Raw genomic sequence first — 144,179 nt, forward strand, 5'->3', positions numbered from 1 at the left:
AAACAACAAAATCGTCCAAAAAGACTTGCATACATGCAGAAATGTAATCCCCAAATATTTCCTGAATCACTCTTTGGAATGTCGCCGGAGCGGTCTTCAAGCCAAACATCATTACTATCGCTACAAACACTCCCCATTATGTAACAAAAGTTGTCTTTTCTTGATCTTCTGGATTCATCCGAACCTGATTATAACCACTAAAACCATCTAGGAAACTATATACTTCATGGCTAGCTACCGCATCCAATATACCATTCGTAAATGGTAATGGGAATGCATCCGTAATGGTAGCCGCATTCAGTTTTCGGTAGTTGACACATACCCAAATCTTGCCATTCTTTTTCGGAACTACTACGATTGGACTTAACCATGTCGATTTTTTCACCGGACGAATAAACCCTACTTTCAAAAGTTTATCTATTTCTTCTTTTACTTTAATAGCATAATTAGGATTTAATTGATACCTGCGTTGTTGAACTGGCTTTGCATCCTTATGCAGGTTGATTTGATGTTGACAAAAAGTTGGGTCATGTCCCTTCATATCTTCAAAAGACCATGCAAAGACATCCTTATATTGCTTTAATAATGTCGTTAACCTTTGTTTGTCAGCTTCGATCATATCTTTAGCAATGAGTACTGTTTTCAACTCATTGTCCTTATCTTCTTCTGCCAAATTTATTTCCTCCAATGCTGAAGCTTGAACTTGTTGGGACACCTTCATCTCTCTGTCGGTAGCTTCTTGTTGGAGTCGTATTTCCTTCATTGCTTGCTCATCTATTGGCAATTCCTCCTGGGAATGCACATATGGTGTCAAGGCTTGTAAAATATCCACTTCGAACAAAGGAATGATTTTCGGATTATCATCAAAATACTGATTTTCTTCGACCTCGTCTAATCCTTCCATCATATTGACGGACTCAGCATACACAAGCAAACATTTGGTTGTCGCAACCTTGTTCTGTGTAGACATCCGGATTTTCGTTTTGCCTTTTATAAATGTCAGTTGATTCTGATTCCAATTTTGCTTGATGTTAGCAGTCTTTAACCATGGGCGACCTAATAGCAAGGGATATGCACTAGGAGCTTCCAAATGAAGTATTACTGCCGATATTAGAAAACTATGGCCACCCAACACCACCTCTAATTGTCGGAGTAAGCCAATTGGTCGTACCGTATTGGTATCTACCATTCTTAGCCAAAATGGGCAAGCTTCCCATTTAGTAATACCCAACCTATCACAGGTGGTTTTATTAATGACATTTACTCCTGAGCCACCATCGACAATCACATTTTCGATTTCCTGACCCTGAGTTATTACTTTAATCGATGGATTTTGCTCATCCATGATTGAAGGGCTGGTGCTCGGCTGACTGTAGTGTACTTATACTTGTTCTGACCCTTTTTGGGCAATCAATGTCGCCACCTTTCGGTAAATCTAGAAACCAACTTAAGTAATCCGGTTAGTGGTACTGATACTTGGCAATATGCCAAGATCTTCCAAGTTTCCTCTTGTTCTGGTACAACAATAGCTCCTGGTAATTCGGTAGCTTGGGTAATTTCATTGTCTTGGAGCATCCGGTTTACATTATTTTGGTTTGCTTCCTCTACCCATTCCTGGGCTGCTTTCCGAACTACTTCCTGAATCTCCCACTCAGATTGTTTACTTTTGCTTCTAGTGGTTACTTGCTGTATTTCCAGTATAACCATATTAACCGCCGGTCCTTTTCCTTTAGCAGGACACTGATTAGCATAATGACCAGTTTGACGGCAAATATAGCAAGTAGGAGCAAACGTTCCACTTCCCTCGCCTTGCACAAACTGACTAGTCCCATCATTTTGCATAAACTGTTGACCATCATTCCCATTAGAATTCAGCGATTGTTGAAACTGTCGTGAGGCTTTCGGCTTGTAGAATCTTTTATTTTTATATTGGTTCTGCTTAAACCGTCCTCCATTTTGCTATTGCTGATTCATATTCTATGCTGTTGAGAATTCTTGATTTTGTTGAAAATCTTGATTGTGCTGGAAATTATTTTGCTGAAAAGCCTAATTTTGTTGATTTTGTGGAAAACTATTCTGTTGGTACCCATTATTGAACAAATTCTGGTTATTTTGGTACCCATTTTCCGGAAAAATTTGTCTTACCGGAGCCGTCGTCTTATTGAGCAAGTTATACTCACATTGCTCGATCGAATGAAGTTTAGAATGACATATTGTGCAGTGTGTTCGTAGACTACATTCGATCGCCGAATGACCAGTATTTAAACAAGTAGTACACTGAATTGCTTGTCGAAATTGTAACTCCATCATTGGTAGTGTAGGATTTAGTGCTGACATATCCATACTTCGTACATTTATCGGCAGTCGGCCCATAGCTATTGCCTTATCAATCACTTGCTTGATATTTTGATTCCGGAAATCGAACACCTTCAGTCTTGTTCGTAATGGTTCACGAATTGCTTCAAGGAATACATCCTTCAATTCATTGTCCAGAATAGGCCTGGAAATTTGAAGTTGTAAATTCTGAAAACGGATCACAAATTGAGACACCGTTTCATGTTGCTCTTGATACAACGCATAAAATTGCGCTATCAAATCCTTTTGAGGTATCTAACAATGAAATAATTGTAGAAATTTGTTGGTCAATTGTTCGAATGTTTCGAACCCACGAAGACCATTTTGTGCAAACCAATTAGTGGAATAACCCTCCAATGACAAAACGAACTCAACAATCTTAGACTTATCTCTGGCTACCGCCGATAGTCTCTAAGCTCCATGGCTAATCTCCCATGTTGCCAGGAAATCCCTCACATGCGCTTCTGCATCAGCTCCTTCATGGAACTTAGAATACAGATAAGGCATATTGTCCTCACTCCAGATATCGTAAAATGATACCTCTTCCGGCTGATTTTTGTCCGAAGATTGGCTATCAGTTAAATCAAGAAGTACAGACCACCTTCTACTTGTTTCCGGCTGTAATTCCTCAGCCGATTCTGTCTCTAGCGCCTTCGTAACAGAACGCGTACGAGGACGTTTACAACCAACTGGTGTATCGGGATCAGACGACATCCATTTGTCTTGTTCTCTGCTATGTACAGATGTAACCAAGCATGCCAAAATTATACTGTGTTGTTCGGTCGACAATTACTACTTTGCAGACACAGTATAAGACGAACGTTCATACCGAACGTTCTATCAAGAAGTTGTGGTTAGACGAATAGATACGGATTAGTTGTAAACTTATCGGTGATAACGGACACCGAGATCGTGACTTATGTAATATAGCTTAGACCGAAGGAAATAGATAGCAAGAGTGATTCGTACACAGAGTTCCCTAACTAAACTTTATATTACTAAATACAACGATAGATTTTTACAATGCCTTCGGTTCCTTTCATAGGTAACATGAAGGTCTTTTCTCATCAAGAAATCCTACTGCCTATAATTATCAAGAATTACAAAACTTCGTAACTAACTATATCCTATTCTGCTATCTGCTGAGTCATTGATCCGAACTGTCGATCCGACTCTGAACTTCCTTTCGACTCCGACGCATCCATACTTGTCCGGGTAACAGTGTGTCGAGGTTTTCCTCTTCCCAGTGTATATATGTGTGTGTGCGAGCGTGCACGATGAACTGGACCGTAGTCCGCGTACTTATTGACAGGAACTCAACGCTCCTTATGCACAACGCTTGGCCACAACCGAGCTTAGGATCATACACAGAAAACGGGAAATAAAATGCATGACACAAAGGAGAGAAAAGGTAGACAGGATGTTTACGTGGAAAAACCCAAAGAGGGAAAAAGCCACGGCAGCCCACAGGCTGCAAACTATCACTATGTTGGAATGTACAAAACAGTGAGTTCACGGAGGCAACAACCTTGTACTCACGATCTTCGCCACAGGCGGCGGTTACAACAGAGGCAACGACCTCTTTCTCTCTCTCTCTCTCTGTACACTGTTACGTGCTCTCTCTTCTTCTTGCACCAACAAGAAAATGACAACAACAACTAAAAGTTTGCCCTAAGTCATATTTATACTAATATGACTTTTCGGCTATTTACAAATATAGCCTCGATGAACTCTCAGAAAACATATTTACGAATATGTCTCTTCATCCGGTTCATACCGGGTCTGCACCATCCGGCTCTCCGTAACCAGATACTCCTCATCCGGTCTTCACCGGGTTTGTATCATCCGACTCTCCGTAGCCGGGTACTCCTCATCCAGTCTTCACCGGGTTTGTATCATCCGGCTCTCCGTAGCCGGGTACTCCTCATCCGGTCTTCACCGGGTCTGTATCATCCGGCTCTCCGTAGCCGGGTACTCCTCATCCGGTTTCGGCCTCGGCCGAGTTTGTTCATCGGCACTGTTCTTCTCCCTTCCCATCCAGAGGGACCTGTCTCCCAACACTTATTAATATGCGTATAAATATATATACTTAAGTCTATCGGGCCTTCTATACATACGGCTACGAAGGGCCAACCGGTGCGTGTACGTGCGTGCTCTCCCTCTACGCATTCCGGTTGTATTCCGGGATGCGTCCAGATCGGTCGTCTTCGGGTCGCATTCGGAACCGTTCCGGCCGGAGTCTTGATGACATATCTGGCTTTGGTGAACTTGACCTTTTGGAGAGCCATCTCTCCCCGGTCCAAGACAACGGTGGTCCCGCCCGGATACGACTCGTACACGTAGATTACCGTGACAACATGTTGAATATGCTCTTCAAGTTCGGCATGGCAGATTGTAAGCCCATCTCGACCCTTCTAGATAGAAACGTAAAGGTTCGCTGAGATTCGGGTAAGGTGTGCGACTCAACACGGTTTTGACAGATTGTTGGAAGCCTAATTTACTTGACGATTACTCGGTCTGACCTTAGCTATCCAGTTGGAATGATCAGTCAATTTATGTCGCAACCCACGACCGAACACCTTTAGTGCGTGCAAAGGATATTACGGTATGTCGACGGCATGAAAGATATGGTGTTGTTGTATCGGGCAAGCGTAGCCAAACCATTAGTTGGCTACACGGATGCCGATTGGGCCGGAAATATCGACGATCGTAGATCCACATCAGGATACACATTCTCATTGGGAAGTGCGGCAATCTTGTGGTGCAGTAAGAAACAACCGACCTTAGCGTTGTCGACCACGGACGCCGAATATCGAGGGGCGACTATCGCTTCATGCGAAGTCATTTGGCTGAAACGGCTATTATGGAATCTGCATGTGGAGGTGTCCGATCTGACGATGATCTATTACGACAACTTCAGCAACAACCACCTTGCGAAGAACCCTGTCTTCCACACCCGGACCAAGCACATTGAGGTGCACTACCATTTTGTCTGCGAGCATGTCCTTTTTGGTGAAATGGAACTAGCGTATGTTCCGACGGGTCGGCATATTGCTGACATCTTCACCAAGGCCCTTGGTCTCAACAAGTTTCGGCATCTCTCGGTTGAGTTGGGGTTGTGTCACCTCAACACGCCAAACTTGAGGGGGAGACAAGAACAGGAACATGAGCGTGAAAGGAGTGGTAGTGACCACGACGCCGAATCGGATGAAGAATTCGATTTCGGGCCGGCTAAAGAAGCCAAAGAAGAAAACAGGGGCAATAATCACAAGGAAGAGCCGAAGATAGCCGAACAAAGGGGAAATACAGCTAAGAAGGGCGTAAAGGCCAAGACCAAGACGTGGTCTGATGTTGTCAAGGGCTTGAAAACATAAGACGAATTGGAGACAACCAATTCAGGTGGAAGTAGAATTGAATCGGAAGTGACCGATTCAATCGAAATGTTCGATTCGGACATTACGAATCGACTAAGGGCCAAGTGGAGGAAAGGGAAGCGAAAGAGGCGCCAACACTATGATAGCAAGGGAGCTGAGAAGGGCCGCATGAGCAGACAAGCTGACCGGAAGGGTCGAAGCACGCAGAATCGAACGGGTCGAGGAGCGTGAGCGAGGCGTGAAGCTAGGAGAGGCCGGAGCGAAGATCCAAAAAAGCATATGGAGCCTCAAGTTGAGCTTGAGGGGGAGTGTTGAGAGACAAGCTCAACATTGGGTGCGTAAATGGGTGCGTAACCCAGTGCGTAAATTGGGTGAGTAAAACTGTATGCAAAATATGGCCGTAGCGGTATGTAAACCGAGAGGCCATTGGAATATTATTCCTCGTAAGGAATAATTTTGTGAGTAAATTGTAGGATGCTCATTTATGAGCGGTCAAGTACTGTAAGTACTTGTGTCAGCCCAATTGTTAGGGCTTGTATAAAAGGTGCTCATTAGCATGAAGTATGTACAGAGAACATACAAAGAATTATTTTTGAATATAGTTTCGTTTTCTGGTCTCTCTGTCTCTCCCTCTCTTTCTCTGTGATTTCTGTGTTTTACCGAATTGTCGTGCCTCCGAACCGTGTACTCTGTGTCTAACGGATATGCTTCCGCACACGTATTCTTTTACAGAGAAGAAGCTTGAAGTTCGGAAGGTTGATCTCGAAATAAAGATCGCCGACATCCTGATGAAGTCGCTCCCAGATCACCGTTTCATAGCACTAAGGAGACAGATGGGGCTACAACAAGCTGAGGAGCATGAAGGAGTTGAGTCCAAGGAAGTAGTAGGAGAGTAGAAAACGGCAAAGTCCGAAGAGCCAAAAAGGCCAACTAAGTCTGAAATGGGCAAAAGACCAAATGCCAAAAGACAACTCCACCACTATCTCTTGAGCAACCAACCTACCAACTAATAGTTAAATTCAAATTGTAATTTACGCTTAATGGGGAGATAACCCCCTAATTCTTTGTAGTAGATAGGGTAGTCCTTTTACGGGGGAGTTTGTTGGACTAAAAGTCCTACTCCACCCAATTGTATTCCTAGTGTGAACACCCTCACAGTTAGGGCTTAGTTAACCTAACTATATAAGAGAGAAATTGTATCATGTAAAGTGAGTTCGATGGTGTTGGCCAGTGGCGGCCAAGTATGAAAGGAGGAAGAGGCAAGCTGGTTCCTAGAAATATAATTAAATAACTAAGAATTATGTTAGGAACGGATGGATCCGGAAGAGGTATGTCGATTCGGATCCGAACCGATTCATAGCCGGTTGCCGGTTAGGCACCGTTTTGTCGTACAATTAATATAAGAGCTTGTGATTATTGTCTATCTGATCTTTATTTCGTCCTGTGTTTAATGTATTGATCTTACGCGTGTAACACTGTGTTGTGAATCGGGTCTCTACTGGACGTTAACCGGTTGAAGCCTATCGGAGTCGGAAATCCTTACCGCAACCACCCCTTTGGTGAAGTGATCCGGAAGGACACCTGTGTTAGTGGCTAGTCCGGCCCAGGAGTAACACAGTATTGGCCAGTGGCAGCCAAGTATGAAAGGAGGAAGAGGCGAGCTGGTTCTTAGAAATATAATTAAATAACTAAAAATTATGTTAGGAACGGATGAATCCGGAAGAGGTATGCCGATTCGGATCTGGACTGATTCATAGCCGGTTGCCGGTTAGGCAACGTTTTGTAGCATAGACCAGATGCTTATAAAAGGATTCAGATATCATTGTATGAATGACAGAACAATAATATAAGAGTGTGTGATTATTTTCTATCTAATCTTTATTCCGTCCTGTGTTTAATGTATTTTTTTTTTTTTTTTCCATAAAAAATATGCTCCATTGGTATTAAAATTAACAATGCCAAAGGCAATCTACAAATTGTACATAATAGTTTCCACTCCTTAAGTATATATCGTAAAAAAAGGGACCAAATAATGATGGCATTTGTTATGGCCTCTAAAAAACATCATGTTGCAGCCAACATTGGCTGAATGTGATTCCACATAGACTAAAGCTCTTTAGTATACCCATATTCAACCTATAAACAAATTCCTGCGGTCCAAGTGAATACATATCTTGGTGGTAATCATGGCTAGTAGTCTAAAAACTCCATGTTTGCATTTGGTTCCGCATGTACTAAAGTTGTTCACCATCACCTGGTTGTCCAATAGCTGTTCCCATTCCTTGGCATTTAATTTTCCCTTGTGAATGTCCTTTTGTACCACTTAGGTAATACAAAACTGCTCTCTCCAATCAAGCCATTGAGGTAATCTGCTACTTCTTGGCCGTAGTCTTCTTCAAGCTGACTTTCCAAGCTCATAAATCTGTCCAACCTCTTGTATCTTTGTCTGTCTTTTCCCATGCAAGATTGAACCTTCCTCGGCTGTTGCCGTTGAAAACACAACACCAAAACAGTCCCTGCAGCACCTGTCACTTTGAAGCAACCATGATAATCTCTACCAACTCAGAACAGCCATACATTGATTAGACCATAATCTCATCACAACCATTCTTCATTTAACCCACATCAGTCATGTCTCCGATTTGTGGGGAATCGCCGCAAGCTGATTCACCTTCTCCACTCGGCCACCACCGAGTAATCGCGGATCAATGCAGCAGAAAATAGGAAATACAGAGATAGACGCGATACACAGGGATTAACGTGGAAAACCCTATACGGGAAAAAAACCACGGGAGTGCGAGACTCCAAACCAAACTATGCACAGAGAAATATACAATGGCGAGCTGCAAGGCGACGACCTTGAGCTCGCTGTCCTCGCCACAGGCGGCGGTATTACACAGAGGCGTCGACCTCTTCGTTTCTCTCTCTCTCTCTCTCTCGGCTGCTCTCACTCCGCTCTCTCGACTAGAACATAAAATGAGCAACAACAGAAACTGTTTGCCCTAAGTCATATTTATACACATATGACTTTCGGGCTATTTACAAATATAGCCTCAAGGGCTCTTGGCAAACATATTCACAAATATGTCCCCGCATCCGGATCTCTCTCCGGGTACACTCATCATCCGGCTCCGTAGCCGGGGTCTTCATCATCCGGCTCCGTAGCCGGGTCTTCGTCATCCGGCTCCGTAACCGGGGTCTCTTCATCAGGCTTCATGCCGGGTACTATTCATCATCCGGTTCCGTAACCGCAACCGGGCTTGCCGTCATTTATCTCCGGGGACATCCCATCCGGAGGGACCGAAATCCCAACAAACTCCCCCTTCACTTCGGCATGGGATGTCTCTCCAATCCGATCCTCTTCCGGCATGCTTCTAGCTTGTCGGGTGTGAGCACTTTGGTCAGCATATCTGACCCGTTCTCGTCCGTGTGGATCTTCGTCAACACGAACTCCTGGTCTTCTATCCTTTCCCGGATCCAGTGATATCTTCGCTGGATGTGCTTCGTCCGGGAGTGATAGGCCGCGTTCTTCGCAAGGTGGATGGCACTCTGACTGTCGCAGTAGAGTCGGTACTCCTCCTGCCGGATACCGAGCTCTCTAATGAAGTCCTTCATCCATATTATTTCCTTGCCGGCTTCAACAGCCGCCATGTACTCCGCCTCCGTGGTTGACAACGCAACCGTCTTCTGCAGCCTCGACTGCCACGAAACAGCTCCCCCTGCATACGTCATCACATACCCTAATGTGGACCGGCTGGTATCTGCATCAGCCGACATATCCGAATCGGTAAATCCATCGAGTTCGGGCTTACCGGAGCCGAATCGGAGGCACACGTTTGCCGTGCCCTTCAGGTATCGGAGTGTCCATTTGACCGCGTTCCAGTGCTCCTTACCGGGATTGCTCATGTACCGGCTCACCACTCCGACTGCGTATCCAATGTCCGGTCTTGTACACACCATTGCGTACATCAAGCTTCCGACGGCAGAGGCATATGGTACTTTCATCATATCCTCCTTTTCAGCCTTTGTCTTGGGACTTTGCTTGCTGGACAGCTTGCAGTTTGCCGGGAGGGTCGATCCGACCGGTCTTGCTTCCGACATGTTGAACCGGTGAAGCACCTTCGTCACGTACTTCTCCTGTGACAGCCACAACTGCTTCTTCTTCCGGTCCCGGATGATGTGCATCCCTAGTATTTGTCTCGCCGGACCCAGGTCCTTCATTGAGAAGGTTCGGTGAAGAGCCTTCTTCAGCATCCGTATCTTGACCTGGTCCCGTCCGACGATCAACATGTCGTCCACGTACAGGAGGAGTATTAGAAAGTCTCCTCCTTCGAACTTCTTCACAAACACGCAGTGGTCGGACTGCGTTTTGAGGTACCCTTCGTCGGTCATGAAGGAGTCGAACTTCCGGTACCATTGCCGGGGAGCCTGCTTCAGTCCGTAAAGGCTCTTCTTCAACCGGCATACCAGGTGCTCCTTCTCTTTCTTCTCGAATCCTTCCGGTTGCTGCATGTAGATCTCTTCTTCGAGGTCACCGTGAAGGAATGCCGTCTTCACGTCCATCTGTTCTACCTCGAGGTCCATGCTTGCCGCTATGCTCAGCACCGTCCGGATGGAGGTCATCTTCACTACCGGGGCAAATATCTCGTCGAAGTCGACGCCCTTCTTCTGCTGGAACCCCTTCACCACGATCCTGGCTTTGTATCTTGGGGGGTTTCCGGCATCTCCCGGTTTCAGCTTGAACACCCACTTGTTACGGAGTGCCCGTTTTCCTTTCGGCAACTCCACAAGTTCATATGTGTGGTTCTCATGCAGGGAATCCATCTCCTCCTGCATGACACTTAACCACCTGCGGCTATGGGTGTCATGCTTCGCTTCTTCAAAGCTCTCCGGCTCCCCCTCGTCGGTTAGCAGCACGTGCTCTGGTTCCGGAAATCTCCGGGGGGCCCTTCTCTCTCTTAGAGGATATCTCCGTTCCGGAGCTTCGGTAACCGGTTCTTCCGATTCTTCTTCATCCGAATCCATTTCGGGATCGGGGCCGGTTCCGGTATCATATTCATCTTCTTCGGCCGGTTCTGTTTCTTCACCGTCTTCGGCCGGATCCTCGAGTGCTAACCGGTCCCTTGCCGGTCGGGACTGCTCCTCGTAGAGTTGATTTTCACCGGTCGACTTGGAGCTCTTCATCTTCTTCTCCGACTCCCAGTCGGCGAGTGTCTTGTCCTCCATGAAGATGATATCACGACTCCTGAATATCTTCTTGTCGACCGGGTCCCATACTCGGTAGCCGAACTCGTCGTCGCCGTAACCGAGGAATATGCATGGACGGGTCTTTGGATCTAGCTTTCCTCTCCGGTCCTTTGCCACATGCACATATGCGAGACACCCGAACACCTTCAGATGCCGGTAGGACACTTCCCTACCGGTCCACACTCTCTGCGGCGTGTCTCCGTCCAAAGGTACTGAGGGTGATCTGTTAATCACGTATGTCGCCGTCGACATTGCCTCAGCCCAAAACCCCTTGGGTAATTTCGCATGCGCCAGCATACTCCGGACCCTCTCCATTATGGTCCGGTTCATCCTCTCGGCCAGCCCGTTCAGTTCCGGCGTCTTCGGCACTGTAAACTCGAGCCGGATTCCCTTCGAGCGACAGTACTCCTGGAACTGCCCCCGGTATTCCCCTCCGTTATCCGCTCGTATCGCTTTCAGCTCCTTGCCGGATTCTCTTTCCACTCTCGCGTGGAGTTCTTTGAAGACGGACAATACTTGGTCCTTTGTCTTCAACGGTGCCGTCCACAGCTTCCGGCTGTGGTCATCAATGAATGTCACGAAGTACTGGGCTCCGCCATGTGACTTCGTTTCCACTTGACACACGTCAGTGTGCACCAACTCCAATGGTGCGCTACGTCTCGTCGGTGGCCTTGAGTGGAAGGAGGTTCGGTTCTGCTTACCGGCCAGGCAATTGGTGCACTTCTCCAGGTGCACATGCTTCACTGGAATGAGGTTGTCATCTGCAAGCCTCTTCATCCCCTTCTCACTCATGTGGCACAGTCTCTTGTGCCACAGCTCACCGGCAGTGTCAGCTGCCACGTTCAGCTCCTCCGGACATAGCCGGGAATTCATCAGGTACAGTGTGTTGACTTTCCGGGCCCGAGCCACTATCAGACTCCCCTTGCTGAACTTCATGACACCGTTCCGGATGCTACCCGTGTAGCCTTCATCGTCTAGCCTCCCAGCCGAAATCAGGTTCAATCGAACCTCCGGAACGTGTCGAACATCCTTCAGCAGCATTTTGCATCCGGTTGATGTCATCAGCCACACGTCTCCTATGCCGGCAATCCGGCACGTACCTTCATTTCCCATCCGGACACAGCCATGCTCACCGGCTGCGTAGGATGAGAAGTATTTCTTCTCCGGGGTCAGGTGGAACGACGCTCCGGAATCGACCACCCAGGTCATCTCTTCTCCGACAAGGTTCAGCTCCCTCTCTTCGGTAATGAGCATTATCTCTTCTTCACTTGCCGCGAGTGCTGTCGTTCCTTTCCGGTCCTGCCCTCGCCGATCCGGACCTCTCCGGTCCGTGGCTCCCCGGTATGCACCGTTTCGCTCCGGTGACTTCTTCGAATCGGTGTCGTCGGCTCCGTTGTCCTTTCGGTAATGCCGACAATTCTTCCGGAAGTGCCCCGGCTTCCCACAGTGGAAGCATGTAGGCCTTCCTCTTGACTGCGACCGGGTCCCCGACTTCTCCCGTCTTTGCGGACTCCGGTTCCATTGTCTTCCCCGATCCGATTCGGTAAGCAGCGCCTTCGTGTCGGAAGCCGGTTCTTTATCTCTCCGACGCGCTTCTTCGTTCAAAATACTTGTCTTTACCGTTTGTAAGGACAAGTTATCTTCGGTGCACGAGGTGCTGAGAGTCACCACCAAGTTCTCCCAGCTTTCCGGCAATGTACACATCAGGATGATGGCTTGCATTGCATCCTCCAACGGGAACTTAATCGCCGCAAGCTGGTTCACGAATCCCATGAACGTGCTTACGTGTTCCACCATACTCTCGCCGTCCCGGTACTTGAGATTCACTATCTTCCTCATCAGGGAGGTCCGGTTCAACGCATTCTTCCTCTCGTAGAGGCCCGACAGCTTCTTCCACATCTCGTATGCGTTGGTGTCGTTCGCCACGTGTTGTAGGACGCTTACATCGACATATTGTCGGATCGTTGCTACGGCTTTCCGGTTCAGGAGCTTCCACTCCGACTCAAGTACCCCTTTCGGTATTTCCGACCTGTCAATCGGTTCGTACAGGTCCCGAACAATCAGAAGATCCTCCATCTTGATCTTCCAGTCGGCGTAGTTCTGCGCATTCAGCACCATCATCCCCGGCTGCCCGCTGCTGCCGCCTTCCATTTTCTGCACTGCCGTCGCTCTGATACCAGTTTGTGGGGAATCGCCGCAAGCTGATTCACCTTCTCCACTCGGCCACCACCGAGTAATCGCGGATCAATGCAGCAGAAAATAGGAAATACAGAGATAGACGCGATACACAGGGATTAACGTGGAAAACCCTATACGGGAAAAAAACCACGGGAGTGCGAGACTCCAAACCAAACTATGCACAGAGAAATATACAATGGCGAGCTGCAAGGCGACGACCTTGAGCTCGCTGTCCTCGCCACAGGCGGCGGTATTACACAGAGGCGTCGACCTCTTCGTTTCTCTCTCTCTCTCTCTCTCGGCTGCTCTCACTCCGCTCTCTCGACTAGAACATAAAATGAGCAACAACAGAAACTGTTTGCCCTAAGTCATATTTATACACATATGACTTTCGGGCTATTTACAAATATAGCCTCAAGGGCTCTTGGCAAACATATTCACAAATATGTCCCCGCATCCGGATCTCTCTCCGGGTACACTCATCATCCGGCTCCGTAGCCGGGGTCTTCATCATCCGGTTCCGTAGCCGGGTCTTCGTCATCCGGCTCCGTAACCGGGTCTTCGTCATCCGGCTCCGTAACCGGGGTCTCTTCATCAGGCTTCATGCCGGGTACTATTCATCATCCGGTTCCGTAACCGCAACCGGGCTTGCCGTCATTTATCTCCGGGGACATCCCATCCGGAGGGACCGAAATCCCAACACGATTAACGTCATTGCCCAAAAACCCCAAAAATCTGTGATAAGAATAAAATCCGTCTAAAAATTCCTCACCCACTCGTGATGATTGGCTTCGACCCTCCCCACCATCTTCACTCATCCTCACCACAAATATTTTTTCCTTTAGTCGACATCAGCCATCTCACCGATTAACCTGGTTCCAATGTCCACGCATATCCTGTATAATCAACAAAAACTTAGGTTAAAACATGTCCTCACCCACTCCTGCACATTGGCTTCGACCCTCCCCACCATCTTCACTCATCCTTAACACAATAATTCTTCATTCAGTCGACAACAACCATCTCACCAAATACCACGGTGGCAATGTCCACGCATATCCTGTATTGATCAACACAAAATTAATGTAAACATTTCCTCACCCACTCGTTATAGTCGGCTTCACCCTCCCCACCATCTTCACTCATCCTTAACACAGAAATTCTTCATACAGTCGACATCAGCCATGTCACCAATTAACACGGTGGCAATGTCCACGCATATCCTATATTGATCAACACAAAATTAGTGTAAACATTTTCTCACCCACTCGTTATAGTCGGCTTCACCCTCCCCACCATCTTCACTCAACCTTATCACTTTCACACAGAAAATTTCTTCGTTCAATCCACATCAACCGTCTAGCCAATTATCGTCATGACCAATGTCCACGAAAAAACCTGTATCAATGACAAAACAGTTAATCTCAAAGTTTCCTCACTCATGATAGACGGCTTCGACCCCCCCGCCATCTTCCCTCATCCTTATCACAAAACAAGAAATTCTTCATTCAGTCCACGTCAGCCCTCTTGCCGATTAACATCTTGCACTGTTGACGAAAAACCTGTATTAAAAACAAAAATTAGTGTAAAAATTCCCCACCCACTCACGATTGTCGACTATGACCCCGCCACCATACCCCATCCTTTTCTCTTACACATTCTTCCTTCTTTCCACATCAGCCCTCTCGTCGATTAGCTTGTTGCCAATGTCCGTGGAAAACCTGTATTTACAACACAAAAACAGTTTACACTTTCCTCACGCACTCATCCTAAACGGCTGTGTTCAATATAAATGGCGCTGGTGGCGGAAACAACCATCGAGGTGGAACATAATTCCACTTTACATCTTCCCCTGTTGCATCCAAAAAAATAGGAATGGTTGACCAGACTCTTCTAAGTCGCTTTCTTTTCCGGTTAGGCCCATTTCCACAACCCTTATAGCTATCATATTCACCTTTAACTATATTTACCAATAATTCCCAGAAAGATTTAACTTGATCCACAACATTAGTATCTTCATCATTATATATTTTAGAACACCTTGCTTTCCAAATAATCCATAAGGCCAACGAGGAAATAAAGTTCCAAACATAACACCTAGAAAAGAACTTGACTCCCTGCAAGGAGCTATTCGTAACGTACACCTGAAAACTTTTCACATGTAAAGTCAATGATGAATTATGATAATGATAAAAAACAGTTTCTTGATCCAACGTACCCCAAAAGATTGTACCCCACGTGAATTTAGTAGCCCTATACTTACGACTTAAAAGCCTAAGAATACGAGCCCAAAAACATTTGGCCGTAACACATTCCCAAAAAGCATGATGTAAAGTCTCATATGCCCAGCCACACCTACCACATGATCGATCAGGTATTGTTCCCCTCAATAAAGCTCCTACTGGCAATGCATAATGAATCATTAACCATCGAAAGTGCAATACCTTGTTCATACATTTAAGCGACCAAAGGTGTTTCCAAAACTTCAACATATATGTAGATGAGACATTACCTTCCTCCCAATATTTTTTTCCTGCCGGAATTGACTCTATCTCATTTAACAAAAAATTCCTACCTAGTGACACAGAATATGCAAAAAATGGAAGAACTTTCTCTTGCGTACTATCAGACATTGGTAACTTCCAACCATAATCTAATGGATCCCACTGCAAATCAACAATTGGTCTAGAATTTAAAACCCATATATGAGATGAATACTTAGCAATTAGTGGATTAGGATCTATAAATATCTTTTTTCCCAACCTAGCTATTACTCTCACTGGCAGCTGCCTGGCAGAAGACACAATTGAAGACTCCTCCTCCACTACCAACAACCTACCATTATCGCAAACTTCATAAAAGTAAAGGCTACCATTTTGAGTATACAGACGAGCTCCTATTAGTATATTTAATCTCGAAAACATACCATACCAATTCAAACAATGACCAAAACTCAAAGTTGGTAATGTTACCTGATACACCGTTGACACTTGAGTTATCATAATGTTTGCCCCTCTGAAATTAGACACCCTACTCTTTTGGTCTTGCACTGAAGTCTGCAGGAAAGCAATCCAATCCGCAACCGTACGAGTTGGTCCGTTATCCATTGCAGCCCAAGATAACCTGGGTCGTAAACCTAAGACACATGCCGCTTCATCAGTAAACAAAGGATTCCATAACAACGGCTGACGCATTAATTGATGATATGTTTTTGGTGGCAAAAAAACCAGCGCTCGACGAATACTTTCCCATGCCCTTAGAATGCCATTAAAAAAACTAAAGGACCCAACTGTCGATTTAGATAGCGGAAAATCTGAATTAAAGAACCATCTAAGACTATCACGCCAATTACCACCAACCGATGGTTTTAATTTATATAAATGACACATCCAAAACTTTTTCCATAACTCTTGTCCAGGCAATAAACACCTAACAACATGTTTAACAAGTAATGCTTTACTTTGCATGAAAGGATCAATCAAACCTAAACCTCCTTTATGTTTGGGTTGTATAAGAACCGACCAAGCTACCTTTGCTATAGTATTGTGTACCGTATCATTTCCCCAAATAAAATTCCGTACTAGACGTTGAACTCTAAGCATAATGGACCTAGAAAACAACCATGTAGAGGCTATATACCAAACAGATGATAAAAGCACAGAATTAGCAACAACTACACGTCCAGCTAAGGATAACCTTTCCTTCTTCCAATATATTAGCTTATTTCTTAATCTTACCTTTATTCCTAACCCTACTCTACATCCTAGATACCTAATGGACTGTCCTTTCGGAATCCACGAGAAACCTGCGCTAGGCGCGTTAACTGGAGGGTTTCCCGCAGCCACCCAAAAACCTGATGTCCTGTGTTTAATGTATTGATCTTATGCGTGTAACACTGTGTGTTGTGAATCGGGTCTCCACTTGACGTTAACCGGTTGAAGCCTATCGGAGTTGGAAATCCATACCGCAACCACCCCTTTGGGGAAGTGATACGGAAGGACACCCTGTGTTAGTGGCTAGTCCGGCCCAAGAGTAACATAGTTTTGGTGACCACGATTCTTGTGGAAAACAGTGAACAACGGGGGGATGGATCACTAAGGCAACCAATGACCCAGTCGCCGAACGACAAAAAGACTAGCTGAGAGACTACGGAAGCAGGAGGCTTACCAACATGCGGTTGAGGAGATCCGGTTGGATCGGTTTTTTTCCAAAGTGATTTGGTAGGTCGCGGAGGAGTCACTCCGATTACAGCACAATCCATACCAGGATGAAGGAAGCAATTTGAGCAGTTTGCGGGACGCGGAATCCATCCTATAGACCCTCGTGACGGGCGAGAAAGATTCGGGAGCGTTCTCGGCTATTGAATCGGATTCGGACATGGAGCACAGTGTTGAGTCCAATTATCGGAGCAATCACGACACTGTGGAAAGCCCAGAGGACGACGGTTCGGAGAACATACCGATGCCAGAACCGGAACCGTCAAAACCGGCATCCCCAGGTAACGAAATAGGGTCAGACGAGCAAGTACCGACACCACCACACAACCAAGTGGAGACTCAAGAGGAACGGGCTCCGATACCACCTCCCGAGTCACCAAAGAAATAGGATGAGTGGGTACTGACACCACCTCTGGTAGACCCGAGAGACAACGACACCATGTCGTACCAATATTCGAAATATCGGGATGACCCAGACGTGGAAGCCCACATATACGGCTTCCTCAAAACATGGGAGGCGAACCACATGTCCCAACGACTGAATGAAGTAGAGGCCGAGCGATCAAAGATAACGGAATTCGGCACATGTCCCAACGACTGAATGAAGTAGAGGCCGAGCGATCAAAGATAACGGAATTCGGCATGACCTTGGAGGGACTGGCGGCACGATGACACTCTAAGCACCTCCTCGGCACTATTGACACATTTGAAGAGTTAAAGACAAGGTTTCTACGATTCTTCCACAGACAGATGGATCAAAGGGAAATTGTCAGGCAATTCTATATGACACGATAGGACCCAACAGACAGTTCGTCATATGGTTCCAGGAAATGCATAGTCAACTCACTAGAGCACCACTGGAAGAAGAAGCGAAAGCGGTATTCTTGGCGGCACTTCGGGAACCCCTCCGAATAGTGTGTGCAGTCATAGATTTTCGGACCAACACAATAGCCCAGGTCATAGACCGGGTCATGGACATGGACAAGAACAGTTCTTGGATGACGATGGGGGCACTCCAACAAGCACTCCCTACAGAAGAGGACCTACGGTTTCGCCAGGCGGTCTAATGCGCGACGTGCATTAATTCGGGGCACTCAACGGTAGAATGTCCGATGAGATCACAATGCATGCTATGCCACTCCTGGTCACACACAATGGACCGCAATGAATCGGCAGGCAACACCAGTACGGCATATCGAACCCCAGACCGACCGACAAAACGAAGAAGAACGGTTCCGTTGAGACGATCATTACAGACCGATCCAAGACGTCCGATAAGAAGATAGACGAGACGAGTAATGATAAAGGCCAGGACTATAACCGTGCTCGATATGATCGTGATTACTCCCCTGACCATAATCGGAGGAGGGATGACCAACGAGGAGACTATGTAGATTCGGAAAGTGCCGACAGGGATATCAGAACAACTGATGCTACAATAAAAAATGGAATGCTCGAAGAGAGGAGCGTCGGGAACCGACAAAGGATTATCAACGGGAACTGGATAGAAACATCATGGGTGTTCAATCGGAGCAACGAAGATTAGAGGAGCCCAACTGGGCAATATCCGGTTTTCAGTCGGGTAACACGGCAAAAGCAGAGACTAATAATACACGGAAGGTGTATTGCTATTATTGCAGGCAAGACAGACAATACAGCAACCAATGTCCGGTCAAGAGCAACGAGAAACAACTGGCAGTTAATATGGTGATTGCAGAGGTGGCCGACATTGAGCAGGTCACCACCTGGTCAAAAAGGAAAGATGGTCGAATGGGAGGCTCAGGAAGCAAGCCGCGGAATGGATAGAAATGGCAAACGAACGGAATGTCACCGAAGTACATGAACAAATGAAGCTTCCGGAGGAAACAATCGGAACCATGAACGAGAACCCCATGTGGTATGCATTACAGGACTGCTAGATTATGCTACCACTGGGCCGTCAGCTGCAATTAGTGCCCTGATTCACTGATGGCTTGAAATCGACATTGGCACCACAAAACTCTGAGCCGGCTCGGGTCTTCTTTTCTAATCCGGAAGAAGGACCGGCAGTGGTGGACACTAGCAGCCCGACAATCACAACCATCGTCAAGGGACGTGAGGTACCCGGAACAATCGTCGATGATGGATCAAGGGTGAATGTCATTAGCCAGCGAACATGCGATACATTGGGAATACAAGAATGGGAACCATGCCCGTTCTGGCTTCGGATGGCAAATACCAGTTCGGTCCGACCAGCTGGATTAATTCGGGATTTGGAAGTCACAATCGGAGGACATACATTTTGGATTTCCACAGTGGTACTGCGGTTGAACACGAACGGAGCATATCCTTTATTGTTGGGACGACCATGGCTACAAACAACACATATAAAAGAGAGCTGGCAAAAAAATATTATTACATTCCGGAGAGGGAAAGCCAAGGTGCGAGTGCTGACACAACCCCGAGCAGGCGCAAGCAAGGACGTAATGCCATTGCATGCCGAAAGCATTAACATGTTGGATGGGCTAGCCGACGAAGAGGTAGATCGATACCTCGACGAGCACCCAAAGATAGTCCCATTGTTCGAAGTGGATGTTGCGGAAGCAGTCACCCGTATATCGTGCAACCGGAAGAAGTCGATAAGGAACCGGATCAGGACACCATTCGGGAATTACGTCAGGCCCAAGAAGCCCTGGACCGGGAAATGGCAATATCGCAATGAGTAACAGTGTTGCAGTTGGAGGAAGTAAACCTAGGAACCGGGGAAGAGTCCCAACTGGTAAATGTGGCAAAAGAAATACCATCGGCAGAAAAATCGGCAATGGAGGCGCTACTAAAAGAATTCTGGGATGTATTCGCATGAAGACATGCGAGGATTGGACCCCCAACTATCTCAACACCAGATCCACTTGAGCAAGGATGCAAAACTGGTAGTACAGAGACGATACCGTATGAATCCGAATTATGCAGCCAAAGTAAAGGAAGAAATTGACAAATTACTTCGAGTCGTTTTTATCGGGCCAGTGAAGCAGGCAACATGGCTAATGTTATTCCTTAGGGCCGGACAGTGGCCTAACACAGGGTGTCTACGGGAGACACTTCACCAAAGGGTGTTATGGCGAGATAACTTAAGACTCAACGTTTAATCCGAGTTTAATTGGTTACTTAGTAATATGGCCTTAACTTGATACACACGTATGATAGAACAATTAGCACAGAATGGTAATCAACATTTAAAGATAAACAAGAAGCTTTATTAATTATCCATCAAAGTTTTACCTTATAGCCGGGCCTTTATATAGGTCACTAGTGCTGAGTAACAAATGGTGCCAACCGGCACTTGTTCGGAACCGGTCCGGATCCGGATCGGCATACCGATTCCGGTCCGTCCGTTCACGTCTCATAAAGTACTTAATTATAATCTATTCCGAATAAACAATCCCTTTCACATTCTGGTCTTTAACTGCTTTGCCGGCCGGGTAACACATGGCACACCCGTGGGACAGTACCTTGTACGTCGAATCCCATTATCCGGCCCTTAGACCTTGTCCAAGATATCCAGAATACTTTGTTCCAGGGTGTCCAATGGCTCTTCGGAAATCTGTTGTTGTTGTTGTTGTGGTTGTGGCTACGACTGTTGTGGTTGTGGCTGTTGTTGATGATGTGGTTGTTGCTTTTGTGGTTGTGGCTGATGTTGCTGCTATGGCTGCTGTTGCTCCGGCTCCGGATCCTCCGACTGTGGCTTCTTGGATGGCATCTGTTCGGCTCCCGGTACCGGCGGTTGTGACGGTGATTCCTCTGTTAGCTGCTCTGCTGAATTTGACTACGGTTGTCTCGCCCCGGCCTTGTCTCTGTCCGGTCCTTGCCCCGACGATGGCTCCTCATCGCTGAGGTTGATAGTCGCCACTGTCGTGAAGTACAAAAGCTTCACATTAAAAGTCTACAATAAGATAAATACGTAACTAAAATAACATTTGATAATGTTTTATATATAAAGATAATATTAACAACACATATGATAATATTATATATATGTAAAGAAAAATAATATATATATATAGATAAATATATTACATTACACGAACAAGAGAGGACTTGAACCAATAACCCCACCCTATGACTCTAAACCCTAAACCCTAAACCCTATACATAAAATAAAGCATACTTTATATTTACTTTATATTAGATAAAGGATTTGCTTCATGATATAAAAATAAAGTTTTATGTTGTATTCAATAGTATTTTGAGACTCAAACCCACAACCTCATACACCAAAGTCAACACACCTACCATTAAACTAGGCCCTTTCTCTTTACGATTATATTTTCATGTTTATTGTTATTGCATATATTGTTTCATACATAAAAGCTCAAATGAGCGAGATGTTTATCATGCATCACATGTAATGCATGAACGCCAAATGGCGATCATGCATCACATGCATTTCATGCACTACATGCATGACTTGTTCCCTCCAATGCATCATATGCATGGGGGCACCTATTTAAATGGTGAAAGAGAAGATCAAAGGGAATAAGTATGAGATATCAATCAAATATATATTACATAAGAGATACCATAAAATAGGAAAAGAAAGGAAGAAGTTCAACATAAAGGTGAAGCTCTAGCTTGGCGATCGTGGTGGTCAACTCTCAACAAGAGGGAGGCGGTTCGAGCCTTATCTTCATCAAAATATTGAAGTGAAGATTGTTGTGGCCTACTATCAAGAAAGAGAAGAGCGATTATCTTGTGAGACCAAGTTTGAAGGATCAACGACGCTTACAACCACTTTTTTAACTCTTTCATCAAAAATAATAATTATAAATCTCTTTTATTCCTTCAAATATCATTCAATATCCTATCTTGTCATATCTTGTTGATCTCTATTTACTTTATCTCTACTCTTTCGTCTCTTCCGTCCATAATCCTAGTGATTCCTTCCTCACTTTCACGATATCTTTTGTCTACACAACACTACGCTTCCAGGCGAGCGACGCCACGACACCGCCTGCTTTGCGTCTTCTCTCCGTAGCCTGGTCCACTCATAGCTTTCAAACTAGATTTGAGCATCCAGTCAATCATCGTCCAACTGTGCTACCAATTGTCGGACCACTGCTGACTGTTCCTCAGCCAGAGTTACAAAGTCTTCTGCTAACTCATCTCTTACGGCGGTGAAGTCCTCCTTTGTTAGCATGTAGCAGTTGTAGCCATCCTTCTGCCAGTTTTCCGCGTCCGCCCTTAGCAACTGGAGCTTGGCTGTGTGCTTTGCCCATTTGTCCCACCATTGCACGGAGCTTTCGTCAATCAAGCGTTTTGTCTTGTTCCTCCATGCCTGGACAATAAACTGGATCCGCTCAAGTCCCATCTTCGATTTGTCCTTTGCGGCTTGCCGTTCTTCCTTCAATTGCTTGATCAACATCATCGTGTCCGCCTCCAGCTCCCGATAATGTGACAATTGGTTTTGGTATGTGTTCTGCAACCTCTGCAATACCATTGTTGCTCTTTCCTTTTCTTCATAATGCTGCTTATGGAGCTCTATACATTCCTGCGCGGCTTCCTCCAGTTGCGTTGTTCTTTCAGCCTGTTCTTCTGCTAGCATTGTTGTGGCTTGATGAACTTCCTGCCGGAGCTCGGCCATCTTCTCCTGCTGCTTCTTATGCTCCGTATCCAGGTGCTTATAGTCTCGGTGCAGGTGCTCATAATCATCGGTCTTCAGCTTCAGCTTCTGGTTGAGTTGCCGACGAGCGTTGTCTTCCCGATCTTTTTGTTGACGGAGTTCTTCCTGTCTTTCAATCTCCGTTTCTGCCATCCGTCGCAACTTATCCTTTTCTTGCAACACTTTCTCTTTCTCCTCCTTAAGCCTGTCATATGCCTGATGTCCTTTCCACAGATTCTCTTCTGCCTGGCGAAGGTTCTCAGTAGTCTTTCGTTGTTCTTCTTCTGCCGCTTTCTTCAAGTCCCTTTCTCGGGTGCGTAATGCTTCTTGTGCGGCCAGTTCATCTTTCAAATCGGCAAGCTCTTTTGCTTGCGCCGCCAATGTCTCCGGGACTAGTTTCGTCTCCGGGGTCTTATTACTATGTACAGGTGCTGGTGTGCCTTTATTCTATACATCTACCGGAGTCAACGGTGCTTGGATCTGTGGTTCGGTTAAGGCCATTTTGGCCAATTCTTCTGTGGCCAGGTCCAAGTGTTGTTCTAGGCTCCGAATCCTTGACCGGGCCGTCTCTAGTTCTCCGGTTGTGACTAGCAACCGGTCCATCTGCGCTTTCTCTTCTGCCTCTATGTAGTGCACCACTCTGGCAATTTGTTCTCCAATCCACCGAAGCCATTGGCTGCCGGTACCCTATTGTTGCGTCTGCACGGAGGGTTGGTTGTTGGTTCCGCTAGCCAGTGGTCGGTCTTGTCCAGTTGCGTCGAGCTGCAACTCTGTTTCTGGTTGGTGACCACTTTGCCGTTATGGTTCTAGTTGCACCTCCGTTGGCCGCTCCGCCTCTGATTGCTCTTGACCTGCTGGTGCGGGAGGCAACTGTACTGACGACGCTTGACTTTCGGGTCTTGCCGTATCCTGACCCGCCTGTATAGCTTGTTGTGCAAGGAGCTTTGTGACCGGTTCTGTCCAAACCGGTTCCGGTTCCATCCTTGGTGCGGGGTGCTCAGTGTGGGGTAGAGGCGTTCCATCCTTCTTTGGGTCCGAACAACCTGTTCTGAGGTGCTTGGCTTCTGGCGCCGCTGGAGGTGTTGTAACGGTTCTTCCTCCGCTTCCTCCTCCTGAGTCCCGATGTTGATTTTTGCTGCCAAGGGGTCTGGCTCTTGTTGCACCGGTCGGTGAAGTCTGATCTTGATTGGCCGTGCCGGTGTCTCCTCTTGCGTTTTCGTCTGCCGCTTCCGACTGGCGCGCTCTTTTGCCGCCTTGTCCGTGTCGGCCGCCTTTCCTTTGGGTGCCTTAGAGGCCAACAACTGCTACCGTTTCGAAGCTGTTTTCGGGGTGCCTTCGGTCGTTCTCCCCCGCTCTGTGGTGTTGGTGGGCTCGATAGGTGGCGCCAACAGGGTGAGCCATTGCACCACTGCAGTCCATATTTTCCGACCCTCCTTGCCTCTTACAGAGTCGATGGCCGCACAGAGGCCGTCCGCAATTAGTACCGGCCAATCCACCTTCACGCCTTCATACGTTGCTATTATTAAGCCGGCTCCGTTCTGAGGCATGCATGGGGGTCGAGGGTATACATGTCCAAATTCATGGAGCACACGGGAAATCTCTCGAAATAATGTATCCTTGCCGCCTTGTGTCCTGTAGGCCTTGCTGGCCAGAGAGTATTCGCCAAAATATTTCCGGAGCTGCTCCGGGGTAGGGTTGTCGATAGTGAAGATGCCTCCCTTCGAAAGGCCAATCAAAGCATGGATGGCCTCCTCCCTGATGAGCTCTGTGTCGATTTTCTTTACTATCTTCTCCGCCTCCCGGTGCGGTGGCGCCTCCATGATCGTGAGGAACCCTTCTAACCTGTGTTGCCTTAGCCACTTCTTGGCTGCTTCAGAGACTGCTTGGTAGTCCATGGCTTCTTCGAGGTCGGTGAGCGCTGGTGAGGGATGTGTGTGAGGAGGCTTTGTGTGCGTGGGCTCGCGTCTAATAATCTTCAATCGCTTGTCTGACTTTGTGCTCCGTTGTTCGTGAAATGTGAAGACCTCTATGCGGTGGGGGTTTTCTTGTTGCATGTTGGCGCCTGTTTTTCTTACCCGCGCGTGTGCACGTCGTGTACTAAAATAGAATGTCATGCCATGTGGCGGCGGTTTAATACCCTATTAATAGCCCACTACGTACCTTTTCAAAGTGCCTGTTCACTCCTTGTTCTTGCATGTGTTTGTTCACACCTCGCCCTTGCATGATTTACTTTGATTTGATTTGATTTGATTTATTTTTTATTTTTTATTTTTTATAATAAAACTGTTTGGTTAATTCACATCCGATCCCACCGGACCCCTATCCGAATTGTGGGACTTGCCGGCCGCTGGATTGCTTGCCGTCGCGTCGTTCTTGCTGTTTGCCGGCTTGTACTCCCTCTTACTGGCTTCGCGCTTGCCGATTGCTAAACGTGTTGCCGTCTCTTCCGACTTACCGGTGTCTGGTTCTGTGTCGGCCTTTACTTGTTCAAATGGGTTTATTGGCATGGGTCCATTGTATGGTTTGAGTCAGAACCCATTGACCCATTTATCCAGAACCTTGCCGGCGAGTGTCCCTAACTGGTAGGAACCGTTGAACTCACACGTGATCCAGTATGGTCCAGTCCACCGAAACCGTAGCTTCCCTGACATCTTACCCATCCGGGTCTGGAATACTAGTACCGGCTTACCGATTCCGAACATCTTTTCGTTCCCTTTTCAGTGACGATCCACGAACGCTTTCCTTCGCCATTGCTCAAGTTCTAGGTGCATGATGCTGGCTAGCTAGTGTTCTTCCAATTCGCAGAGCGCGGCTAACCGGATCGCTTCCGATTCCTTCTCATTTAGGCGTTCTCGAATCTGATTTCGTAAACTTGGTACCTGGAACTCGATCTGAATGCTAGGTGAAATGGTGTTGTGCGGATACTTGTCTTATATGTCGTTTGATAGGCCCAGAGTGTACTGTGTAGCTTTGTATCCCAATCCGTCCGGTTCTCATTGACGATTTTTCAAAGTATGTTCTGTAGTATTTTATTTGTTGACTCGGCTAATCCGTTGGCTTGCGGATAATAGGGAGTGCTCCGTTTGTGCACCACCGCATAGAATGTCGTCAAACTTTCCACTACTTGCCCTAAAAAGTGCCCACCTTGGTCACTTATTAGCTCTATCGGACATCCATACCGGCACCAGATGTATTCATATAAAATTTTTGACGTGGATGCCGCGGTGTTGTCGCGTAGTGCTTTGGCTTCCACTCATTTTGTGCAATAATCCGTAGCGACAATCACGTACCGGTTGCCGGTTCTCATTGCTGGTGGTTTGAATGGACGGAAGAAATCCAACCCCCATTTCTAAAATGGTTCTAACGGTAGCAAGGGCTGGTGAGGCATCCTGGCTTGTTCGGTTGGTTGGCCCATTCACTGACATAGGTCACATTCTTTAGCGTACCGGACTGCATCCTTCAATGTTGTTGGCCAATATAGTCCACTCTATCATATTTTCCTTGCCGTAGCGTCTCCGACATAATGTCCTCCAGCCTCTGTAGTGTGCTTCATGCAATATTATGTCCTTTTCTTCGTTGCGCACTGCACGCCGCCATATGCCATCTGCACCTTTGTGGTACAGTGTGTCCTATAATAGACAGAAGTGCCGGCTTTGAACAGCTAAGCGTTTCCTCTCGTCTCTGTTCATCTCCTCCGGAGGTGAGCCGGTGCTCAAAAATTGGTGCATGTTGGTGAGCCACTTGTCTTCCTCTACGACCGTACCATCCGTTGTCGTTTCTATTGTGACTCTAAACAGCTCTGCATTCGGGAAATCATCTGGGACGCCGTCACCGGTTTCGCAGGAATCCAACCGGCTCAAATAGTCTGCTACCGCATGTTGTATGCCGGGTCGGTGGAATATCTCGAACTCAAATTCTTGTAATAGTAACGTCCACCGGGCCAGCTTACCAGTGAGTGATGCTTTGGACACCAAGTAGAGGAGCGCCGAATGATCTACGTGAAAGGAAAATTTCCTTCCCAACAGATAGTGTCTAAACTTAGTGACACTGTAGATCATACCCAAGGCCTCTCTTTCCATTGTGGAATAATTACGTTCTGCTTGGGACAGCTTTTGGCTGGCATAATACACTGGCCGATACCACTTTGGTTCTGTAAGTTGCATAAGCGTGCTCCCGATTGCGATGTCAGACGCGTCAACGAACACATGGAACTCTTTAGACCAATCCGGAGGTTGCACCACCGGCATTTGTGACAACAGTACTTTTAGTGCCCGGTAAGCCTGGTCTTCTGTGTCCGTCCATTGGAACGGTGTCCGATGTACCGCAACATGCAATGGTGTAGCCACGTTTGCCAGATACCGGAGCATTCAGCTATGCTACCGAATTTGTCCTAAGAACCGGCTTAATACCTTTGTTGTGGTTGGTGCCGGTGCCTCCAAAATAGCTTTGGCCTTGTCCGGATCCACTGCAATATCGTCCTTGCTCACAATGTGGCCAAGTAACGCTCTGCTGGACACTCTGAACACGCATTTTGCCGGGTTAAGACTTAGCCGGTAAACCCTACATTTCTCCAAACATAGTTGGAGGTGCTGAAGGTGATCCCCTTTCCGGCTATAGACAGCGAAGTCGTCCAAGAACACCTGCATGAATGCCAGAATGAATTCTCCGAAAATCTCCATGATGATCCGCTAGAAGGTTGCCGACGCCATTTTTAGTCCGAACATCATAACTACGGCAACAAAGACTCCCCATTTGGTGACAAAAGTGATTTTCTCCTGATCGTCGGGGTGCATTTGGATCTGATTATAGCAACTGAAACCGTCCAGAAAACTATACACCTCATGACCGACGACAGCATCTAGGACTCCATCCGTGAATGGAAGCAGAAAGGCGTCCGTTACCGTAGCCGCATTCAATTTTTGGTAGTCGACACAAACTCTTATCTTACCGTTCTTTTTCAGTACTACGACTATCGGACTGAACCATGTGGCTTTCTTTACCGGTTGGATGAAGCCAAACCTTAGCAACTTGTCGATTTCTTCTTTGACCTTTGCTGCGTAATTCGGGTTAATCCGGTAACGTCGTTGCGCGACCGGTTTGGCGTCTTTACTCAGATGTATCTGGTGTTGATACAACTGAGGATCGAGTCCCCGCATGTCCTCATAGGACCAGGCGAACACATCGCGAAATTCTTTTAGGAGTGTGATCATTGCCGTTTTGTTCTCCGGGGTCATTTCCTTGGCGATGTGAACCGGTCTTGCGTCCTCTGTGGTACCTAGGTTTACCTCTTCTAGTCAGGATGTTTTTACACGTTGCGACACCACCATTTCTCTTTCTAGTGCCTCCTGTGCTTGCCGTAACTCCCGGATCGCTTCTTTATCCGGTTCCTCGTCAGTCCCGTCCAGTTGCAGCATGTACGGTGATACTGCTTTGGCTACATCAATTTCAAACAACGGTACGATCTTCGGATTTTCCTGTAAGTATTGATTGACCTCTTCGTCCGCCAATCCTTCCAGCATGTTGACACATTCCGCATATAGAGGCGTCAATTCCTTGCCGGTACCGGACCATGGTTGAGTTGGTACTCGCACTTTCGCTTTTCCACGCCGCAGCGTAATTATATTTTTCCTCCAGTTTTGCTTGATGTGTGTTGTTTTTAACCAAGGGCATCCCAACAATAGTGGGTAAGCTCCCTGAGCCTGTAGCTGGAGAACTACTGCCGAAATGCGAAATGTGTGACCCCCAATTGTTACTTCCAGATCACGTATTAATCCGGTCGGCCGTACTGAGCTTGTGTCCGCCATCCGAAGCCAAAACGGGCATGGTTCCAAGTCATGGATTCCCAGAGTGTTACACATTCGGAGGCTGATCACGTTTACGCCGGATCCTCCATCGATAATCGTGCCGAGTAGCTCTTTTCCTTCCACGATGGTTGTGATTGCCGGACTGCTCATGTCTACCACCGCCGGTCCTTCCTCCGGATTTGAAAGGAATGTCGGAGCCGGCGGTGTGTCGGCTGCCGTCCTTCCTGTCTTCAGTCCTTTCGTGAAGCGTGGTACCAGTTGCAATTGCCGGCCTAACGACATCTTTATTTGGCATTCTTGTAACGCTTGCCATGTTGGGTTTTCGGGCCGCCCTAATCCGGTGAGCTCTTCTGCATTCTCCTTTTGTTGTTCGAGCTTTGCCGCATTCTACTCGTTTGCCTTCTTCACCCATTCGGTTGCCTGCTTCCGGATGGCTTCTTGAGTTTCCCACTCTGTGGCTTTGCCTTTTGATCTTGTAGTGACTTGTTGTAAGTCCGCGACTTCCGCATCTACCATGTTCACCGATGATCGCTTGTCGTAGCTCTTCGCCGGACATTGGTTGCTATAGTGGCCTTCTTGCCGGCAATAATAGCAGTACGCCTTCCGGGTGTTGCTAGATTTTGCGTTTGTGTCCGCACCCGGTTGAGGTCCTATGGTAAGTGCTTGGTTTTGGTCTGGTTGGTTGCTTGGAGCGCCCTCTTTTGGTTCCCGTGAATGACCTCCCTTTTTGTTGAAATTCTTTTTGTTTCGGTAACCGTGACGGGGCTGGTCCGCGACTTCCGCATCTACCATGTTCACCGATGATCGCTTGTCGTAGCTCTTCGCCGGACATTGGTTGCTATAGTGGCCTTCTTGCCGGCAATAATAGCAGTACGCCTTCCGGGTGTTGCTAGATTTTGCGTTTGTGTCCGCACCCGGTTGAGGTCCTGTGGTAAGTGCTTGGTTTTGGTCTGGTTGGCTGCTTGGAGCGCCCTCTTTTGGTTCCCGTGAATGACCTCCCTTTTTGTTGAAATTCTTTTTGTTTCGGTAACCGTGACGGGGCTGGTCCGCGACTTCCGCATCTACCATGTTCACCGATGATCGCTTGTCGTAGCTCTTCGCCGGACATTGGTTGCTATAGTGGCCTTCTTGCCGGCAATAATAGCAGTACGCCTTCCGGGTGTTGCTAGATTTTGCGTTTGTGTCCGCACCCGGTTGAGGTCCTGTGGTAAGTGCTTGGTTTTGGTCTGGTTGGCTGCTTGGAGCGCCCTCTTTTGGTTCCCGTGAATGACCTCCCTTTTTGTTGAAATTCTTTTTGTTTCGGTAACCGTGACGGGGCTGGTCCGCGACTTCCGCATCTACCATGTTCACCGATGATCGCTTGTCGTAGCTCTTCGCCGGACATTGGTTGCTATAGTGGCCTTCTTGCCGGCAATAATAGCAGTACGCCTTCCGGGTGTTGCTAGATTTTGCGTTTGTGTCCGCACCCGGTTGAGGTCCTGTGGTAAGTGCTTGGTTTTGGTCTGGTTGGCTGCTTGGAGCGCCCTCTTTTGGTTCCCGTGAATGACCTCCCTTTTTGTTGAAATTCTTTTTGTTTCGGTAACCGTGACAGGGCTGGTCGTCATACTTGCCATAGACGTCCCGTCGTTGGTTGTGACCAGGGGAGTGATCCTGGTTGTTTCTCTCGTACCGTCCATTATAGTCCCGGTATCTATCATGTCTGTCATACCGGTCATAAGCGTCTCTTTGATCGTTGTACCAGACATCTTGTGTTGGCCGGTAGCGCTCCTCTCGTCGCTAGCGTTCTTCTTCTTCCTCCCGGTTGCTTCGTGGTTCAATTTGCCAGACCGGTGGTGCTTGCCGATTTAACAATTTATACTCACACTATTCCATTGTGTGACTTCTGGAGTGGCAGAGCAAGCACCATCTAGTGGTCGGTCCCTCCAAGGTCATGCCGAACTCTGCCCTTTTTGAGCGTTCCTCTTCGGCCGCATTTAAGCGTTGGGACACATGGTTTGCCTCCCAGGTTTGCTGAAACGCATGAACGTGGGCTTCCGTGTCCGGATCATCCCGGTATCTGGGATATTGGAACGGCATATCGTCGTCTAGTGTCGATACGCAGGCTGGTGGTGTCGGTGGTCTTTCCTCCTCCTCTTTCGGCGTCAAAGTTCTTTCCCGGTCCTCTGTCGCCGTCGGAGGTCTTTCCTGCTCCTCTTTCGGTGTTGGAGGCTTCTCCTCCTTGACTTCCAGTGTCGGAGGTCTCTCTTCCTCAACTTCTGGTTCCGGAGTGTGCTCGACTTCCGGTGCCGGAGGTTCCAGCCTTGTCAATTCTGGTTCCGGTGTCGGCAAGGTATCTGACTCCTCATCCTCCGGTCCGTTTGGGGTGTCGTTACTGCTGCGGTAGTTTGTATGCACGTTGTATTCCCCTTCACCCACTGCCAATGCCGAAAATGATTCAAAAGCCGAAAATGCTTTAGATTCACCTTCACCCACTGCCAATGCCTAGAGAAGGGATTCCGCTTCCCGAAGGCTGCTTAGGCTGCTTCATTCGTCCGGGTAGTCGTTTTGTGGTAACCGAAGTGACTCCTTGGCCACTCTCCGGATCACCTTGGAAAATGAGCGGTCTGCTCTGATTTCTTCTGCCGCTTGCTGGAAAGCCTCTCGCTTCCTCAACCGTTGAGCAAGTCTCCTTGCTTGCTCCGTAACCGGGTCGTTTGTTGGTCTAGTCATCCATTCCCGCTGATGTTCGCTGCGATTATGTAGGAATCGTGGCCGCCAAAAACTGTGTTATTCCTTAGGGTCGGACAATGGCCTAACACAGGGTGTCTATGGGTGAGATAACTTAAGACTCAATGATTAATCCGACTTTAATTGGTTACTTAGCAATATGGCATTAACTTGATACACGCGTATGATAGAACAATTAGCACAGAACGGTAATCAACATTTAAAGATAAAAAAGAAGCTTTATTAATTATCCGTCAAAATTTTACATTGTAACCGGGCCTTTATATAGGTCACCGGTGTTGAGTACAAAACGGTGCCAACCGGCACCTGTTCGGAACCGGTTCGGATCCGGAATGGCATACCGATTCCGGTCCGTCCGTTCACGTCTCGTAAACCACTTAATTATAATCTATTCTGAATAAACAATCCCTTTCACATTCTGGTCTTTAACTCCTTTGCCAACCGGGTAACAGCTAAGCCTGATTGTGGTAGTTCCCAAGAAGAATGGCAAAATTCGGGTATACGTGGATTAATGGAAATTAAATGCCGCAACAGTCACGAACGCGTTTCCACTCCCATTTACAAATGGAGTCCTGGACGCAGTAGCCGGGCATGTGGTATATAGCTTTCTTGATGGATTCAGTGGATACAACCAAATTTGGATGCGACCGGAAGACTAGGAGAAGACAACATTCATTACGGAATGGGGAGTCTTCGTAGCGGTAGTAATGATGTTCGGATTAAAGACGGCACCAACAACTTTTCGGCGGATCATTATGGAGATATTTGGAGAGTTCATCCTAGCGTTCATGCAAGTGTTCCTAGATGATTTTGCAGTATACAGCCGAAAAGGGGAACATCTGGAGCATCTCCGGTTATGTTTAGAGAAGTGTCGGGGGTACCGGTTGAGCCTGAACCCGGTGAAATGTGGGTTCGGCGTGATGAGTGGAACATTATTAGGACATATCGTGAGCACCCTAAACCCTAACCCCTAAACCCTAAATCCCATCGTTGTCGCCAAAAGGTGTTGTATGTTTTAGGGCTAGGGTTAAGGACGATGATAATCATGATAAAGATAGACATGGTGGTTATGATAATTATGGAGAGTATGGGATTGATGGCGAGAGAGATCATGTGCATTGAGAAGCATTGCAGGGTGGGGGGTTATGCCTAGAATGGCTCCACCCCCCTCCCAAGGGGGTTCAACGTTAAGGGGAGGGAAGAGAGAGAGAGAGAGATGAAAAGAGAGATAGATAGAGAGAAATGATTCATTTTTCATTCATTCCCCATAAGGGGGTTAAATAGTACAAGAGGGACTAGATACAAAGGGGTGTAAGCCCCCTAGATCATTCATACTGGACACTCACTCATACCTCCTCGTATCCATCCACATGCACACACATGTGCATGTGTTCACATACGTATCGACTCACAATTACATTTATGCCCCCTACACATACACAACAACATTATGATAACATTCGACCTTCGCTCATCACACTTGACTCTCCGTACATCTCGTACGAGGTAACAAACTCGGTGAAATGTGGGTTCGGCGTGATGAGTGGAACATTATTAGGATATATCGTGAGCAAAGATGGCATTGCGGTCGATCCGGATAAAGTAAAAGCAATTTTGGGAGCACCACCGCCGGCAATTGCCAAAGCACTAAGCCGGTTTTTAGGCCAGATTCGGTGGCACATCTAGATGCTTCGTCATTTGGCCGATTTTGCGACAACCCTACATACGGTCATACACCGAATCCCATTCCAATGGACGGAGCCGGAGGATAGGGCATACCACGCACTGAAAGTGATGTTGTCACAGGCACCGGTTGTACAACCTCCGGATTGGACTAAGGAATTTCATGTGTTTGTGGACGCATTCGATATTGCCATCAGTAGATTTCTCATCCAGCTCACCCAACCATGGTGGTACCAACCAGTTTATTATGCTAGTAGGAAGCTCCCATAGGCAGAGCGAAATTACTCGACGACAGAACGAGAAGCCTCGGGGATGGTATATAGTGTAACGAAGTTCCGCCACTACCTTCTGGGACGAAAATTTTCCTTTCACATGGATCATTCGGCTTTGCTTTACTTGGTCTCCAAGTCACCCTTAACCGGCAAGCTAGCACGGTGGACACTGCTATTACAAGAGTTCAAATTCAACATCTACCATAGATTGGGAGTGCAACATGCAGTAGCAGATTACTTGAGCCGGTTAGAATCCGGGGAGGTAGGCGACGGAGTCCGGGACGAGTTTCCGGATGCGCAGCTATTTAGGGTAACTGCGGAAAACACGGTGGACGAGACAGTGGCCGATGAAGACAAGTGGCTTACGAATATTCATCATTTTCTGAGCTCTGGACTGCCTCCGAAGGAGTTAAACCGAGACGAGTGGAAACGGTTGGCGGTACAAAGCCATCACTTTTGTTTACTACAAGCCACGTTATACCATAAAGGAGCTGACAGAATTTGGCGACGTGCGGTCCGGAGCGACGAAAAAGACGCAATCCTACGGGAAGCTCATCGTGAAGTGGCAAGAGGCCACTATGGCGGAGACGCAACGGCAAGGAAAATATGGAGAAGCGGATTATGGTGGCCCGCAACACTAAAAGACGTCATCCGGTATGCAAGGGAATGTGACCTCTGTCAAAGAATGGGCCAACCAACACAGAAAGCAAGGATGCCGCATCAGTCAGTGTTACCGTTGGATCCCTTCCAAAAATGGGGATTGGATTTTGTCGGGCCATTCAAACCACCGGTGATGAGAACTGGTAACCGGTATATTATTGTTGCAACGGATTATTGTACAAAGTGGGTGGAAGCGCGCAATGGGCATACCGAACAACATATAATAAGACAAGTATCCGAACAACACCATTCCGGTTAGCTTCTGTATTGGAAGCGGTAATGCCTATGGAGTTTCAGATTCCAAGTTTACAAATACAGGTCCGGGAGAGGTTGAGCGAGAAAGAATCGGAAAAACTCTGGTTGTTAACATTGTGCGAGTTGGAGGAGCACTGGATAGTTTCTGTACTCCAGTTGGAGCTCGAACAAAGACGGTGGAAAGCGTTCATCAACCGGCACCGGATGGTGAATGAAAAGTTGTTCAGGATCGGCAAGGTGGTACTAGTATTCCAGACCCGGATGGGCAAGATGCCTGGAAAACTATGGTTTCGGTGGACCGGACCACACTGGATAACGCAAGAATTCAAGGGGTCCTATCAATTGGGAACATTGGCCGGTGAAATCCTAGAGACGTGGGTAAACGGTTTCCAACTGAAACCTTATCACGGACCAATGCCACGAAATCCATTCAAGCAACCGGATGATGGAGTGGAAACCGGGAGCGGTAACCAGGAGGCACTTAAACTGGATCTGGCAGTGCCGGTTACTACGAGAATATGGAAAAAAAAAATGAAAAGAAAAAATCATAATGAATGGACACCCCGAAATAGCGTGACATCAGCTATTTAAAGCCCACCATGCGGGTACAACCCTTATTATGGTACACGACGTGCATGTGTGGGAACTAAGAAAAGGCGGGAAGATGGGGACACAAAACATTCGGATCACAGAAGCGTTTTCATTTCGCGAGAATAGAGTGTACAGAGAGCAGAGGCAGATATAGGTTATCCAACGCGCACAAATAGGAAGCACTGGCGCCAAAGCTCCCTAGCACAAGCGAAACCGATGACGACCCTGCACCAATGGCGCTCTTTGAAATGGCAAAGAAGTGGCTAAACTAGAATGGAGTGGAGGGTTTCCTCCGGGTAGTTGAAGCACCTCCTCATGAAGAACCGGAAAAGGTCGCGTAGAAAATTGACCTTGAAGAAATCACGGAGGACGCTATCCGAGCCCTCATCGGTCTACTAGAGGGAGGGCTTTTCTCCATCGAGAATCCTTCCCTAGAGACGTTGTCAAAGTTCTTCGGCGAATACTCCCTCGCCAGCAAAGCCTACCAGACACAGGGCAGCGAAGATGCCCTGTTTCGAGAGGTAACCTGTGTGCTTCATGAATACGGCTTCACACACCCTCGCCCTCAGGCGATGCCTAAGAATAGGGTCGGTTTCATCATCGCAACATATGAAGGGATTCGAGTGGATTGACCGGTGATCACCGTTGATTCATTGTGAGCGGCCATCGAATCGATTGTGGATGGAAAGAAGGTCTGGACAATGGTTTAGGGGAAAGAAGGTCTGGACAATGGTGGCGCAGTGGCTCACCCTTCTCGCACCCCCGGTACTAGCCATAAAAGACAAGTAGGCACGAACGACAGAAACAATGCCCATGAAGCCATCTAAGCAGCAACAACTCCTCGCCAAGCACACTCCTAGATAGTTAGAGGGAGGATCGGCGCAAAAGGAACATGAACCATCAACACAGGCGGAAAAGGAAAAACCAAGCCGGAAACAGCAGGCGGAGAAGGAGGCGCGGACGGAGCTACTGGTGAGGCCCCTAAAAATAAAAATGCACCAGCAATCGCGAGAGCCGCCCATCTTGGCTCAAAAGATTAACATTGAAACCTAAGAGGAGGTGGACGAAGAACCCGCCGACAATCTCCAACGTCACCAGGGAAGATGCGACACGGAGGAGCACAGGGATGGATCTGATCCAAAGAAGGACAACATACCAACTCCCCACGCCAAGGCAGGAGACTAGGCCTGTTCGGCCAGAAGCGGTGGCACCGGTTATACCAGAACCGGTGACGAAACTACACATCTCACCGGGTCGACAGGCACAACAAGAATAGGAGTTGCGGATGGAGGCAGCAGTATAGCAAGGGCTCGAGGCAAGAGCAGAGCTGGCACCACAACCGGAACCAGCGAGACAACAAGGCATCGGCAGCCAATGGCTGTGTTGGATCGAAGAGCAGGTAGCTGGGGTGGTGAGCAGCATACAAGAAGAAGAAAAAGCCGCCACCACCGAGGAATTGGAGAAGGCTCGGACACGAAGCGGGAGCTTGGAAGAAGACCTAAAAAAGGCCAAGGCAAACGCGGCCAAGGAAGTCCTTACCAGGCCAACTATATCAGAACCAGTAGCACGAGTAAATTTACAAACAAGCACTGAAGCGGTGGCTTCTACTAACCCGGAATGTAGTAACGCACGAGAGTAGGAACTTTCCAACCTAAGGGAGGAGTTAGCAGCTCAGGAGGCCTTGCGGGCTAGAGAAAGGGAGCAAAAGAAGACAACGGAGGAGGAGAAGCGGAAAATAGAAGAAAACCTCCAAAAGACTCAGGCAGCCAACGACCGGTTAAAAGAGGAAAAAGACAAAATACTGCAAAAGAAAGACAAGTTGTGCCGAATGGCAGAAGGAGAGATTGAACGACTGAAAGAAGAGCTCCAACAACAGAAAGACAGAGAAGACCGAGCAAGAAGTAAAATCAACCAGAGGTTAAATCAGAAGACCGAGGACTTTGAAAGACTGCACTGGGATCACAAGCACTTGGAAGTAGAGCACAAGAAGTTGATGGCAGAATGTGACCGGTAGTAAGAGAAGATTAGAGAACTCCAGAATAAAGTAACCAAGAAAACGGAGGCACTGGTGGAATAACGAACAAGGCGGTTGAGTCGGCAAAGCTGCTAGAGGAAGTGGCAAGGGAAAGGACGGTGCTCACCGGACAACACTATGAAGAGATGGAACAAGCAAAATTGTCTCTTAATAGGGTTCAGACAACTTATCAACTCAATTGTTGGAAAATGGGGTGCAAGCACAAGCAACTGCGGGCCTGATAAAGAAGTTAAAGGAGGAAAAGCAGGTTGTGGAGGAGAAATCCAAGATGGGGCTCAACCAGATCCATGCCATTGTGCTAGCATGGAAAGCAAGGACAAAGAGTATGATTGATGAAAGCTCAGTGCAATGGTGGTCAAAATGGGCACAACAAGCGGCAAAATTACAGACTCTGCGAGCGGATGCTGAGAACCAGAGAAAGGACGATGAAAAATTCTATAAGATGGATGCAGAGAGTATTGTAACCATTCGGGAAGAGTTGTTGGACGATTTTCTGTCCCTGGCAGGATAACAACTGGCGGCTGTAAGACGGCTGGTGGAACAGTTAGATCATGACCAACTCGAAACCCAACTCCAATTCGAGCGATTCAAATGGGAGCGTAGTGAAAAGAAATGCGTGGAATATCACTCGGCCACAACCGAGTAGTAAATCACTTATATAGGAATCAAACATAGAAATGGGAAGTGGAGAGTACACAAGAAAAATTACACAGGATGTTTACATGGAAAACCCTAATAGGGAAAAACCACGAGAGCCCACAAACTCCAAACTATCACTATGAAGAGAAGGGATACAATCAGAGACTCGGAGGCAATGACCTCGAGCTCTGTTTCTTCGCACAATGGCGGTTACAACAGAGGATCGCTCTGTATCTCTCTCTCTCACTCTCTGTACAACAGTTACAACAATATGACAACAACACAATCACACTCATTTCCTAAAGTGATTTCCCTAAGTCATATTTATAGTTATATGAAGTTAGGGCTATTTACACAATATAGCGTGAATGGGCTTATTCAAAAAATATTTACAAATTTGGTCTCTCTTCTGGTTCTCACCAGGTCCACCGATCCGGTTTTCGGATCTCTTCCGGTTCTCACCGGGTCCTCTTTATTCATTACCGGATCCCATCCGGAGGGACTAATTTCCCAACAATCTCCCCCTCAATTCCGGCATGGAATGTCTCACCAACCCGATCCGCTTTCGGCATGCGTCTAGCTTGTCGGTTGTCAACACCTTGGTCAGCATGTCTAACTCGTTCTCCTCCATGTGGATCTTCGTTAGCACGAACTCTCGATCTTCAACTCGCTCTTGGATCCAGTGGTACTTGCGTTGGATGGGCTTCGTTCTGGAATGGTATGATGCGTTCTTTGCAAGGTGGATGACACTTTGACTGTCGCAGTAGAGCCGGTATTCCTCTTGCTAGATCCCTAGCTCTCCGATGAAGTCCTTCATCCATAATATTTCCTTGTTGGCTTCCATGGCTGCCATGTACTCCGCCTTCGTGGTTGACAACGCAACCGTCTTCTACAGCCTCGACTACCACGAAACGGCTCCCCCTGCATAGGTCATGACATATCCTAAAGTTGACCGGCTGGTGTCCACATCAACCGACATATCTGAATCCGTAAAGCCTTCCATGAGGGGTTTACCGGAGCCGAATCAGAGGCACATACTCGAAGTTCCCTTCAAGTACCGGAGAATCCATTTTACCACATTCCAGTGCTCTTTTCCGGGGTTGGTCATGAACCGACTCACCACTCCGATTGCGTATCCAATATCCGGTCGAGTACACACCATTGCGTACATCAAGCTCCCAACCGCAGAGGCATATGGAATCTTCATCATATCCGCCTTCTCTGCCTTTGTCTTTGGGCTTTGCTTACCAGATAATCTGCAGTTTGCCGGGAGTATCGATCCGACCGATTTTGCTTCTGACATGTTAAACCGCTGAAGCACCTTTGTCACGTACCTTTCCTGTGACAACCACAATTTCTTCTTCGACCGGTTCCGGATTATGTGCATCCCTAGTATTTGTCTTGCTAGACCCAAGTCTTTCATTGAGAAGGTTCGGTTAAGGGCCTTCTTCAGCATCCGTATCTTGACTTGGTCTCATCCAACAATCAACATGTTGTCCATGTACAAGAGCAATATCAGGAAATCTCCTCCATCAAATTTCTTCACAAACACGTAGTGATCGGCCTGCGTCTTGTGGTACCCTTGATCGATTATAAAGGAGTCAAACTTTTGGTACCATTGTCGGGGAGCTTGGTTCAGTCCATATAAGCTCTTCTTCAGCCGATACACCAGGTGCTCCTTCCCTTTCTTCTCAAATCCTTCCAGTTGATGCATGTAGATCGCTTCTTCGAGGTCTCCGTGTAGGAATGCCGTCTTGACATCTAGTTGCTCTACCTCGAGGTTCATGCTTGTTGTTATGCCCAATATCGTCCGAATGTATGTCATCTTTACTACTGGGGCAAAGATCTCATCAAAGTCCACCCCTTTCTTCTACTAGAAGCCCTTCACCACGATTCAGGCCTTATACCTTGGTGGATTTCTGGTGTCTCCCGGTTTCAGCTTGTACACCCACTTGTTCCGAAGTACCATCTTTCCTTTCGGCAACTCCACCAATTCGTATGTGTGGTTATCATGTAGGGAATCCATCTCATCCTGCATGGCAGTCAACCACTTGCGGTTGTGGGTGTCTCCCATTGCTTCTTTAAAGCTTTCCGGCTCCCCCTCATCGGTTAACAACACATGCTCTGCATCCAAAAATCTTCGGGGGGCTCTTCTCTCCCAAAGAGGATATCTCTGTCCTTGGTTTCTGACTGTCGGTTCCTCCATTTGTTCCTTCATCCGAATACGGTGTCTTCTTCTTCTTCTTTGGTCGGTTCGGTTTCTTGTTCGTATCCGGCCGGCTCCTCGAGTGTCATCCAGTTACCGGCTAACATCCGGTTTTCAACTGGGTATATCCTTGTGTCCTCAAGCCGGTTTTCATTGGATGATCCGGAGTTCATCATCTTCTTCTCTGACTCCTACTCAGCAATGGTCCTATCTTCCATAAAGACTATGTCTTGACTCCGGAACACCTTCTTGTCGACCAGATCCCACACCTGGTAACTGAACTTATCGTCGCCGTATCCAAGGAATCTGCATGGCCGGGACTTCGGATCCAGCGTCCTTCACCACATGCACGTATGCGAGACACCCAAACACCTTCAGATGTCGGTAAGACACATCCTTACTAGTCCATACTTTCTACGATGAGTCTCTGCCCAGGGGTACTGAGGGTGATCTGTTTATCACATAGTTCGCCGTCGTCAGCACCTCAACCAAAACGCCTTGGGTAACTTGGCATGTGAGAGCATGCTCCGGACTCTCTCCATTATGGTCTAGGTCATCCTTTTGGCAAGCCCGTTTATTTCCGGCGTCTTCGGCACGGTGAACTCGAGTCGGATTCCCTTCGACCGGCAGTACTCCTCGACCTGCCCCCGATATTCTCCTCCGTTATCCGCTTGAACCGCTTTCAGCCTCCGGCCGGTTTCTCTTTCCACTCTCGCGTGGAGCTCCTTGAAGACGGATAACACTTGATCCTTCGTCTTCAACAGTGAGACCCACAACTTCCGGTTGTGGTCATCTATGAACATCACAAAGTACTACAATCTAGCATGTGACTTCGTGTTGACTTGACACACATCGGTATGCACCAACTCCAGTGGTGCATTTCGTATCAGTGGTCTTGACTGGAAGGAGGTTCTACTTGCCGGCCAGGCAGTTGGTGCACTTCTCAAGTTGCACGTCTTTCACTGGAATGAGGTTGTCTTTTGCAAGCCTCTTCATCCCCTTCTCACTCATGTGACACAATCTTTTGTGCCACAACTCACTGGCAGTGTCGGATGCTACGTTCACTTCTTCCCGGCATATCTGGGCATTCATCAAGTACAGTGTGTTGACCTTCCAGGCTCGAGCCACTATTAACCCCCTTTGCAGATCTTCGTGACACCATTCCGGATGCTACTTGTGTAGCCTTCATCATCTAGCCGACCGGCTGATATCAGGTTCAGTCGAACCTTCGAAATGTGTCGGACATCCTTCAGCAACAACTTACATCTGGTTGATGTCGTCAACAACACATCTCCTATGCCGATAATTCAGCATGTCCCTTCATTCCCCATCTGGACACTGCCGTGCTCACTGGCCGTGTAGGATGAGAAGCATTTCCGGTCTAGGGTAAGGTGGAACGATGCTCCAGAATTGACAACCCACGTTGTCTCGTCGACAGCAAGGTTCAAGTCACTCTCCTCGGTGATGAGCATTAGTTCTTCTTCACTTGCCGCGATCGCCATCGTTCCCTTCCGGTCCAGGCCTCGTTGATCCGAACCGTTTCGGTCCGGTGACTTCTTCGAATCGGTACTGTCAATTCCCTTGTCTTTCCAGAAATACCGACAGTTCTTCTGGAAGTGCCCCGGCTTGCCGCAATAGACGCAAGTGGGCCTCCCCCTGACTTTGACCGTGTCCCCGACTTTTCCCGGTTCTGGGGACTTCAATTCCTTTGTCTTCCGCGTTCCAATTCGGTAAGGAGGGCTTTGGCGTCAGAGATCACCTCCTTGTCTTTCCGACGCGCCTCCTCATCTAGCAAGCTCGACTTGACTCTTGCTAGGGATAGTTGCTTTCCTTCCGAGCCGGCGTTGCCCAACGTGACAACTAACGTCTCCCGGCTATCCGGCAAGGAACCGAGCAGGAGTAATACGAGTACCTCATCGACAATAGGTACTTCCAATGAGGTTGCCTGATGGATCAGTCCCTAGAAGGCATTCATGTGCTCCGCCTTACTAGAGCCATCTTTTTTAGAGACATGAACTAATGTAAGCATTAGATAAGGATAGAATATAGATCTAGATAGAAAGGAGATAAAGAAAGAAGGGTATCGATCCACCCGACCACCCCCAAGTGAAGGGATCGAGACGGACTCGAGCCTTCATCGGCGTCCCATACCATCGTCGTGGCGTCGAGTCGTACTTGGCGCTGGCGCGCTCACTACAAGACTTGACCCACCACAAGACAGAGTCTCAATGGAATCAACAAGATAATTAAATGAGGGTAGCTAGGCCTCTTATTTATAACGATACCCAAGGCCCCCATGCAAGTTCACACTTGGCCTAATGGGTTGTCTCAATCCCGAGGATTAAAAGTAATCCTCCCCTTCTTTACACTCTCGTTTAACCCTCACACTTATCCACGTGTATAGAATGCTACGGTAAATTCTCACCACGGGATATCATATGGTCATGCCCGTAACATGCTCCCCCTCTTTAAAACATTGCACTCTTGCAATGGAAAGTTAGGGAAGTTAGTTCTGAGAGTATTTTCGCGTTCCCATGTGGCATCTTTTATTGATTTATCCATCCATTTTATTTTAAATTCTCGAATTTCTTTAGTACGTAATTGTTTTGTTTTAACATCGAGAATTCTTTCTGGTACATGTGGTTTAGAAGATAATTCTTTAAAAGTAACTAGAGTTTCAGTTGTAATTGTATTGTCGCCAGAACCTGGAAGTTCTTTTAGACGATTCACATGAAAAACTGGATGAATTTCAATGCCATCGGGAAGAGCGAGACGATAGGTTGATGACCCAATGCGTTTGAGGACTGTAAAAGGTCCACAAAACCGTGGGGCTAACTTAGTGCACTTAACCTTAGACAATGTCTTAGAATTGTGAGGTACACGTAAAAATACCTTCTGTCCAGGGTTGAATACACGAGATTGCCTATGATGATCGGCATAAAAACGCGCTCTATCTTGAGCTGTTTTTATATTACCTCGTGCAATATGCAACATATCTTGCATATCCCGAAGAAAGTTTTGCGTACTTCGCAATTCATCATGATGTATATTGACATCAATCGGGGCTCGTGGCATAAAACCATACATCAACATAAAAGGACTATATCCCGTCGACGTATGCTTGGAGCTGTTATAAGCAAACTCCAAAATTGGGAGATAACGTTCCCATTTTGTTGGTTTTGCACCAACGTATGCTCGAAGCATGTCCTCAATAATTTGATTTACTCATTCTGTTTGTCCATCGGATTGAGGATGATCCGTGGAGCTCATGCTCAACGTAGTTTCTAACTTCTTGAAGACTTGCATCCAAAAGTCACTAGTAAACTTTGGATCTCGATCACTCACGATATCCATCGGTAACCCATCAAAACGAAATAACTCGTCAACGAATTGGTAAGCCAATTTAGGAGTTGTTACCATGGTTTTAGTAGCAATAAATCTGGCCATTTTAGTTAGTCTATCAACCACAACCCAGATGGCATCATGGCCTTTTTGGGTGCGAGGAAGGCTAACAATAAAATCCATCGCTTGCATCAGTTTCAACCTCAAAAGGTTTTGAAGGATCGGGTAAAATAAGTGAAGGAGCCTTGCACACCAGGTCCTTGAGTTCCTTAAAGGCGAGGTCTAGTGTAGCATTCCAGACAATAGGTTTTGTAGACTTGTACGCGTTTGACCTTTTAGAAGATCAATAAACGACGTTGTCAATTAGGAGTAATTACGAAGGGATTTTCGCAAAAACCCGACAAAACCAAGGAATGATCAAACTTCTCGAATATTCCGAAGAGTGGGCCAAAGCTTGATTTTCTCGATGCGAGAAGGATCAATTTCAACTCCTGGTTCGGTTATGAGATGTCCAAGATAAGTAATTGATTTCTTGAAGAACTCACATTTTGAGATCTTCGCATAAAATTGTTTGTCACGCAATGTTTGTAAAACAAAGTGGACATGTTTAGCATGTTCTTGTAATGTATAGATATAAACTAAAATATCATCCAAGAAAATAATGACAAATTTTCCAAGTTGTTCTCAGAAAATGTCATTCATTTCTTGTTGAAATGTAACCGGAGCATTGGTCAAACCAAAAGGCATAACCAAAAACTCATAATGGCCATAATGCGTACGAAATGCCATTTTAGGAACATCGTCCTCACTTATACGAATTTGATGGTAGCCAATACGGAGATCAAGTTTCATAAAATACTAAGCTCCCTGGAGACAGTCAATTAGATTGTTAGCCCGGGGCAATGGATACGAATTCTTGATCGTCACTTTATTCAAGCGTCGGTAATTAATACACATACGCCATGTGCCCTCTTTCTTTTTAACCAAGAGAACTAGTGCTCCCCATGGAGATTTGCTATAACGTATATAACCCATTCGTAAATAGTCCTTGAGTTGCTTAGCTACCTCATCCTCTTCAGATCGACTTAAGTGATAAGGTGGTACACTTATTGGTGCAACACCAGGTACAATATCTATATGATGGTCTATATTATGTTTAGGAGGTAAACCATCTGGTAGTTCACTCGGAAAAACATCACAAAAATCATTTAAGATTTCATCAAGTTGTTGTTCAAAATATGTTAATTGAACCGAGACATTATCAATATTGTAAAAGTGAATGTCCGGATCAAGTACACAATAAAATAGAGTAGAACAAGACAATTCGGATATTGATGGAGAGGAAAAAATCGAGAGGGATTGTTTTTTTACACATTGAATAAAATGAGTACAATCGTTCAGTACAAATGTTATTGAATGATGAACCCAATCAATAGATAAAGAAGAGTTTTTATTATAGAACCAGGGATAACCCAGTATTACATCAGTGGTACAAAGATTCATTACATGGAAGTCTACTTCCTCTATATAAGTATCAATAGAAATTCCCAATGAATGAATCGCCCCATTGATGTATTGTACTCTTCCATCAGCCAAGTGCACCGTATAGGTGTGATCACCGGATTCCCCATATCTGAACCAAACGATCATTCACAAAATTGTGTGAGCTTCCCGAATCAAACTAAAATTGTACAGGAGATCCATTGATCAACCCGTTTGCACGTAGTAAATCATTGGGACCCAATACATAGTGAGGGAAAGAACATTGACAATTACTTAAATGATGTGTATAGACCTGAAGGACATTAGGAATCTGACCTTTATGGTCTGCAGCTTTAGCTTTGTTGTCGTGCTCTTTCCGTTGGAGCTTTCGACATTGCTCTTTTGTATGACCCTTCTATTTGCAGAATACACAAAAAGGATGTCGCTTACAATCACGATCCATGAATTCGTTGGGTGTCTTGCGTTTCCCAACGAATTGCGACTGCTTAGTCTCGGGCGCTTGTTGTGGTCCTTCTTTGAAGTGCGTTGATAGAGAAGAACTATTTCAATGGCCTCTTCGAAGGATTTTGGATCCTTATCGTGCACTATCCAATGATAGTTCGAATTGGGGATGCCATTGACAAAACAAGCTATTAACCAATTGTCCTCTTCTAGACCCGATTTTTGGATTTGGTTCTAACATGGTGGACATAGTCTTCTAGCGAAGAAAATTTCCGACTAGAGAGGTTCATTAAAGCTTGTGCTACCTCGGTTTGAGACGGAGGTTGCAGAAATTGGCCCTTGAAAACTGTGACAAAATTTGTCCATGTATCAGGCAATTTCCCCAAAGTACAGAGCCCACGCCACTAGGCGGCTGCCCTACCCCCTAGTTCTCGGCCGACATATGCAATCTTCATACTATCTAGCATGGGATAGAGCTCAAAATGAGACTCCCATCGGCCCAGCCACGTGCAAATTGCTTCTTCGGTTCTTTCCTTTTTGTCTCCCGCAAATGGCTTAACGACAAACGATGGTTCACCTTATCGCTCATCAGGTCTATTAGTCTCATGTTGTAAACTAATGACACGTGCCTCGAGAGCACTTTGAGATTGCCGAAGTTTGGTCATCTGTTGAGCGGTGAAACTAAGGTATTGGCTTATTTGCGAAAAATACATCTCAATGGACATTTGTCCAGGAGGATTCCCTTGAGTTCCTTCTACTTGAGCGGATGACATCAGGTCATTATTTTGAGCCATTAAATGATTATTTCTGGAAAAGAAATAGGATAAGGTCAGAGATATAGTCATAACATCATGTCGTGATGTAAACATATCATGGGCAAACATTAATCGATATCATGATCTCACGTCAATACCCCTCTAGACGTATGAGATGAGGTTCAAGATCAGGTTACTATGGTAACACAAAGGTGTTTTAAAAACCATGGGGTGACAATTTAATGTCTTTCCCTGATCTCTATATTGATTTTTTCATGGCGGCTCCCCGAGGCTCAACCATGTATGTTCGCGTAATGAATAGTTTATACACGAAAAAAAATGTTAACAATAAACTATGTTTCGGTGCCCACATATGTGGTTTTGGCTCTTTAAGTCCTATTACGAGAACCCCGAAGTGCACTTAGACCTTAAGTCTAAACATGTGGTATAGTCATATGTATCAACGATGTTGTATGGTCTTGGTCATATTTGAACTCGAGACCTTGAGAACAAATACATTAAACATTTAAGCCAACCAAGTAGATTGCTCTTCTTTGAATGCTTAATATTTCATGCGTATAGAGATATGCAAGGCATTTGCCCATATATTTTTTTTTTAAAAGAAACATATATGTCAAGAGTCCTTATTTCGCCCTCATTTACTACAACTGTGTTGGTACATTACCTAACCTCAAGTCTCGTAATTACAATGGCATACGCCAAAGTGCAACCTAATGGTCAAGCCAAATGAGCCCTCTTTTCGTAGTAGGCCCACGTGGCCCATCACATGGTCACGTCATTACGAATGCCTCTCGTAAGAATGATCTCATGGTGGCATCGTATCCATGTAATGAGGGAGGGATGTTGGATACGTGTGTCATAGGAGCGACCTCACATGAAGTGGGTCAAGCCCTACGTACTCAACATCATTATGGCTATAGGCGTTTCTTTACATAACGAAATATCAAAGTCACCAATGGGGATTTCAACAATAAAAGTTTTTTGAAAAAAGGGATGGTGGCAACGCTATTCTCACAAAAATGTGAGGACGGCCACCAAGACCCTTTCCCCGAAAATGAAAACATTCGATTTAAAATCACGTAATAACTTATATACACATATGTATATTATCACATATATATGATCAACTATGTATACACGTGACCACATATGCCTATATTAAACAAATCGTTATATTTAATAGCCAAAAATGATGTAATCGAGATACGTAATCGAGGCATATACCTCTACGCACACGAGACATCCAAAAATAAGGGTTAATCGTAATACGCAATTGAGGTATTGACCTCTTACGCATACTAGACCAAACGCATATCATTTACAACGAATCGAGGTATTGACCTCATACGCAAACATAACATATCTTTGTGAACGTAATACGCAATTGAGGTATTAACCTCGTGCGCATACGACACTCATCACATATTCAATATACGTCAAATGAGGTATTGACCTCATACACATATGTAAACGTTTTATACAACCAATGAATTACCACTACAACATCATTGAATTAATGAAAAAAATCTACATATTAACCATACACATGATTAGATAGGAGAATAAAAAATAGACAAAAAAGAACAAGAAAGATTACCGAAGTTCCTTTGTTGATCCTTGTCTACATGAAGGTCGACCGGACGTAGATTGATCGCCATCAATCAAGAACACAAAAGACAAGAAAAGAAACATTAGAAACTGAGCTCTGATACCAACTTTTAAAGACATGAACTAATGTAAGCATTAGATAAGGATAGAATATAGATCTAGATAGAAAGGAGAGAGAGAAAGAAGGGTGCCAATCCACCCAACCACCCCCGAGTGAAGGGATCAAGACAAACTTGAGCCTCGATCGGCGTCCCATACCACCGTCGTGGCATCGAGTCATACCTGGTGCTGGTGCGCTCGCTCGCTACAAGAGTTGACCCACCACAAGACAGAGTCTCGACATAGTCAACAAGATAATCAAATGAGGGTAATTAGGCCTCTTATTTATAGCGATACCCAAGGCCCCCAGGCAAGTTCACACTTGGCCTAATGGGTTGTCTCAATCCCGAGGATTAAAAGTAATCCTCCCCTTCTTTACACTCTCATTTAACCCTCACACTTATCAACGTGTATAGAATACTACGGTAAATTCTCACCACGAGATATTATATGGTCATGCCTGTAACAATCTTGGTACCAGAGCCTCACTAGCTTCCGGAATACCGAAACACGATTAACGGCATTTTTGTTTTGGAACATAATGTCGATCTTCTCCCAGAGTTCATGAGCCTTCCTCTCTTCATTGAAGTTGTTGTACTGGTTCATGTTGATGAAGCACCGGATGTATGTCGTCGTCTTCATGTGCATCACCTCCCACACTGTGGCATCGATGTTGTCCGGTCTCTTGTCCCCGAACTAAACCGGCAACGAAAGATCTTTAACCACCAGCATGTCCCTCATCTTCGAATTCCACACTGAGTAGTTGGAGCCGGTGAGCTTGAACAAGCAACCGTAAGATTCTTCCATTTTCTGTGTTGTTCACTCTGATACCAGTTTGAAGAGAAATGTGCGGAATATCGCTCGGCCACAACCGAGTAGTAAATCACTTCTATAGGAATCAAACATAGAAATGGGAAGTGGAGAGAACACAAGAAAAATTACACAGAGAGAAGGGGTACAATCAGAGACTCGGAGGCAACAACCTCGAGATCTGTTTCTTCGCACAGTGGCGGTTACAACAGAGTATCACTCTGTATCTCTCTCTCTCTCACTCTCTATACAACAGTTACAGCAATATGAGTACAACACAATCACACTCATTTCCTAAAGTGATTGCCCTAAGCCATATTTATAGTTATTTGAACTTAGGGCTATTTACAGAATATAGCCTCAATGGGCTTATTCAAGACATATTTACAAATCTGTCCTCTCTTCCGGTTCTCACCGGGTCCTCTTTATTTATCACCGGATCCCATCCGGAGGGACTGATTTCCCAACACGTAGACGGTAGGAGGCGTCACGAAGGACGGCGGCGATCAACAGAAGTGATGAAGAGCAATCTCCGGAGTAGCCACCAAATCTAGCCGGAGCCGAAGGAATGCAAATGAATGGCGCTAGAATGGATCAACTCGGAGAGACCATACCGGAATAGCCAGCAGAAGTCGAACGGGAGCAGTCGGAAGCGAAAAGAGCGAAGGTGAGAGCAGATGAAGCCGGGGAAGATGCAACTGTCGGACCAGGAAGGCAACAACCACAACAACAAGAGTCGGAGCAACCACAACAACAAGAGCCGGAGCAACCACAACAACAAGAGCCGGAGCAATCACAACAGCAGGAACCGGAGTAGCCACAACAGTAGGAACCGGAGCAGCCACAACAACAAGAACCGGAGCAGCCACAGCAGCAGGAGCTAGAGCAAGAGTGGCAAAGCGAGGAACCCCTCGAACCTTTTGACCACAATATTCTGGACATACTTCATAAAGAATAGTGGATCTAACCCGTGGGTTCGACGTACAATGTAATGTCCCACAGGTGTGCCATGTGTTGGCCAGTGGCGGCCAAGTATGAAAGGAGGAAGAGGCGAGCTGGTTCCTAGAAATATAATTAAATAACTAAGAATTATGTTAGGAACGGATGGATCCGGAAGAGGTATGCCGATTCGGATCCGGACCGATTCATAGCCGGTTGCCGGTTAGGCACCATTTTGTAGCACAGACTGGATGCTTATAAAAGGATCCGGATATCATTGTATGAACGACGGAACATTAATATAAGAGCGTGTGATTATTGTTTATCTTATCTTGATTCCATCCCGTGTTTAATGTATTGATCTTACGTTGTCGTGAAGAATTTCGGTCATAGGCGAAAACCGGGAAACATTTGCTACATCGGCGGGGTGCAGCGTGTGTACGCACCCATGTACATTTAGTGTGAATATCGAGGGGGCCTTTATGGCGCCGAAGAGTAGTCAAGTCGGGGCAGACGATCCCTTGTAAGGTGGGATTGTCCCACATTGTAACGCATCCCTTTCCTTGTTCTATAAAAGGAAGGGAACGCCCTTTGTGAAAGGGTTGCCCATTTTGGATTAGAGGGTATACCGGTAGGTCTAGGGTTAGGTTTCTTCTGCTTCTTCTTCTTCCCATTCGTGTTCCTTTAGGGTTGGCTGCAGCTTATCTCCTGTGCAAGACCCCGCTCGGCGCAACGAGCCCGAGAGCTCCCCGACGGCGGCTTGATAGCAGATGACTGTTGTAAACTATCTTGGTCCGGCTCGAAGCCGGGAGTGTATTCTTCTTATATATATACATACATATACGTTTGCGTCTGTTGGTGTCGGGTGCTCCCCTCTTTCCCTGCGTTTCCTGTACAAGAGGGCGTGTGTGTGTGTGCGTGTGTGTGTGTGTGTGTGTGCGTGCGTGAGTCGGTGTCAAGCACGCTCTCTCACTCCCTCTCTCTCCCTTCGGCTGCTTCCGGTGCGTTTCAGGGGTGCCCCAGGAACGGTGAAGTGCGACTTCCTACGCTCCGTCACTCCCTAGTCCAAGACCCCCGTGGTCCCGCCTTTCTCCATGCACGCGCGTAACAACGCGACATCTTTGGTGAACCCGACGTGAAGGGCGGCAGGAGAGCATGGAGATGGAAGAAGACTTTGACTTCGAGGAGATGATGGCAAAGATCGTGATGGAAGCCGGACGGAAGATGGCGAAGCGAGATGCGGCTCAACAAGCCGTCGAAAGGGTGGTCGATCGAGTCGGCCGGTTCAATGGGAATGAGGTCCTAAAAATTTTGGGAGCCTACAAGGCCGAGATGGCGAAAGGGGGCGTGGACGAGGCGATGCGACTAGAGTATTTTCCGCGAGTGGCGGCCGTATCGGTGCACAAGGACGTCAAGGAACTACGAGAAGCTCACGAGTCATGGGAGTCCTTCGAGGGAGCTCTATTGGAAGCGTACGGATACGCGAAACCGGAGTGGGTATGCGGGCAACCCGATGGGGAGCGGTCGACAACAACATGGCCCGCGAACGGCGGAGAAGAGAGAGTGGCGAGTGAGTACGCACTACCGCCGGAAGAGAGCTCAACGCAAAACGGTTCAGAGGAGCTCGACCTAGAAGCGCTAATATGGGAGGCATGAGAGCTTGTGAAGGGGAAAATCGAAGCCGAAGAAGGGCTTATTATGGAGTCAGGCCGGAGGCAATCGGAGGATGAGGAGGCCGAAAGAGAATGGTACATCGGTACCACGAGAGAGGGTGCGGAGCGAGCCACCCTCTCGACATGCGGAGAAAGATCGACCGAGGACGAGGTCGGGGACGGTGAGGCGGCGATCGCCGATTCGAGCGGACATGAGGGAGTTCGAGCATGGAGGCCCGAAACATCAAGCGGGGAGAAGACGGGCGGTGGTGCCGCGACCTTACGCACACCGGGCCTAGAGACTCCGGCAACCGGCCCGAGAGCCGGTGTGAGACCTAGAGTGACGGGCGGCAAGGCGGCAAGGCGGGCGACCACGACGGCGACGATGTGGGAGAGGGTGCGGAATGAGCGACTCTCTCGTCTTGCGGCGAATGGACGACCATGGAGGCCGGTAACTACGGATTCGGGACATGGCGGCCCGAAACATCGGGGGAGGAGGAGACGAGCGGCGGTGCCGCGACCTTCCACACACCGGTCCTAGAGACTCCGGCAACCGGACCGAGAGCCGGTGTGAGACCTAGAGAGACGGACGGTGGCGACGGCAAGGCGGGCAACCGAAATGACGAAGAGGAGGTTTGTAGCGGGCGGAGCCGAGATCCCTCGACACCGGGGCCGGAGACTTCGGCGGTTGCGCCCGAGCGCGGACATAAGACCGGGGAGATGGGCGGTGGCCATGAGGATGAGAGGCCCAGAGTGGGCACGTGCGAAAAGACCGAAGGAGAGGTCCGGAGCGGCATCGAGGAGCGAGTTGGGAACCGGCCTGACTGAAAGATGAGCCGGTCGGTAATCCGACCCGACCGGGAGTCGGAGCGGAAGAAGAGTGAAGTGGGGGCCGGTCAACCGGGCACCAACCGAAGGAAGCCGGCAAGACCGGGATTGTTTGATCAATTCGTAGCCGGCCGGGTACGGTTACGGTGGGAGCCGGTGAGAGCGAGAAGGAGGCCTAGTGGGCACGGTGATCATAGCTTGCTAGAAGACCGAGAGCGAGAGGGACCTTCCACACCCATTCTAGAGACTTCGGCGGTTGCGGATCAACGTGAGACCGGAGAGACGGCGGGTGGCGGCGAGGAGTCGGAGGCCGAAGCGGACAAAGTTATCGGAGCGGGTATCCGGTATGAGATGATGGACGAGCGGATCCAAGATGGCGAGCTCGGGTCGGAACGGGCTACGGTGACAAAGGAAGAAGTGGCCGACGCGGAGGTCGGGTCTACGGCGGATGAAGGGCGTAACACGAAGCATGCACTACGGTCGGTGAAGGGCCCAAGAACGAGCATGCATCCAAGAGAGCGTCAACAAGTGACCGGAAACGGTGGACCGATTGAGCCTTTGAGAGGCGAGGACTCGGTGGTGAACAGAGAGTGGGAGGAACCCTCCACGCCTACCCGTGAGGCATCAGCGGTCGTGGATCGAAAGGAGAACGAAGAAGCGGTGGGTGGCGGCGAGGAGTTGGAGACCGACGCGGAGGTCGGGTCTACAGCGGAAGCACGACACGAGACGCATGCAATACGGCCGGTGGAGGGCCAAGACACAAGCATGCATACGGCGGACGGGCGACAACGATTGACCGACGATGACGGTCGGATCAAGTCTTCGAGATGCAAACGCGGGACGGAGGACGGAAGCGGCCCGAGAAGATCGGCATTCCGATTCGTATGGAGCAAAATCCGGTCGTGGATCGTTCGATCGAGGCCGGATTCGGCATGAAGGTGTCGGTACGGGAGAGGGTGCGGAACAAATCGCCCTCTCGGCATGCGGAAAAGGACGACCCGAGACAGGGTCGGGAAGACGGAAGGGAGGCCTACGGAGGATCCTTCACACCGGTTCTAGAGACTTCGGCGGTCGGCAACACGGCCGACATAAGACCAAGATACTGACGGTGGCGGCGAGGTGACGAAGGCAAGGGCTACGGAAGGGAGGCCTACGGAGGATCCTTCACACCGGTTCTAGAGACTTCGGCGGTCGGCAACACGGCCAACGTAAGACCAAGATACTGACGGTGGCGGCGAGGTGACGAAGGCAAGGGCTACGGAAGGGCGTTCTACGGAGGATCCTTCACGCCGGTTCTAGAGACTTCGGCGATCGGCAACGCGGCCGACGTGACCAAGATACTGACGGTGGCGGCAAGGTGACGAAGACTATGGGCATAAGGAAGTCCGGTCCTACGGGATCCCCACGCTTAACTAGAGACTCCGGCAGTTCGGCCAACGTGGCAACATGAGACCGAGAGAGAAGGTTGGTGGCGGCGGGAAACGGGACCCGGTTACGCGGAAGGCACGTGGAGAGTCCGGGAGGGACTGAAACAAAAGACACCCGACGACACAAGGTATCGGAAGGAGCCGATAGGGGTGAACACGGGGAGGTGTGTCAGGCCGGAAAGGCACACCTTGGACAGAACAAGAGTCTTGCGAGTGGCCATCACGGGCCGGATCGAAGCGTGACTACGGGACGGTGTTCGGCGCGGGCGAGGCCGAACGAAGGAAGCGGAAGACGGCACAAGGGAGGTGCCGAGAACGAAGGGACAAGTGCCTAGTGGACTGCACAGGGTCGGAACCAGGACGGCAAGAGAGGCCGGAGGAGGATCCTCCACACACGCTTCGTAGATCTCGGTAACTCCGTCGAAGTAACAAAGACTGACACGGCAAGCCGGGGTGACAAGCTGGTGGGGGCGAGGGGACGATGGCAAGTGAAAGACCCAGGACCTATGGCAGCAGCACGAAGACGGGAAGGGCCAAGCGGGCTACTACGGGGTGTTCCTCGGATGCAAAGGACACTGGCATGCGGGTGAACAGCGATGCACGATCAGGCCGGAAAAGGGCCGACGAGGAGTGCAACACGGGCAGTACCAAACAACAGACGAGGGTAGGTGGCACACGGAGGTGCCGGAGCGGAGAAGGCCGGAAAGGGATCTTCCACACCGTTCCGGAGACCATGGCGGTTCGAGCCGACGCGGCGATGTAAGACCATGGAGAAGGAAGGTGGCGGCGGAAGGACGAAGGCGACGCGAAACACCATCGGGACATCACGATTCGACAACGGCGGGCTGCCACGGGCATTCCTCTAGCGGAGGACATCGGGCACACGGCGGGAAGCGGGGTGTTCATACGGCCGAACAAGGGCCAACGGAAGAACGCGTGCTACGAAGGTCGCAGCAGAGGACCCATCAACGGGTCGAACGAGCCTACGGGGAGGCGAGCGCGAAGGAAGACTCGAAACCGCCGGATTAAACCGGCAGCGAGCCGAGATGCGGATCACGGGAGACCGGTTTCTCACCGGCCGAAATCTCTCACCCTTCAACCAGATTGGCACGTACCGGTGGACGTGCAGTTAGGTGGGGGCGGATGTCGTGGAGAATTTCGGCCATAGGCGAAAACCGGGAAACATTTGCTACATCGGCGGGGTGCAGCGTGTGTACGCACCCATGTACATTTAGTGTGAATATCGAGGGCGCCTTTATGGCGCCGAAGAGTAGTCAAGTCGAGGCAGATGATCCCTTGTAAGGCGGGATTGTTCCACATTGTAACGCATCCCTTTCCTTGTTCTATAAAAGGAAGGGAACACCCTTTGTGAAAGGGTTGCCCTTTTTGGATTAGAGGGTATACCGGTAGGTTTAGGGTTAGGTTTCTTCTGCTTCTTCTTCTTCCCCTTCGTGTTCCTTTAGGGTTGGCTGCAGCTTATCTCCTGTGCAAGACCCCGCTCGGCGCGACGAGCCCGAGGGCTCCCCGACGGCGGCTTGACAGAAGACGACTGTTGTAAACTATCTTGGTCCAGCTCGAAGCCGGGAGTGTATTCTTCTTATATATATATACATATACGTTTGCGTCTGTCTATGTATATTGGCGTCTTGTTGGTGTCGGGTGCTCCCCTCTTTCCCTGCGTTTCCTGTACAAGAGGGTGTGTGTGTGTGTGTGTGTGTGTGTGCGCGCGCGTGTGTGAGTCGGTGTCAAGCACGCTCTCTCACTCCCTCTCTCTCCCTTCGGCTTCTTCCGGTGCGTTTCAGGGGTGCCCCAGGAATGGTGAAGTGCGACTTCCTACGATCCGTCGCTCCCTAGTCCAAGACCCCCGTGGTCCCGCCTTTCTCCACGCACGCGCGTAACAACGCGACAACGTGTGTAACACTGTGTGTTGTGAATCGGGTCTCCACCGGACGTTAACCGGTTGAAGCCTATCAGAGTCGGAAATACTTACCGCAACCACCCCTTTGTTGAAGTGATCCGGAAGGACACCCTGTGTTAGTAGCTAGTCTAGCCCAGGAGTAACAAATGGGATTAATATAGAAATAATCTTCTTGAGCCATAACTATGTAATTGTCTCTCTCACTTTCTCGATGTATATTCTCTTGAACAGGTACATTGCTTCACATCTCCTTACTGTGCTTGCTTGCTAACTCCATAGCAAGATCCATAGATGCTTCTACATCAATCGGTTTACACCTCACACAACAATAGCCGACAAAGACACATAGAGTGTCAACAGAGAAGAATATGAGGTTGAAGACATTTTAGATTTGAAGGTTTCCCATAGAAAGCTATGGTATCTTGTTTAATGGAAAAACTATCCACTCTCAAAAGATACTTAAGGTTTCCCATAGAAAACTATGGTATCTTGTTTAGTGGAAATGTTAACCACTCTCAAAAGATACATGGAAACCTGCCAATGCAAAGAGGTCATTCATGATTTTCATCTTAAGTATCCTCTTAAACCCTCTCCTCTTGGAAATCGTCACTAGAGTGAGAGATGATGTAACCACTCATACATTCCAACACTGTGAACATTGCTTTCATTGAGAATTGAACTCAAGACCTCCCACTTACTAAACAGGTGCTCTAACCAACTGAGCTATGAAAGCACAATCATTAATTGTTTTATAAATGTAAAGATTAGTGATCACAAAAACCTAGAGGGTCGAACCTAGAAAGAGGGTCTTAGTCCTTCAAATAAAAGTCTCACACTTAATTGTTTACTAGCTAAAGGAATGTGCTTTCATAGCTCAATTGGCTAGAGCACTCGTTTAGTAAGAGGGAGGTCTTGAGTTTAACTCTCGATGAAAGCATGGTAAAGCTTGGTACATTCATAGCTTAGTTTGGTATAGAATCTGGTTTGTAATGAAGTACATAACATGTTGCGTTGTTTACATAACTCAATTTGTAGTAAGCAAGAGGCTTTCATAGCTCATTTGGCTAGAGCGCCCGCTTAGTAAGCAGGGGATCTTGAGTTTGGCTCTCAATGATGTGTTTACATAGCTCAAGTTTACTTTGTAGTAGGCGGGAGGCTTTCATAGCTCAGTTTGCTAGAGCAGTCCCATTTAGTTCAATGATCTTGAATTTGGTTCTCAATTATGTGTTTACATAGCTCAAGTTTACTTTGTAGTAGGCGGGAGGCTTTCATAGCTCAGTTTGCTAGAGCAATCCCATTTAGTTCAATGATCTTGAATTTGGTTCTCAATTATGTGTTTACATAGCTCAAGTTTACTTTGTAGTAGGCGAGAGGCTTTCATAGCTCGGTTCGCTAGAGCACTCCCATTTAGTTCAATGATCTTGAATTTGGTTCTCAATGATGTGTTTACATAGCTCAAGTTTACTTTGTGTAGGCAAGAGGCTTTCATAGCTCAGTTCGCTAGAGCACTCCCGTTTAGTAAGCGGGAAGTCTTGAGTTCGACGTTCAATGAAAGCTTGGTGCTTTCATAGCTTTGTTTGTTATAGAATTTGGTTTGTGATGAAGTATGTGCTTACATAGCTCGATAATGGGAGGCTTTCATAGCTCAATTGGCTAGAGCACCCGTTTAGTAAGTGGGAGGTCTTGAGTTCAACTCTCAATGAAAGCACAGTAAAGCTTGGTGCTTTCATAGCTTGGTTTGTTATAGAATCTGATTTATGATGAAGTATGTGTTTACATAGCTCAATTATAAATGGGTGCTCTCTAGTTCGATTCTCAAATGAAAGAATGGTAAAGCTTGGTGCTTTCATGGCTTAGTTTGTTATGGAATCTGGTTTGTGATGAAGTATGTGTTTACATAGCTCAATTAATAATAAGTGGGAGGCTTTCATAGGTCAATTGGTTAGAGCACCCGTTTAGTAAGCGGGAGGTCTTGAGTTCGACTCTCAATGAAAGCATGGTAAAATTTGGTGCTTTCATAGCATAGTTTGTAAGAGAATCTGATTTATAACGAAAGTATCTCCAACACCACCAACTCTAGTCAATGAATCCAAAAAACCACAATAAATGTCACACATGAGCCCTATGACATGTTCGAGCTCATCTCTCCTCCCTTGATTCTTCCTTGCATTTAGAGAATCTTATTACACAACTCACATACATCCTTCATTCCGCAACAATTAGTAGTTTCCCACACATGAAACACTCCAAGCAAAGTAGAGTAGGTTATATGCCATAGAATTGAAGGTATGATGAGGATTGAAGAGACTTATATAAACAACTTAAAGTATTCTAACTTAGTGGTACTTTTACCTCAATACATGCTCCCAAAGTAATGTTAAAGATGAGACGTCGTAAGAGACAAGCATGGGAGGCATGCCAATATTGGGAGCTCTACCATATGCTCCTGAGTAGCAATTATGCCACTACTTGGAATAGAATACAATAATCAAGACCACAATCAACCACCCATTTTTATGCCTTCTACACCTCGACTGACCATGGGGACATTTTCCACAATCTCTATGGTCACTAAGGTCATAAAGAAATTACAACATAGAAAGTTCATGGAACAGAGGATTGCGGGCTTAGTACATTATATATCGTCGAGAGTGCCTATCTCCTTTTCTCACTCTTCAATCGTGTCCTCATGGAGGGTTTTCCACCACAATGGACCATGAACACAGTGGCCTCTATACGTAGAGGAGGGGATCCCATGGACACCAAATACATATAGGACCATTATGATTGTCCATATGCTAGCTAAACTATATGGTACAGTAATAGAAGTAGAGCTTACAGACCATATGGAAACATTAAGTCTTTTAGCACCCAAACATGACCGATTTAGATGAGCCTTCTCTACTATTGACCATATCTTCACACTTAGATGCTTAATTGACCAGACCAATGCTCACAAGAGGAAATTATATTGTTGTTTTGTGGACTTCCTCAAAGACTTTGAAAAAGTCCGTAGATTGCGGCTATTTGATAGGCTTAAAATCTTGGAGATACCAGATGACATGATTTGGGCCATCTAAGCTTTATATGAAGTCTTTGGATACATATGATGTACGGGCGCCCTGTCCAATTGCTTCATTAACACCATTGGTGTAAAACAAGATTGTTCCCTATCACTGACTCTTTCTGGGATCTACATTGATGAGATTCTTGATTTTATTGTTCGTAGGGAAGGCAACATGGTAATCCTAGGGGTTATGCATGTCTTTCTCTTGCTCTATGTAGATGATATAGTTTAACTCTCTCAGTTTGAACACAGCCTACAAAGGCACCTTAATGTCTTCGATGACTTTTGCACACAAACAATTTTCATGTGTTTGTGGACGCGTCAGATGTGGCCATCGGCAGTGTGTTCATGAAACTTATGGAGCCGAAGTGGTACCGGCCGGTATATGCAAGTCGAAAGCTCTTGAAGGCAGAACCGAACTACTCTACAGCGGAACAGGAAGCGTTAGGAATGTTCTATAGTGTGATGAAGTACCGACACTACCTATTAGGCCAGAAGTTTTCATTCAATGTCGATCACTCAGCATTGATATATCTCTTGTCGAAAGCATCACTTACGTTTGAGTTTGACATCTACCATCGACCCTGTAAAGAATACGCTTGCGGAAGCTAAAACAAACATGCTTTTCCGGATAGCAACAAAACACAAATGCAAGTTTAATGGAATCTTGAGATTACACAGTATACAAGGGAGAGACAGAGTGAGTAAAACATAAACTCTATTCAAAATAATAGCACTCTGTACATAGAATGTGGTCAGAGAGCACTTTTATACAAGTCCATTTAAGGACTGACAGAAGTACTAACAGGTACTTCAATGCTCATACAAGTGACTGACACTGACTCCCAAAAATATGCCTACGTATTAGGCTAGATTCGTAGGCCTCTAACGACCTACCGATTACAATCCGATCCGGCTCTCCGATCTGGCTCCTGGTTCTGGATACCATCTAGACACCGATTTGGCTCTGGCTTATTCAGTCGATCCGGATTCGGTTGAGCTTGCTCGCTCAACACTCCCCCTCAAGCTCAACTTGAGGTTGGATCATGGTGTCAGTATCTGTGGTAGTTGGTTCTTCCATCCGACCCCTTCTGGAATCCTCTCGCCTCATTCACGCTCCTCGTCCGGTCCGGTTCTGCGCTCCTCGACCTTCTTCGTCGACATGTCTGCTCAATAGGCCCTTCTCAGCTTCATTGCTATAACAACTCCGGTGCTTGTCAACCCATTGTTTCCTCCGTATCGGCATGGACTTCCGTTGCCTTCTCATCCGCTTGGCCTTTAGTAGATCCGGATCATCCCGACTCAAATTGTTGAACCGAATATGTTGCCTCCGATTCGTTCCAGCTCGTGTTCGAATCGGTTGCCTCCGATTCGTTCTGGCTCTTGTCCGAGTTGGTAGTCTCCAACTCGTCTCCCATTTTCAGGCCTTTGACAACATTAGACCATGTCCGGGACTTGGCCTTCTCCTTCCGGTCAGCTCTGTCCTTCTTGACTCTACCGTCGTCGCCGCTTGTTCTGACTTGTTCGGATATGTCAACTCTTTCAATCGACTTGGCTTTCTTTTTCTTCTTATCTCCCCCTATCTTGGTTCCTTCTTTCTCTCCGGCTCCTTTTCTAGTGCCATTATCTGTTTCCGTTCTCCCCCTCAAGTGTGGCACATCGAGACGCTGAATGCCGAGCATCTCCGAAAAGTGTTGCAACTTGGCCGATCCGAGAGGTTTGGTGAAGATGTTAGCAACTTGTCAATCTGTATGAACATATAGAAGTTCAACTCAGGACCCGTTCACGGACAAAGTGATAATGCATTTCTATGTGCTTTGTCCGAGCATGGAATATGGGATTCTTAGCGAGCTGTATGCTGCTTACGTTGTTGCAATAGATAAGGATCGGGGTCGGCACCTTGATCCGGAGTTCTTGCAGCAGTTGCCGAAGCCAGATGGCTTCACAGGTGGCAATGGTAGCACCCCGATATTCAGCCTCAGTGCTTGACAGAGCCACTGTTGGCTGCTTTTCGTTGCTCCACGCAACAGCTCCGCTACCAAGAGAAAACATATATCCGTAGGTGGATCAGCGATCCGATGCATCACCCAAAGGTGTTGGTAAGGATGTCGAACCTAGAAAGATCTCTCAAGAAAAAGGCACATCAGTCGTAGTTACAAGTGCAGAGGAGATCATGTTCATTTGACATGAGCAGGCAAACAAAAATCTTGCAAGAGAAGAGTGTACCTGGGTAATCGACTCATGTGCATCTTTCCATGTTTCTTGACTTACATAGCCGGTGATCATGGCTATGTAAAGATGGCAGATAATGGGGAATGCAAGGTAGCCGGTATAGGAAGTGTAAGCCTAATGACGTCGACAGGTTATCGACTAAATTTAAGAGAAGTTCGACATGTCCCCGATATCAGATTGAATCGGATATCTATTGGAAGATTGGATGACAATGGTAGTTTCCGAAATGGCAAGTGGAATTTCTACCGAGGAAATCTCACAGTGGCTCGAGCACATAAAAAGGGAACATTGTATATAATGCATGCTCGATTGTGCAAGTCAGAAGCAAATGTGGCAGCCAACTCGAGTGGAGAGTTATGGCATAAGAGGCTCGGCCACATGAGTGAAAAAGGGATGCATATCCTAGCCGACTAGGAACTTCTCCCATAAGTGAAAGGAGTATACTTGGAGAAGTGTGTCGATTGTCAGAACCAAGAAAGAAGATAGAGTAACAGAAGAAAGATATAAAGAGATCACAAGAAGAGAGGAATGAAACGATAAGAGAAGAATGAATGTATTAAAGTAGAATGAGAATGGATACAAGATAGGCGATGAGAGCTTCAGACTAGTGTTGATTCGAATTGATTTGAGAATACATGTATGCCCCTATTTATAGGTTCCTATAGAATAGTCTAGAGATTTCTATAATGTTCTAGAATGTTCTAGACCTAGAATATTCTAAGATGTTCTAGGATGTTCTAGAATGTTCTAGAATGTTCAAGAGTATTTACAATAACCAACGTATTACAAGAAGTAGTTTTTATTATCTCGTATGATAATAAGCTATCTTAATAGTTGGGTTCTTGAGTATGTATTACAAGGTCTTGGGTTCAAACCTAGGTGAAGCTATGATGTTTATGTTTTCATGACACTATCTCCCTTTTGAGAACGACGAGTGGAAGTCGGCGTTGACAATGTAGGGCTCGGTTTGTTTGGATAGCGACGATGGAAATCGTCGACAAGAGCTTGAGCATTAGAAACATTATTGATGGATTCTCGAGTGCAATCACTCAGAGGATAGCCTACCCAATCAACCAGATAATAGAGCTTATTGCGCACAATCTTAGAATCAAGAATAGTAGTTACCTCATATTTGAGGCCGTTAGCAAGTTGGACAGGGGGCGGAGGTGGCACGACTTGATCAGGAATGGAAGAGGTGCGACAAGGTTCCAAAAGAGAGCTATGAAAGACTGGGTCAAGCCGTAGGTGTGCTGGAAGGTTAAGACGAAAGGTTGCATCATTAATCCACACCGTGATGAGAAAAGGACCTAAGCGTTGATAATCAAGTTTCTCACAGGGTTGGGTAGTCTTGATGGGACGATGTTACCGATTAGGAACACTATCTACTCTCAATCCTTCGAGGTAGACTTCAAGGTGATTGTGGTGCAAGGAATAGATCCATAGGTGCGCAAAGCAGAACAGGCTTACAAAGCAAAGCGTATCGTCTAGACATGAAGGGAGACAGCTTCAACTGAATCTCACCAATGCGTGATTTCATATACACACTTATCCCATGCTTACTAGCCCACAGTTACCAACAGAGTACTACACCGAATCAGTAGAAGACTTACATAGACACGGGAATCAGAGAAGATAGTATTGTATTACAAAAGGTAGCTCCCTAATTACATGCTAGCTCTTTACAGAGGATTTCCGCCTTTTATATACACAGGGCTTTTAGTCCGTTACGCTCCTAGCGTGAACCATTACATGTGTTTCTTTAACGCTTCTAATAATATATTCTATTCGTCTAAGCGTTAGGTCCGGCAGACAACAGTTGGCACGCCTATGGGACAGTGCCCTGGCATGTCAGACCCGTCCCTCTACTCATCGTTCAAAATGTCCAGGATGTTCAGCTCCGTCCATACGGTTTGGTCCGGAAACGATGTGACATCCGTAGGTGCTTCGTTGTTCTGCTCGACCGGCTCCTCCAATTGCGTGTTGTCCACTTCACCACGTTTGGCCGGTGTGTGAGTTCCCATGTTTTCATCTATACTCTGTGTGATCAGGGCCAGCTCCATTGGTTCGATGTCCGGATCATTCCTCCAAGGTTCTGGTGTGGGCTCCTCCTTCAGTCTGTGGGCAAGCGGTCAGACGGGGCTCTTCCCTGTCCATTTCTTCCGTAGCGTTGACAGGCATAGTGATCAGCTCCAGAGGGTTGTTCAAAATGGGCCGAGGCTCATCTTGTTCAGCAGAATCACTGTTTGGTACCACAATTGTCTCTGTCCTCTGTTGTTCACTGCTGACCTCCATTAGCCGGCGGAAAATTTCTTCTTGACTTTCCCTGAAATCTTCCAACAGCTGTGTGGGTGCTTCAGACTGCTGGTCCGCTAGCGTGCGATAGTCCTGCGTGAGGTCTTCACGTACTACCGCAATGCTTTCCTCATTGAGCTTGTAGAAGCCTCTGCCTTCTTTTCGTCGGTTCTCCCAGTCCGCCCAGTAGGTGTGCAATTTTGTTGCATGTGTTGCCCATGACGTCCATACTTTGTCCAATACCACTTTCAACTGTGCCGTAAACCGCTCGCGATTTGTTTGAAGAAGGATGCGTACATTGTCCGTTATTGTTTGGGAGCGGGTGTGCGCTTTGTCCAGGGCTTTCTTGAGGTTTTCGATTTTACGCTTATTGGTCGTAGCCGTTTCCTCATAGAGGCTCTTTATCTTCGTCCATATCTAGGATCCTTTCAAGTGTAGTTCCTCGAGCCAACCCATTTCATTGTTCAGGCGGACTTCTACCTTATGCTTGAGTTCCTGTTCCTGCACAAGCTGCTTGTCGTACCACGCTTTCTTCCTTTCCAATAACTCTCGAAGCCCCGTGATAACGGCTTCTATCTTTTGGGCTTCCTCACACAGCTTCCCATTTTCTTCTTTTGTGCAGGTATGCGTTGTTTTCTCTACCTCGAGCTTATCCTCCAGTGCTTTCACCGCCCTTCGTCCTTTTGCCTGGACATCCTTTTCTATGTCTAATGATTGGCGCAGTTCCGCGCGGAGGCGGTCAATCTCGAACTCGGCTAACTACATAGCTCTTTTTGCTTTTGTGGCGATGGCGGTTTGTGCTTCGACCTCCTCCTGTAAAGTCGTTGATGCGTCATCATTGGATGCAAGACCGGAGTTTTGCTGCATTGTAGTTGCGTTGCGTTCTAATTCCACAATGCACTCTTGGGCCTTTTGTAGTTGGGTTTGAGTCGGCTTGACTGTTTTTCTTTGGCTCCCATATTAACTGTAGCCAACTCCCTATGTACTTCGACGAGGGTCGTATTCAATGGGGGTAATTCAATGCCCATGCGGCAAATCCTACTTTCCATTGTCTGCCTATCTTGGCAAGGGGTCCCTCATCGTCGCTTTCCACCGTTCTCGTCAGCGCACGCTGTCGTAGTGTATTTCGTACACTATGTGAAAATAATATAAAATAACCGATTGAATAAATATGAAGAAAAAAGAAGAAAATATCAAAATAAGCATTACATGCATAGGGCAAGATTCAAACCTTGCACCTCCATGTTAATAATGTGAAACCTTACCATTACGCTAGCATTTCATTAGTGTTAAAAAAATAGATGTCCTACATAGAAAGGTAAGTTCACCTAGGATAAACTTTAGTTAAAAGAAAAACGCATGCTAAAAGAAAAAGCTACACATGCACATCTAGCGTGCATGAAGGCTATAGTCGATAAAAAATGCACAAGTTAGAAAAAAAAGCATGATCACTTTAGATAAAGCATATAGTCTATCTATAGGAAAAGCATGGAGTCTATAGTTAGAGGAAAAGCATGGATTACTAAGACTCCCTCATCACTACATAAGGATGGGGAGCACAATGTAAGGGGTGTGAAATATTTGGGAAATTGGATATATTTCCTAAAACACCAATTAATAAACTATACTCGTGGGATTCACGAAATTTCTATATCTTTCTCTATCAATCTAAATACATATTCTTACATAAATATTAATCAATAAAATACATTATACTTGTGGGATTCACAAGTTTCTAATAATCTATTCATAATTAGAATCGTCTCAAATTCTTCCTCTTCCTAGTCCAAAACCCCAGCGGTTCCCACCCAACTCACGCAACAATCCGGAGCCGAAAGGCACGACACAAGTATAATGTATTTTATTGCACCGACTACGACCGCGGAAGATTGAAGAAGGAGATTGGGTGACTGTCTACGACAGTAGTTTGGATCATCAACATACAACGATGCGGAAGTTCGCGAAAAGGTGGTTCGGGCCATCCGAGGTTCGAAAAGTTTTTGACAACGGAACTTACCGACTATGCGAGTTGGATGGAACAATGCTACAAGTGCCTATAGTCGGGAAATGGGTGAAGATTTTCAAGAAGCGGACTAATGAAGAACCCTATGTGATCCTAGACAAGACCGACAAGAAGGAGCAATCGGACGAAGGTCGCGGTGATGCGGAAAGCGAAGAAAGTGGATTACAACTCATAGTCGACTTAAGGGGAGAATCGGAGGAAGCTTCGGATGAAGGTGAATAGCAAGCATCGGGGACTTCGGCACATACCAGAGGATGTGCGGGTTCGGAGGGGGCGAGTGTCGTAGTGTGAAATATGTAAAATACTATATCCGATTTAAAGTACGTATAATTTAAATAAAATAAAATATTAAAAATATAATTTAAAGTACGTATTTAGTGTGCATGAACACTTTAGAAAAAGCATGAAGCTATGCTTAGCCTCTTCCATCCTTATATAAGGAGAAGAGAAAGATGTATGGGGGGGGGTTGTTGCTTATTTTACAAGGGTGGATTAATATAATATAATCGTGGGATTCACGAATTTGCTAACTATTTTTCTCTCTTAATCTGAGTACTCACTAATACACTATACTCGTGGGATTCACGAGTTTTTCATATCTTTCTTTCTTACAACATATTTCATATTCTTCATTGCCTTAGAATTTTCTTTTCTCCTAGTCCAAAACCTCAGTGGTTCCCACCCGACTCACGCAAACGATCCGGCGCCAAAAGGCACGACAACGCTCAATCATTTGTTGTTCTGCGTGCTCTTCGGCCGTTCTCTGGGACACCTTGATCTGTTGTGTCGCCAAAAATTCCATGAGTTCGTAAGTCGTCCCAAACTGTAACAGCGCGTCGAACTCATGGGCCGTATCCAGGATGTCTGGGTACTTGAGGACTTCGCTTTCCGTTGTGAGCACTCCTTTGCCACGCTGCGACTGAGCCGAAATGATCGGTTGTGGTTCCCGGATTATCTCCAATGTAGTTATGTGTTTTCGTAGGGCCGGAAGTGTCGATTGGTGTGGCTGTATCTTTGACCAGTCCGCGGCCATCCTTCTGATCTAATCTTCGCCGTTTTGGCCTGGGGCTTTCTTGATTCTGTTCCATTTCTTGCTCAGTCGTTGCTGTTAGTGCTTCGACCGGCCTTGCTGGTTGTTCCGGCTGCAATGATTGCACTACAGGGTGGGAAGGTTGTGGTTCCTCTTCCCATTCCGTGGTTGCCAATTCCGATAACCGTCATTTCGCGGATCGTGGCGGAGGCATAGGTTTACTGGGCGGTGTGGCGGGCAGACTGCGAGGCGAAAACAATATTGTAAGATATTGTTGTATAATCGTCCTTAGCCTTTTGCCGGCCTGGTATGCGTGCAGGCCCTCTCTTAGCGTTGGTCTCGTAATCACTCCCCAATCTACTACGCGCCCTTTGAATGTATCAATGATAATGCTTGCCTTCTGTTTCGGCATCCCGTATGCGTTGACGTGCAAGCAACCGACCTCAAGTAGGAACTTGGCTATTTCCCGAAAGAATGGGTTCGGGATATCTTTCATTCTATATGCCTTGGCTGATACGGAGTATTCCCCAAAATATTCCTCTAGGGTTTTTGTAGGGGGACTGTCAAAGTTTTTCTCCCCAATTGCAGATAGGTCCATTTTTTTCCGAATGGTGGTGTTTGTCACAGTGTCCACATTGAGTTTTTTGGCGATGTCAAGAGCATCAGGGTGTGATGGTGCCTCGGCGACCCTGATGTACCCCTCAAAACCCTTTTCCAGGAGCCACCTGCGTAAAGCTGCAGATATGGGAACCAGCATCGTGGGCGGAAGCGGCTTGTATAGAATAGGTGAAGCTCTCAAACTACGATGATCGTGGACTCTGTGGTATGTTGGGGAGCGAGGAGAGCCAAGAGAGCCAGGAGGCGAGGAGAGTTAGTCTATTTTCTGTAGTGTGCAGAAAACCTTCTTTTCCCCTCTTTTTGTGCTCTTGGGTTTATTGGCCTGTGTGACATCGTGGTGCCGCATGTGCTTGATCTTGAAGTTTGTGCATGCATAACACCTTTTAATAGTCGTAACTATCTTCTCTCTCTTTTTTTCTTTTTCTTTTTTTAATGGTAAAGTACATTATTACTGTTACATTTTATTACACATGGGTTCCAGGTACTAGTTAGTGGAGGGACCTCTCTGTCGTGTTAGTTACGGCGTGACACGGGTTTGGGGGCGTAGGTCCTAGATAAGGTTTTAATCGGAACCCATTTACTTTTTGCCGAAGTATAACTCTAGCGAGGGTACCCAATTGGAAGGTGCCATTTTCCGCTCCAACTATCTAATACGGCCCTGTCCAGCGGAACCGTAATTTACTTGGCATTTGACCCATGTGTGTTTGAAAGACCAATACATCCTTCCCAATTGCAAAGCATTTCTCCCGTGTGCTCCGATGTCGATCCACGAATGCTTTACGCCGTCGTTGCTCATGCGCGAGTATGGCCATACTATACACCCGAGCCTTGCCTAATTCGAGGAGTTGTTGTAGCCGTATTTGCTCGGACTTGCCTTCTGACAGTCGGTCTCATACTTGAATTCTCAAACTGGGCACCTGGAATTCGATGGGCATTACAACTTCTAAGCCAAACGCTAGCCGAAAAGGTGTGGATTGTACATTGTCGTGAAGATTTTCGTCCATAGGGGGAAAACCGAGCGGAGTGAGAAAAACCGGGGTGTGCAACGTTGCACACGCACATGATGTATTTGTAAATATTAATAAGAAAAAATGTAAATTGTAAGAAATGCACCACAAGATTCCTAAAATGTAAATGTGATGTGCACTTATGTGCACATCCACATGAGAGAGAGAGAGAGGTACATAGGAGTACAAGGTGAGTAATGGGCATAGTAGTATGTGTGAGGAGTGGGAGTTAAGGCCCCATCAATCCCTCCTCCAAGAATCTAAGCAAATATCCCCCATTGAATGAAGGGGATATTTAGTTTCTCCCTTTTGTAACGGCTTTCTCTCCTTGTGCTATAGAAGGAGAGGAAGGGGCACCATTGAAGGGGTTGCCTATTTTGAGTGAGAAGAGGTATACCACTTAGGTCGAGGGTTTCTATTCGGTTTAGCGTTTCTTCATTTCTTTCTTTACTTATCCGATTAGGGTTTACATTCTACTTAGGTTTTGAGTCCGGCCCACGCGGCCGCGGTTGTAATCGCATTGAGGCTTTCATGCCCATAATATACATAACTTCTTGAATCTTGTCTCTTTCTACTTTCTCTACCATGCTAATCTCTTCCACTTTGCTCATACCCGGCTTCCCATCTACTCCCTAGTCCAAGACCCCCGTAGTCCCCCCTTATTCTACACGCACGTGCAGAAAAACACGACATATTTGGTGAACCCGACGTGAATAGGCAGCAAGGGAGAAAGAGGATGGAAGAGGAAGACATCACGGAAGTAATGGCGAGGATGGTGAAGGATTTTGCAAGGTAAAGAGAAAGATGGGACGAGGCATACGAGTATGATCGACGCGAGTTCGGTCTATGGGTAGCATCGGCGAAGGTTCCTCAGAGCGCAATGAAAGCATTCCGAGAGTTCGAGCATCGTTTTGCTCAACTCTCGGACCGGGATCAAAGATTGGTGGGGACAGACAAGGTCCTACTATTTTTAAAGTCGGTCAATGAAAAGGGAAAAATGGTCATTTTATCCGAACTCAAAGACGATGAAGGGGCGTACGGCCTCACCGAGGATTGCAACGAGGTAGAGAGGGTATGCCGACGACAAGAGGAGATGTGGTCGTCTGCAACACGGCCCGCAAGCGGCGGTGAAAGGAGGATGGTGAGTGACTACGCGTCACCGCCGACGGAGGAAAGCTCACCGCGGAATGGTTCGGTGGAGCTCGACATCGAAAGCCTTGGTACGAGAAGCGTACGAGATCGTGAAGGCACAAATCGAAGGCGGAGAAGGGTATACTATGGAGACGGGCCCGAGAGGATCGGAGGACACGGAGGAAGACGCCTCCCTACACATGAAGGACGGGGCCTATGCAGAGGCCGAAAGAGCGTACAACGGTGATATGGGAGAGGGTGCAGAGTGAGCCACCCTCTCGTCTTGCGGGAAAAGGATGGCCACGGATAAGGCCGGGAACTACGGAGCAATGAACACCACTTCGAGAGTGGGCGTAAGTTTCGGGACGCGATTGCCCAAAACATTCTACGAGGAGGTATCAAGCATAATCGAGGCTTGTGGAATCGAGGAAGAGATAGCCACGGACCACGGCGTCCAAACGAAGGTGGCTACGAACATGACACCGACGAGTGATGGTACCGGGACTTTTCCCACACCTATTCTAGAGACTTCGGCGGTCGGGCCCGAGAGCCCACGTGAGACCGGAGAGACAGAAGGTGGCGGCGCCAAGGCGGACGACCGAAACGACGACGAGGAAGGTCATAGCGGACGGAGGAGAGACCCCTCGACACCGAGACCGGAGACTACGGCGGTTGCGCCCAAGTGCGGACATAAGACCGAAGAGATGGGCAGTGGCCGTGAGGAGGCGTGGCCCAGAGCGGGCACATACGAAGAGGATGCGAGGCCCGGAACGGGCATATCCAAAGGTACCGAAGGAGAGGCCGGGAGCAACCGGGAGTGGCAAAGAGGAGAGAGTCGGGAACCGACCCAACCGGAAGACGAACCGGTCGGTAATCCGACACGACCCGATGACGACGCGGAAAAAGATTGGAGCGGGGGCCGGTCAACCGGGCCCAAACAGAAGAAGAGCCGGCAAGGCCGGAATTGTTTTGCAGAACCCTTACCGACCGGTTATGATTACGGAAGGGAGCCGCGAGGAGACATGGCTCAAGACGAGCATACATGGAGGGAAGGATGTGGCCGACGAGATGGCCAAAGACGGAGCCGCGATCGAGTTCGATGGAGAGGCGGAATGTGATGAGGAAACAAGAGCCGAGAACCGGTCAAACCGGAATATGACCCGGTCGGTGATCCGACCCGAAAGGTAGCGGACTCGGCCGGAATTGTTCGGCCAAGACCGACACGGCCGAATGTGAATGCGGAAGAAGGTCGACCGAGCCAAAAACCGAACGACCAAGACCAGTCCCAAAAAGGGCTAAGCCGGCCCAATTGGAGATCGTGGCGAGCATACCGCAACACCCGATGGGAGGCGGTGAACACGAAGAGGTCAAGCATGCACGAGGAGTAGGACTCGGTGGGAGACCGAGAGCGAGAGGAACCCTCCACACCTATCCTTGAGACTTTGGCGGTTGTGGATCGGTGTAAGACCAAAGAGACGGTGGGTGGCGGCGAGGAGTGGGAGGCCGACGCGGAGATCGGGTCTACAACGAGTGAAGGACGGAATACGATGCACGCAATACTATTGCTCGAGGGCCAAGGGACAAGCATGCATTCGGAGGAGCCGCAATGAGTGACCGATGATGACAGTCGGATGAAGCCTTCGAGAGGCAGGCGCGGGACGAAGGACAGCACGACGAGATGACAAGATCGACAGAACGAGACGAGACGATCGGCGTGAACGAAGGATTGTGTCTAGGGAAACAGAGGAGGTGCGTGGAGAACGGAGGGTCACGCACCGTGAAGAGCAAATGGGGCATCCCAAAGGATGTGTGCGGCCGAGCGGGCCAAGCGGACCAAGAGGGTGTACCTCGGGGCGAAGCGGCAAAATCAGAGGTTGCGGAGGACACCGAAGACGAGAGCACCGACATGGATGTCGGTGAAGCAACGTACCTTTTCGAAAGGGTACGCAGAGCGGAGTGCGAGACGTGTGATGTGGCCACGTAAGGGCCGAGCGACGAACACGAGGATGATCAACGACGAAGTTCGGCGCGTGACAGTGTTGAGTTGAGGAAGCGGCTGAGGCAAGACAAGCGTGGACGAAGAGCACACGGTGCGATATCCGGCAAATAGTCGGGAAGAACGAGGATTCGGTCCAAGGTCGCGCAAGGAAAACGAAGGAAGCCAAAGAGAGGTGTGCGAAGACAGGGTCTGGCGGATCGGGCGGAGACGGTGGTTCGGCGAACTCCGTCGAGTATGGTGGATCGGATGGAACCGACAATTCGAGAGCATACGGCGGGTATGGCGGACCAGGAGGCTACGGTGGTCCATGTGGGAAGGATGGGCTTGCTCGAAGTGGAAGACGAAGTCGGGCAAAGTTGACAAGGACGCTAAGGACTCTGTTGATCACCATGGCCAAAAATCTCACCTCTTTCCCCTTCTTGGCACATACCGGTGGATGTGCGTTTTGGTGGGGCCGGATGTCGTGAATATTTTTGTCCATAGGGGGAAAACCGAGCGGAGTGAGCAAAACCGGGGTGTGCAATGTTGCACACGCACATGATGTATTTGTAAATATTAATAAGAGCAAATGTAAATTGTAAGAAATGCACCACAAGATTCCTAAAATGTAAATGTGATGTGCACTTATGTGCACATCCACATGAGAGAGAGAGAGAGAGGTACATAGGAGTACGAGGTGAGTAATGGACATAGTAGTATGTGTGAGGAGTGGGAGTTAAGGCCCCATCAATCCCTCCTCCAAGAATCTAAGCAAATATCCCCCATTGAATGAAGGGGATATTTAGTCTCTCCCTTTTGTAACGGCTTTCTCTCCTTGTGCTATAAAAGGAGAGGAAGGGGCACCATTGAGGGGGTTGCCTATTTTGAGTGAGAAGAGGTATACCACTTAGGTCGAGGGTTTCTATTCGGTTTAGTGTTTCTTCATTTCTTTCTTTACTTATCCGATTAGGGTTTACATTCTACTTAGGTTTTGAGTCCAGCCCACGCGGCCGCGGTTGTAATCGCATTGAGGCTTTCATGCCCATAATATACATAACTTCTTAAATCTTGTCTCTTTCTACTTTCTCTACCGTGTTAATCTCTTCCACTTTGCTCATACCCGTCTTGCCATCTACTCCCTAGTCCAAGACCCCCATGGTCCCACCTTATTCTACACGCACGCGTAGAAAAATGCGACAATGTTATTTTTGTAACTCGTCTGATATGCCAACAAGTCGTTGTGTAGCTTGGTATCCCAGTCTATTCTATTCTCATTCATGATCTTTTTCATTATGGTCTGTAAGGTCTTATTCGTGAACTCTGCTAACCCATTCGCTTGTGGGTAATATGGCGTGCTCTTCTTATGCACTACGGCGTAATGGTGTGTTAGCTCGTACATGACCGAATTCAGAAAGTGGCTCCCTTGATCACTAATTGGGCAACCAAACCAACACCAAATGTATTCGTAAAGAAATTTTGTCGTGGATGTTGTCGTATTATCCCGTAACTCTTTTGCTTCTACCCACTTAGTGCAGTAATCCGTGGCTACGAGAATGTATTGCCGGTCCGCGTCGCTGCCGGTGTAAAGGGACCGACAAAATCCAGACCCCATTTCTAGAATGGATCCAGTGGAAGAACTGGTTGGTGTGGCATTCGTGAGAGCTCCGTAGGTTGCCCCAACCATTAACATAGATCACACTACCTATAGTATTGATACACGTCTTTCTACATAGTTGGCCACCATAGACCTGCTTTTCATATTTTTCAAGTCGTAACATCGCCCACGTTGTCACGAAAATACGACGAGGATACGCGAACTTGAGGTAGGACCCCGGGGCCTCCGACCAAAGGATATCAGATTAATAGAATGTTTATATTAAACAATAAATGGAAATAAGAAAGATTGACAAATTTCATTAACAAATAGAAAAGAAAAATTACAATCAATCCCAAGATTGGGATTTAGAAGTTTTAAGTTTACTAAGATTAATAGAAAAGAAAAATTAGGAGTTTTGAGAGATATGGCTTCCGTAGGGAAAAATTAGGGTTTTTTAGTGTTATGGTTTCCATAGGGAAAATTAGGATTAGGTTATATGAGTATTATGGTTTCCGTAGGGAAAATTAGGGTTTTTTAGTGTTATGCCTTCCGTAGGGAAGATTAGGGTTTTTGAGTGTTATGGCTTCCGTAAGATAAGGGAGCTGAGAAGGAAAAGAAAATAATATTGGAGAGAAAATGAGTGTAAAAAAAAGATGGAATTTTATATGGAGTTCCTAGTTAATTATATGCATGTCCACTTTTTGTTGCATGGCCTCTACTTTTAGTTGTTTAGCTTTTTCTTTTAGTTGCATCTATTTTTAGTTGCATGCCTTTTTCTTTTAGTTGCATGCGACTGTCCACATGACCTTTACTTTAGTTTTCTTCACTTCACTTTAATTAGCCCCATGATCCTTTTATCCGTTCAGTTTGCGTCCAGCCTCGTCCGGTCGCCGATTGCCGCCGGTTTTCGGTTTTGCTTACCGACCGGTTCCGGTTTTGCTTACTAGCCGATTTCCGGTTTTTGGAAACTTGGCCACCATCATCCATCAAGACAAAGTGGCCAAAGTGCTCTTAGCACAAATGAAAATTAGGGTCTCAAGGTGCTTATATAGCCAGGGCCTTAAGTTTCTTATTCATGTGGGATAAATAATAGTTCTATTTTCCCTATCTTCTCAAACATCCATCTTCTATAACATGCCATTAAGCTAATATAAAGTACTTTTTTTATTTTTTTATTTTTTTTTACATAGTGTGAGAAGATTCACATGACAGCATAATGTACCCCAGTCGTACCGCAATGAGCTTCCCGCAGAACGGCTTCCTTTTCATCCTGGCGTATCCCACGTCACCAAATCCCATCGTTGCCCCTTGTGGTAAAGTACTCCTTCCACCAACCAAAAGTTACGACTGCAGATGTTACCCGTAAGAATATACAGGGAGGCATAAGGGTATGTGTAATGATGTGGTTGATGTGTATGTGTAAAGTAAATGAGTGTGTGAGGATGAGTATGTGTGAGCACATGCACAATTATGTGCATGTGACAAGAGTGTAACCGTCGTCTCTTTTGTAACGGTCATTGTTTACCGTTACATTATGTATTATATAAACCCCTTATGGGGCATCTAATGGATATAGTTTTTTCCCCTCTCATTTCGTGTCATTTCCTATTTGTCTTTCTCTCTTGCTCTCTCTCTAACGTAACCCCCTTGGGAGGGGGGTGAATCCATTCTAGGTTTCACCCCCCACCCAACAACACTTTTGGCACGCTTGGTGGGACGACCCTCCCTTGAGAAGAGGTCATTCTTGCGCTCCCTCACTCCCCATCTTTGTATGTCTATTAGTCTCTGTGTTAAGAGAGTGTGTTCTTGTGCGTAGACTCATTGTATGGCGAGCTGTTTTGATTAGAGGTTTTTGGTGAAAGACTCTCTACGTGATACGATGAGAGGTTTTTGATGAGATCATGGACTTTGAAGAAGACATGGAGAACATCCTATCATAGAAGAGTGAGAGGATCGAAGTTGAAAGGAGATCTACAACCATGGCTGAATATCGTCTTCAATCCGTTAGCTCTATGGTGGAAAACCTGCAGAATATTATTGGTCTTCTTGCAACTAAAGCAGCTAAACTAAGAGGGGAAGCAGAAGTTTCCATGGGTGAGAAGAAAAATTGATGCATATGATTTTGGGAGAAAAGGATTCTAGAAGATGTGACCCAGAGTTGGGCCTTGGTGAAAAGGCTATCAGTAGAGGTCTCGCAGAAACAGACGCAGAGAAAAATGATTTGGAAGCAGACAACAAACCTTCTCCCTCTCTCTCCTGCCTTCCTCGTTCCGTTTTCCCTTGGTGGTGGTAGTGACTCGTGGGCGGTTTTATAGATACTCAGACACACCCACATGATCACAGAGAATCGACAGCAGGAGAGGGAGGAACATGATGGTGACCTTGCATATGCTTGTGATGCCTTTACCATCGCCATCTCCAACCATCATCAGCCCCTCTCTACATTCATCATCCCCTCCTCATCTCATCCTTCCTCTCCGCGTGTCTGTTTTTCTATCCCAAAGACTCTTCACAACTATGGCAGCTATCATCACTCCCCACTCCATCGCTTCCATCCAAGCTTTCCTATGGCAACTTTGAGCCCAAGCCCGAATCTAAATTAGAGCTATGGTGGAATGTGTAGCAATGCAAACTATGGATTACATGCCTCCAGACTTAATGTGCCTCTACCATAGTTCAAGCTCATTGATACCCTAGTCATTCAAAATGTTTCTCTAGAAAATATAGAGTTATGGTTGGTTCCCATTTAAGATGGTTGGTTGGGACCTAATGCGTTGAAGGACAAACGCGTAACGCTCACTCTCACAACTACCGATGAAGAGAAGATCTCTACATAACATATTGTGGAATCTTTACACATTGGTCATTTTGACAATGAGATTGATATGTGTGGCTTGGAGAATTACCCTGGAATGATATGTACATGACCTGATCTCCATCGAATGGTCTAAACAACCGCCATCGCCGCCGTGATCGTTGTTGCCGCCGCCACCACAATTCGCTAGAAGTGAAAGGCGAGAATATGAATGGGAACAAAGAGAAAGGGGCAGAAAGAAAATTTTCAAAAACTCGAGGGCAGAGAAGAAAATTACAAGAACTCGAGGGCACGCACTCGAATTTCAAAAGTTCAAGGGTAGAAGACAAAATTTCAAAAGCTCAAGGGCATGACATGAGATTTCAAAATTTGGAGGGCAGAATGTAGAATTTCGAAAACACAAGGGCCGAAAATAAAATTTCAAAAATTTTGAGGGTAAAAATTTTAAAGACCAAAGGGTAATATATATATATATATATATATATATATATAACTCACTTCACATGATGAAAGAAAGAATACACAAATGCACAACACGATTTCACAACCCATGCCACATTGAACTAGCTGATTGGTGTATGATCCAATCGCGACTTGTGCTGACCGAACAAGAAGGTTGGAGTCAAGCAAAGCTCCGATCGAAGTTATCGATCGTAGAGCAGTGATCCGGTCAAGGTATTTCCGACAGTTGAGAAGACCGATGGAGTTCCAATCGAGAAGAGTTGCCATGGCGAGTGGGTTCACCGTGCAATGCACTGTCCCACAGGCGTGCCAAGTGTTACCCGTAAGAATATACAGGGAGGCATAAGGGTATGTGTAATGATGTGGTTGATGTGTATGTGTAAAGTAAATGAGTGTGTGAGGATGAGTATGTTTATGTGCAAGTGACAAGAGTGTAACGGTCGTCTCTTTTGTAACGGTCATTATTTACCGTTACATTATGTATTATATAAACCCCTTATGGGGCATCTAATGGATATAGTTTTTTCCCCTCTCATTTCGTGTCATTTCCTATTTTTCTTTCTCTCTTGCTCTCTCTCTAACGTAACCCCCTTGGGAGGGGGGTGAAGCCATTCTAGGTTTCACCCCCCACCCAACAACAACAGACAGCCAGGCGTTTCTTTTCATCCGTCCTAAGCTGCAGAGGTGGCAGTCTCGTGGTCAGAAAGTACGTCATTTACACCAGCCAACGATCCGGAAAATTTGTCTCTACCTGTGATGCCATAGTTGCGATCCTCAGAATATCAGTGTTAGGAAAGTCATCATCATCCCTCACCGCATTATCGCCATTATCCACTTTGCTTAAGAAATCAGCTACGGCATGCTTTGTGCCCGGCCGATGTTGAATTGCGAAATCAAACTCCTGGGGCAGTAGCATCCATCTGGCCAACTTCCCTATCAGTGCATGTTTCTCAACTAGATATAGTAACACCACGTGATTGACATGAAACGTAAATCTGTGCCCTAGCAGATAATGCCAGAATTTGTTGATGCTATATATCATCCCCAAGACTTCACACTCGGTTGTGGAGTAGTTCCTCTCGGTAGTTGATAGTTTACGACTGGTGTAATAGACCGGTCTATACCAACTCGGCTTTGTGAGTTGCATTAATGTGCTACCTATTGTTATATCTGAGGCATCCACAAAAATGTGAAACGGTTTAGTCCAATTTGGTGGTTGTACAACTGTTGCTTGGGTCAACATTATCTTGAGTGCGTCGTAAGCTTTCTCTTCTATTGTCGTCCACTTGAAGGGCGTTTGATGTATTGCGGCATGTAATGGGGTCGCTAAATCCGCCAAGTACCGTAACATGTGTTTATGCCAACGTATTTGACCCAGGACGCAGTTGAGGGCTTTAGCATTAGTCAGAGTCTTTACTTCAATGATCGCTGTGATTTTGTTCTGATCCACCGCTATCCCTTCCTTTCTTACGATGTGTCCGAGAAGTGCCCCACTGGTGATGCTAAATGCACATTTGGCCGGATTAAGGCTGAGGCGTGACGTACGACAACGCTCCAAACAAACTCGGAGATGGCCCAAATGTTCACCTCGTGTTCCATATACCGCGAAATCGTCGAGAAAGACTTGCATAAAGGCGGGTATGTACTCCCCAAAAATCTCCGTAATTGTTCGCTAGAACATGGCAGGCATCGTCTTTAGCCCAAAATCGTGACCACAGCGACAAAAACACCCCACTCCGTGACGAACGTCGTCTTCTCCCGATCGTCAGGGTGCATGCATACCTGATTGTATCCGCTAAAACCATCTAGAAAACTATACATGTCATGGCCCGCGACTGCGTCTAGTACGCTATCGGTGAAGGGTAAGGGGAACGTGTCTGTTATCGTTACGGCGTTAAGCTTACGATAATCCACGCAAACACGGATTTTACCCTTTTTCTTTGGTACCATGACTATCGGGCTCAGCCACGTGGCTTGCTTCACCGGCCAGATAAACCCTGTTTTTAGAAGTTTGTCAATCTCTTCTTTTACGTGAACCGCGCAATTCGCGTTCATCCAATAGCAATGCTACTACACCGGTGTCGCGTCGGAGGACAAGTTGATCGTGTGTTGATAGAATTTTGGATCCAACCCCTACATGTCCTCATGTGACCATGCGAAAACATCCTTATATTCCTTGAGCAGCTCGATCATTGTCGTCTTCTCACTTGGGACCAAGTCCTTCACAATTGATAGTCGAGGTTCCGCCGTGGTTCTGAACTTCTTCTAATGCTGAAGTGGTGACCCTCCATGAGATTTCCATTTCTCTCTCGAACATTGTGCATGCTCTACTAAACTCCATTAGTGACTCTGGGTTTGGTTTGTATTCAGCTTCCTGCAGCATATTAGGTGGGGCGTATTCCGCAGCGGTTTCTATTACGTCAATTTCGAATAATGGAACGATCTGTGGGTGATCCTCTAGGTATGCCTCAAGCTCTGTATCATCTACCCCTTCTAGCATATTTATATCTTCCACGTATAATGGCATTATGCCCTTGGTTAGCGCCGCCGTTTCTTGAGTGGGCACGCAAACTTTGCTTCAGCCTCACTGGAAGCTGATACAATTATGCTACCAATTCTGTTTGATGTTGGTTTCCGACTACGTCGTGTCGGTGTCTTTGTCTCCGTCTAGGTCTTCCCGTCGCCTCTGTTGTTGTCAGTTGACCACCCATTTCGTCTGGTCGTTTGTCTGATCTAGTTCGGTCCTTCATCTTTCCGGCCGTGTCTGTCCTGGCTAGCCCTGTCCTTCCGGGTCTTTGTCTCCATCACAGTCGTGGTTTCCGTCTCCGTATGGCCGTGTGTCTGTTTGGCATGTTCGGTCGTTCCTTCGTCTTTCCGGTGGGCTTTTTTTTTTTTTGGTCATTGATGTCTTGTGTGAGTCTACATCTCCTTCTCCGTCTTCTTTGGCCCTTCGGTGTTAACTGGCTCTGGTTCTGGTTCCGACTCTCTCTGTGTTGCTTCTTTTAGAACCATCTCTCATGCATTCTCAACACATCCTGCCAGCCTCCGCTCCACACACTACGTCTTCCTCTGCAATCTCCTGGTGGGCTTCTCTTTCTGGTCGTGCTGGCACCGGTTCCCTCTGCTTCGTTGTTTGTCTAGCCGTGCATCTTGCACCACACTTTTGAAAACACGCACATTGTCACTAACCGCTTTCGAAAACACGCTTGAACATACATCTGTTGCGTATCCTTTTGCGACGTCCTCTCGCACAACATTGTCGGGTTGCATTCCTCAACCTCAACGACTTCCAATCAACATCACCATTTCCCGCACATCGTCCATTTGATTTCTCGCACATTTCGTCGTTGCCATGTCTTTGTCGCGTAGTACTCTTCGACTTCGTCTCTAAAGGGGGGTCACCTTAGTGGTCGCCAAAAAGTGTTGTAGGTTTTAGGGTTAGGGTAAAGGATGAGGATGAATGGTAATGGTGTTGATTGATGATGAAGATCGACATGGTGTAATACTGGAGATGATGGATGGTGAGAGAGAACATGAAGAAGAAGAGAAGCATCGAGGGGTGGGGGGGTGCCTAGAATGGCTCCACCCCCTTCCCAAGGGCATTCAACGTAGGGGGGGGGGGGGGGGGGGGGGGGAGAGAGAGATTGAGAGAGAAATGTTCCTTGTATTCATTCATTCCCCATAAGGGGTTACATAGGTACAAAGGGGTAGATCCACAAGGGTGCAATCCCCCTTGGCATTCACATCTAGTCACTCACTCACACCTCTTTGTATCTACCACACTCACACTTACATTCACACTCATAATCGTATAAAATCACACATACATATCCACACATTACATCTTTCACCCTCACTTATGACACTTATCAATCACCCGTACATCTCGTACAGTAACAGGATCGGTTCCGGACTCCCGGTCCTTCCGGCGAGCTTCTTCATCTAGCAAGCTTGACTTTACCCTTGCTAGGGACAATTGTTTTCCTTCCGGCCCGGCGTTGCCCAACATGACAACTAGTGTCTCCCAACTATCTGGGAGGGAACCAAGCAGGAGCAATGCGAGTACCTCATTGGCAAGAGGTACTTCCAACGAGGTTGCCTGGTGGATCAGTCCTTGGAAGGCATTCATGTGCTCCGCCACACTGGAGTCATCCTGGTACCGAAGCCTCACCAGCTTCCGGAATACCGAAACCCGATTAACGGCATTCTTGTTCTGGAACATGATGCCGATCTTCTCCCAAAGTTTATGATCATTGCTCTCTTCATTGAAGTTGTTGTACAGGCTCATGTCGATGAAGCACCGGATGTATGCCATCGTCTTCATGTGCATCACCTCCCACACTGTGGTGTCGATCTTATCCGGTTTCTTGTCCCCGAACTGAACCGACAACCAAAGATCTTTAACCACCAGCATATCCCTCATCTTCGACTTCCACACTAAGTAGTTGGAGCCGGTGAGCTTGAACATGCCGCCGAACGATTCTTCCATTTCTTGTGTTGTTCGCTCTGATACCAGTTTGAAGAGAATAGCGTGGAATATTGCTCGGCCACAACCGAGTCTTGAATCACTTCTACGAGAATGAAACACAAAAATGGGAAATGGAGAATACACAAGGAAATACACAGGATGTTTACATGGAAAACCCTAATAAGGAAAAACTATGGGAGCCCACAGACTCCAAACTATCTCTATATGAGAAAGGTACATTCAGAGCCTCAGAGGCAATGACCTCGAGCTCTGTATCTTCGCCAACCAACTATTACAATAGAGTATCGCTATGTATCTCACACTCTCTCTCTCTATCGCTCTGTGTACAACAGTTTCAACAGTATGACAACAACACTATGCACCCTATACTAAGTCATATTTATACTTATATGAACTTAGGGCTATTTACAGATATAGCCTCAATAGGCTTACTCAAAACATATTTACAAATATGTCCTCTCTTCCGGTTCTCACCAGGTCCTCTTCATTCATCACCGGATCCCATCCGGAGGGACCGATTTCCCAACAGGAAACCCTTCACCACAATGTGGGCTTTGTACCTAGGCGCACTGTCGACTTCTCCAGTTTTCACCTTGTAGACCCATTTATTCCTGAGTGCTCTCTTACCTTTCGGCAGCTTTACCAGGTCGTAGGTATAATTCTCGTGCAGAGAGTCCATCTCATCTTGCATCAAGCTCAGCCATTTCTCTCGATGCTTGTCAGCAATGGCTTCGTCGTAGCACTCAGGCTCACCTTCATCAATCAAGAGAATGTATTGATTGGCATATGTCGTCGGTCCTCTCCTTTCTCTGAGTGGGTATCTCCTTTCACTCGTTTTCGGCTCTCATTCGGGTGTCTTTGTTGACTCTCGTCTTTGGTCGGGTTCATATATGTCGATCGGATTCTAAAGGTTGGACGACTCCAACTCGTATTCCTTGATCGATCTTAACAGCTCTACCGACTCAGACTCATAGTCTGTCAGTCTCTCCGAGTTGACCAACTCGGAATCGGCTGTGTCGACTGGTTGTCTCCAAACAACTAGTTGTGCCGGTTCACTTGGGCTCAAGTCAATAGTGGTGGAGGTTGACTGGTTAGTTGATTCCGACTTCTGTTGCTTCCAGTCCTCTATGGTCTTGTCTTCCAAGAAGACTATGTCCCGACTCCTCACTACCTTCTAGTCGACTAGGTCCCATAGCCTATAGCCAAACTCATCTTCTGAGTATCCCATGAATATGCATGGTTTCAACTTACTGTCGAGCTTTGACCTCTGATCCTTAGCTACATGCATGTACACTAGGCATCCGAACACCCTCAGGTGTTGGTAGGAGACATCCTTTCCTGTCCACACCCTTTGTGGGACATCACCTTTCAACAGTACTGAGGGGGACCTGTTGATTAGATAAACAACTGTGTACATCGCCTCAGCCCAGTATATTTTCGGTAGTTTAGCATGTGACAACATGCTCCTTACTCTCTCCATGATTGTCTGGTTCATCCTCTCTGCAAGCCTGTTCAACTCAGGGGTCTTCGGTATTGTGTATTCGATCGAATACCTTGGGCCTTGCAGTATTCCTCGAACTTCCCTTTATATTCGCCACCATTGTCGGTTCGGACAACCTTCAACTTCCGACCCGACTCCCATTCGGCTCTTGCCTGGAACTCCTTGAAGAACGACAATACTTGATCTTTTGACTTTAGTATGAAAGCCCACAACTTCTGACTATACTCATCGATGAAGGTCACAAAGTATTGTCCGCCTCGGTGTGACGGAGCATCTGCATAGCACACATCCGTGTGTACCAGTTCCAGTGCAAATTCTCTTCTTCTTGGTGGTCGTGTGTGGAATGCTACTTTGTTCTACTTTCTGACTAAGCAGTCGACGCACTTCTCCAGATGCGCTCCCTTTACTTCTAGTAGAAGATTTTGGTCGGCCAACAGATGCAACCCCTTCTCACTCATGTGCCCTAGCCTCTTATGCCATATCTGTCCTACCGAGTCGACTGCCACATTCACTTCCAACTTGCACAATCGGGCTTGCATCATATACAATGTGCCTTGCTTCTGTGCTCGGGCCACTATAAGATTTCTTTGACAGAACTTCCACTTGCCATTCCGAAAACTACCATTGTAGCCTTCATCGTCCAATCTTCCAGTTGATAGCAGATTCAATCTGATATCGAGGACGTGTCGAACATCCTTCAGAGTCAGTCGACACCCTGTCGACGTCGTTAGGTAGACACTTCCAATTCCGGCTATCTTGCACTCCCCACTGTCACCCATGTTAACATAACCATGATCACCGACTATGTAAGTTGAGAAATACTCTCTCGACGGAGTTATATGGAAGGATGCACCGGAGTCGATCACCCAAGTGCATTCTTCGCTTGCAAGATTTTCTCTTGTCTGTTCACAAATGAAAAAAAGTTCTTCATTGCCCGTAGCAATGGCTGAAGTGTACTTTTCTTCTGGAATCTTCTTGGATTCGACATTATTACCGACACTCTTTTCCCTTTTAAGGTGTCGGCAGTCTTTCTGGAAATGTCCAGGCTTTTCACAATAAAAGCACATGAGCTTTCCTCTGGACTTTGTTAATGGTTTTTTGGGGTTAATATTTATGATAATGATGATTGATGATAATTGCGGGATGTGCATTGAGAAGCATTACGAGGTGGGGGGTGGTGCCTAGAATGACTCCACCCCCCTCCCAAGGGGGTTCAACATTAAGGGGGAGAGAGAGAGAGAGAGAGAGAGAAATGATCATTCCTTCTTTCATTCCCCATAAGGGGTTAAATAGGTACAAAGAGGCATTTACACCTAGTCACTACTCACACCTCTTTATATCCACCACACTCATAATCGTATAACATTACACATACATATCAACACATTACATCTTTCCCCCTCACTTATCACACTTATCAATCACCCGTACATCTCGTACGGTAACACAATATTGCACGCCTGTGGGAGAGTGCCTTGGACGTCGATCCCACATGCCTTGATCGCATCTTTCTTCGACCGGAACTTCCATCGGTCCTCTAATTGATTGACTTCTTCGAGCGTAACGCTTGACCTGAACATCTCCGTCGGTCAACGAATCTTCCTCGACACGAACATTCTCGTTTTGTCGGCTCACGAACTTTGGTATCATCATTCAAGTCGTCAAAAAAACATTGTGTGTATGTGTATTCTTCCCAAGTGTATCTTGTGTGTTATCACGACTCGGTTACATCCATTTCGTTCAGGTTGATGAGTTTTTAAAATTATGTCTAGTACCCTCAGCTTTTTTAAATTTGGTCCCTGTTTTTTCGTTTTCCCTCTCACATTTTTTTTTCATTTTGTTATTTCTTTTATTATTCTTTGTTTCATTTTAGGTCTTTTTCTTTCTTTCTTTTATTTCCTCCCTGTTTGTATTTGTCTAGTTCTCTACGTCCTTCTTCCTCTTTTTCTTTTGCTTGTTTTTCTCTTTCTTTTCTGTTTTGACGTATCCCATCAGCCTCCTGTTAGGTCTACGCCTATGGTGGTTGTTGACTCTATCGATAGTCTTTGTCTCTCTGTTCAGCCACTGGTTGTTTGGCCATTCTAGCTGTTGACCGGTCATTCTGACCATGTCGGTTCCCCTTGCCACTCCATCTCTGTCTCCGGCACCGTTGCCATCCAGCCCATCGTTTCGACAACTCCGGCTATCTATTTAGGGTTTCAGGCTACCGCTGCCATTCAGCCGCCATAGTGCATTGAGACCATCATCTGGCCATTGCTTTCCTTGGTCGTTGTTCGGCCACTGATTTTTGGCTACCGCCGCCCTTTGTTCGGCTATCACCGTGAAATCCGACCAGCTGTTCCCTCCGGTCGTCGGCTGCTATCCAGCAATCCGTTGTCTGCTCATATGTCCAACCATTTTCGTCTCCCATCTTTGTGTCTGTCTGGCCCGTCCAGCCGGCTGTCCGATTACTCTTCCGTGGTTATCCGACCATCGGTCCAGCTATCTCCGTCGTACGGCCCGTCCGGTCATCTCTGTCTGGCCGTTATGTGTCTTTTGTGCATTCCAGAAATCGATCCGACGGTTATTCGGCGGTTGCCCCTCTGGCCGCTGCTCTATTCGATCATTGTCTCTGTCCGACCACCACTCTAGCCGTTGGTATGTGGCCACCGCGGTCCGATTGTCGTCCCGGCTCCGTCACCATTCCTACCGTTTGGCACGTCCAACCGTGTCTTTTCAGTCTATCATGTTTTTCTAGCCATCTCTGTCCTCTTTTTGGCCAGTCTCTGGCCGCCAACTGTTCTTTGTTGCTGTCTGTTGGTGGATCCGGTTGTCCGTCTTGACCTTATCTTTCGGGTCCTTTCATTCTTCCGTCCATCTGTTCGGCCATTTCCGACCATCAAGTCATTCTTCAACGGTCTTTGTCTCTTCGCATATCTGTCGTTGTCAACCTTGTCTGATTGTCTTCGTTCATCTCGGTCGTCGTTGTTGTTGTCGATCTCTCCGTCATTCTGGTTGTCGCTATGACTGTTTCTTTTTTTTTGTTATCATGGCCATTTCCAACACATTGTGGTCTCCATTTCTTGCACATTATCGATTTGATTTGACACACATCATAAATTCGATTTCTCGCACATCATCGTCATCATTATTCCACATTTTGTTGTTGTTGTCTCTACCACGTATTAGTCTTCGACTTCGTCTCCAAAGGGGGGTCTCCTTAGTGGTCGCCAAAAAGTGTGTTATCCCTTAGGTTGGACAAGCCCTAACACAGGGTGTCCCTATGGAACACTTCACCAAAGGATGGTACGGGGAGATATGGATAAACCGTGGTATCGAATGGGTCTTAACTAGTTGCTAACCGGCATTGTTAATGATCATAACACACGCGTAAAATTAATTATATTAAGCATAGGACAGATAATTTGTTGGGATATGTCCCTCCAATGGGAGGAAGATTCGACCGTCCGGAAAGCCGACAGTCGAGGAGCCAAGTTGATGAGCGACTTGTGTAAATAGCCAACTCGGGAGACTATACTTGTAAATAGTCTAAGTGTGCGCTCCATGAGGGGTACGTATGTAAATAACTAGAAAGTTGCGTAAGTACATATGCAACTAGGGCAAACTTTTAGTTTGTGTGTTAGTGAGACGAACAGAGTAAGAGAACGAGTGAGAGTGTAAGAGAGAGAAGCGTGAGCCGCGCCATAACTGTGTGAGTAATAGCAGACGCGAAGAGCCCTGTGCGGTTGATACACTCGATAGAGTGTTGTATTCCTCTCGGTGTTGTATATCCACTTTGTATAGTGAAGAAATCTGTTCACCCGTGGTTTTCCCCGTTTTAGGGTTTCCACGTAAATCTCTGTGCACCATTGTTCATCTTGTTTTTTTTCTTGGCATATTTCTATGATTCGTATTTCAGCAGTGTCTGTTCATTGTGATTTATATTCCGCAACAATTTCTCAACATAATTAATAGAAGTGCCTTGGTCACGGAAGATGACCACAACCGGGGAAGAGGCTGGTATCGGAGTCCCCAAAACCGAGACAAATCGGGAACGAGGTCGAAGTCAAGGGGGAGGCCTACTTGCTTCTACTGTGGGAAGCCGGGGCACTTCCAAAAGAATTGTCGGCATTTCCGGAAGGAGAAATGAACCGATTGTGCCGATTCAAAGAAGAGTTCGGACCGAAACGGTTTGGACCGGAGAGGCTCGGATCGGAAAGGAACGTTGGCAATGGCGACAAGTGAAGAAGAACTGATGCTCATTACCGAAGAGAATGAGTTAAACATTGTCGACGATGAGACAATGTGGGTTGTCGATTCCGGAGTGTTGTTCCACCTGACACCGGACCAGAGGTGCTTCTCATCCTACACAACTGGAGATCATGGTTGTGTCCGGATGGGGAATGAAGGTACATGCCGAATTATCGGCATAGGAGATGTGTTGTTGACGACATCAACCGGATGCAAGTTGCTGTTGAAGGATGTCCGACACGTTCCGGAGGTTCGACTAAACCTAATATCAACCGGTCGGCTAGATGATGAAGGCTACACGGGTAGCATCTGGAACGGAGTCATGAAGTTTAGCAAAGGGAGCCTAATAGTGGCTCAAGCCCGGAAGGCCAACACTATATCTGATGCATGCCCGGATATGCAGGGAAGAAGTGAACGTAGCATCCGACACTGCCGACAAGGTGTAGCACAAGAGGTTGTGTCACATGAGTCAGAAGGGGATGAAGAGGCTTGTCGAAGACAATCTTATTCCGGTGAAGGACGTGCAACTTGAGAAGTGCACCGATTTTCTTGCCGGCAAGAAAAACCAAACCTCCTTCTGGTCAAGACCATCGATGAGATGGAATGCACCATTGGAGCTGGTGCATACCGATGTGTGTCAAGTGGACACGAAGTCACATGCCAGATCGCAATACTTCGTGACGTTCATAGATGACCACAACCGGAAGTTGTGGATCTCACCGTTGAAGACGAAGGATCAGGTGATATCCATCTTCAAGGAACTCCACGCGAGAGTGGAAAGAGAAACCAGCCAGAAGCTTAAGGCGGTTCGAGCAAATAACGGAGGAGAATATCGGGGGCAGTTCGAGGAGTACTGCTGGTCGAAGGGAATTCAGCTCGAATTTACCGTGACGAAGACGCCGGAACTAAATGGGTTGGCCGAAAGGATGAACCGGATGTTGGGATTACGGTCCCTCCGGATGGGATGGTCGGATGTCCGGGAATCGGGAATGAAGACCCGAATGAGGAGTACCCAGTTCGGACCCGAATGAGGAGTACCCGTTCCGGATCCGGATGACGAAGACCCCGGCTACGGAGCCGGATGATGAATGTACCCGGAGAGAGATCCGGATGCAGGGACATATTTGTGAATATGTTTGCCAAGGGCCCTCGAGGCTATATTTGTAAATAGCCCGGAAGTCATATGTGTATAAATATGACTTAGGGCAAACAGTTTTAGGTTGGTTGTTCATTTTCTGGTTTTTCCACTTAGAGGGAGCTAAGTGAGCAGCAGAGAGAGAGAGAGCCGAAGAGGTCGTTGCCTCTGTGTATTACCGCCGCTTGTGGCGAAGACAGTGAGCTCAAGGTTGTTGCCTTGTAGCTTCACCATTGTACATCTCTGTTTGTAGTGATAGTTGGAGTTTGAGGACTCCCGTGGTTTTTTCCCATTTAGGGTTTTCCACGTAAAACATCCAGTGTACTCTTCTCTCTATTGTCATCGTGCATTTTGTATTTCCTGTTTTCTGTGAGTTAATCCTATTCCTCGGTTGTGGCCGAGCATTGTCTTCAACAAAGTGGTATCAGAGCGATGGTAACACAAAAAATGGAAGGCGGCAGCAGCGGGCAGCCGGGGATGATGGTGCTGAATGCGCAGAACTACGCCGACTGGAAGATAAAGATGGAGGATCTGCTCATTGTTCGGGACCTGTATGAACCGATCGACAGGTCGGAAATACCCAAGGGGGTACTTGAGACGGAATGGAGGCTTCTGAACCGGAAAGCCGTTGCAACCATTCGGCAATACGTCGACGTGAGCGTCCTACAACACGTGGCGAACGACACCAACGCATATGAGATGTGGCGGAAGCTGTCGGGCCTCTACGAGAGGAAGAATGCGCTGAACCGGATCTCCCTGATGAGGAAGATAGTGAACCTCAAGTACCGGGACGGAGAGAGTATGGTGGAACACGTAAGCACGTTCATGGGATTCGTGAACCAGCTTGCGGCGATCAAGTTCCCGTTGGAGGATGCAATGCAAGCCATCATCCTGATGTGTACATTGCCGGAAAGCTGGGAGAACTTGGTGGTGACTCTCAGCACCTCCTGCACCGAAGATAACTTGTCCCTACAAACGGTAAAGACAAGTATTTTGAACAAAGAAGCGCGTTGGAGAGATAAAGAACCGGCCTCCGACTCGAAGGCGCTGCTTACCGAATCGGAACGGGGAAGACAACGGAACCGGAGTCCGCAAAAACGGGAGAAGTCGGGGACCCGGTCGCAGTCAAGAGGAAGGCCCACATGCTTCCACTGTGGGAAGCCGGGGCACTTCCGGAAGAATTGTCGGCATTACCGAAAAGACAACGGAGCCGACGACACCTATTCGAAGAAGTCACCGGAGCGAAACGGTGCATACCGAGGAGCCACGGACCGGAGAGGTCCGGATCGGCGAGGGCAGGACCGGAAAGGAACGACGGCACTCGCGGCAAGTGAAGAAGAGATAATGCTCATTACCGAAGAGAGGGAGCTGAACCTTGCCGGTGAAGAGATGACCTGGGTGGTCGATTCCGGAGCGTCGTTCCACCTGACCCCGGAGAAGAAATACTTCTCATCCTACACAGCCGGTGAGCACGGCTGTGTCCGGATGGGAAATGAAGGTACATGCCGGATTGCCGGCATAGGAGACGTGTGGCTGATGACATCAACCGGATGCAAGATGCTGCTGAAGGATGTTCGACACGTTCCGGAGGTTCGATTGAACCTGATTTCGGCCGGGAGGCTAGACGATGAAGGCTACACGGGTAGCATCCGGAACGGTGTCATGAAGTTCAGCAAAGGGAGCCTGATAGTGGCTCGGGCCCGGAAGGTCAACACACTGTACCTGATGAATTCCCGGCTATGTCCGGAGGAGCTGAACGTGGCAGCTGACACTGCCGGTGAGCTGTGGCACAAGAGACTGTGCCACATGAGCGAGAAGGGGATGAAGAGGCTTGCAGAAGACAACCTTATTCCAGTGAAGTATGTGCATCTGGAGAAGTGCACCGATTGCCTGGCCGGTAAGCAGAACCGAGCCTCCTTCCACTCAAGGCCACCGACGAGACGTAGCACACCATTGGAGTTGGTGCACACTGACGTGTGTCAAGTAGAAACGAAGTCACATGGCGGAGGCCAGTACTTCGTGACATTCATTGATGACCACAGTCGGAAGCTGTGGACGGCACCGTTGAAGACAAAGGACCAAGTGTTGTGCGTCTTCAAAGAATTCCACGCGAGAGTGGAAAGGGAATCCGGCAAGAAGCTGAAAGCGATACGAGCGGATAACGGAGGGGAATACCGGGGGCAGTTCGTGGAGTACTGTCGCTCGAAGGGAATCCGGCTCGAGTTTACTGTGCCGAAGACGCCGGAACTGAACGGGCTGGCCGAGAGGATGAACCGGACCATAATGGAGAGGGTCCGGAGTATGCTGGCGCATGCGAAATTACCCAAGGAGTTTTGGGCTGAGGCAATGTCGACGGCGACATACGTGATAAACAGATCACCCTCAGTACCTTTGGACGGAGACACGCCGCAGAGAGTGTGGACCGGTAGGGAAGTATCCTACCGGCATCTGAAGGTGTTCGGGTGTCTCGCATATGTGCATGTGGCAAAGGACCGGAGAGGAAAGCTAGATCCAAAGACCCGGCCATGCATATTCCTCGGTTACGGCGACGACGAGTTCGGCTACCGAGTATGGGACCCGGTCGACAAGAAGATATTCAGGAGTCGTGATATCATCTTCATGGAGGACAAGACACTCGCCGACTGGGAGTCGGAGAAGAAGATGAAGAGCTCCAAGTCGACCGGTGAGAATCAACTCTACGAAGAGCAGTCCCGACCGGCAAGGGACCGGTTAGCACTCGAGGATCCGGCCGAAGACGGTGAAGAAACAGAACCGGCCGAGGAAGATGAAACTGATACCGGAACCGGCCCCGATCCCGAAATGGATTCGGATGAAGAGGAAACGGAGGAGCCGGTTACCGAAGCTCCGGAACGGAGATATCCTCTAAGAGAGAGAAGGGCCCCCCGGAGATTTCCGGAAGCAAAGCACGTGCTGCTAACCGACGAGGGGGAGCCGGAGAGTTTTGAAGAAGCAAAGCTTGACACCCATAGCCGCAGGTGGTTAAGTGCCATGCAGGAGGAGATGGATTCCCTGCATGAGAACCACACATATGAACTTGTGGAGTTGCCGAAAGGAAAGCGGGCACTTCGGAACAAGTGGGTGTTCAAGCTGAAACCGGGAGATGCCGGAAACCCCCCGAGATACAAAGCCAGGATCGTGGTGAAGGGGTTCCAGCAGAAGAAGGGCGTCGACTTCGACGAAATATTTGCCTCGGTAGTGAAGATGACCTCCATCCGGACGGTGCTGAGCATAGCGGCAAGCATGGACCTCGAGGTAGAACAGATGGACGTGAAGACGGCATTCCTTCACGGTGACCTCGAAGAAGAGATCTACATGCAGCAACCGGAAGGATTCGAGAAGAAAGGGAAGGAGCACCTGGTATGCCGGTTGAAGAAGAGCCTTTACGGACTGAAGCAGGCTCCCCGGCAATGGTACCGGAAGTTCGACTCTTTCATGACTGACGAAGGGTACCACAAAACGCAGTCCGATCACTGCGTGTTTGTGAAGAAGTGCGAAGGAGGAGACTTTCTAATACTCCTATACGTGGACGACATGTTGATCGTCGGACGGGACCAGGTCAAGATACGGACGCTGAAGAAAGCGCTTCACCGAACCTTCTCAATGAAGGACCTGGGTCCGGCGAGGCAAATACTAGGGATGCACATCATCCGGGACCGGAAGAAGAAGCAGTTGTGGCTGTCACAGGAGAAGTACGTGACAAAGGTGCTTCACCGGTTCAACATGTCGGAAGCAAGACCGGTCGGGTCACCCCTCCCGGCAAACTACAAGTTGTCCAGCAAGCAAAGCCCCAAGACAAAGGCTGAGAAGGAGGACATGATGAAAGTACCATATGCCTCTGCCGTCGGAAGCTTGATGTATGCGATGGTGTGTACAAGACCGGACATAGGATATGTAGTCGGAGTGGTGAGCCGGTACATGAGCAATCCCGGCAAAGAGCACTGGAACGCGGCCAAGTGGATACTCCGATACCTGAAGGGCACGGCAAACGTATGCCTCCGATTCGGCTCCGGTAAGCCCGAACTCGACTTCTTTACCGATTCGGATATGTCGGCTGATGCAGATACCAGCCGGTCCACATCAGGGTATGTGATGACGTATGCAGGTGGAGCTATTTCGTGGCAGTCGAGGCTGCAGAAGACGGTTGCGTTGTCAACCACGGAGGCGGAGTACATGGCGGCTGTTGAAGCCGGCAAGGAAATAATATGGATGAAGGACTTCATTAGAGAGCTCGGTATCCGGCAGGAGGAGTACCGGCTCTACTGCGATAGTCAGAGTGCCATCCACCTTGCGAAGAACGCAGCCTACCATTCCCGGACGAAACACATCCAGCGTAGATACCACTGGATCCGGGAAAGGATAGAAGACAAGGAGTTCGTGCTGACGAAGATCCACACGGACGAGAACGGGTCAGATATGCTGACCAAAGTGCTCACACCCGACAAGCTGGAAGCGTGCCGGAAGAGGGTCGGACTGGAAAGACATCCCATGCCGAAGTGAAGGGGGAGTTTGTTGGGATTACGGTCCCTCCGGATGGGATGGTCGGATGTCCGGGAATCGGGAATGAAGACCCGAATGAGGAGTACCCGGTTCGGACCCGAATGAGGAGTACCCGTTCCGGATCCGGATGACGAAGACCCCGGCTACGGAGCCGGATGATGAATGTACCCGGAGAGAGATCCGGATGCAGGGACATATTTGTGAATATGTTTGCCAAGGGCCCTCGAGGCTATATTTGTAAATAGCCCGGAAGTCATATGTGTATAAATATGACTTAGGGCAAACAGTTTTAGGTTGGTTGTTCATTTTCTGGTTTTTCCACTTAGAGGGAGCTAAGTGAGCAGCAGAGAGAGAGAGAGCCGAAGAGGTCGTTGCCTCTGTGTATTACCGCCGCCTGTGGCGAAGACAGTGAGCTCAAGGTTGTTGCCTTGTAGCTTCACCATTGTACATCTCTGTTTGTAGTGATAGTTGGAGTTTGAGGACTCCCGTGGTTTTTTCCCATTTAGGGTTTTCCACGTAAAACATCCAGTGTACTCTTCTCTCTATTGTCATCGTGCATTTTGTATTTCCTGTTTTCTGTGAGTTAATCCTATTCCTCGGTTGTGGCCGAGCATTGTCTTCAACACCGGACCATAATGGAGAGAGTCCAGAGCATGCTCGCACATGCCAAGTTACCCAAGATGTTTTGGGTTGAGGCGCTAACGATGGCGACCTATGTGATAAATAGATCACCCTCGGTATCCTTGGGAGGAGACTCACCTCAGAAAGTATGGACCGGCAAAGATGTATCTTACCGGCATCTGAAGGTGTTCGGGTGTCTCGCATACGTGCATGTGGCGAAGGACAAGAGAGCAAAGCTGGATCCAAAGTCCCGACCATGCATATTCCTTGGATACGACGACGATAAGTTCAGTTACCGGGTGTGGGATCTGGTCAACAAGAAGGTGTTCCGGAGTCGAGACATAGTCTTCATGGAAGACAGGACCATTGCCGACTAGGAGTCGGAGAAGAGATGATGAACTCCGGATCATCCAATGAAAACCAGCTTGAGGACACAAGGATATACCTGGTTGAAAACCGGATGTTAGCCGGTAACTGGATGACACTCGAGGAGCCGGCCAGATACGAACAAGAAACCGAACCGACCAAAGAAGAAGAAGACGAAGAAGAAGACACCGGAACCGGACAAGATCCCGAATCGGATGAGGATGAGAAACAAACGGAGGAACCGGCAGTCAAAAACCAAGGACGAAGATATCCTCTCAGAGAGAGAAGAGCCCCCCGGAGATTTCCGGATGTAGAGCACGTGTTGCTAACCGATGAGGGGGAGCTAGAAAGCTTCGAAGAAGCAAAGAAAGACACCCACAGCCGCAAGTGGTTGAGTGCTATGCAGGATGAGATAGATTCCCTGCATGAGAACCACAAGTATGAACTGACGAAGTTGCCGAAAGGAAAGAGGGCACTCCGGAACTAATGGGTGTACAAGCTAAAATCGGGAGATGCCGGAAACCCACCGAGATACAAAGCCCAGATCGTGGTGAAGGGGTTCCTACAGAAGAAAGGAGTGGATTTCGATGAGATCTTTGCCCCAGTAGTAAAGATGACATCCATCCAGATGGTATTGGGCATAGCGGCAAGCATGGACCTCGAGGTAGAGCAACTGGACGTCAAGACGGCATTCCTACATGACGACCTCGAAGAAGAGATCTACATGCATCAACCAGAAGGATTTGAGAAGAAAGGTAAGGAGCACCTAGTGTGTCGGATGAGGAAGATCATATACGGACTGAAGCAAACTTCCCGGCAATGGTACCGGAAGTTTGACTCCTTCATGACCAACCAAGGGTACCACAATACTCATGTCGATCATTGCGTGTTTGTGAAGAAATTTGATGGAGGAGATTTCTTGATACTCCTCCTATATGTGGATGATATGTTGATCGTCGAACGAGACCAAGGCAAGATTCGGATGCTGAAGAAAGCTCTGAACTGGACCTTCTCAATGAAAGACTTGGGGCCGGAAAGACAAATATTGGGAATGTACATCATCCGGGACCGGTCAAAGAAGCTATTGTGGTTGTCACAAGAGAAGTACGTGACAAAGGTGCTTCAATGGTTCAACATGTCAGAGGCAAAACCGGTCTGATCGACACTTCCGGCAAACTGCAAGCTGTCTGGAAAACAAAGCCTGAGGACAAAGGCAAAGAAGACGGATATGATGAAGATTCCATATGCCTTTGCCGTCGGAAGCTTGATGTACGCGATGGTATGTACCCGGTCGGATATCGAATATGCAAACTGAGTGGTGAGCCGGTTCATGAGCAATCCCGGAAGAGAGCATTGGAACGCGGTCAAGTGGATACTCCGGTATCTGAAACGCGCCTCGAGTATGTGCCTCCGGTAATCCCCAACTTGACGGATTCATGGATTCACAGATTCGGATATGTCGGCGGATGCGGATACCAGCCAGTCTACGTCCGGATATGTCATGACTTATGCAGGGGGAGTTGTTTCGTGGCAATCAAGGCTGCAGAAGACAGTTGCGTTGTCAACCACGGAGGCGGAATACATGGCAACTGTAGAAGCCGGCAAGGAGATAATTTGGATGAAGGACTTCATCGGAGAGCTAGGGATCCAACAGAAGGAATATCGGCTCTACTACAACAGTCAAAGTGACATCCACCTTGCAAAGAACGTGGCCTACCATTCTCGGACGAAACATATCCAGCGGAGGTACCACTGGATCCGGGAGAGAGTAGAAGATCAAGAGTTCGTGCTGACGAAGATCCGCACGGAGGAGAACGGGTCAGATATGTTGACCAAGGTGTTGACAACCGACAAGCTGGATGTGTGCCGAAAGCGGATCGGGATAATGAGACATCCCATGTCGGAGTGAAGGGGGAGATTGTTGGGAAATCGGTCCCTCCAGATGGGATCCAGTGATGAATGAAGAGGACCCAGTGAGAACCGGAAGAGATTCGGAAACCGGATCGGATGGACCCTATGAGAACAGGAAGAGAGGACATATTTGTAAATATGTTTTGAGTAAGCCTATTGAGGCTATATCTGTAAATAGCCCTAAGTTCATATAAGTATAAATATGACTTAGGGCAATCACTTAGTATAGGATGTATAGTGTTGTTGTCATACTGTTGAAACTATTGTACAGAGAGCGACAGAGAGAGAGTGTGTGAGATACAAAGCGATACTCTGTTGTAACCGCCGATTGGTGAAGATATAGAGCTCGAGGTTGTTGCCTCTGAGGCTCTGAATGTACCTTTCTCATATAGTGATGGTTTGGAGTCTGTGGGCTCCCGTGGTTTTACCCTATTAGGGTTTTCCATGTAAACATCCTGTGTGTTTCTGTCATGACAACACTCACATTTTGTCTCGTGAACCCACAACCTTGTTATACGCATGTCAAATCCTTAACCATTGTAATAACAAGTTTATGCATATTGTTTTTAGAATATATAATCTAATATCATAAGGATATTCTGAATTACTTTATATTCTAGAATGTCCTAGAGTATTCTAGAGTGTTCTATACGCTAGAACCTTCTAGAATACTCTATAAACCTTCTAGATTACTAGATTACCCCAGAATATTCTAGAGTGTTCTAGATTACTCTATAGAGAGTTATAAATAAGGAGCTATCAACCATCCAAGAACCAAATTGGTTCAACGCCATCCTACAGCTCCTTATTGCCTATTCTGTGTACTCCATCTTATATCGCAATACAATATTTTCTTTTCAATTCTCTCTTTCTGCCTCATCAATATATCTCTTTCCCTTTTTTCTCTCTTTTTCTTCTCTTTTTCTTCTCTTTTTCTCTATGTCTTGACAATTTCCTTGTGTACTCTCCATTTCCCATTTCTGTGTTTCATTCTCATAGAAGTGATTCAAGACTCGGTTGTGGCCGAGCAATATTCCGTGCTATTCTCTTCATTTCCAACAGAAAAAGGGCGTCGACTTTGACGAAATATTTGCTCCAGTCGTGAAGATGACATCCATTAGAACTGTTCTGAGCATTGTTGCCAGCATGGATCTGGAGATCGAACAGGTGGATGTCAAGACAACATTCTTGCACGGGGAGCTGAATGAAGAGATTTACATGTAGCAACCCGAAGGTTTTGAGGAGGAAGGGAAAGAGAACCTGGTGTGTCAACTGAAGAAACGCTTGTATGGGTTGAAACAAGCTCCACACCAATGGTACAAGAAGTTTGAATCCTTCATGGTGGAACATAGGTTCTAGAAACACGGGTTGATCATTGTGTGTTTGTCAAAAGATACGACTAAGGTGACTTCTTGATTCTCTTGTTACATGTAGATGACATGTTGATAGTCGGTCAAGATACAAGGAAGATCGGAAGCTTGAAGAAAGCTCTAGGCAAATCGTTTGACATGAAAGATCTTGGACCGGCTAGACCAATCTTAGGGATGCACATAGTTCGAGATAAAACTAAGAAAGTGTTGTGGTTGTCACAAGAGAAATACGTGACTAAGATCCTAGAAAGATTCAACATATCTGAAGCAAAACCGGTCGACTCTGTGTTGCCGACTAACTACAAGTTAAATGCAAAGCAATGCCCGAGAGAGGAGAAAGAAAGGCTGAGATGGGGAAAGTACCATATGCATCAGCCGTCGACAATCTAATGTACGCTATGGTCTGCACAAGACTAGCCATAGCATTTGCTATGGGAGCAATAAGCCGATACATGAGTAATCCAGGACGAGAATACTCGGCAACGACGAAATGGATACTCGGGTACTTAAAAGGCACCTCGGGTGTTTGTCTTAAGTATGGTGTCGGAAAACCCATGCTCGAAGGGTTTACTGACACGGACATGTCGGGGGATGTGGACTCAAGCCGATCCACATCAAGGTATGTGATGACCTATGCAGGGGGTGCAATGTCGTGGCAGTCACGACTGCAGAAATCAGTGACCTTGTCAACCACAAAGGCAGAGTACATGGCAACGATAGAGGCCGGCAAGGAGTTGATTTGGATGAGAAACTTTCTCAGTGAGTTGGGGATTAAGCAAAAGGATTTCTTGCTTCACTGTGACAACTAGAGTGCCATACATCTGGCCAAGAATGTTGCATACCACTCCCAGACCAAGCACATACAGAGAAGGTATCACTGGCTACGGGAGAAAGTCAAAGAAGGAGAGCTTACTCTTGTGAAGATCAATACTGACAACAATGGATCTGACATGCTGACAAAGAACCTATCGATGGACCGACTTAGAGTCTATCGACAGAGGACAAGAATAACGGACTCCTCCCCACTGGAGTGAAGGGGGAGTTTGTTAGGAATATGTCCCTCCAGTGGGAGGAGCCGACTGCTTGGAGAGAGCCAATAGTTGAGGAGTCAACTCAAAGAGAGAGTTGATCGAGGTCGAAGACACGACCGGCTAGTTGGGCCAACCAGATGGTCGATGACCAGGTCGACTAGTCGAACCGACCCAACAGTCGGCTGATTAGTAAGACTATTATTATTATTATTGGATAATAATAATGGATAAGACTATAAATCGCCCATTCTGTGTATTAGTATAAATACACCTAGGGCAAACAGTATATATATATATATATAGAGAGAGAGAGAGAGAGAGAGAGAAGTGTATGATCCTCTATTGTAGAAAAACGATAGAGAAGAGTGAGAACGAAAAGAGAGACTAAGAGAGCGACACCATAGTTGTGTTCTATAACAGCATACGCCAAAAGCCCCATGCGGCTGATACAATCGGTGTAGTGAGTGTTGTACTCTAATCTCGTCATTGTATATCCATTGTATAGTGAAGCTCCGTTCTCTGTGGTTTTCTCCCACTTTAGGGTTTCCATGTAAAATCTGTGTACATTGTTTTCATTCTGTGTTTCCTAACTGTGTATGATAGTGCATTCCTTCTTGTGGATCGACGATTCGTTTCTCTACAATATGCACTAGAATCTACAACCCAAGTGCACTCATCAGTGGCAAGGTCCACTCATGCCTATTCACTAATAAACAACAACTCTTCCTCACTAGTTGCAATGATTGAAGTGTTTCTCTCCTCTGAAATTTTCTTCTACTCAATACTATCAACATTTCCTTTGTCTCTCTTAAATTTTCGATAGTTCTTTTGGAAATGTCTCAGTTTCACACAATAGAAACATATGAGTTTTCCCCTAGACTTCGACCTCACTTTGTACTTATCCCAGTTCTAAGAACCCCTTTGCTTACTCTTTCTTTTATTGGGATCTTGTGCCACATTTTCTTCTAATTGAGATGAGGCACCCATTTCTTTTCTTCTCATCTCCTCATTCAAAGACTAGTCTTTACAGCCTCTAAGGACAACTTGTCCTCTTGATAAGAGTTTTCTTAGTAACATTGTTAGGTTTTCCCAACTGTTTGGTAGGGAAGAAAGTAGCAACAAGTTTTGTAGCTCATCATATAAAGGCATCTTGGTTGGGGTTAGTTGATTCACTAAACCCATGAATGTACTTGTGTGCACAACAATCCTTTCACCATTAGAGTACTTCAGCCTCGCCAGTTTTCTCATTATACTCTCATACATGCCGGCAAGCTTATGCCATAACTCATAGGCATTTGTGTCATTTGCCACATGTTGGAGTATACTCACATCTACAAATTGTCTTATGATTGCTACAACCTTTTTATGAATGATTTTCCACTCAAATTCAACTACCCAGTCGGTACTTGCTTCCTATCGATCGACTCATACAAATCCCTCATTATCAAGAGATCCTCCATCTTGATTTTCCAATCAGAATAGTTATTGGAGTCCAATATAATCATTCCTTGAAGGCTACTCATCTTCCCCTCCATCTAAACCTGTGGCTCTGATACCAGTTTGATGTGTTTTGGATCGAAACAACAAACAGACTAATGAAAAAAAAACACAACACAGAGACACAAGATTTTTAACATGGAAAACCCTAACTCGGGAAAAACCACGGGACCCTTAGGGTACCAAAGAACTTCCACTATATGTCAGTATACAAGTGGGTACATCCTCTCTATGGATCTAAATCGAGGATTACCTGAGTATCAAGGCAACAGCCTTGATAATCGTCTTCACTCAAACAAGATGGGTGGAACACCAGAGATAGGGAAACACATAAAGAATGGAACAATAGAACCTGATTTAGTGTTCGTCAGATCATCGGCTAGGAGAGAGACTTGCTTTGGTGCCACTACACATGCAGAGTCTTCCCGCGGTGCTCTCCCTTACGTTCTCTGTTCACAACTCACACACACTTCTTTGTTTGCAATTCTATATATCTAACAAAACCCTAAACCCTAAACCCTATGTGTGTGAGAGAACCAAGTTAGGGTTTAAGTTTAACTTAAACCCTAACTTGGTTCTCTCTCTCTCACACACACACACACACATACATTTCGGTCTTTAGCCGACCCATGAGGAGGGAAAACACTTAGCCTGCTCTCAACCGACTTACAACTCTTACTTCTCCCATGAGAAGGGACACAACACAACAAAGACAGTGGTGGCCATTATAGACCACATGTCAAAGATTAACTTCATGTCGATGGATTTGTACAAGAAGGGAGATGGCCTATCAACACAAGCCATGGATGGAAGATTCGTTCGATGAAGAAGGTGACAAAAGATCTTTATGGAGCGTGCCCCAACATTCAAGTCACAATTGGGGATGTAGAGATGGAGCAACACTTCTTTGTGCAAGATTCAGCTTCTCGTTATGTGATCATTGGGCAACCCTACATAATGTCATCAAGGATGGAGACTAAGGTGTTCGAGAGTGGAGCAACGTTCTCACTTGAGTGAAGAGTCTTAACAGTGCGAGCTAATCATGAGCGGAACTGAGATGGGCTCATTATTAATGTAGGATTACTCCTTAGTTGTTCTGTTGGGTGTGCTGCTTCGCCAAGAGCTATGAAAGCGGTTGGTGGCACCTTAAAACTGGAGCCGGCATAACACTCGGAGATGAGGTCTCGGATTTTTTAAGTCTACTACGCGCGCGCGCGTGTGTGTTTTCATATTTCGAAATCTACTTCCTGAGAAGAACCCAAAATATGTACACACACACACACACACACACACACACACACACACACACACACACACACAGAGGCAGCCTGCAGGCAGAGAAACAGAGGCAGAGAGAGAGAGAGAGAGAGAGAAGGTGGGCAATGAAGCTGAGGCTTGCTCTGTCGCGAATAGCTTACGCAGACCCACATTCGTTATCCTCTGCAGACAAGTCTGTTCTCCCCATCCTTGGGCTCGGAAGCCTTCTCTACGCATCTCTCTGCCTTCTTCGGCAAAAGCTCTATCAATGGGGCGTTTTCAAGTCAGTCAGGTCCATTCTCTCTCTTCAGCTCTTCTACAACCAGTTTTTCACCTTTTCTTTTTCGCCTTTCCATTTTAATTTGTTTTACTGAGGGCACTTCCTTGGCTTAGCCACAAAATATTCAGCTTCTTCTTCATGTTAGCCAGGCAGTTCATCAGTTCAACTTCCAGCCTTGTTGAACATGGATTATTATTCGAATTCTACAGTTTTTGAGGAACTGAATATCAGAAGTTTTCATTCTTCACTAGTCTCCCCTATCTTGTTTTGATGAACTTTTTAAAGACTAATAATATATGGAAGAAAAATTTGGATGCATCCAGAATAACATATTGTGAAATCTATATCAGGAAAAAAAATTTGACATCATTTTCAATTTTGTGCAGAATGCCTATTCCAGTGATAAGTGTAGGCAACATAACATGGGGCGGAAATGGAAAGACACCTATGGTTGAGTATCTTGCTTGGCAGTTTCTAGAATGTGGTATTTCTCCACTTATACTTACGCGGGTGAATTATTGGCCCTACTTCTGACAATGTTTTAGTATCTTTTTGCATCATTATTAATTTCTCTATTGCTGGGCTTGCTCGTCTAGGGCTATGCTGGTGGGGATGAAGGAAGGCTACTTGAGAATCATCTACAAGGAACTCCAGCAGTAGTTGGCATAGGTAGTAACAGGGTTAAGACAGCAACAACATTATTTCAGAAACATGGCTTAATGAGCACTGAAGACATAGTTGAAATGGCATCGAATCTGTGTCCTTATGCGAAGGGAATAGTTTATGATCAATCAAAATCTAAGAGATTATCAACATATGATCAGAATCATGGCATTGGTCTAATTCTTCTTGATGATGGTATGCAGGTATACACTTTTTTATACATTTTACGATATAGTAAACTAGCTGGTGGTGTCTAGTTCCTTTTTGATTTAACACTTGTGATATTGGCTGGGATTCAGAAATTTTATGTCAGATGATAGCTTGATTCCACTTTTTTATTGTGTTGTGGAAGAATTCCCTCCTTAGGAAGACACATTAGAATCTACTAAGCTGTCTCTTTTGATTTACCCAATGTAACCATGCTTCTACTCATGGAGTTTCTGTTTATCTACGTATCATGATTGTGTCGGAGGGTTGCAGCTCCAGACCTGCACTCTCTTTCATCTTTATTATCTCTGTACTACATTCTCTCTCTTCCCAAATTCTTTTCTCTCTAGAATTTGCAACTTTTTAAATGCCTTCTCTCTTTAGAATCTGCAATGCTTTAAATGCCTTTTGTCTCTTCCACTTTTTCCAAGATATTCCCATTTTTTATTTCTAGTTTATTGTACCTGTTTGGTAGTACAAGAGTCTCTTAACTACCAAACAACTATTCCCAATTTTGTATAAATAGGCTTATACCAGCCTCTTTTGTAAGGTGATTATTTTCTGTTGCTACTTACAAACAAGCACAACTCTTTGGCTGTGTCTCTACTCTTTGCAACCATTTTTTTCTACTACTGTCTAACAGCCTTCTCACAGCTTGGCTGTGACTATTTTGTTCTAACTCTTCCGCTGCTGCTATTAACAGCTTTTCTCACATGGTATCAGAGCAGTGAGGTCTCCATATCCTCAGCCTGATTTTTTTTTGCCAAAGAGCACACAGACCTATCTTCTTTTATCCCTCCCTCCCAACCTACAAAGGAGTTTTTTTTTTTTTTTTTTCTTTTCCCCTCATTTGAGCCTCACCTAGCATCTAGGGAGAAGTAGAAAGACCCTGACCATCTACTTACAACTGCTGTAAATTGTCCAGTTGTGGCTCAAGAGGAGGATATGCATGGCCTCACATGCCACGATTGTTTCATCAACCATTCCCCAACTCCCCAAAGAGTCCATCTTGGATGGGAACAATTACTTGGATTGGGAGCTACAAATAAAGACCTTGCTACAATACCATCGTTTATGGAATGTAGTCAATGGTAGTGACAAGAAACCACCAGTAACTTCATCCTCTTCAACCAAATCAGTTGCTGGCTCATCTAACGCTGAGATTGAAGCGTGGCCAGATAAGGATTCTCGTGCCCATGCTTTCCTCATGTTTAATATTAAAATGAGCATCGCTCGTCAATTTCAAGATACAGATGAAGAGACAGCCAATGAACTATGGACATCCATCAAAAAGAGGTACCATCGAGCTAATCATGCTCAAATGATAGCTATTGAGAACCAACTAGCTAATCTCAAGATTCATGACACTCCCAACATCATGGATCAAATAACGCAATTTGTTACTCTCCAAAAGGAACTAGTTTCTTTGGGAAGCAAGTCAACTGAAGTTGAGTTTGTGCATTGTCTAATGATAAAGTTGCCTGAGTCATTCTCAGCTTTTTGTGACACAATTTCTCTTCTTCCCAACACACCTGATATGAATACATTTCTTGGCATGCTACAAGATAGGGCAACAAGGAAGAAAAGTGCTCAAACTTTCAATGAGACACTTCTACATGCGAGAAGTATGGCAAGTGGAAGCAAAATGGTAACTCCTACAACAAACCCAATCCAAGACCACCAAACAACCCAGCCTACAAGGAGCTCACTTGTCATTATTGTGTCTACAAAGGTCACATTCAACCTGATTGTTGGAAAAAGAAAAGGGACAATGCTAAGAACTCTTCTTCTACCGAAAATCAACCTACACCGAAATCCAACTCGGCCCACTCAGCCCACTCAGCCCACTCAGCCAAATAAACAATTTTCATTGGCATTGAGGAACATACTTCACATTTGGCTGGACCAACTATCTCAACCATTGATGAGTGGTTAGTAGATAGTGGTGCTACTTCACACATGACCTATGACAAATCCATTTTGCATTATGTGAAACCTAGCTCCTCCCAAATCTCCATAGGAGATGCCGCAAGCATTGAGGCTTCATGTGTGGGTAATGTGTTTCTTAACAATTCTTCAAATGAAGAACCTGTCATTCTTCAAGATGTGCTACATGTGCCTCGCATCTTTGCCAACCTACTTTTAGTTTACAAAATCACTAAGCAAGGTTATGGAGTATACTTTGATAGCTCAGTTTTGGAAGTCATTGACACCAACAACCTACAAATTGTAGCTAGTGGCACACAAGAAGGGGGTTTATACCGCCTGAAAAGTTCCCATAGCCCCTTGGAAAAGTCCAAATCTCATCTTCTTTATCTTCTTCAAGGCTCTTATGCGTTGGTGGCACAAGAAGATCCCACGTTGTGGCATGCTAGGTTTGGTCATCTCAACTATGATTCTCTTCAAAAGCTCTTCTCTTCCCAACTAGTTGAGGGTCTTCCTATTTTCAAAACTCCCAAGCAACATCGAGAGCCTTTCCCTCATGAAGCCACTCACCGTGCAACGTCTATCTTGGAGTTAGTGCACATGGATCTTTGTGGTTCCATGAAAACCACTACTCTTGGTGGTGCATGCTACTTCATGCTCATCATTGATGATTTCTACCGCAAGGTTTGGGTTTATTTTCTTGTGGAAAAATTGCAAGCCCTCACAAAATTTCAAGAATGGGTAGCTCTCGTGGAGAACGAGACATCGAAGAAAGTTCGAAAGATCAAGTTGGACAATGGTGGAGAGTTTATCTCCTAAGCTTTCCACCATTTCTGCTCTCAACGAGGCATTGCTCGCCAATTTTTTACACCCAATACTCCTCAACAAAATGGAGTCGTGGAAAGGAAGAACCGGACAGTCCAAGAGATGGCTCGTACAATGCTATCTCAATTTGACCTTCCTCTCTCGTTTAGGGGTGAAGCTGTCAACACAGCAGTCTACATCATCAACTGTTGCCCAACAAAAGCAGTTGCTAGAATGACGCCTGCAGAAGCATTTACAGGTGTAAAGCCCTCAGTATCTCACTTTAAAGTCTTTGGTTGTGATGCTTATGTTCACATTTCAGATCATAAAAGGACGAAATTTGAGTCCAAAATGAAGAAATGCAAATTTCTTGGTTACAGCACACAATCTAAAGCGTACAGGTTATGGGATTTAGAGTCAAAGTCCCTAGTCATCTCTAGGGATGTTCATTTTGTGGAGTCTCAGCTGGATGATTCTAGGATTTCACCTGAGTTCATGGTTGAAATCCCAGCTCCTTCGGAATCTCCTATTTTAGACGAAGATGTCTCATCATCAAGCCCCCCATCTCCTCCTACTCGATCTCTAACTTTGCCAACAATTTAATCCTCTTCCTCAACTCTACTTGTTTCCCCTCCCTCTACAAACCAGCTTCCACCACTTCCCAAGTGGCTTCAAGCCACCATTTGTGATTCTCATCTCTCCGATGCTGAACTTCATGAGTATACATCTGGTTCTCGAACACGTAAGTCACAACGGCCGCTGCATTCATGCAACTTTGCCTTATTGTGCATTGTTGTGCAATCCAAAGAACGCACAACAACAAAAGAGGCCCTTGTTCTTCCAAAGTGGAAAGCAGCAATGGAAGTTGAACTTGATTCCATTGAGCGGAATCATACATGGGAGCTGGTCCCACGGCCTCCACATCGACAAGTCATTGGACTGAAATGGATTTTCAAGAACAAATACCATGCTGATGGTACTTTGGATAAGCACAAGGCACGTTTAGTGGCAAAAGGCTACTCACAAGTCGAAGGAGTGGATTACGAGGAAACTTTTGCTCCAACAACAAGGTACACCTCTATCCGATGTGCTCTTGCACTTGTTGCTCACAACAAATGGCCCATTTTTCAAATGGATGTCAAGTCAGCCTTCCTTAATGGTGACTTGAAAGAGGAGGTTTATGTTCAACAACCTCCAGGTTTCGAGATTTTAGAGCAGAAAAACATGGTCTACAGGTTACACAAAGCCTTGTATGGCTTAAAGCAAGCTCCCAAAGCTTGGCATGACAAAATTGATAGCTTCTTTCTCTCTCTTGGGTTTCAAAACTGTAATGCTGACAACAATCTCTATGTTTTTTCCCAAGATAATTTGCTTTGCTTGATCATATTATATGTTGACGACCTTCTAATTACAGGGTCCCTTGCATCTAAAATCGAGGAGGTCCGTGCTGACCTCAAAACAACCTTTGAAATGATTGATCTAGGACTTCTCCATTATTTCATAGGTATGGAGGTCTATCAATCACATGGTGGTATCTTTCTCAGCCAACATAGGTATCTCAGGCAGCTCCTTGAGACCTATAGCATGTCAAATTGCAAGCCACTCTCCTGTCCAATGGATCCAAACTCAAAGCTATCTCGTGAAGACAATTCTCCCATATTTGAGGATATCATGAAATATAGAAGGTTAATTGGGTCCCTTCTTCACTTAACTTATACCAGGCTTGATTTGTCCTATAGCGTGAGTATTCTCAGCCAATTCTCAACTGCTCCAAGACAGTCATTGGCAAGCAGCTATTCGAGTTCTTCGGTATTTGGCCAACACACTCGACTATGGTCTGTCTTTTGGAGGCTGCATTGAGCTTGTTGGCTACTCAGATGCTGATTGGGTAGGTGATATTGATTCTAGAAGGTTCACATCTGGCTATTGTTTTATGTTAGGTTCAAGCTTGATTTCTTGGAAATCAAAGAAGCAAAACTCAGTGTCTACTTTATCGATGGAAGCTGAATATTGCACCTACTTGGATACTTGCTGTGAGTTGCTATGGTTAATGCAATTGTTTTCTCACATTCGTGTTTTGCAAGACTCTCCTATTGCAATTTTCACCGACAGCCAAAGTGCCCGTGCCTTGGCACATAGCTCAGCATTTCATGGTAGAACAAAACACATCTAAGTGCACTACCATTTTGTTCGTGAATTAGTAAAGTCACAAGTCATCAACTTGGCATATTGCCCTACTCAAGGAAATGTGGCTGATTTATTTACTAAGCCGCTTCCAAGGCAAGCCATTGATTAGCTCCTTGATCGACTCAATGTTGGACCACCGTTCTGGAGCTGAGAGGAGGTGTTGGAGGGTGACAGCTCCAGACTTGCACTCTCTTTCATCTTTATTATCTCTGTACTACATTCTCTCTTCCCAGATTCTTTTCTCTCTAGAATCTGCAACTTTTTAAATGCCTTCTCTCTCTAGAATCTGCAATGCTTTAAATGCCTTTTGTCTCTTCCACTTTTTCCAAGATATTCCCTTTTTTTATTCCTAGTTTATTGTACTTGTTTGGTAGTACAAGTGTCTCTTAACTACCAAACAACTATTCCCAATTTTGTATAAATAGGCTTATACCAGCCTCTTTTGTAAGGAGATTATTTTCTGCTGCTACTTACAAACAAGCACAACTCTTTGGCTGTGTCTCTACTCTTTGCAACCATTTTTTTCTACTACTGTCTAACAGCCTTCTCACAGCTTGGCTGTGTCTATTTTGTTCTAACTCTTCCGCTGCTGCTATTAACAGCTTTTCTCACAGATTGGTAGCACTGCGTATGTTGCAACATCCATGATATTAAAACCGAATCGTAATGTGAGTAGCAGAATCCTGAAATCAGTACATCCTCATAAACTTAGCATTCAGATTATGTGCTTGGACTACAGCATGCCTAGCATCCAAATCATGTGCTTAGTTCTTACATGTCTGTTAGTTTCAAAGGAACACAAAGCCTTAAACTAAATGGTAAATAATATGTTTAGACGACATGGCTAGATTTTTGCAAGTCTAAACCCATGTGGTCAATTGACAGAAAATTTGTGTCCTGTTTCAGCACTTCAAAATGAAGAGAGATATAGAAATTGTCATGATTAATGCATTGTCACTTTTTGGAAATGAGAAGCTGATACCTCGCGGTCCATTGCGGGAACCTTTGTCTGCACTGGCTCGTGCCGATATTCTTGTAATTCATCATGCAAATCTGGTATGTTATAAAGTATTCTCAATTCTGTATTCATATTTTGATGGAATTTGAAAGGTGACTTTGTACACATGATAATTGGTGATTCCAATTTCCAAAAACAGTATGGGCTGTGAATATGAACCCCTAGACAAAGAATGAATCACTGATATCAGCCAAAACAAATTGACACTGATGCTTCCAAAGAAGAACCAGAGAACAGGATAGAGTTTTGGAAAGAAACATATGACTTAAAACCTATTTATTCCAGAAGGCTGAATGGATTTGTCATGGTTCACATGTCCCATGGTAAGATCTCCTTGTGTGACTTCATGTATTTGATTATTTTGCATGTCTGTTGGTAGCCGATGTGAACTCTGCTTGATCTGTCCTATGACACCAGTGAGGGTCTAGAGGTGGAGCCTTGGTGTTTTACTGTAAATAATGCTTATCATGCCACTATAGAGGCTTCTATATCCATCTTATTTATTTTAGCCATGTGCATGCAATAGAGAAGCACGATATCAACTCCTATGGATGATAGTTTATCAGGCAGGGAAGCGTCAGCATGTGGATTTTATTTATGATTGTTTCAGAATAATACAGCTATCTGTTGATATCCTAGAGAGAGCGTGGGAGTGGAAATTTGTTTACATTTTGGGTACAAGCAGGTCTCGCATGAAAGATTGAAGTCCATCAAGAAAATGCTCGCGGGAGCTCTTTGCTATAACGCTGCTGTGTGCTGTAGCAAGATGCTTCCACGTATGCTTTTTAAGATTCCAAGTGCGACAACTGCATCTTTCAGCACAGAACTAATGGTATCATTGGATGTTTTAAAAGGGGCATATGTTTTGTGTGTCTCTGGGATAGGCTGCCCAAAATCACTGTCCTTCATTTTGGAGAAGGTAATGTTTTCTTTCAAAGGCCATTTTCTTATTTTCCTTGAAAATCAAGAATTTGTTCTATTGCATTCTAGGTAGGTAAAACTCGGGTATATCCCTCCCTTTTTCTTTATTTCCCCAAATGCCCTTGATTAATGTCATTAAGAACAATGATAATGGTTTATCAGTTCACCCTGTCTCTATCTCTTTCAATGGTTAATTGAGGCTGTTCAGAGAATGAACAACTCAAGAGGTATTTCTGAAATTTTCCCTTCATGGTGTTGAAGTGACTTGTGCAAACTGTGTTCTCCTTCCATCCAAGGAACATTTGGTCAACTAATGCTGCAATTTCGACTTGTTTGGAGTATTATCTAAACTGTAGGATAGATCTAGTGAAGGAAGCTGAAGCAAGTTATATATATATATATATTCTTGTTTTTCCTTCTATCTTTTTTCAGTTATTTAATTTTAGTCTATCTGTTTTCAGCTAGGAGCTGCCTTTATAGAACCTTTGGAGTTTCCTGATCATCATCACTTCCAGTCTAAGGTTGGATTTGTTTGAGCTCTTCTAAACCATAGTTTTGGCTTCTTTTTTTAATATAATATTGAAATTTATAACAATACAGCAATAGTTAAATGGGTGACATTGTAAAGTTATGCATCGAAATTCCAGTTTTTATCAGTTCGATGACTTCTAGACAAGTGTGTTTATTACTTTGATGTGATGAACGAACTTGTATATGAGGTTTATATTTTAATATAAACTTGAAAGTATGGCTTTTATTAGAAATCCCTCTAATTTTCATGCACTGCAGGAGATATTTCTCATCAAGGAGAGACTGTCTATACTTCAATCAAAGGTAGCATCAGTCCCCCTTGTGCTGCTCACAGAGAAGGTTAGGGAGTGCAATTCCATTTTTGTGTTCTCACTTTGATTTATTAAAACGTAAATGTTTTTGAGTTTTCTCTGTTCTCTGCAGGACTATGCACGAAACCCTGAGATTTTCAATATTCCACAGTGTGATTTTGATGTTTTCATTCTGCATTCTACTTTGGAGATTGAAGATAACTCAGAAGCTACTTTGGATATTCGTTATATCATTGCACAGAAGATCCAGAAATGGAAATATGTTTAAGTTCTCTTGATGTTATAGTTTCCCTGGCCCTAATTTTGAAGACTTTTGATTAAATGAATCATTCACCAAACTTTTCCTTCCTCTGACGGTGATTGGCTCAGTGTTTTTATCGTATTATCTATAGACTAGAGGAGTGTAGTTGACCCCATATGAAGTAAAATGTTTTGAAAACATGTACATGCAATGAATCAAGTATGGCAATGGGTGGCATATCTTTGTTATTGTTCTTTATGTTTGCTACCATTGACAAAAAAAATAGTATGATTTTCATACATCCTTGTCTTATGCCTGAATCATCGTATTTTACACTAATGTTTCTCATTATACCAGAGGCCATTTTCTTCACAGCAAGCTATTTAGTACAAGACAGCTATGTAATTCATCATATGATCATGAAATCTGTTCAAAGACACCCTCAGGAACCCCTCCCATTCTTTCCTCTTCAAAGACACAGTTTATGTAAGAAGGAAAACTTGTATCAAGTTCAAATTTTAAATTTTTTATGAAGGTGGTCATTCAGCAGCAATAAGGGACTGTAAAGTTGGATCCAAAAGCAGGAAGTGCGTTAAAAGAACTTAGTTCATAAAATTGGATTTGCTATGGTAAATGAGGAAAGAGTTTTAGTATATTTATGAAAATCATGTGTGAATATGTGTTGCCAATTGGGAGGGCCAAAATTTCCTCCATTGAGAAGCTTGGGATGACACTTAAAGCAGTACAACTGAATTCATGAAAATTGACCGGGCAGCTGAACACAAAGCACAACTTTTATCATCCAAGACATTCTAATGCAATCTGGCAATGGCTGACACTTTTCTTGCACCTTCCCAGACTGCTTATATTCACTAGCCTTCTTTCTAATCATGTCTTGGAATGGAATCAACACCTATAATGTAATTCAGAACAATGCGGCATTTACTGATGCTTGTATATGCACCTTCTCATGCTTTTTTTATGCACTAGCCTGCTTTCTAATCATGTCTTGAAATGACATTAAGACCTGTATAACATAATTCAGAACAATGTGGCATTGACTGATGCTTATATATGCACCTCCTCATGCTTCTTTTATGTGCTAGCATTGTTTCTAATCATGTCTTGAAATGACATTAACACCTGTATAACATAAATTCAGAACAATATGGCATTCACTGATGCTTGTATATGAACCTTCTCATGCTTCTTTTATGAGCTAGCCTTCTTTCTAATCATGTCTTGAAATGACATTAACACCTGTATAACATAATTCAGAACAATATGATATGCACCTTCTCATGCTTCTTTTATGCGCTAGCCTTCTTTCTAATCTTGTCTTGAAATGACATTAACACCTGTATAACATAATTCAGAACAATGTGGCGTTGACTTAAGCTTGTCTATGCACCTTCTCATGCTTCTTTTATGCACTAGCCTTCTTTCTAATCATGTGTAGGAATGACATTAACACCTGTATGACATAATCTGTATGCTTTCACATTGTGGAAAACTTAACTGGAGAGTGCGATGTACTCTGAATCTTGAAAAACATGTTTTATAATATCTTCATAGAAATATTTGTTAACATGTCTTGAAAAACGAATGCTACTGGGCCGTACATGCGAGAATTTTAACGCGTGAAGAATCCTCGAAGTGGTATTCAGATTGCGAAGAGCATGCAGAAATGGTAGCGCGGAGAATCATAGCATGAAATTAAGGGATTTTGGAGCCAGTGGTATTGAAAGCAAATCATACATGTGATTAAAGATTAAAGAAAAGAACCCAACAAAATGAAGGTTTTTTGTTTTAAATTTGGAACTCTTAAGTCTCTTTGCTTTGATTTGCTTCTTTGTTTTTGGTTTGCTATTTTTCTTCCGCTTTCTTTTTAATTTTTTTAAATTTTCTTTTTTGGCTTTACCTTGGTGAAGTAGCTGTATGAGATGAATATCTTGAAAGCATTGAAGAGCTTTCTGAAGGTCTGTTTTGGGCTATGGGACCAAGCTTCCAGCAGTATCTTCTCTCTCTTTCTCTCTCTTGTGGAGGGATGTAAGGGAAGGCCCTTGCATAACAATAGATTGGGTAGTCTTGGCCACAACCAGGGAGAGTTTTCTTCTTCTTCCAACACAGGCTAGCTTTGCCACAGAGAAGGAATGTCCCCATCTTTGAAGAAGGCAGAAGTAGCACAAGCTTCACCAGCATTATTAAATCGGAATTCAATTTACTGCACATTAGCCCTGCACCCTGAAACGAAAAAAAACACCATATTTTTTTTTGCAAAAGTTACGGTTTGGGCTTTGATTCATTGCACAATTGTAAACGGTAGGGTAAGGTTTGATTTCTTCTTTCATAACGATATATTTCAGGGCTAGGCCTTGACTACTTATTAGGTTTTAGGTTTTATTTCTTAGGTAGAAAGGTATTGTCAGGGATATAGGGTTCCGTCCGTAGAGTGGGAATGATGTTCTAAGCGTTGGAATTTCTCTTTCATAGAGCAAGGAATTTAGGATGTTAGGATTCCGTTAAGGCTCTTCCACACACAAAAGGGAAGGTCCATAGTGATAGGATTTTAGGTTATGGGGTGGATTTAAGGCAAAAGTAAAAATTAACAGGTTTTTGGGTCAGAGTTCACAAATATTGGTTTTTAGGGTGGGGGATTTTTCAATGATATTTATCAGGGCCAGCATAGTAGGGCAACTATGGTCTGGGTGTTAGGGTTTTGAGATTAAAAAGTTTTTTAGGGTTATAGGTCAAGAATTATACCATGTGCTCGATTTCTCAATCGTAATCAAAACGTCTGATTCAACTGGGTTTTCAATGGATAGTATGTTCGACAATACTTTGGCTAAGGAGCTGACGTAATTGACCTCCTAATGGCGGCCACTCTTCTGATAAGTTCGTCGTGTGCTTTATCGTTCTTAGCTTTGAGTGCACGACAATCGGCTTTGATGTGCTTGAGTTTCTTGCAATAGTTGCAAATTTGATTTTCCCGAGACTTGCTCCGACTTCGTTGATTGTTCGGCTGCAGGTAAGAACTTCTTCCTTGACTGTTTGGTTGGTCAGCCGATCCTTATACTACATAAGCTTCATCAGTCAAATCTTTTGCGAACGATTTCCTTCGAGCTGCTTCAGTCAGTATTGCGCTCGTAACTTCGGAGTACTTCATAGCAACAGTAGAAGCATTGCACACAGTTGGGACGAAAGTTTCCCATTAAAGGGGGAGACAACTCATGAGTAACGTTGCTCTAAGTTCATCTTCGATTGTCGTCCCCTAAACCGAAATATGGGAGCTTAAACTTTCGTACCCGTTCAGGTGTGCCTGGACCGAGTTGGATTCTTTAATCCGAAGGTTGTAAAGGCGCCAAATCAGATAGTTTTTTGTGGTAGCTACCTTCTTCTCATAAGTGTTTCACCATGTTTTCCACAGTTGAAAGGCGGTGAAACACGATTGGACTGTGAAGTACACTATTGATCGGCAAGCTCAACCGGATCTGGATCGACTGAATAAGCTTGAGCCGGATCGGTGAGCCGGTGAGCCAGGGAGCTGGTTAGCCGGATCCAGCAGTAACTGGAAGCCTAGTAGCAGCCTAGACTACTAGGTAGTTAACGTCTCGTAGTTAGTGTTAGACGCTCATGTGAGCATTGAAGTACACCGTACTTCTGTCAGTCCTCTTAGGAATTGTATAAATAGTGTTGTTGAGCACGTTGTATGTACAGAGTATTTTATAGAGGTTTTGATAATAGATTTACGTTGTTCTGCTCTCTCTCTGTCTCTCCTGCGTACCTTCTGTGTGTTAATCTCTCTCTCTCTCTCTCTCTCTCTCTCTCTCTCTCTCTCTGTTGCTATCTGGCTAAGCCGGTTGTCTAACGCCTCCGCACCTTCGTTTTTTCATGGTATCAGAGCGCGAGGGTTGAGAACCTCTGCAGTCGACATCAACATTTGAAGACAAACCCTAAGACCCGGTAAGAACAGAAAGAGAAGTGATGGACAGAGGAATGGCTAGCTCGCTCCCGGTGGAGAAGCTCGACAGATCCAACTATGCGTCTTGGTCATACAAGATGCACTAGTCTGCTTGGGCATGGTTACTAGAGCTATGTCGACGGAGCTAACGACACAACACCTGATGTGGCACACAAGGACTTCCCAATGTGGGAACAAGCGGCAAGTAGAGTGATGTACTGCTTTGTGTCTAGTGTTGGAGACCAATTGCTGAGCCATGTCCGAGATGCCAAGACGCTAAAAGAAACTGGAAACTTGAAGAAGGTTTTCACAGCAAACACAACTGCCCGGAAGCTGCAACTCCGACAAGAGTTGTGCAATGTCCGATAGAAGGACATGTCGGTAGCCGATTACACGGCTCGAATCAAAGAGATCTGTGACTCACTTGCCTTTATCAACGTCACTGTAGAGCAAGTTTGTTAGGTACGGTACGGATACCATACATATTTAACGTATTAATACCCGTATAGTACTTCCCAATTTAAAAATACGTTAAATACGTTTTCTTAATATGTTAAATACTTATAAAATACGTATAGTACGTTAAATACTTCTAGAATTTGAAAATTATTTACCTTTCTAAAAAATATCTATAATATTGTAAAAAACATCTATGTTTACACATCTATGTACAATATAGTTCTACATCCTAAAATGCATGTCAGACATTTGAATATTTCCCATCCTAAAATACTTGTAGTAATATGGATGTCGAGATTCCCTTATTCTATAAATCAGTGTAAGTGTGTATCACGATGTTCTACTTCAAATTGTAATTATTTACAATTATGCCTTCATAGATTGAGGTATCGTCTACGATTATCACACTCATGATAGGTTTCTCTTTTCTTCGTTTTCTTCTTCTTCTTCTTCTTCTTCTATCTTCTGCGATTATCACACTCAGGATAGGTTCATGTCTTCTTTTCTCTCTTCTTCTTCTTCTTCTTCTTCTTCTTCATCGTCGTCTCTTCTATTCTTCTTTCTTCCTTCCTTTGGCTTCTTTTTCACTAAAATCTTTTTTTTCTTTTGCTTTTTATTAGGGTTTTACTTACATTTTCTTTATAAATATGTATTTTTTTTTCTTATTTGTTTATACTACTTTAGTATTTTTTATCTTTGGCTCACCCGAAGGCTACAACTCACATGAAGTCATGTTTTATTAGCAATACATAGTCCATCAAGGGGTGTGCCGAATGGTACGAGTGAGATACATGCACAGGATGACCTCTAGGATATGATGAGACTCGCACCACGTTCCATCATGCAACTTGTAGACAGGCTACATTTTACCTTCTTCATCGTCGAAACCGTCACTATCTTCGTTGTCGTCACTTACGGGCACAAACCGCCCTTCACTGTCACCATTTGCATCGTTGCCACTATCTTCGTCGTCGTCACTTACGGGCACAAACCACCCTTTTTAGGTACCACATGTATGTTGGTGCGGGGAGATTCGAACCTCCAACCTAGCGGTTGGAGTACTTTATAAATACGTATTATACCTGTTTTTTTATAAATACATTAAATAATGTATTGGACAAATATACATGATATTTGACTGAACAACATTGAGGTATAGTACGTACTATACAAATGATGAGGTACTATATGTATTTAAATGTTAAATATGGGTATGTAAACAACCATGCTGTAGAGGAAGATGAGATGGTGTAGATCTGTCTTGGGGGCCTAGCATCTAAGTTCAGAGCGTTCCGAACGGCGGTATGTACAAGGGAGAATACACTGTCATTTTTCAACTTACAGTCGATGCTCCTTGTAGAGGAGAACCACACCGGTGTGTCAACTATTGCACCCACCGACAACCGGATGCTATACAAGGAGGCGGATCGGCCCCGTGGGCATGGTGGACGAGGCGGGTCGGCTCGCAATGGTAGCGGCTGGCAAGAGCAGAACCGAAGGCACAGAGAACGTGCCGACAGTAGTTCCGGACCCTCCACAAGCATGGGGAATCAAGGCAGCGCCGGAGGCCGGCAAGCAATGGCCGACACGGAATGCTGGTACTATGGCAAAAAAGGCCATAGGGAAAGCGAGTGTTGGAAGAAGCGCACCGATTCGGACAGATCCGGATCCGACAAGGCCGACAGAGAGAACCGGCAATACTCGCACTATGTAGAAGGATCGACAGGATCCAAAACCGGAAAAGCCGGTAAAGGGCCAAGCTTGGTGATGAAACACGAGGCTAACTCGATGAAGAAGACCACTTTCAAATCGGAGGAAGTGTGGTACGTTGATTTTGGTGCGTCTAATCACATGAGCCACAAAGAGTGGTTCTCTTTCTTGGAGAAACAGGAACAACCAAGAGTCGTCGAAATCGGAGACGACACTCCTCACCCAATCGTGCATGATAGAGAAGTCCCTTTGAGCCACATCGGACAGAGGGGGGAAGCTGATGAACGTACTACACGTTCCGACTATCACGAAGAACCTGGTGTCAGTCGGTCAGATCGTTGACCAGGGGATGCAGGTGCGGTTTACGCACCTTGGGTGCTTCATCGAGGAAGAGGGCCAGATTATTGCGCAAGGGCGCAGAGATGGGAGGATGTTCATCCTCGACACCAATGATGTCGGCACCGCTTTGTTCGCCAAAGAACAGAAGATTGAATTGGATATTGATCTCTGGCACAAGCGGATCGGTCACGTCAATTACCAGAGGCTTCAAGACATGTAATTGAAACAAGTCGTTTTTGGTTTGACGAAATTTAGTGGCCTGAAGGCTGAAATTTGTGAAGCCTGCCAACTCGGGAAGCAACACCAGCTTCCATTCCCCACCGAACGAAACTGTAGCCATAACAAGCTCGACCTTATTCATTCGGATGTATGGGAACTAAAACAGAACGTTAGTCTTGGCGGGAGTCGATACTTTGTCTCCTTCATTGACGACTACAGCCGGCACACATGGATCTACCTCATTGAGCGGAAGAGTGAAGTCTTCGAGTGTTTCCAAAACCTGCAAAGCCTGGTTGAACGGGAAACGGAGAGGAAGATCAAGTGCCTGTGGTCAGATGGCGGAAAAGAATATTTTTCCGGCCAATTCAACACTTATATGCAGCAAAAAGGAATTCGGAGAGAGTTCAGCTGTAGATACACACCGGAGCAAAACGATGTGGCTGAGAGGAAGAACCGATCGATTATCGATGCGGCAAGGGCGATGCTGGAGGGGGAGAGCATGCCCAAATTCTACCGGGCTGAGGCGGTCCGGACGGCCATCTATATCTAAAACCGGATCGGTGACAAGGTTTCCGTGCATGAGCTATATTTTGAGCGCAAGCCGAATTTGAGACACCTTCGGATATTCGGTAGCATTGCATATTTCATGTGCCGGATGAGAAGCGGAGGAAGTTGGATGCAAAGTTGGATAAATGCATCTTGATCGGTTACTCGCATGAGCAAAAGGGGTATAAGTGTTATAACCCCCGGACGAAGCAGGTCCGAGTAAGCCGAGATGTTCAGTTTGATGAGACGACATCATGGTATACCTTACCGGCTCCGACTTCCGACCCCGATCCGATATCGGAGGATGAGGCTAATGAGCCTGAACCGGTCCAGTTAGAAGACGAAGGGTTCAAGACTCTAGATGTGAGTCCGGAATCGTTTTGGTTGAGTGGGCTGAACGAGTGGTTGAGTCGGGATGACCAGTCGGATGAGGAACCGACGAGTAATAGAGACTCTGCCGTGCTCTCCCCGCGGAAGGAACTGAGGAGATGTTTCACGCGCAAAGAGAAGGGGAAGAGGAAGATGCCGGAATAAGAAACTGGATACGTTGAGTCGGATCGGATCGAATCCGACTTTGGAAAGGATGACGACGGATCTTCGGGAACGAAGTCCGAACCGACTAAGAAGGGCCTCAAACCGGGTAACGATAGATTACGCCGGTCTTCCCGCAAGAAGAACCCCGTGAAGCGGTACGGGTAAAATGATAACATGGTGCATCACTATGTGTACATGACCAAGGTGGTGGATGTGCGTGAGCCGGAGAGCTACGCAGAAGCGGCAAAGGACGCAAATTGGCGTGCCGCTATGGGGGAAGAAATGCGGCCACTTGATGCCAACGACACATGGGACCTAGTTGACCCTCCCTAACACTATAAACCGATCGGATGTAAGTGGGTGTACAAGGTAAAGTACAATTGCCGATGGTTCGGTTAACCGGTACAAGGCCTGGTTAATGGCGAAGGGATACGCGTAGACCCACGGAATCGACTACGACGAGACCTTCGCTCCGGTAGCGAAGATGACGACGGTTTGTGTGGTGATGGCGGTTGCTGCGGCAAGGGGGTAGAATCTTCACTAGATGGACGTGAAGAATGCATTTCTTCAAGGCGATCTTGAAGAAGAGGTCTTTATGACCCAACCCCTGGTTTCCAGTCGGAGATGAACAAGTCGGTGGTATGTTGGCTAAAGAAGTCACTTTATGGCCTGAAGCAAGCCCCCCGAGGTTGGAATGCGAAGATCACGCACCAATTGCGTAAGATGGGGTTTGCAGCCTCCAAGTTTGACTCTTCGTTGTTCATCCGGCAAGGTCCGGACAGTTCGGTTTGCATCTTGCTGTATGGTGATGATCTAGTCATCACCGGACCCGGACTTGATGAAATCAGCCGAGTCAAGTCTCAGTTGTTGGATGCATTTGAGATGAAGGACCTGGGGGACCTTCACTATTTCCTTGGGATCGAGGTGATCCGAACCCCCGACGGCATATTGCTCTCACAAAGACACTATGTGTTGAATATGCTGTACAAGTTCGGTATGTTGGAATGCCGACCGATCTCCACACCCCTGGATCGGAACCAGAAGCTCCATCCCGACTCCAGACCGGCCTGCGATGAGAAGAGGTTCCGACAAATTATCGGAAGCCTTATATATTTGACAATCACTCGACCCGACATCAGTTCTCCGGTCGGCATGATCAACCAATATATGCAAAAGCTGACTGTGGAGCACCTTCTGTGCACGCATCAAATTTTGCAATATGTGAGTAGCACGAAGGACCGGGGACTGTTATACTAGCATGGTATAATCGAAGAGCTAATCGGCTACACCGATGCCGACTGGGCTGGCGATGCATCGAATCGCCGATCCACTTTCGGCTATATGTTTTCCAGTGGTAGCGCGGCTGTTGCATGGAGCAACAAAAAGTAGCCAACAGTGGCCCTTTTGAGTACTAAGGCTGAATACCGAGGCGCTACCATTGCCACCTGTGAAGCCATTTGGCTTCGGCAACTGCAGCAATACCTGCGGATCGAGGTGCCGACCCCGATCCTGATCTACTGCAACAACATAAGCAGCATGTAGCTTGCCAAGAACCCCGTATTCCATGCTCGCACAAAGCATATCGAAGTGCACTACCACTTTGTGCGTGAGCGTGTCCTGAGCAGCGAAGTTGAACTTCGGTATGTTCATACGGATCGACAAGTTGCCGACATCTTCACCAAACCACTCGTATCGGACAAGTTGCAGCACTTCACCGAAATGCTTGGTGTTCAGCATCTCGACGTGCCACACTTGAGGGGGAGAACGAGCAAAGACACCGGAATGGGCAAAGACAATGAAATTGCCGATTGTGCTGGTAAGGGAAGAACCGACAAAGGGAGAAACAAGAAGAAGAAAGGAGCCGAGTCGACAAAGGAAGTTGACACATCCGAACAAGTCATAACAAGTGGCAACGACGACAGAGTAAAGAAGGACAGAGCCGACCGGAAGAAGAAGGCCAAGACCCAAACATGGTCCAATGTGGTGAAGGGCCTGGAACCGGAAGACGAATCGGAAGCAACCGATTCAGACAAGAGCTGGAACGAATCGGAGATAACCGATTCGGTTGAATAGACGGATTCGGAAGAACCGGATCAATTCAAGGCCAAGAGGATGAGAAGGCAGTGAAAGTTGACGCCAACACGAAGGAATCGGCGAATCGGCAAGCGCCAAAGTCACAACAGCGAGGTAGCTGAATTGGGCCTGTTGAGCAGACAAGCCAACCAAGGAGGTCGAGGTGCGCAGAATCAGAAGGGTCGCGGCAAACGGGACCGGACCGGATGAGGAGCGCGAGCGAGGTGGTGTGATGCCAGAAGAAGCCGGGGGGAAGGACCGGCTACCATGGAGATTGACACTACGATCCGACCTCAAGTTGAGCCTGAGGGGAAGTGTTGAGCGGAAAGCTCAACCGGATCTGGATCGGCTGAATAAGCCTCAGCTGGAATGGTGAGCCAGTGAGCTGGGGAGCCGGTTAGCCGGATCCAATAGTAACCGGAAGCCTAGTAGCAGCCTAGACTACTAGGTAGTTAATGTCTCGTAGTTAGTGTTAGACGCTCATGTGAGCATTGAAGTACATTGTACTTCTGTCAGTCCTCTTAGGACTTGTATAAATAGTGATGTTGAGCACGTTGTATGTACAGAGTATTTTATAGAGGTTTTGATAATAGATTCACGTTGTTCTGCTCTCTCTCTGTCTCTCCTGCGTACCTTCTATGTGTTAATCTCTCTCTCTCTCTCTCTCTCTCTCTCTCTCTCTCTCTCTCTCGCTATCTGGCTAAGCCGGTTGTCTAACGCTTCTGCACCTTCGTTTTTTCATACACTGACTCCAACAAGTGCATTCGAATTGTGGCGTGGACAATTCGGTCTAGCTTCCGCCATTCATTCGGCTTGTATCCTTCTGGAGCATTTCCGGTGTCAATGGGGTCGATTTGTCCCTTGACTATCAGATAGTCTTGCATCTACCTACTCCTTCCAGAAGTTGAAGTTCGATTCGTCAAACTTACTTAGACTACTTTCTGATTGAGCTAGATGTGGATGCCATCTGTGTCAGCTTGTTAGACTTTGTTTGGAGTTGACTACAAACGGTGGTGGGAAGCAGCCAACTGGCTCACCCGATATTGTTCTAGTCGAATTTGAACATGAGTCGAATTGGCTTCCCAAGTTGGATAATCGAATCTTTCAATCTGATTCTGATGCCGATTTCGAGATGTTGATCATAGATTTTGTGCCGATTATCTAGGTCGATCCTGCTTCGGGTGACTGCAACGATGAGAGGATGGAGCCGACTGGTCCTCCCGAATGGCGTTCAACTGAATGAAGTACGGATTGGGGTTGTTCCTTGGAGCTGGATCTGCTTTGAGAGGTTACAACAAATGAGTAGATAGTGTCTAACCTGGTAAAGCATGATCGAGGCCGATTTGATAGAGATTCCACTTTGAGTGGTTGCAATCACAAAAGCAAGGTGTTGCCGGCTGACTTACCTTAAGAGTGATTTAGCTTGATAGAGTGCAAATCTTTAGTTTTCTTTCTCTTCTCAAGATGAGATCTTGAACTCGGGTTCTTCAAGTGAGACGAAATAAGAATGTCGTTGAAGACTGGTGACGACTGGCAATGAGTTGAAGAACTTGCACTCTGATACCAAATGTTGTGAACTAAGGCCATCAGTGCGAAACATCAACAACAATTTGAGATGAAGATCACCGAATGTACAAATGAAAGCAAGATCAAAGAACAAAATGAGAGAGAGAGGGAGAGATCAAGAGGCACACGATGTAACGGTTTTTTATTCAGAAATGGTTATAATACAATGGAGGCAACAACTCTCTAACAATAGCAACAACTTTCCAAACTAGGTTACAAAGCCCATTATATACTAATTGGGCTAGGGCAATTGCCCTTTGACATATTTACAGAATTGTCCTAATTCTAGTTTGTCCAAGGGACGATGTGAATACGACCATTATATACTATCACAAACGAGTAGACGAGGCTACGGACAAGTAGACAAGGATAAATACTAAGAGAGAGAGATAGAGAGAGCAAGAAAGAGAGAGAGGAAGTAGACAAGAGGGTGAGAATTGAAATATGCTTCCGTAACTGGTGTTGTTCACCTTGATTGTAATCAAGGTGCACCTGAGTATTTATACAAGAATGTGGAGATATGCGTGTAAGCTAGGAAACATGTTAAGAATTAGGTAATTAAGAATGGGTTAATTAGTACCTAATTATGTGATTAAGCTAAGTGGAAGATTATGTGATATGTGTGTGTATGTGTGTGAGAGGAAGAGAAGGAGAAGCACACTTCTGAACAACACAAAATGGGGGATGATTAACTATATTAAAAAGCATTATCAAATACAAAAATAGCCACAATGAAGTATATAGAGATCTCATGTGCAATGGTGCACATGTGTGAGGAGAATATAGGTACAAGGGTGTAAGTCCTATTTAAATGAACTTGGAAGTGGAGGATCTAGAATATCCCACTTAAGTACAAGGTCTTATTTAAGGCGTTATAGTCAACATTTCTAACTAGATTCTATCTAGGTAACTAAGAAGTTACATGGTTGACTAACTAACTAAACTAAGTTGAGCTTGATCTCTTAACACGCCCCCTCAAGCTCAAGTGCGAGGCGTCCGACATCCCATCCGGTTTTGCTTTCGGTGTCGTCTGGCTTTCGATGTCAGCTTTTGTGCGGTTTTCGGCGTCGTTATTCTCGTGGCAGTTTTGGTCCCTCCATGTTGAGAATCAAGCTCAACATAGCACAACGTGTGAACACACCTTTTGAGAATCTATGATTACTCAAAGGTCAAGAGTCACACCACTACTCTCTACACATTAACTATGTGTCATAGAATCATAGTCTATGACACATAACTAATGAGTTACATATTCCCCATGACTATGAGTCTTCACATTCCCCAAGAGAGAGAGTGGTTGTTGTAAGTTAATGAAGAGAGAGGGGGTGACTCTATATAAAGCACCCTCCTCATACTTCATACTAGGTCGGTTGTGACTCCTTGGAATGCTACATTTTCATTTATCATATTCTCCTTGTTAATATACATCTCCTTCTTCTTGAGTACTTCATTTTGTCTCTTATCCATCTTGTGTTTCTCTCCTCTCCTCTTTCCTCTCACACATACACATAACACACATCTCTTCCGCTACACAAGAATCACCATTGATTCTTTACACTTCCCCTCAAGCTTGTGACGAAGGCTTGGGTCGACTGCTTTCACCCATCGTGGGTCAGGAGCCACCCCTATAGAGCTCTTGGCCTCTTGTTTGGTTGCTATCTTCACCGCGAAGGCATAATGATGGGCCATGTACTCGTTGTAGCCGAGCCGAGTGACGAGATTCTTCTCTCTAGAAGAACGTCGAAGTTTTTCGCTCGCCGATGTGAGCACCTTCTTTACTCCGGGTGTCCACATGATGGTTACACCAAACTCACTATCTAGTAAGGGAGCCAACACATCAGAATCATTATCGTCTAGGTGATCGACTTCGTATTCGGGCATCTTACCCTTGCCTTTGTCCAAGGTCATACTTGGCCGCGACGTGCTTGGAAGGCTTGAAGGCTCAAGTGGGCTTGGGTTGTCTTGTGGTAGAGGACTTGTTTGAATATCGTCCTCTGAGTTGACGTTCAACTCTTCCTCGGTCGGGTCAAGTGGAGCCGAATCGGGCTTATACCATGATTCTGATTCGTTGAAGACTACATCCCGACTTATGTGAACCGCTCGGGTCGAGGGGTTGAAGCACTTGTATGCCTTCTTCTCAGACGAGTATCCTACGAGGATACATTTCTCCGACTTCGCATCACGCTTCTGTCGTTGTTCGTTCGGGATGCGTACATTCGCAATGCGTCCGAATACTTTGAGGTGTGATAGTATCGACTTCCTTCCAACAAGGAGGTCATATGGAGTTAGCTCATGCACTCCATTAGTGGTGCACCGATTCATGAGATAGACAGTCATGGATGCTGCTTCAGCCCAATAGAAGTTTGGCATGTGCTTCTCATGCATCATGGCGCATGCTACCTCGAGTATTTGCCGATTCTTCCTTAGGCATCGGATGTGCCGACATATTTCTTTTTCGACTTGGCCCTTGAGATTTTGGAAGTGGGAGAGCACTTCGCTCTTCTTCTTCATCGGGAAGATCCACGTGTAGCGGGAGTAGTCGTTGATGAAGGTGACGTAGTATCGGCATCCACTGATCGTCGGCGTTTGAGCCGGTCCCCATACATCTGAATGTATGACATCAAGGAGGCCTTTGCTTGCGGAGCTCTCCTTCGGGAATGGGAGTCGATGTTTTTTGCTGAGTTGACATGCTTCGCATACTCGGTCAACTCGTTTCGACTCGAATGTCGGAAGTCTGGTGATGACTCCCTTTGTTTGCATAACTCGGAGCCGTTGGAGGTTGATGTGGCCGATTCTCTTGTGCCACAACTCAATGTTTGTTTCGGTTTTGAGACCTTTGTCGTACATGGTCGATTTCATCTCGTTCAAATCGAGGTTGAACATGCGACCGTCTCTCCGTCCCTTAGCTATGAGTCGGCCATCTTTCTCGATGAAGCATCCTTCGTTGTTGAAACAAACTTGCATGCCTTGCTCCATGATTTGGCCGACCGAGAACAAATTCTTTGTTATTGTGGGCACGTGCAATACATTCTTGATGCAATTATTTTGGCCGTCGTTGCCGATGTGCCGAATCGGATGTCTAGTGTCGTCACCCGTCTCTATGACGTCGAGTCGATCGGGTGTGCGCAAATCACTAAACCACTCTTCGTGGGATATCATGTGATGTGAAGCACCGGAATCGACGAACCACACGTCTTCCGAGTTAAGGGTGCTTGTGGAGTCGGAAGCCATCATAGAGTTCGCTCTATGTCTCATTACGAATAGACCACTGTAGTCATCGTATTCAGAGTTGTTAGCGTAGTTTGTGAATTGTCAGCTTGTCGAAGCCGACTCGCTTCTCTTTTTCTGACAGTCCTCTTCACGATGGCCAATTTTGCTGCAATAGGTGCAAGCAATGGGCCATGTTTGCCAACCTTGTTCGGCAAGGAAGCTCCCCCTTCTTCCGAAGGTTCCTTGATGGCTTCCGTCTTGTTGTCGAAGGTTTGAGTTCCCTTTGTGTGATGGGTCAAATCGACCTCTTCTACCGCCTCGACCTCGTCCATGACCACGACCACCATCTGAATTCGAGGATATTTGACCTTCCGATGTCTTGGTTTTGGTTTGTACGTGCTTCAACAAATAACATTGATTGAAGGTTGAAGAACAAAGGAGGGTTTTCCCTCGCCAAGATTTCTGTCCTCAACGAGTCGAATCGTTGTGCGAGGCCGCCCAAGCATACTTGAACCATCTCGTCTTCATCGATGTTTATGTTGATGGAGTTAAGCGAGTCACAAATGCTCTTTATCTTGGCGGTGTAGTCCGACACGGACATATCTTCTTGATAAATGTTGTTCAACTCTTGTCGGAGTTGAGGCTTTCGGGCGGTCGTGTTGACGGTGAACATTTTCTTTAAGTTCGCCCACGCTTCTTTCGGCATCTTGGCATCTCGAATGTGGCTAAGCATGTGGTCGTGGACACATGTTTCCAAGCAATACATGACTCGACTCACCACTTGCTCCCATGTTGCGTAGTCGGCATTCTTTGAGTCGGATCGATTTTCTTGTGCGTTGTTGATGTAGCTCCAATATCGTTGGCCGACAAGGTATTGGTTCATCTTGTGCTCCCAAGATGAATAATTTCTCCAGTCTAGCTTTTCACTAGGGAGCGAGCTACCCATTTGTGTGTTCATGTTGATTGTAGTGTCTTCCATTTTTGCTTTCCTTCGGTCACGTACACATGCTATGTAGCGGCACTACGGTAGCCGATAGCCAGATTTTGTCGTCGACGTCTTGAACACACAATCACGGAGTCGGGTGGGCTTAGTGGATTTTCTAAACCACACGCTCTGATCTGATACCATGTTAAGAATTAGGTAATTAACTATGGGTTAATTAGTGTAGAGAATCACGGAATATTGCTCGGCCACCACCGAGTCTTGAATCACAGAAATGGGAATAAAAGAAAGGAGTATGTTAGAAATGACACAGGATGTTTACGTGGAAAACCCTAATAGGTAAAAACCACGGGAGCCCATAGACTCCAAACTATCACTATGATGAGAAGGGGTACAATCAAAGACTCGGAGGCAACGAACTCGAGCTCTGCTTCTTCGCCCAACGACGGTTACAATAGAGTATCACTCTGTATCTCTCTCTGACTCTCTCTTTTTTGCTCTCTATACAATAGTTACAACTACTCTTACAACAATATGACAATAACAACAACACAATCACGGAGTTAGGTGGGCTTAGTGGATTTTCTAAACCACACGCTCTAATACCATGTTAAGAATTAGGTAATTAACTACAGGTTAATTAGTGTAGAGAATCGCGGAATATTGCTCGGCCACCACCGAGTCTTGAATCACAGAAATGGCAATAAAAGAAAGGAGTATGTCAGAAATGACACAGGATGTTTACGTGGAAAACCCTAATAGGTAAAAACCACGGGAGCCCATAGACTCCAAACTATCACTATGATGAGAAGGGGTACAATCAAAGACTCGAAGGCAACGAACTCGAGCTATGTTTCTTCGCCCAACGGCGGTTACAATAGAGTATCACTCTGTATCTCTCTGTATCTCTCTCTTTTTTGCTCTCTATACAATAGTTACAACTACTCTTACAACAATATGACAATAACAACAACACTACACAAAGTGATTGCCCTAAGTCATATTTATACTTATATGAACTTAGGTCTATTTACAAATATAGCCTTAATAGGCTTACTCAAGACATATTTACAAATATGTCTTCTCTTCTGGTTCTCACCGGGTCTCCTCCGGCTCTCTTCCGGCTCTCACCGGCTCTTGTCCGGTTCTCACTGGGTCCTCTTCATTCATCACCAGATCCCAACCGGAGGGACCGATTTCCCAACAATCTCCCCCTTAACTCCGGCATGGGATGTCTTGTCAGCCTAATCCGCTTTCGGCACACGTCCAGTTTGTCGGTTGTCAAGACCTTGGTCAGCATGTCCCGCCCGTTCTCCTCTGTGTGGATCTTCATCATCATGAACTCTTGATCTTCTACTCTCTCCCGGATCTAGTGGTATCTTCGTTGGATATGTTTCGTCCGGGAATGGTAGGCCGCATTCTTTGCAAGGTGGATGACACTTTGACTATCGCAGTAGTGCCGGTATTCCTCTTGTTGGATTCTTAGCTCTCCAATGAAGTCCTTCATCTAGATTAACTCCTTGCTGGCTTCTATAGCTGCCATGTACTCCGCCTCCGTGCTTGACAATGCAACCGTCTTCTGCAGCCTCGACTGCCAAGAAACAACTCCCCCTGCATAGGTCATGACATATCCGGATGTAGACCAGCTGGTATCCGCATCAACCGACACATCCGAATCTGTGAATTCGTCAAGTTGGGGATTACTGTAGCCGAACCGGAGACACATACTTGAAGTGCCTTTCATATACCAGAGTATCCACTTCACCGCGTTCCAATGCTTCTATAGCTGCCATGTACTCCGCCTCCGTGCTTGACAATGCAACCGTCTTCTGCAGCCTCGACTGCCAAGAAACAACTCCCCCTGCATAGGTCATGACATATCCGGATGTAGACCAGCTGGTATCCGCATCAACCGACACATCCGAATCTGTGAATTCGTCAAGTTGGGGATTACTGTAGCCGAACCGGAGACACATACTTGAAGTGCCTTTCATATACCAGAGTATCCACTTCACCGCGTTCCAATGCTTTTTGCCGGGATTGCTCATGAACCGGTTCATCACTCCGACTGCATATCCGATATCCGGCCGGGTACATACCATCATGTACATCAAGCTCTCGACGGAAAAATCATATGTTATCTTCATCGTATCCGTCTTCTCCACCTTTGTCCTTGGGCTTTGTTTCCTGGATAGCTTGCAGTTTGCAGGAAGTGTGGATCCGACCAGTTTCGCGTCTGACATGTTGAACCGTTGAAGCATCATTGTCACGCACTTCTCCTGTGACAGCCACAACAGCTTCTTTGACCGGTCCTGGATGATGTGCATTCCCAATACCTGTCTTGCCGGACCCAAGTCTTTCATTGAGAGGGTCCGGTTTAGAGCCTTCTCCATCCGAATCTTGTCTTAGTGTCGTCCGACGATCAACATATCATCCACATATAGGAGGAGTATCAGGAAGTCTCCTCCGTCAACTTTCTTCACAAACACGCAGTGATCAGCCTGCGTCTTGTGGTACCCTTGGTCAGTCATGAAGGAGTCAAACTTCTGGTACCATTGCCAGGGATCTTGCTTCAGTCCGTATAAGATCTTCTTTAGCCAGCACACCAGGTGCTCCTTCCCTTTCTTCTCAAATCCTTCAGGTTGATGCATGTAGATCTCCTCTTCGAGGTCACCATGGAGGAACGTTGTTAGGAATAGTACTAAAACAGAGAGAGAATTAGTACTAGAGAAGGGAAGTACTATTAGTACTAAGAGGATGGGACTACATAAGACTCCCGAGAGAGGGAGAGAGATAGCGAGGACGAGAGAGAGAGAGAGAGAGAGAGAGAGAGAGAGAGAGAGATGATGATAACAGATGATATATTATATGAAGAGTAAGTACAAAATGGCTATGAGGCTTAAGACTGGCGTTGAACCAATTTGGTTCAATATAATGCCTTGTGCCTCCTTTGATAGTGTTCTCAGGAGGAGTCCTGAAGCTTCTAGAATGTTCTAGAGAAATCTGGAATATACATTAATTTCCTATAATAAAAATTAAATGAAAAAAATATCCTACGTATTACAATAGATGGTATAATGGTCAAGAGCTCGACCCATATAACATAAGGTCATGGGTTCGAGTCTTGCTATATCATGACAAACGCCGTCTCCACGTCTAGTTGCTCTACCTCGAGGTCCATGCTTGCCACTATGCCCAATACCGTCCGGTGTTAATCCTAGGGCTGGACAATAGCCTAACACAAGGTGTCCACTTAAGACACTTCACCAAAGGGTGTTACGGCAAGATGACTTACGGCACAACTCTTAATTAGACCTTAATCGATTACTTAGCAACACAACATTAACACGCATAAGATATAACAATGAGTACCGAACGGTAATCAATACTGAAAGATTAAGGCAATAAGTTCTATTAATTATTTGCTGTTAATTACATTGTAACCAGGTCTTTATATAGGTCTCCAATGCGAAGTACAAAAATGTGCCAACCGGCACCTTTTCGGGATCGGTCCGGATCCGGATCGGCATACCGATTCCGGTCCGTCCGTCCACATCTTCTCATATATTAATATATATTAAGACTACAAATTACAACAGTTCCTGAATAAACTATTCCTTTCACACTCTGGTTTGGACCTCCTTAAACCTTCTTGCCAACCGGGTAACACATGGCACGCCCGTGGGACAGTACCTTGTACGTTAATATATATTAAGACTACAAATTACAACAATTCCTGAATAAACTATTCCTTTCACACTCTGGTTTGGACCTCCTTAAGCCTTCTTGCCAACCGGGTAACACATGGCACGCCCGTGGGACAGTACCTTGTACGTCGAACCCATTATCCGGCCCTTTTACGCTTCGTCCAAAATGTCCAGAATGCTTTGCTCCAGAATTTCCAATGGCTCGTCGGGAATCTGTTGTTGTTGTTGTTGCTGCTATGGCTGCTGTTCCATTTGTGGCCGTGGCTGCTCCGTTTGGGGTTGTTGCTCCGTTTGTCACTCTGGCACCGGCGTTTCCTTCGTTGTCTCCTCCGTTGGAGTTGTTGCTGGCTGACTGATCCCGGCCTGGTCCCCATCTGGTCCTTGTACCGGCGACGATTCCTCATCACTAAGGTTGATCGTTGCCGCCTTCCTCGCTTTTTCTTCCCAAAGCCGAGACCGCTCATAGCTCTCAAACTGGATTTGAGCCTCTAGTCGATCGTCGTCCAGTTGAGCTATGAGCTGTCGGACCTGCACCAATTGTTCATCCGCCAGGGCTTTGAAATCTTTGGCCAGCTCATCCCTTATGGCGGTGAAGTCCTTCGATGTCAACGTATAACAGTCGTCACCCTCCTTCCGCCGGTTTTCTACATCCGCCCTGAGCAATTGGAGTTCCGCCGTATTCTGCGCCCATTTCGTCCACCATCGCACAGAGCTCTCATCAATCAAGCTTTTGGTCTTGGTGAGCCATGACCGGAGGATGCACTGGATCCGTTCGGCTCCCATCCGTGATTTGTTTTCTGCGGCTTGTCGCTCCTCTTTCAATTGCTTGATGATTCGGACCGTGTCCGCCTCCTGCTCCCTATAATGCGACAATTGATTTTGATAGGTTGTTTGCAACCTCTGTAATACCATTGTCACTCTTTCCTTGTCTTCATGGTTCTATTTGTGGAGCTCCATCAGGTCATTCGCCGCTTCCTCCAATAGCATGGAACTCTCAGCTCGTTCATCGGCGAGTGCCGTTCTGGCCCTATCAACTTCTTGTCGGAGCTCGGCCATCTGTTCTTGTTGTTGCTTATACTCCGTCTCCAACTGCTTGTAGTCCCGGTGCAGATGATCAAAATCATCGGTCTTCTACTTCAGCCTCTAGTTGATCTGCCGGCACGCACGGTCCTCCCGGTCCTTCTGTTGACGGAGTTCTTCCTTCAGCCTCTCGATTTCCGTCTCCGCCATCCGTCACAGCTTGTCTTTTTCCTGCAGCAATTTCTCTTTTCCCTCCTTTAGCCGGTCGTACACATGACGTCCTTTACGTAGTTTTTCCTCTGCCCGATAGAGGTTCTCAGCAGTCTTTTTTAATTCTTCTTCGGCCGCCTTCTTCAAGTCGCGTTCGCGGCTCCGTAACGCTTCTTGTGCAGCCAGTTCATCTCTTAATTCCGCAAGCTCTTGGGCTTGCGCCGCATCTTTCTTCGGAACAGTTTCTGTCTCCGGGGTCTTATTCATATGTACATCAACCGGAGTCACCGGTGCTTGGACCTGTGTGGCGGTTAAGGCCATTTTGGCCATGTCCTCTATACTCCGATCCAAGTCTTGTTTGAGGCACCGGATCCTTGACCGGGCCGTCTCCAGTTCATCGGTTGTGACGAGCAACCATTCCGTTTGCGCTCTTTCTTCCGCCTCTCTGCATCCGACTACTCCAACAATTTGTTCTCCTATCCACCAGAGCCATTGGCTGCCGGTGCACTGTTGTTGCGTCTGCACGGCCGGTTGGCTGATGGGTTCACTTGTCGATGGCTAGTCCCGCCTTACTACGTCGAGCTGCACTTCTGGTTCTGCCTGCTGACCACTTTGCCATTCCAGCTCTAGGTGTGTTTCGGCCAACCGCCCCTTGTCTGCTTGTTCTTGGCCGGCTGAGGAGGTTGGCCTTTGTATAACCAGCTCTTGAGTTATAGGGCTTGCCGGTGCTACCTGTTGTGCAGGGACTTCTGTGACCGGTTCCATCCGAACCGGTTCTGGTGCCTCCCTTGGCGTGGGATGCTTAGTATGAGTTGCGAGCGTTCCATCCTTCTGTGGGTCCGAACGCTTCCCGGCTGATTTAGCGGTGCTCTTCACCGGTCGCCGTTGGAGGTGCTCCGTGGGTTCTTCCTCCATTTCCTCCACCTGAGTCTTGGCATTCATTCTTGCCACCAGGGTGTCCGTTTCTTGCTGCACCGGTTGGTGGAGTGGGCTCCTCAAGGGCTGTGCCAGTGTCTCCTCGTGTGTGTCCGTTGGCCGCTTCCGGCTGGCGCACTCCTTTGCCGCCTTCTCTGCGTCGGCCGTCTTCCCCTTAGTGGCCTTGGAGGCCAACAACTGTTGCCGTTTCAAAGCAGGTTTCAGAGTGTCGTCCGTTGCTCTTCCCCGCTTCTTGGTCTGGACGGGCTCGACCGATGGCGCCAATAGGGTGAGCCATTGCGTCACCGCATGCCATATTTTCCGGCCTTCCTTGCCGTCCTTTCCTCTTACGATATCAATAGCCGTACACAACCCGTCGGCGATCAGCACTGGCCAATCCACCTTGACCCCTTCGTACATCGCGATAATCAAGCCTGCTCGGTTCTGAGGCATGACGGGGGGTTGAGGGTATACGTGGCCGAACTCATGGAGTACACAGGCAATTTCACAGAATAACATGTCTTCGCCGCCCTGTGTCCTGTAGCCTTTGCTGGCGAGAGAATACTCACCGAAATATTTGATGAGCTGCTCGGAGGTAGGATTGTCGATCATGTAGATACCCCCCTCTGGAAGGCCTGTTAACGCACGGATCGCCTTCTCCGTGATCACCTCTATGTCGATTTCTTTGATAATCTTTTTGGCCTCCTTGTGTGGCACCGCCTCCATGATCGTCAAGAAACCCTCCAGTCCGTGTCTCCATAGCCATTTCTTGGCGGCTTCAGACAGTGTTTGGCAGTCCATGTCTGCGTTGAGGTCGGAGAGCGTTGGCGAGGTTTGATGGTGGGGAGAGTGTGAGAGAGAAAGTTCTGAGTGCGGGGGTTCTCTGTGCGCGAGCTCTCTGCAATTGATCTTTACGTGTCTGTCTGCGTCTGTTCTCCTTGGTTCGCAATAAGAGAAGGTCTCGATACGTGGGGGTTTTTTTCTCTGCATCTTGGCGCCTTTTTCGAGCCTCCGCATGTGCAGGTCGTGTACTATAATAGCATTGCGTGCCATATGGCGGTGGTTTAATGTCCTATTCATAGCCCCTCGTACCTTTTCGACGTGCCTCTTTACTCCTCGTTTGCATGGCCGTTTCCACCACTCCTTTCCATGATTCGCTTGTTCTTTTCTTTTCTTTTCTAGTTTTTTTTTTTTTTTTGTAAAATTAATTGTGTGGTTAATTTTTCTCCGATCCTGTCGGACCCTTACCCGAAACGCGCACCTTGTTGACCTCTTGACGGTTTGCCGTCATTATGCTTTCCCCAGTTGCCGGCTTGTGCTCCTCCTTACCGGCTTGGTGGTAGCCGTTTTCCTTACGGGTTGCCGTCGTGGTTGGCCTGCCGGCGTCTACTTCGGTGGCAGCCCTTCGCTCAAATGGGTTCTTGGGCATAGGTCCTTTGTATGGTTTTAGTCTAAATCCGTTGACCCATTTACCCAGCACCTCGCCGGCAAGTGTCCCTAACTAGTAAGACCCATTGAACCCGCGTGTGATCCAGTACGGTCCGGTCCATCTAAACCGTAGTTTGCCTGGCATTTTACCCATCCGGGTCTGGAACACTTGTACCGGCTTGCCGATTCTGAACATCTTTTCGTTTCCCTTCCGGTATCGATCTACAAACGCTTTCCGTCATTGTTGTTCCAATTCCAGGTGCATGATGCTCGCCAGTCGGTGTTCTTCTAGTTCACATAGAGCCTTTAACCGAATTGCCTCCGATTCCTTTGCATTGAGTCGTTCCCGAATCTGAATCCGTAAGCTCGGTACCTGGAATTCGACCGGCATGACTGCCTCTAATCCGAATGCTAACCGGAACGGAGTTGTTCGGATGCTTGTTTTGTACGTTGTCCGGTAAGCCCAAAGCGCACTGTGCAGCTTCGTGTCCCAATCTGTCTGATTTTCATTGATGATCTTGCGTAGGATATTCTGTAGCGTTTTGTTTGTTGACTCAGCTAATCCGTCGGCTTGTGGGTAGTACGGGGTGCTCCGTTTATGTACTACCGCATAGAATGACGTCAAACTCTCCACTACTTGTCCAAGAAAGTGCCCTGCTTGGTCGCTTATCAGCTCTATGGGGCATTCGTACTGGCACCAATTGCATTCGTATAAGAATTTGGCCGTCGATGCCGCGGTGTTGTCTCGGAGGGCTTTGGCTTCCACCCATTTAGTGTAGTAGTCCGTCGCGACGATCACATACCGGTTGCCAGTTCTCATTTCCAGTGGTTTAAATGGTCCGACAAAATCCAGTCCCCATTTCTAAAATGGTTCTGTCAGGAATAGTACTAAAGCAGAGATGGAATTAGTACTAAGAAGAGTAGTACTATTAGTACTAAGAAGACAGGACTGCGTAAGATTCCCGAGAGAGAGGAAGTGAGAAGAGGAGAGAGAGAGAAATAGAATGATGACAGCAGCTCTTATATTATATGAAAGATAAGTACAAATCGGCTAAGAGGCTTAAGACTGGTGTTGAACCAATTTGGTTCAACATAATGCTTAGTGCCTTCTTTTATAGTGTTCTCAGGAATAATCCTGAAGCTTCTAGAATGTTCCAGAGAAATCTGGAATATACATTACTTTCTTATAATAAAACATAAATGAAAATAATATTCTATGAATTACAATAGATGGTGAGATGGTTAAGAGCTCGACCCATATACCATAAGGTCATGGGTTCGAGTCTTGCCATCTCATGACACTATCTCCCCCTTAAAGACGACGAGTGGAACGAGTCAGCGCTACTTGCGGACCGGGTTTGTCCGGATACTTTTGGTGGAAATCAGCAAGAAGATCTTGTGCATTGGCAACATTCTCGACGGGTTCCCAAGTACGTTCGCTCGGACTATAACCGAGCCAATCGACCAAGTAATAGAGTTTGTTGCGAACAAGTTTGGAATCGAGGATGGCAGCAACTTCATACTCCGGGCCGGCGTCCAACTCCAGTGGGGGCGGCGGTGGTGTCACACGATCGGGAATGGTGTTTGCTTTATAAGGTTCAAGAAGAGAACAATGGAAAACCGGATGTATCTGAAGCTGCGGAGGGAGATCAAGGCGGAAGGTGACATCATTAATCTTCCCCGTAATACGGAAAGGACCGAGTCGTCGATAATCCAACTTGTCGCACGGTCGAGTAGTCTTGATGTGACGACGTAAGAGCCATACTCGATCTCCGATGGCAAAAGAGGAGGGAATCCGATGACGATCCGCATAAGTCTTCTGTGTGTGTTGAGCATGACGAAGGTGAGTAGAGAGATCCATCTGGATCTTGCGTAGCCTCTCCAAATGATCCTCGGCACGAGGGTTGGTAGGTAGCTCCGGAGCGTCGATCACCGACCAGCGAGGATGGAAACCGGTATAAGCGAAAAATGGGGAGACCCGAGTCGAGGAGTGAATAGCATTATTATACGCAAACTCCGCAAAGTGGAGAATCTCGGCCCAATCGTCCTGTTGATAACTCAGGAAACACCGGAGATATTGCTCCAGCGTTTGGTTTGTTCGTTCCGCCTGTCCGTCGGTCTGAGGATGGTAGCCGGAGGAGAGGTTGCAGGAGACCTTGAGCATCTTGAAGAGATGCTGCCAAAATTTGGAGACAAATTGCGGGCCTCGGTCACTGATAATACTGTCTGGGAGGCCATGATGCCGAAAAACCTCACGCATAACAAGAGCGGCGGTTTCCTCGCTAGTGATGGCTTTAGTACATGGCACAAAATGTGCCATCTTCGTATATCGATCGACGACGGTTAGGATAGCATCGAACCCTTTCGAGACCGGCAAATCTGTGATAAAATCAAGACAAATAGACTGCCATGGCTTACTTGGAATTGGTAAAGGTTCCAACAAGCCATATGGATGGTGTCGTGGCATCTTTGCTCGGCAGCAAGCATCACAGGTCCGAACGTAGTCGTCGACAAAACGGCGCATGTGGGGCCACCAAAAAGATCGCTGCACTAGCTCCAACGTCTTAGTACTACCGAAATGTCCCGCCGTATGGGTGTCGTGACAATGTTGGACAATTTGAAGGCGACAGGAGCAATCGGGGACATATACGCGCTTTTTAAAGAATAACAAACCATCATGATATTCGAATTGTCGGTAGTCAATACCTGGTTGTTGAGACTGAGAACAGGATGCCCGAGAAGTATCAATGTGCGCCAGGATGTCTTGAGCAAAACTATCCGTCTTCAAGGTTGCACGTATGTCATCGGTAATCCGTGAATCCATCGGGGTGTGAAAAATCCGCGTCGTGTGCAATCGTGTTGGTCCCAAGATTACTTGCTTTTGATTATCAAATGTTGCTTCACCAGGACGAGGTGCAAGATATGAACGTCGTGATAGTGCATCTGCTTTTCCTTGCTGCTTCCCCGGTCGATATGTGATTTTGAAGTCGAAACGCGTGAGGAATTGCGCCCACCGAGCTTGCCGTCGATTTAGTACGCGAGCGTTCTGAAAATAAGCAAGATTTTTATGATCGCTGAAGACAATGACCTGATGTGGAGAGCCCTCTAAGAAATGCCGCCATTGTACAAATGAATCCACGATGGCTAATAACTCCTTGTCATGTATTTCGTAGTTGATTTCTGCGACATCGAATTTGCGCGAATGGAAAGCCACCGGATGCAACTCTTCTTTATCACCTTGTTGAGAAAGGATGCTACCGAGGGCGAAATCTGATGCGTCGGCCTCCATGATGAATGGTTTGCTTGTATCCACATGAGCTAGAATCGGTGCTGATGTAAAGGCTTTCTTAAGATGCCGAAAAGCCATATCTGCTTCAATGGACCAAAGAAATGCTTGGCCCTTCTTCGTAAGTTGTGTGAGAGGTAAAATAATCTTCGAGTAATCCTGTATAAACTTACGGTAGAAGTTAGCAAAACCTAGAAAACATTGTACATCTCGTACCGACCGTGGAATTTGCCACTCTAGTACAGTTTGGATCTTAGCTGGGTCCATGGCGATGCCCTTTGAGGAGATGACGTAGCCTAGAAATTCCACTTGCTTGCAGTCGAAGCTACATTTTTCTAGCTTGGCATAAAGACCATTCTCGCGGAGTCGCTTTAGTACTAATAGTACATGAGAGTCGTGCTCTTCCTGGGTCTTCGAATAAATCAACAGATCATCCAGATAAATGATCAAACAGATATCCAAGAGGTCTCTGAATATATCATTTGCCATGTGTTGGAAGACTGCGGGTGCATTGGTTAGGCCAAACGGCATAACAGTATACTCAAAATGCCCATACCGCGTGCGAAAAGCGGTCTTCCACTCATCTCCCGGTCGGATTCGCACGAGATTATACGCTCCGCGTAGGTCGATTTTAGTAAAAAACTTGGCACCATTAACTCGCTCTAAAAGACTTGATATAAGAGGAAGTGCATACCTATTCCGGATGGTGACTTTATTTAATCCGCGGTAATCAACGACAAGACGAAGTGAGCCATCTTTCTTCTTGACAAAGAAGATGGGTGCACCGGCCGGAGATTTCGAATGACGGATGAACCCGCTTGCCAAGTTCTCCTCTATGTAGGCTCGAAGGACTTCTAACTCGGTGGGTGACAGGTTGTAAATTGGTCCCCATGGTGGCTCGGTTCCTGGTTGTAAATCGATGGGACAGTCATAGGGACGGTGATGAGGAAGGGTACCGGCTTTTACCTTGTCAAATACATCGGCATAAGGATGATATTTTGCCGGAAGTTGTACTGAGGAGTCCTTCTTAATAGTGCTGGAAGGATGTACTGATATGGAAAATAGGAACATTGCCTCCTTTGGTCCTTCTTCGCGTAGTTGATGGAGTGAAATGGTCGAAACTCGGCGAGTTGATTCTTGGGGTGGTCGATATCGGACTTCTCTTGTTCTCCAATCTATGGCTGGATTATGTAACTCAAGCCAAGGTAATCCTAGGACAATGGGATGCTCTGGACTACTAATTATATTAAATGATATTATACACACAAAACTACCTAGGACAACTTGAATGGGTTCTGATTCTTCTACAATATTCCCGGAAGCAATGGGACGACCATCAATGACCACTACAGATGCGGGACAAGGAAGTTTTCTTAAGGATATCTGAGAAGCTTGGGCAAAATTTCGATCCATGAAACAAGAATTAGCTCCGGAATCTAAAAGTGCTAGAACGGGTACTGGGGGAGTACTTTTAGTACTAACAATGACTTGGGCTAGGAACACATTGCTAACTTGCTTGGAAGGAATGGAACCACTAATGGGCTGTACAGATCTAGGGCTGCTGTCCAACCAAATGGCTCCTATTTTGGCTGGACTCAATCGTTTAACTCTTCATCTAATTGACTAAGAATTTCAAATTTATTTGAGATACTTGGGCTATTAGTACTATGAATACTATCTGACACTCTATTAGTACTATTAATACTATCAGACACTCCAAAGGGAAGAATTGACTCGGGTTTAGTACAGGCGACGATTTGATTTACCTGTCTTCTTGGCCTATGGGGACAATTGATGGCGATATGTCCTGGTCCACCGCAATAAAGACATAATCGATTGGCACGTCGTCGTTGTTTTTCTTCTTCCGATAACGGGCCGCGTCGACGCATGGTATCAATCTCCATCGGTGTCGAAGTATTTGCTTGAGGTGTGTCTCGTGCAAACGGTTTAGCCGCGACTGCGGCGTAGGTGGGCTCTGGCCTAGAGCGTGGTATCTGTAATTGACGTTCTGAACGCCGTTCAAAAAGGCGGTTGTCACATCGAACTGCTCGACTGATTGCCTCCGTAAGAGACTTTGGTTCTTCGGGGAAAGTTAGAAGTAGATCTTTGACATCGTTTCGCAAGCCATAGCGAAACTGCTCCATTAGTGCTTGATCATCCCAGGGTATATCTGAAGCAAGTAGGCGGAAATCCGCCGCGTAGGCAGAGGCTGGACGATCGCCTTGACGCAATCGCCGGATCTTGTTGATCGCCGTCCTGATGCTGTCGGTGTCTCCAAAGCAGGCTGTAAACTCACCAATAAAATCTTCAAAGTTATTAAGTAAGGGTGATTGTTTTTCTAGAAGCGGAGCAAACCATGCCAAGGCTGAGCCGCTAAGTAGCGTGCCTATTAGGCCGACTCGAGATGCATCAGTGGGATATCGGGAAGGATGCATCTGGATGACTAAGCGTACCTGATTAAGGAATCCCCGGAATTGCGAACGCGTTCCATCAAATTTCACAGGAAGTCCAATCTTGGGCTCTTTATGAAATCCTTGGGGACTGGATCCTTGTTGTTGCAACGCTGCTTCGAGTTGTTGTACCCGTAACGCTAACTCCCCATGTTGTTGTTGCGTTTGTTGTTTTTCTAGAGCGATTTGTTGCAGATCCCCTATCAGCCGTTGGTTTTCTTGTTCCAGGGCAACAAACTTTTCTTTTAGGCACTGTAGCTCGGAGAAAACGGATTGGTATTCTTGGGCGCTAACAGTAGCCATAGTATAGGGAAAAGGGTAGGAGGATGAGGGAGAGTGACAAGTAGGCTAGAGAGAAAATTGGTTCAAACTGTCAGGAATAGTACTAAAGCAGAGATGGAATTAGTACTAAGAAGAGTAGTACTATTAGTACTAAGAAGACAGGACTGCGTAAGATTCCCGAGAGAGAGGAAGTGAGAAGAGGAGAGAGAGAGAAATAGAATGATGACAGCAGCTCTTATATTATATGAAAGATAAGTACAAATCGGCTAAGAGGCTTAAGACTGGTGTTGAACCAATTTGGTTCAACATAATGCTTAGTGCCTTCTTTTATAGTGTTCTCAGGAATAATCCTGAAGCTTCTAGAATGTTCCAGAGAAATCTGGAATATACATTACTTTCTTATAATAAAACATAAATGAAAATAATATTCTATGAATTACAATAGATGGTGAGATGGTTAAGAGCTCGACCCATATACCATAAGGTCATGGGTTCGAGTCTTGCCATCTCATGACAGGTTCGAGCGGTAGTACGGGCTGGTGCGACATCCTAGCTTGTTCCGTTGGCTGGCCCATTGGCTCGCATAGATCACACTCTTTTGCGTACTGGACTGCGTCATTCAATGTAGTCGGCCACCATAGGCCACTTTGCCATATCTTCCTTGCCGTAGCATCCCCGGCATAATGGCCTCCAGCAACTCTGCAATGTGCTTCTCATAGTATTACCTCTTTCTCGTCGTTGCGCACCGCTCGTCGCCATATACGGTCCGCACCTTTGTGGTATAGCGTGTCCCGTAATAAACAGAAGTGCCAGCTTTGTACCGTCAAGCGTTTCCGCTCGTCCCGGTTCATCTCCTCCAAAGGCAATCCGGTGCTCAAAAATTGGTGCATATTTGTTAGCCACTTATCTTCTGGTGCCACCGTTTCATCTATTGTCGTTTCCACGGTGACTCGAAATAGCTCAGCATCCGGAAACTCGTCCAGTACTCCGTTGCCGTTTTCACCAGAATCTAACCGGCTTAAATAATCTGCTACTGCATGTTGTATGCCGGGTCGGTGGAATATCTCGAATTCGAATTCCTGTAATAGCAAATTCCACCGGGCCAACTTACCGGTAAGTGACGCTTTGGACACTAGGTAGAGAAGTGTCGAATGATCTACATGGAAGGAAAACTTTCTTCCCAATAAATAGTGCCTGAATTTTGTTACACTGTAGATCATGCCTAAAGCTTCCCTTTCCATGGTGGAGTAATTTCGTTCGGCTTGGGATAACTTCTGGCTTGCGTAATATACAGGTCAATACCATTTTGGCTCCGTAAGTTGCATCAGCGCACTCCCGATTGAAATGTCGGACGCATCCACGAACACATGAAATTCCTTCGCCCAATCCGGGGGTTGCACTACCGGCGCTTGCGACAATAGAACTTTGAGTGCCCGGTACGCCTTGTCTTCGGTGTCGGTCCATTGGAACAGTGTTCGGTGTACCGCAACATGCAATGGTGTAGCTAGGTCCGCCAAATACCGGAGCATTCGGCTATGCCAACGGATTTGGCCTAAGAAACGGCTCAATGCCTTTGCCGTTTTTGGTGCCGGTGCCTCCAGGATTGCTCTTACTTTGTCTGGATCCATGGCGATGCCCTCCTTGCTCACAATGTGCCCCAGTAGCGTTCCGCTGGACACGCCGAATACACACTTCGTCGGATTCAGGCTTAGTAGGTAAGCCCTACACTTTTCTAGACATAGTCGGAGGTGTTGAAGGTGGTCTCCTTCCCGGCTGTAAACGGCGAAGTCGTCGAGGAACACCTGCATGAACATCGGTATGAATTCTCCGAATATTTCCATGATGATCCTCTGGAACGTTGCCGACGCCGTTTTTAGTCCGAACATCATCACCACGGCAACAAACACTCCCCATTCAGTGACGAAAACCGTTTTCTCCTGGTCATCGGGGTGCATCCGGATCTGGTTGTATCCGTTGAATCCGTCTAAAAAACTGTATACCTCATGGCCGGCGACTGCATCCAAAACTCCATCCATAAATGGAAGTGGAAATGCATCAGTTACCGTCGCCGCATTAAGCTTCCAGTAGTCGACACATACTCTAATTTTGCCGTTTTTCTTTGGTACGACTACTATCGGGCTCATCCATGTAGATTTCTTTACGGGACGGATAAAGCCAACCCTCAGCAACTTGTCGATTTCTTCCTTGACTTTGGCGGCGTAGTTTGGATTCATCCGGTACCATTGTTGTGCTACCGGTTTGGCGTCTTTGCTCAAATGTATCTGGTGTTGATATAGCTGAGGATCGAGCCCTCTCATATCCTCGTAGGACCAGGAAAACACGTCCCGAAACTCTTTGAGAAGTGTAATCATCGTCATTCTGTTCTCCGTAGTCATTTCCTTGGCTATCTGCACCGGTCTCGCCTCTTCCGTAGTTCCTAGATTGACCTCCTCTAGTTGGGATGCTTTAACCCGTTGCGATACGGCCATTTCTCTTTCCAGTGCTTCTTGTGCTTGCCGTAGCTCCCGGATTGTTTCTTTATTTGGTTCTTCGTCCGCTCCGTCTGGTGGCAGTATGTATGGTGATATGGCTTCAGCTACATCGATTTCAAACAAAGGTACTATCTTTGGATTATCTTGCAAGTATTGATCCACCTCTTCGTCTGCTAATCCGTCCAGCATATTGACACATTCGGCATATAGGGGTGTCAATTCCTTCTCGGTACCCGTCCGTGGTTGCGTCGGTACCCGTACTTTTGCTTTTCCCCGCCGGAAGGTGATTATATTCTTTCTCTAGTTTTGTTTAATGTGCACCGTTTTTAGCCACGGGCGCCCCAACAATAGCGGGTAAGCTCCTTGTGCTTGTAATTGTAGCACTACTGCCGAGATGCGAAATGTGTGGCCGCCGATTGTTACTTCCAAATCTCGTATCAAGCCGGTCGGTCGCACTGAGCTTGTATCCGCCATCCGTAGCCAGAACAGGCATGGTTCCCACTCTTGGATTCCCAAGGTTGTGCATGTTCGAAGGCTAATCACATTGACGCTGGATCCTCCATCTATTACTGTTCCGGGTAACTCTTTTCCCTTCATGATGGTCGTGATCGCCGGACTATTTGTGTCTACCACTGCCAGTCCCTCCTTCGGATTTGAGAAGAATGTTGGTGCCGGTGGTGTTTCTCCTGCCGTCATGCCTGTCTTGAGTCCTTCTGTGAACCTGGGCACTAGTTGCAGGAGCCGTCCTAGCGGCAGCATGATTTGGCACTCTTGCAATGCCTGCCATGTCGCGTTTTCGGTTTGACTGCCGTCGGCGAGCTCTTCGGTGTTCTCCTTTTGCTGCGCAAGTTCTGCTACGTTTCGCTCATTTGCCTTTTTCACCCATTCCGTTGCCTGCTTCCGGATGGCCTCTTGTGTCTCCCATTCCGTTGTCTTGCCCTTCGACCTTGTGGTAACCTGCTGCAGGTCGGCGACTTCGGCGACTACCATGTTTACTGCCGGTCGCTTGTCATAGCTCTTTGCCGGACATTGATTACTATAATGTCCTTCTTGCCGGCAATAATAGCAATATGCTTTCCGGGTATTGCTGGATTCGGCATTGTTTCCTGTACCCGGTGGAGGACCCGTGGTAACCGCGGGGCTTTGGTCCAATTGGCTGCTTGAGGCACCTTTTTCCGGTCCACGTGGGTGGCTCCCTTTTTTGAAATGTTGTTTTTTATTAAAGTTCTTTTTGTTGCGGTACCCTTGACGGGGTTGGTCGTCATATCTCCCGTAATCTTCCCGTCGTTGGTGATACCCGGGGGAGTGATCCCGGTTGTGATGCTCGTACCGTCCGTTGTAGTCTCCGTACCTGTCATATCTCTTGTACCGGTCATAGTTCTCTCGCCGATTGTCGTACCGGACATCCTATGTTGGTCGATATTGCTCCTCTCGCCGCCAGCGTTCGTCTTCTTCGTCTCGGCTGCTACGTGGCTTGATTTTCCGGACTGGTGGTGCTTGCCGATTCAATAAGTTATATTCGCACCGGTCCATCGTGTGGCTCATAGATTGGCAGAGTAAGCAGTGCGTCCGCATGGTGCACTCCAGTGATGAGTGTCCGGAATTCAAGCAGGTCGTGCATTGGATTGCTTGCCGGAACCGGAGATCCTCATCGGTTGGTAACGCTCGTTGGAGGGCTCCCATTGTTAGCCAAGAGCTCGTTTTCTCCATTTCTCTAACCCGATCGATGACCTAGTCAATGGTGCTTGTGCGAAAGTCGATGACCGTGCATACCATTCGTAGAGGTTCCCGGAGCGCGGCTAAAAATATAGCCCCTGTTTCTTCCTCCGGAGGTGCGCGGGTAAGCTGATTGTGCATCAGTTGAAACCGGATGACAAACTACGGAATGCTCTCCCCGAGGTCTTTCCGGATGGTATAAAACAGGCCCACCATTTCTCTCTGGTACACCTCCTTCTGAAAGAAGTGCAAGAATTTATCTTTCAGGTCCGCAAAGGTGGTGATGGTGCTGGGGTCCTACGTCCGGTGCCATCTGGCGGCCTGTCCTTCCAATGTCACGCCGAATTCGGCTATCTTAGATCGTTCCTCTTTGGCCGCGGTTAACCGTTGTGACACATGGTTCGCCTCCCATGTTTGTTGAAACACGTGAACATGAGCCTCCGCGTCCGGGTCATCCCTATACTTGGAGTACTGGAACGACATGTCGTCGTCCGGTGTCGGTACGCGGGCTTGCAGTGTCGGTGGTCTTTCCTGTTGTTCCGTTGGCATCGGAGGTCTTTGCCGGTCTTGCTTTGGTGTTGCCGGCTCGACTTCCGGTGTCGGAGGTCGTTCTTTGTCTTCTTCCGTCTCCGGAGGTTGCTCCACGTCTAGTGTCAGGGGTTCCTGGTCTGACAACTCTGGTTCCGGTGTCGGTAATGTATCCGACTCCTCGTCTTCCGGTCCTCCTGGGGTGTCGTTACTGTTGCGATAGTTCATGTGCGCATTGTAACTCCCTTCCGAATCCGATTCCAACGCTGAAAATGCTTCGGATTCTCCGTCTCTTCCGGCCAAGGCCTGGAGAAGGGATTCCGCTTCCCGGAGGCTGCTTAAGCTGCTTCCTTCGTCCGGGTAGGCGTCATGTTGCAAACGGAGCGATTCCTCCGCCACTTTCTGGATCACTTTGGAAAATGATCGATCCGATCAGATTTCTTCCACTGCTTGTTGGAAAGCCTCCCACCGCCTTCGCCGTTCAGCAAGTCTTCGTGCTCTCTCTGTAACCGGGTCGTCTGTTGGCCTAGTCATCCATTCCCGCCGCTGTTCACTGCGATTGTGCAAGAATCGTGGTCGCCAAAAACTGTGTTAATCCTAGGGCCGGACAACAACCTAACACAAGGTGTCCACTTAAGACACTTCACCAAAGGGTGTTACGACAAGATGACTTACGGCACAACTCTTAATTAAACCTTAATCGATTACTTAGCAACACGCCATTAACACGGGTAAGATATAACAATGAGTACAGAACAGTAATCAATACTAAAAGATTAAGGCAATAAGTTCTATTAATTATCCGTTGTCGATTACATTGTAACCAGGCCTTTATATAGGTCTCCGGTGCGAAGTAAAAAACGGTGCCAACCGGCACCTTTTCGGGATCGGTCCGGATCCGGATCGGCATACCGATTCCGGTCCGTCCGCCCACATCCTCTCATATATTAATATATATTAAGACTACAAAGTACAACAGTTCTTGAATAAACTATTCCTTTCACACTCTGGTTTGGACCTCCTTAAGCCTTCTTGCCATCCGGGTAACATCTGGATGGATGTCATCTTTACTACCAGGGAAAAGATCTCATCGAAGACCACTCCTTTCTTCTGTTGGAAGCCCTTCACCATGATTTGGGCCTTATACCTTGGTGGATTTCCGACATCTCCCAGTTTCAGCTTGTACACCCACTTGTTTCAGAGTGCTCTCTTCCCTTTCGGCAACTCCATCAATTCATATGTGTGGTTCTCATGCAAGGAATCCATCTCATCCTGCATAGCACTTAACCACTTGTGGTTGTGGGTGTCTCTCTTTGCTTCTTCGAAGCTTTCCAGCTCCCCCTCATCGGTTAGCAACACATGCTCTGCATCCGGAAATCTCTTGGGGGCTCTTCTTTCTCGGAGAGGATATCTCTGTCCTTGGCTTCTGACCACCAGTTCCTCCGTTTGTTCCTCATCCTCATCTGATTCGGGATCTTGTCCGGTTCCAGTGTCTTCTTCTTCTTCTTCTTCGGTTGGTTCGGTTTCCTATCTGTATCCGTCCGGTTCATCGAGTATCATCTGGTTAATGGCTAACATCCAGTTTTCATCCGGGTATATCCTTTTGTCCTCAAGACAGTTTTCATTGGATGATCCGGATTTCATCACCTTCTTCTCCGACTCCCAATTGGCAATGGTCCTGTCTTCCATGAAGATTATGTTCTGACTCTGGAACACCTTTTTGTCGACCAGATCCCACACCCCGTAACCGAACTCATCATCGTTGTATCCAAGGAATATGCATGGCCTGAACTTCGGATCCAACTTTGCTCTATTGTCCTTCGCCACATGCACGTATGCGAGACACCCAAACACCTTCAGATTCCGGTAAGAGACATCTTTACCGGTCCATAATTTTTGAGGTGAGTCTCCTCCCAAGGGTATTGAGGGTGATCTGTTTATCACATAGGTCGTCGTCGTCAACGCCTCAGCCCAAAATGTCTTCAGTAACTTGGCATGTGTGGGCATGCTTTGGACTCTCTCCATTATGCTCTGATTCATCCGTTTGGCCAGCCCATTCAATTCCAATGTCTTCAGCATGGTAAATTCGAGCTGGAT

The 144,179-nt window shown here is 46.5% G+C and overlaps 2 protein-coding genes, 1 long non-coding RNA gene and 3 other non-coding genes across 7 annotated transcripts; 4 read left to right on the plus strand and 2 right to left on the minus strand.

Moving 5' to 3' along the window:
* Window positions 1-13,862: 13,862 nt before the first annotated feature.
* On the minus strand, window positions 13,863-16,756 carry LOC147865075 (uncharacterized). The gene is made up of 2 exons (XM_087318626.1): window positions 14,419-16,756; window positions 13,863-14,316 (listed from the first exon to the last, which is right to left on the minus strand). The coding sequence occupies exon 1, from the start codon at window positions 16,754-16,756 to the stop codon at window positions 14,924-14,926; it is 1,833 nt and encodes a 610-aa protein (XP_087174752.1). The 3' UTR covers window positions 13,863-14,316; window positions 14,419-14,923.
* Window positions 16,757-51,122: 34,366 nt separating this feature from the next.
* Window positions 51,123-69,782, plus strand: LOC147865076 (uncharacterized). The gene is made up of 3 exons (XR_015529713.1): window positions 51,123-51,220; window positions 51,496-51,775; window positions 69,628-69,782. It is a non-coding gene; the product is annotated as an uncharacterized LOC147865076 (long non-coding RNA).
* On the minus strand, window positions 55,881-55,954 carry TRNAT-AGU (transfer RNA threonine (anticodon AGU)). Its single transcript has one exon. It is a non-coding gene; the product is annotated as a tRNA-Thr (tRNA).
* Window positions 56,856-56,929, plus strand: TRNAT-AGU (transfer RNA threonine (anticodon AGU)). The gene has a single exon. It is a non-coding gene; the product is annotated as a tRNA-Thr (tRNA).
* TRNAT-AGU (transfer RNA threonine (anticodon AGU)) lies at window positions 57,145-57,218 on the plus strand. The gene has a single exon. It is a non-coding gene; the product is annotated as a tRNA-Thr (tRNA).
* Window positions 69,783-99,498: 29,716 nt separating the features above from the next.
* Window positions 99,499-108,519, plus strand: LPXK (tetraacyldisaccharide 4'-kinase family protein). 2 transcript variants are annotated; one of them, XM_087317820.1, is made up of 8 exons: window positions 99,499-99,691; window positions 100,066-100,189; window positions 100,276-100,545; window positions 106,373-106,522; window positions 107,170-107,403; window positions 107,867-107,926; window positions 108,195-108,275; window positions 108,360-108,519. In XM_087317820.1, exons 1-8 carry the CDS (start codon window positions 99,525-99,527, stop codon window positions 108,513-108,515), a joined length of 1,242 nt encoding a protein of 413 aa, XP_087173946.1. In that variant the 5' UTR covers window positions 99,499-99,524; the 3' UTR covers window positions 108,516-108,519. The 2 variants fall into 2 exon arrangements, with proteins under 2 accessions (XP_087173946.1, XP_087173947.1); XM_087317821.1 differs by lacking the exon at window positions 107,867-107,926.
* The last annotated feature ends 35,660 nt before the right edge of the window (window positions 108,520-144,179 follow it).

Source organism: Azolla caroliniana, unplaced genomic scaffold (genome assembly GCF_043228905.1).
Source record: "Azolla caroliniana isolate FFs.n. ecotype wild unplaced genomic scaffold, voAzoCaro1.0.p SCAF_4, whole genome shotgun sequence".
Lineage (NCBI taxonomy): Eukaryota > Viridiplantae > Streptophyta > Polypodiopsida > Salviniales > Salviniaceae > Azolla > Azolla caroliniana.

Excerpts from the sequence above, each read along its gene's own strand:
- LPXK (XM_087317820.1), top strand. The coding sequence starts at position 99,525 with ATGAAGCTGAGGCTTGCTCTGTCGCGAATAGCTTACGCAGACCCACAT. Across the intron at positions 100,190-100,275 it reads CTCCACTTATACTTACGCGG|GGCTATGCTGGTGGGGATGA; the intron begins GTGAATTATTGG and ends TTGCTCGTCTAG. Across the intron at positions 106,523-107,169 it reads TAATTCATCATGCAAATCTG|GTCTCGCATGAAAGATTGAA; the intron begins GTATGTTATAAA and ends GGGTACAAGCAG.
- LOC147865075 (XM_087318626.1), bottom strand. The coding sequence starts at position 16,756 with ATGCTTAGAGTTCAACGTCTAGTACGGAATTTTATTTGGGGAAATGAT.